The 143,013-nt window shown below is 43.0% G+C and overlaps 10 protein-coding genes, 3 long non-coding RNA genes and 2 other non-coding genes across 19 annotated transcripts in view; 7 read left to right on the top strand and 8 right to left on the bottom strand.

Moving 5' to 3' along the window:
- fgd5a (FYVE, RhoGEF and PH domain containing 5a) overlaps positions 1-17,576 on the bottom strand; it is a 38,296-nt gene extending 20,720 nt beyond the window's left edge. The window contains exons 1-5 of the mRNA XM_060068598.1: positions 16,862-17,576; positions 12,056-14,789; positions 4,848-4,965; positions 3,745-3,803; positions 3,363-3,393 (exon numbers count right to left, since the gene is read on the bottom strand). Coding sequence (XP_059924581.1) covers positions 3,363-3,393; positions 3,745-3,803; positions 4,848-4,965; positions 12,056-14,789; positions 16,862-16,871 — 2,952 coding nt within the window. The 5' untranslated portion in view covers positions 16,872-17,576. The remainder of the gene's footprint in view (positions 1-3,362; positions 3,394-3,744; positions 3,804-4,847; positions 4,966-12,055; positions 14,790-16,861) is intronic.
- A 15,867-nt stretch (positions 17,577-33,443) lies between these two features.
- On the top strand, positions 33,444-39,803 carry LOC132470249 (NEDD8-activating enzyme E1 catalytic subunit). 4 transcript variants are annotated; one of them, XM_060068617.1, is made up of 19 exons: positions 33,498-33,594; positions 34,557-34,642; positions 34,758-34,796; positions 35,357-35,474; positions 35,574-35,654; positions 35,774-35,856; positions 35,974-36,054; positions 36,297-36,340; positions 36,438-36,502; positions 36,711-36,866; positions 36,971-37,073; positions 37,203-37,316; positions 37,462-37,515; positions 38,102-38,138; positions 38,242-38,323; positions 38,419-38,519; positions 38,938-39,001; positions 39,141-39,195; positions 39,289-39,803. In XM_060068617.1, the coding sequence occupies exons 1-19, from the start codon at positions 33,574-33,576 to the stop codon at positions 39,375-39,377; spliced, it is 1,473 nt and encodes a 490-aa protein (XP_059924600.1). In that variant the 5' UTR covers positions 33,498-33,573; the 3' UTR covers positions 39,378-39,803. The 4 variants fall into 4 exon arrangements, with proteins under 4 accessions (XP_059924602.1, XP_059924600.1, XP_059924601.1 ...); XM_060068618.1 differs by lacking the exon at positions 34,758-34,796 and having other exon boundaries at positions 33,559-33,594; XM_060068619.1 differs by lacking the exons at positions 34,557-34,642; positions 34,758-34,796 and having other exon boundaries at positions 33,444-33,594.
- An 811-nt stretch (positions 39,804-40,614) lies between these two features.
- On the top strand, positions 40,615-53,126 carry tmf1 (TATA element modulatory factor 1). The gene is made up of 17 exons (XM_060068615.1): positions 40,615-41,224; positions 41,330-42,771; positions 43,282-43,385; positions 44,449-44,575; positions 44,700-44,802; positions 45,031-45,173; positions 45,467-45,633; positions 46,160-46,316; positions 46,732-46,824; positions 46,952-47,108; positions 47,200-47,392; positions 48,788-48,857; positions 49,094-49,186; positions 49,270-49,392; positions 50,279-50,437; positions 50,779-50,904; positions 51,999-53,126. The coding sequence occupies exons 1-17, from the start codon at positions 41,089-41,091 to the stop codon at positions 52,137-52,139; spliced, it is 3,534 nt and encodes a 1,177-aa protein (XP_059924598.1). The 5' UTR covers positions 40,615-41,088; the 3' UTR covers positions 52,140-53,126.
- On the top strand, positions 48,400-48,472 carry trnar-acg (transfer RNA arginine (anticodon ACG)). Its single transcript has one exon. It is a non-coding gene; the product is annotated as a tRNA-Arg (tRNA).
- A 738-nt stretch (positions 53,127-53,864) lies between the features above and the next one.
- trnar-acg (transfer RNA arginine (anticodon ACG)) lies at positions 53,865-53,937 on the top strand. Its single transcript has one exon. It is a non-coding gene; the product is annotated as a tRNA-Arg (tRNA).
- Positions 53,938-54,747: 810 nt separating this feature from the next.
- On the bottom strand, positions 54,748-62,800 carry LOC132470698 (1,25-dihydroxyvitamin D(3) 24-hydroxylase, mitochondrial). Its single transcript, XM_060069507.1, has 12 exons — positions 62,313-62,800; positions 61,968-62,158; positions 61,768-61,861; positions 61,555-61,648; positions 61,231-61,322; positions 60,795-60,906; positions 58,641-58,786; positions 57,087-57,253; positions 56,276-56,354; positions 55,833-56,030; positions 55,452-55,563; positions 54,748-55,201 (listed from the first exon to the last, which is right to left on the bottom strand). Exons 1-11 carry the CDS (start codon positions 62,568-62,570, stop codon positions 55,453-55,455), a joined length of 1,542 nt encoding a protein of 513 aa, XP_059925490.1. The 5' UTR covers positions 62,571-62,800; the 3' UTR covers positions 54,748-55,201; position 55,452.
- Positions 62,801-78,326: 15,526 nt separating this feature from the next.
- LOC132470663 (N-acetyltransferase family 8 member 7-like) lies at positions 78,327-80,256 on the bottom strand. The gene is made up of 2 exons (XM_060069468.1): positions 80,166-80,256; positions 78,327-79,677 (listed from the first exon to the last, which is right to left on the bottom strand). Exon 2 carries the CDS (start codon positions 79,673-79,675, stop codon positions 79,013-79,015), a length of 663 nt encoding a protein of 220 aa, XP_059925451.1. The 5' UTR covers positions 79,676-79,677; positions 80,166-80,256; the 3' UTR covers positions 78,327-79,012.
- A 1,256-nt stretch (positions 80,257-81,512) lies between these two features.
- LOC132470661 (N-acetyltransferase family 8 member 7-like) lies at positions 81,513-87,211 on the bottom strand. Its single transcript, XM_060069466.1, has 3 exons — positions 87,051-87,211; positions 86,416-86,546; positions 81,513-82,395 (listed from the first exon to the last, which is right to left on the bottom strand). The coding sequence occupies exon 3, from the start codon at positions 82,391-82,393 to the stop codon at positions 81,728-81,730; it is 666 nt and encodes a 221-aa protein (XP_059925449.1). The 5' UTR covers positions 82,394-82,395; positions 86,416-86,546; positions 87,051-87,211; the 3' UTR covers positions 81,513-81,727.
- Positions 82,395-86,266, top strand: LOC132470665 (uncharacterized). Its single transcript, XR_009528682.1, has 2 exons — positions 82,395-82,675; positions 85,749-86,266. It is a non-coding gene; the product is annotated as an uncharacterized LOC132470665 (long non-coding RNA).
- Positions 87,212-87,592: 381 nt separating the features above from the next.
- LOC132470662 (N-acetyltransferase family 8 member 7-like) lies at positions 87,593-89,381 on the bottom strand. Its single transcript, XM_060069467.1, has 2 exons — positions 89,083-89,381; positions 87,593-88,628 (listed from the first exon to the last, which is right to left on the bottom strand). The coding sequence occupies exon 2, from the start codon at positions 88,624-88,626 to the stop codon at positions 87,961-87,963; it is 666 nt and encodes a 221-aa protein (XP_059925450.1). The 5' UTR covers positions 88,627-88,628; positions 89,083-89,381; the 3' UTR covers positions 87,593-87,960.
- A 775-nt stretch (positions 89,382-90,156) lies between these two features.
- Positions 90,157-92,396, bottom strand: LOC132470664 (uncharacterized). 2 transcript variants are annotated; one of them, XR_009528680.1, is made up of 4 exons: positions 91,570-92,396; positions 91,223-91,263; positions 90,619-91,014; positions 90,157-90,435 (listed from the first exon to the last, which is right to left on the bottom strand). It is a non-coding gene; the product is annotated as an uncharacterized LOC132470664 (long non-coding RNA). The 2 variants fall into 2 exon arrangements; XR_009528681.1 differs by lacking the exon at positions 91,223-91,263.
- Positions 92,397-93,271: 875 nt separating this feature from the next.
- Positions 93,272-93,989, top strand: LOC132471184 (uncharacterized). The gene is made up of 3 exons (XR_009528783.1): positions 93,272-93,559; positions 93,654-93,731; positions 93,883-93,989. It is a non-coding gene; the product is annotated as an uncharacterized LOC132471184 (long non-coding RNA).
- Positions 93,990-101,657: 7,668 nt separating this feature from the next.
- Positions 101,658-113,656, top strand: LOC132471141 (vascular cell adhesion protein 1-like). Its single transcript, XM_060070220.1, has 5 exons — positions 101,658-101,838; positions 102,034-102,309; positions 106,365-106,694; positions 107,539-107,793; positions 112,500-113,656. Exons 1-5 carry the CDS (start codon positions 101,754-101,756, stop codon positions 112,583-112,585), a joined length of 1,032 nt encoding a protein of 343 aa, XP_059926203.1. The 5' UTR covers positions 101,658-101,753; the 3' UTR covers positions 112,586-113,656.
- Positions 113,657-123,827: 10,171 nt separating this feature from the next.
- On the bottom strand, positions 123,828-125,529 carry LOC132471074 (N-acetyltransferase family 8 member 3-like). Its single transcript, XM_060070076.1, has 2 exons — positions 125,422-125,529; positions 123,828-125,219 (listed from the first exon to the last, which is right to left on the bottom strand). The coding sequence occupies exon 2, from the start codon at positions 125,215-125,217 to the stop codon at positions 124,552-124,554; it is 666 nt and encodes a 221-aa protein (XP_059926059.1). The 5' UTR covers positions 125,218-125,219; positions 125,422-125,529; the 3' UTR covers positions 123,828-124,551.
- Positions 125,530-128,669: 3,140 nt separating this feature from the next.
- On the bottom strand, positions 128,670-129,792 carry zgc:113274 (uncharacterized protein LOC552925 homolog). Its single transcript, XM_060069971.1, has 2 exons — positions 129,414-129,792; positions 128,670-128,683 (listed from the first exon to the last, which is right to left on the bottom strand). The coding sequence occupies exons 1-2, from the start codon at positions 129,790-129,792 to the stop codon at positions 128,670-128,672; spliced, it is 393 nt and encodes a 130-aa protein (XP_059925954.1).
- Between the last annotated feature and the right edge of the window lie 13,221 nt (positions 129,793-143,013).

Here is a 143,013-nt window from a genome sequence, read left to right as displayed (position 1 = left end):
ACAAAGATCGAAAGATATTGAAGAGATTGGATGTGTGGCTCCTGTAAGAGACAGAAGAGAGCAGAGAGAAACAGTAACCGCTGAGGAAGAAAGACCCAAACGTGGCCGTTAGAAAATGTGCAGAGGAATGGGCAATATTCAGCCGGAGAACGAAAAAGAAGGGAAGGAAGGGAGGAAGGTCAGATGTTCCTAAACATCCTTCCTGCCACCGACCCTCTCGAATCCACACGACCTCCATCACCACCCCCCCCACACCCCCGCATGTACACATACAAACACACACCCAGCCTCTGTCCAAGCATTCAGGAAGGGAGGCATTGCCTGCAAATGAGTTACACACCAGGTGTGGTTGCATAACAACCTTGGTAGACTGAAGGCTCTCTCCCTCTCTGTTGCCTGGCCCGAGCGTTCATTTACTCATCGACACAGTGCCCAGAATGCAGCCCAACGTAGATGATTTCAAGGCAATTGAAAACTCAAGGGATCACATTCAATACTTAAATAATACCAAGCTGAATGGTATTTAATGGCTGCAGTGGTAGTGAATGTAAGGGCAAACACAAAAGGAGTTATAGAGTTTGCCTTGGAGAGTAAAAAATCTGTTCGGAAGGTTATTTATTGTCCCGGTTAATGGAGAGAATAACCTCACACAGAAAGGCGTCTTTTTTCATCAGGACCTGTTCAAAGAGGTGACCTGGTAGTGCGTAGCGGCGGGTCTCTGAGGAGCCAAGTGGCTAGTCTCTGTGGGGCCGAGCTGTCAGACTGAACTACACTGCATATAACATGAAGCCATAATGTGTCTGCCATGGAAACTGTCTTGGGCCCGTGCGCGACGAGAAACCGTGGCCGTAAAACCAACTGAGACTTGCCAGTCCCAGGAGACACCGGCGGTGACATTGTGCTCCATCAGAGCCTGGCGGTTCATCATGAGCCGGTCGATGGTGCCCAGAGTTAGCATTCATCACTTCTGCAGGAGAAACACAGATGCTAACCTGTCGTGCTCTTGCAGGGCCCCGACAGGTTACACACAAACACAGACACATACCCACACACCACACACATACAGACACGCTTCTATGAGTGACAGCAACTAGCCTGTACAACTCACTGTATTTTACTGCTAAAGCAGGTCAGCTATCCTCAATGTCTAACAGTATTTTACTGCTTAAGCAGATCAGCTACCTGCATTACACAGCTAGCCTTAAGTGTAACAGGTTTACTATGCTAAAGTGTAACAGGTTTACTATGCTAAAGCCGGTCAGCTAGCCTCTGTATTCAAAAGTGTTTTACTGCTAAAGTAGGTCAACGAGTTACATTACACAGCCAGCCTCAATGTGTAACAAGTTACTCTGGTAATGCAAAGTCAACTGTACTTAATGTGTAACATTATTGTGCAGCATTAATTGACCTCGGTTGAAGGATCTAGAGTTCAAGGCGTGGGGCTAAGACAGTTGTATTGATACTCTTAGGCCTACTGGGAAACCCCGGCAGAGAAGCAGAGCTGCTTCCCCATTCTTTTGTGGACACATTCTGGAAATTCTTTGTATTTTGTTATTCCTTATCAAACAATGGAACAATAGGCTATGTGTTTTCTCCCTCCCAACAGTCCCAGTATGCGCTCTAATCTGCATGCATGTGTGTGTGTGTGTGTGTGTGTGTGTGTTTGCGCATGTCTATGTGTGTGTGTGTGTGTGTGTGTGCGTGCGTGTGTGGGGGTGTGTGATTCCTCAATGAAATTGGTAATAACTGTGTGTCGTTGGTGTCAGAGTCTATGTATCAGTGACCGATATGTAAAGGAATCACTTGCACCATTAATAATAATAGTGCGACGCGAGCAAATGCTTTTGCATAATGCATGGTTCAACATATTAGATGTATGCATTATGCAACAGTCTGATGAATAATGTCACCCTTTAGGTCTTAATAGAGCCGCACCACTTTTAGCTGACGATATCAAAGGTTACCTTGACTTTGGTCAAAGTCAATAGGAAATGTCGAGTGTGGATTTCCCAAAACATAAGAAAACTCAAATACAAACAACAAACTCTAGCTCATTCTAAGTGACATCATCTGATTGTGTTATGTACGTTCCTCTGCTCCCCTTCCACGCACTATATATCTTTCTATTTTTTCAAGTTGATTATAATAGAAAGACCATCTAGAGGAGGAGTGATGTATACTGTTTGCATTAGGCAGCTGTTTAATAGCTGCAAATGACATGAAGTTGTGGTTTCTGTTTTACCCGATGCTCATAAATCACAATCGCAGCGTAAAGTAATTCAGGTTATGACCTTCTTCAAGGGTATATGGTACTAGCTGAGCGATGGGTCACTCTCTCTAGCTGTCTGATGAACAGAGGCCATGTACTCATGCACAAACTGCCTCACCCACATTCATGCACACACGCACACACGCACAGGAACACACGACAAAATGACAATCCAGTTTGATCAAAATGTAATCTCTACTGAGGTGCTATATTCTCAATCATAATGTTATTTTTCTGTCTTGAAGCAGCTGCCATGAAATCCATCTCTCTGTCTAGCGCTCTACAGGCTCTGAGATCTGGAAGCTCATTTTGACAGCCAGTAAATGAAAAACGATAGAAGCAGATGACAGCAGGCTGCATGTGACGCATGGCACTGGCTGCCCCATCCTAACCCCGGCTCGACTCCCTCTGCTGTTCCACGGCGCTCCGGCAATGTTGTGTACAATTATCTCCATCGCCTCTACCACCTGACTTGTCTATTCCATGACCGGCTTCCTCCCGATGAGCCAAGTGTACTCTCTGTCCCAGCATGCTCCTAACTGTGACCTCTTGGTGCCAAGTAGGGGCGGCGATGATGTGTGTGTGTGTGTGTGTGTGTGTGTGTGTGTGTGTGGAGATGAGCGGGTTGACAGCATTAGTGTGTGATTGAGTGTGTGTGTGTGTGTGTGTGTGTGTGTGTGTGTGTGTGTGTGTGTGTGTGTGTGTGTGTGTGTGTGTGTGTGTGTGTGTGTGTGTGTGTGTGTGCGTGTGTGTGCGTGTGCGCGTGTGTGTGTGTGTGCTTGAGGACGGTCAGAAGCGCAAGCTCCAACAACAGGACCCAGACCTGAGAGGGACTCTGTCTCGTCCCCAGCACCAGCGGGGACTACCTATGAGCTCCTGCATGTCGATGTTGTCAAGACCAGGAAGCGGACCGTCGGCTGCAACAACACTGATAAACCAGAACACAGAACGCAGCCTCAGAGCGGAGGAGGGGGCGGCGGCGGCGGCAGGGGAACAAGGAGGCTACGGAGACCCGGGAACAGACATAAGGGGGGGGGGGAGAGGGGGAGGTTAGGATTGGCCTGGTTCGATGTAATGGTTAGGGTTTGCTTACCTCCTGAAGACGCTTCAGGGCGTTGACATGTCTGGAAGAGAAGCAGAGAGGATAATGAGACGTGTAACAATATCAGTGTCAGGCGCAGCAGATCACTGTTTACCAAACGGGTGAGTAGCTAAGTGACAAATGACTCGTAACAGCAGCACTGAAACTCAATAGCCCATCAGAGAGTGTGATGTCACTGTGGCTGTCAGCTTCTATACGTACTGCACAGTGAATTAGCATCAACATTGCTTGTGTTTAAATAGGCAGAGATCAAACGTACAAAGTGCTATGTCAAAAACAAAAAAGGTGGCAAAGGATTCTTAAACTTCAGTGGGCGATGCTGTCTGGGTATAATTCATGCCAAGAAGGCGCAGCACATTAGCAAGCTACTCACAGTCGCTCGGATTCTACCAGCTCTTTGGCAACGTAGAAGGCCCGGGATCTCCCATCAATCTGTATGACAGGGAGGAAAGCAGAGCGAGATGAATGGACGTGGCTCGTGTGAAAGACTCTCAGAAGGCCACTTATTCCCCTCCAACATTAAGAGCAACAGCAGTGCGGTCAGGCAAAGGGAGGGGGGAGGGGATAAAGGAGAAAATAAGAAAATTCACTTTATATTTTATTCATACTGTCAGAATAAGACTGATTATTTCATTAGCTGTACAGGCTAGCCTTGGTGTGAAAGTGTTCTCAAATACAGGACCTTTAAGTGTAGATGCATTATGGATGAGAATCTGTCGGCTGGTGACACTGCACTGATTTAGAGGCTAATCACGGCCTTTAAACACTTGCCTCAAAGTAAAAACATTACTTTGAGGCAATTTAGGGTGTTTCCCCACAACACATATGATTCAAATGTTATTTCATCCTTCTGTCTGAGGATGTGAGGAATGCCAAATTTATTCCAGATCAGTCATCATGTCCTCAAATGAGACATTTCTCTCAATGAAAAGAGTTTTTTTCTGACTAATTAGACATTCTCTCTACGTCAACACACACGTATACACTCGCACATACAGATAAAAACACACAAACAGACAAAAAACACATGCACACACACACAAAAACACTCTTTTGTCCATTGTTTTAAAGTCATCCTCTCCTCTTACCTTTTGCTCTTCTATATATTTTTGTCTACCTTGTAATTTCTACCTATTTGAATTTTACTCTGGAAAGAGAAGAGGACCAGGAAGTGTATTGTGGCGTGATGGCGGCCAGGGGCAGACATTGTTGTGGCACAGTGAAGGGTGGGGTCCACTCCTGGGCCACTGTAAAATGTCTGCCTGCGTGCCTAAATAGTCTGCCAATGTGAGGAGGCTGCATCTATTTTAAGATATACATCCTTAAATGTATCACAAACAGCACCTAATCAACAGCCTCAAAGTAGAAATAGGATAAAGTTATGGCCGATTTTTAATTCTCAAGTCATAAGAATGGACTGGATTTGAAGTCAAGATGCTTGTTCCCTTGAATCTCATTGGCCGGCTCATGTCTTACTTGTCGATCGTATCCTTGATCCATGCCACCCTCTTCCTCCTCTGACGTTCGGCCGTGGTCTTCGTCGGCGGACAGGCTAGCGGAGATAGGCCTCATGGGGAAGGGCTCTGTGTAGGCACTGCCGAGAGTGGGGCCAAAGAGTAGAAAATACATTACCGATTCATTAAAAACCGCTCAGGCAGCTTTGGCAGGTATAAATATTTAACACTAGAGAGTAGAGAATATGGCACGCGAGCATGGAAGGGCAATGACAGCCATGGGTATCGCATCGTCACGCTAACCTTTTTGAAGAAATTGAAACCCACAAAGCATGCCATTTTATTATGATACGTTTGCAGAATTCTTAAAGATCGTCATTTGTCAACACAGGAAGAATCCACTTGTTTACAACATATTGGACTATAAGATCTACATAGTCTATAGGTTTACCCAGGCGTAGCATCATCTTATGAAGCGTACGTTCACCACACTACCCTGCTCTTCGGTACACACGTATGTGGGCGTGGGTCATTTTTCATTAACCACAATTTGTCCAGGAAAGGATTATTATGAATACTTGGTACCGCATCTGACCCAAAAATCTGATTTAATACTATTTATGTGTGTAGCTGTGTTCTTTATAATCTCCTTATGACCGTGGATCAACATTCAAAATTTGAAGAGGAAAATCCTCTGTGTATTGCTGTTGAATTCGGCAAAACAGACTTAACACGTTTTCTTAAATGCCGTGAAAGAAGTTTAATATTGGTGGGTTGAATGGCCCCCTGGTGGGAGACGACCGCAGTGGGCTATTAGGCGGCTCTCTACACCCAAAGGTTAACACAGTTCCCTGCTGAACCTAATCTTCCCTCAGACACTGTCAACCTTAATGAAGCGCAGCGATCTCTCTCCCCCTCTCACGCTCTCTCTCCCTCTCTCTCATTCCCCCCACTCTCTCTTTTATCTATCTTGTTCTCTCTTTTTCCTTCTCCCTCTCTGTATCTCTGTCTATCTCCCTCTCCCTCTCTTACAAACACACACGCACGCACACACACACACACACACACACACACACACACACACACACACACACACACACACACACACACACACACACACACACACACACACACACACACACACACACACACACACACACACACACACACACACACACACACACACACACACACACACACACACACACACTCTGGCCAATGCTCTGAGGGAGGCACCCAGAGCACATTACTCATAGTTGTCTATTGCCCCCAGAGAGAGCAGGTAATCTCGGCTAGGACTGGGAGGGCCAGTAGAGTAGGCTGGTTTAAACTGGCGATAGAGTAATCGGATTTCAGAACTGTATCGCACCGTCGTTTTATTAGCGCTGTCTGGAATATCGAGCCCTGCGTTTATTTATCTGGCTGCTTATACGTTAACAAAACTAGTTTGTCTGCGTTAGCCTTGAGTAATTTGACACTGAGATATCACTTTGGAATTGCTATTGAGTTTTGGGTTTCAATAAATTATTCATATTATTTTTCAATCTTGAAGAGATGCACTGCACTGGGTTTGAACAATGTAGTTAGCGGCAATAGAATATTGTGCTATGCTATTGAATAATTTCAATAAAATATGCAGGCTGATTCAGACGAGCATAACAACAATTCTAATTATCGCAAACTATTCTCACAACATTAAGTTTTAGCTCATTATATTTGAGGAACGTGTAAACTTCTTACAATTCACTAAAAGTGGCATTAATAATTAACACACTTCCTTTTTACTTATTCTTGGAACCAGCAATTGGCCACCTCAAGAAGCGTATTACAACAAGAGTATCTGGTACTGGATGACAACCTGAGCTAATAGCCAGCGCTGCGGAGATAACAATACATTTCATGAGAGGCACTAAGTGGCATCTGGGTCTTTTATTGTTCAACCTGCCAAATCACCATTTGCAATCTATCTTATTTATTTACAAAAACAATGTGTTAGGTTATTTTCGTGCTCCAGTGCTTTACCTAGAACTTGCCATTTGTAAAGTTCCAAATATGAGCACAGTTTGAGGCACTTTAACAAGACCATTCCGAAAACAACATTCTGGCAGCCGGTGGTAAGTTAAATCGCCTAATGTCCTTCATAGCACCAAGTTAAATCTAGTGTGTCACATTCCCAGACAGGTGCAATGAGTCCCATACCACGCATATGCTGTGTGTTTCCCTGCCAATTCCATTACGCTTGTTATATCCAATTTAACTGAGCTAAACATTGAGTATAAAATGATATATTTGGCATCTATTCTCGTCTCGTAATGATCCTATCCTCGGAGATAAGAAGAGCTGTGGAGCTTCATTAGCCTGGTCTGCCTCCTCTCAAGACTGTGGTACCAGTTGGCGTGTGTGTTATCGTAGGAGTTGGTATTTCTGCTCACACCACCAATGTGGTGGTGGTTGTCCTGTAGGTAGCCGTTCTACTGCTTATACTATGATGGTATGCTTTGAATACGAACTTGACAATTCCCACAAGGGACTAGACAGAAATCAACGACTGCTCCCCTTTTTCTTTCCGATAAAGTCAGCAACACCGGCCACTTGTCTCAGCCATGACCTTTTGTCCCGATCTCCATGTCAGGTTTCACCTTAGCTCCACCGCTTCCATCTGGAGACTTCCTACTGAATTGCAGTGGTAACTCCCCACACCCCCACCCCTCCTCATCTGTCCCCACCTTTCCCCCTTCCCACACCCCTTGTCCAGCATTTCCTGTAAACAGGGCGTTGCGACGGCGCCCTCCTGGTAGGTCTGCAGGGCCTGACTGTCTATCTCTCTCTCTCTCTCTCTCTCTCTCTCTCTCTCTCTCTCTCTCTCTCTCTCCCTCTCTCTCCTGCTCTCTCCTCTCTCTCTCCTGCTCTCTCTCTCTCTCTCTCTCCCCCCCCCCCTCTCTCTCTCCTCTCTCTCTCTCTCTCTCCCTCTCTCTCTCTCTCTCCTCCCCCCTCTCTCTCTCTCTGTCTCTCTCTCTCTCTCTCTCGCTCTCTCTCTCTCTCTCTCTCCCCCCCCCCCCCCTCTCTCTCTCTCTCCCCCCCTCTCTCTCTCCCTCCCCCCCTTCTCTCTCTCTCTCTCTCTCTCTCTCTCTCTCTCTCTCTCTCTCTCTCTCTCTCTCTCTCTCTCTCTCTCTCACACTTGGTTCCTTGGAGTCAAAGCAGCAGCTGTGCAATCACTGCACCGAGGAGCCCCTGAGCAGAATCCTCCAAGAGCCAGCATTTTTCCTGTGTTTAGTTCAGCTCACACACATCCGCGCACGCAAAGATGCGCACACACACACACACACACACACACACACACACACACACACACACACACACACACACACACACACACACACACACACACACACACACACACACACACACACACACACACACACACACACACACACACACCACATAACACCATCATGCACCTACCCACACCCAGCACCTCATTGTAAGTCTGCACACTTTGTCATTTTGTATCGGTTAGAGCCTTTCTAGGTCAGATGGAGATATATGTCTTTAAAGCGATCCTAATGCACAATGCTATGTTGTTATGGTTTATGTTTCCCGTTTGTTTTCTGGCCGTGGCTAGTCCTCCTGAGCTGGGCCGTGACACTGGATGGGGAAGCTTCTAGGCTGGACGCTTCCTCCCCTGGGGTGACCTGGCAATGACCTGAGTCAGCCTGCTGGCATGGGGCCGGCCGAGCCACGGGCACACCCTGGCAAGCACCTCACCGCCCGCTGCACAGAGCCACCACCCAGTACTTAAGATGGCTGGTCCAAGGGTGCGCTAACATAACACAAGCCGCAGGAGCGGCTGCTAAATGGCTTATTGGGCTGGAGCTGTTGAGAAGGGTCATCGAGCACTACAGCCGTTAACACCACTATTGTGTTGGTGTATCAAGAGACACAACGGCCTTAGTCCCCTAGCGGCCATTTTGGATCTCAATGCTAGCTCGGTGGGGAAACTGAAGTCAGAAAGAAACATTTACTTCCAATGAGACAATGCCCCCAATGGCATTATCAACAACATTAATCTATTAATCTCATGAGGCTGCCAGACAGGAGGATAACTGCTGACACTACATCCTCTACTGGGTAGCCATGTTTGATAAAGCAGTGCTGAATTATGGCACAGGCACGAATGCCCAGGCACACACATGCACATAAAGACTGACAGACACACACACACAGACACAGATTCTGAATCATTAGCAATGTCACAGCTGGCCTGGGATGAATAATCACTCTTTGTTGTCTCGGTAGCCTTAGATGGCTTGGTAATGAGGATCCCTCTTCGCTAGTGTTAAAACCTTTTTTTGAAGTCGTGTTTGAATGCTGGTATACATTAATCACAGCAGGGGAAAACAAACCACGCATGGAGCAGCTTTTTTAACCCTTCTTTTGCATTCATTTCTATAAATGTTAGCCTTTTGTGTGCCTTGGCGTGTGGTATAGTGTGGTAACCACGGTAACCACAACCACGAAAACGATCTACTTTCACTGGATAGTCTGTCCAGGGAGTGGAGTTGACAGTTAAATGTGTTTTTAATAAGTCACTGACAACATCAATAGCTCAACCCCTGTGCACTGGCACAAACAAACACAAACACACACACACACACACACACACACACACACACACACACACACACACACACACACACACACACACACACACACACACACACACACACACACACACACACACACACACACACACACTCACACACTCACACTTGTTTAATGGTTATGTATGCACAAGCACATACCCCTTGCACAACTGCAGGTATGTGCAGTTGGATGCACTGACGCATACTAGAAAAATACACACACACACTGGCACACACATACACACACACACACACACACACACACACACACACATACATACATACATATACACACATATACATACACAAATACACAGACACACACAAACATTCAAACAAACCCACAAATCCATATATTAACGTGTTTACACACACACACACACACACACACACACACACACACACAGACACTCACACACAACCACACAAACACACACACACACACACACACACACACACACACACACACACACACACACACACACACACACACACAAACAAATACAGGAAGAAAGAAACACAAGGCGCAAAGGGTTGTCCTCGGCAACAGAGGCGTCTCCAGGGGGAATGCGGAGAGGCCAAGTGACAGATAGGCTCTCTGGTTGGTCGTATCGGTCTGAGGCCCCGGCCACACCGCGGCCAGATCAATAACGTCATTGGGGAGAAGGGCCACCTTCATGAAGGCACCATTGTGTTGGAAATGAAACAGTATCAAATGGGGCTGATGTGTTAGTTTAGAAGACACACACGGGACCATCAATGGGACCATCAATGGGACCATCAACGGGACCATCAATGGGACCATCAATGGGACCATCAATGTGAAGCGGTGCCTCTGGATGATCCCTGCATGAAGCTGGACGACGCACATACAAAACACAGTGTTTTATAGTCCTAAAACAGGGCGCTATAGGCCTCTTTTTCATCATGAAAAAATAAGTACACAGTATTCCGCAGATGATAACTTTCCGACTATCATTTTGGATTAGTTGCTGAAAACCGCTACAAGATATATTAAATAAATGAGGTATCGTTGCCGAATTCGTCTTTTACCAGTGCTTTGTCGGTTGGTGTTCACAAAGTGGTCATCAATCGCACCAGTTTTATTAAGACTCTGGGCAAAGCTGTGACCCTCGTGGCTGGAATAGAGACAAAGTCAGGGGTAATTTGGTGCCCCTCCGACTGCAGTAATTCCTCACTCTATTACACACACTGCTGTAAATCTAGAGCACCTCCAGGGTGAGGAAGGAGCACTCTGGAGAGGAACACTTTAATAAGAGCCTTCCCAAACTTAACCACGTAGTGTCACGTACAGGAGCGCAATTACACACACTCACACACACACAAACACACACACAAACACACACACACACACACACACACACACACACACACACACACACACACACACACACACACACACATACACACAAAAGCACACTTATTCAAATGTACACATACACTCACACATACACAAATACAAACACACACACACACATACACAAACACACACAGACACATATACACAACACACTCACACACAGACACACACACACACACAGACACAGACACACACAAACGACACACATATACAAAACACACACACACAAACACACACATTTTCATACACACACACACACATACATACACACACACACACACACACACACACACACACACACACATACACACAAGCGCACACATAAACACATGTGAAAACACCCATGCAGGCAAGCACATACACAAACATACACAGACACACACAAAATTATGCTCAAGCACCCATGCATAAAGACTAACAAACACAGACCTACGCACACAAACAGGCACAAGGTACCCATGCATGCGCACACACACCGAAACATAGAACAGCACCACCACCATCCCTAGTCCACCATACCACCATAATATACTGTTCTCTATCTTTTTTTAAAAACCTTTTTCACCCACCCCTTATCTTATTGTCTATACCAACCAATCATAATCATATCATTATCTCACTTCCTCTTCCACCAAGTCCTTTCACCCTGGCCTTTTGTCCATTTTAATTGCACCTTATAATTACTTTGATTAAAAATGAACTCTGTGGGCATTTTAGTTTTACTACGAGGCTTTCCCACTCTCAGAGATGTGATATCCACGTCATGGCGTGCAGCAGCACCAGATGTGACCTCCAACTCTTCTAAATGAGAAACAGGAGTAAGCTCTCCCACAAGCATTGTCCATCTTCCCGAAGCCAGCGGTGCCTGGCGCACCAGGCTGCTCATCTCTCACTGAAGACCATACTAGAGGAGATCCCATTCAGTCCATTAAATACTGTATAGGGTTTGCCTATATAAGATAAGAGAAGGGAGCTCCCCTAATATGTCACCTCTCTAATAAGAAGGTCCTTCAATAGAAAGTAATCCCTGACAAACATTAAAGGCAATCATGCACTGGATCTGATGGCAAAAGCCTTTCCTAGAAAATGAAATTCAAACTGTTCAGACCCAATTTTAAAACCCAACAACAAAACCGGTATGATACAAGGAACATTTTACCTCCACAGATGTGTCTTAAAAGGAGTTTGGATGAATAGTTGACCTACCTTTCAGTCTCGTCTTGAGGGACGTGAGGTGTGCTGTCAATGCCAGGGAAGCTGTTCATATCCACATAGCCGTCATTCTCATTGCTGGGCATGGTCGCGCGGTTTGGGTCCTCAAAGAACTCGGTGACGGTGAACGATCGGGTGGGCCTGCCCGGGATCTGGATGTTTTCATAGTCGGAGCTCATGGCCGGGATGTTCTCGTAGTCCGAGGTGTCCGCGCTGGGAAAGGAGATGGAGCGCGGCTTGGTCAGAGGAAGGGGCATGAGGGGCCGCCGAGAGCGCTCCTCAAAGGACTCCACCCGTGAGACGCCGCGACCGAAGGGGTCCCCTTTCCTCTTCTGGCGATCGCTGTAGAGGATCAGGGTAGAGGGTAGGTCTGAACGCAGCTGGGGCTTCAGAAGACCAGTCTGGAGCTGAGGGGAACTACCGGTGCTTCTGCGGTCCAGCTCGATGACTCTCGCTGGGCCGTGGTGACTTGATTCCGAGGAAGAGCGCGAAGAGCGCACGCTGCCATCAATGAACCCCTTCGACTCCGTCTTCCTCCTAAACTTGAGGGCCAGGAAGCGCTTGAAGGAAGACTTCTTCTTCTTTGGCATGTCTGTGGTGTCGTGCTGAATCAGAAGGGAGGGTGAACTCTTTGTGACGGGTCTCTTGGCGATGTGCACCAACTCAAAGGGTGGGGGGATGTCAACCATGGACGTTGGGGTGGAGACCCCACTGGACGACTGATGGCTACGCTGAGAGAAGCTCCCAGAAGAAGTTATCATACATGGGAGGGACATGGTTTCATCCATACTCTTCATTCTTCCGCCGTCCTTTATGGTTTGGTCAATGTCTGTGGGGGAACCCAGAGACATTTGTGAGAGTTCTGCAGAACGGGAGTATAACAGGAAGCGCCGAGGTTTCAGGGATGGGATGAGGCGGTTTACTTCTTGGTGTTCCGGGAGATGATTGAGAGGTTCACCATTTACATCCAAGGCGACGGTGCAGTAGTCATTAGTCTGATATTCTGGTCCTGTCTCCTCCGGAACCGTCTCAGGAACAAAACTAGAAACCTTTCCAGAGTAGGACCGGGATCGCGTTACAATGGTTTTGCGATCCAGTGATATGAAATTCTCTCCATCTGAGTCAAAGCCAGCCTCTTCATATATGTGCTCGTCACTATCTGACTCTGTATCATCATCATAAGGCACTATGTGGCAATCGAGTTCTTCTATGTCTTCTTCAAAGGCCTCAGTGGTGTGGGCAAAGACCACTCTGTTGGCGAGCTCAGGGGCCCTGCCCAGCTCTAGATCCACTGGCACTGTGATGTTGCACAACCTGAGACGCGGCTGGCAGCTGTTTCTCTGCTCTCTCTTAGCTGTCCTTTCCTTCACACTCTTTCCTTTAATGGGTTTCATATCCCTGTCGTCTTCTTCGTCGTCATCACCGATCTCCACATAATCCTCTGAGGAGACGCACTCCAACTGCTGGGAATCATGAACCTCGGGGCAAAGTGAATCCTCAATGTCTGCATACTCATCAACCGACTCAGTGTCTTTTGCATTATCACTGTCTTGGCTGATCACTGGCTGCTCTCCATCACCTTTTACTTCTTCATCCCCTGGTGCCTGTGGGTCCTCTGACTCTTCCACATCCACATCCGACAACACATGGGGGAGGTGGTCTTGGTTAGAATCACCGGCAACAGTCTCCAGTGGATCTGGTGTTTCATCATCTATGTCATCTTCACCCCAATCAGGGTCAGCAATGCTGTACAGGTCATCTGGCAATGCTTCAATGACCGCATAAGGCCCAAACATGTCTTCAGTGCTGGCGGTAAAACGGAACCGCCCGGAGGGGTCCTTAGTAGCTCGCTCTGGTTGCCAATCGATTGCCTCAGTGAGGTCACATGATTCACACGTGTCACTGCCGTCATCTGTGGGGCCAGTAAGGTCATAAGGGGTCTCTTCACAAACTGTCGGAAGTGCGCACAAGTTGCTGCCAAATGTGAATCTTATCACCTCCCCGTCACATGAACACATCTTACCATCTGTGGGTTCAGACGGTTCACATTGCAAAAGGACCCCATTTGATATTTTGTTCTCGTCAACAAGTCCATGGTCCTTGTCTTTGATACACTCTTCTTCTATATTTTCATGCTGGATTTCACTGGGCCCCAAAAGCATTTCAGTAGGTTCAGCATCTTTATCCTCCTCCTCCCCAGAAGCATCTGTTTCAAGATCTGTTTCAGTTTTTGCAGAAGACAGTGTTGACGTTCGGTCGTCCACTGCATTGTCAGTGGACAGCGTGTCATCTCGAAAGATTCCAGTTGAATTCAAGTCTTCAGTGATGTCGTTGTCAGTAGTATCACAAGCTTCATCAGCTCCTTTCAATGTGTCCAAAGAGACACCGTTTTCTGTTTCAGCAGTATTGTCACTAGTTTCTATGTCCTTTTCTCTGCCCTCCCCATTATGTGTCGCCTCTGCTTTGTATCTCTCCTCTTCCTCCCGCTCCTTCACAACCGCAACACATTGGGTGTCAGTCTCCCCGTCAGAGTGAGCTAGGTCTCCGTTGCTGAGGCTCGGTCGAGAACCATGGAGGTAGGAATCAGAGAGGGGCCTGGGCTTTGGAGCCACAGCAGGTTTGGAGACACTGCTGGGAGTCCGTGACCTTGACATCAGCCTGGACTGGACCTTGATGGTCAGGTGACTGCAGCTCTTAGGACGCTGGACTTGACGCGGATTCTGAAGATCTGTACAAAACAAATGAACAAGAGAAAAATAGTGTGACAAGGAATATTCCATTTTACAAAGTTGCAAAGAAGAGATGGAAAAATAACATGTAGAAACAAGTATATTATTTGACAAAAAACTAAAGAAGATTTGAGCCTAGTCTTCTAATATGAGAATGAACCCTATTGTAAGATACCATTATCTTACATACAGCGTTCATTACATTACACTCACTGTGATGAATGATACATGCAGGTATAACTGCTTCCCATATTGCTGTGCAGCATTGAAAACCGCTTTGAATAGTCACACATTCTTTCACGCTAACTGCTCCATCCTGATCTAACGCTTTAGGGTGTTAGGGAGTTTTGGCACTTGCTTTCATCACTTGCTGAAATAAAACTTAACACATATGCTTCGTAAAGGCGTTGCATTAACACTGACTATTTTAGTCCAATCAGGCATTCCACCATGTGAGATTTGGTGATATGTTTTACATCGTTTGAAGTCAGGGGACAGATTTAAAGTTCTGCATGTGAAATATAGTCTTAACGATAGATTGAACGACACAGTTCAAGCCTGAAAAAACATCTCAGTCATTCAGGAGAGCAGGTTATGCGATTTAGTAATGTCATGAAACACACCCATACTCCACAAAGTGTATGCACCCTTGTCACTTCCTGTTATTTAGTACCTGCCCTGACGCACATCCTATTAAACCCTGTGTGCACTCTGATCTATCTGTGTATACTCACCTCTCTCTCTGCCACTCGCTCTCTTTCTCTCCTCTTTTTCTTCTCTCTATCTCTCTGTCTCCCTCTCCTTTCGTTCTCCCCTCTCTCCTCTCTTTCTCCTCTTTTTCTTTCACTCTCTCTTTCTCTCATTCTAGTACTTTTTTTCTCAGTCCAGATGTCTAGACATCATTGTTTGTGTATTCTATGTATTTTTCCATCTTTGGATACAGAGATGTGCTTTGGTCAGCTATTCTGTCTGGAAGACCCTGCTAGACATGCGGGAACCCATACACTGTAACACACACACACACACACACACACACATACACACACTGTGTGTGTGTGTGTGTGTGTGTGTGTGTGTGTGTGTGTGTGTGTGTGTGTGTGTGTGTGTGTGTGTGTGTGTGTGTGTGTGTGCGTGTGTGTATGTAGGTGGTTATTATCAGCATGACCTCCCATCACTCCTTTACTAACACAAATGGACTTCCTTCTTGTCATTCTTCACTAATTCCACACACAAACACACACACACACACACACAAACACACACACACACACTCTTTTTTTTCCTCCTGAAAACGTCCTTTGAGTCAAAGAACAATAAAACAGAAAACAAGAGTCCAAAAGTACCACACTGCAACAACAGGATATGAATTATGCAAGAAGAATTGAATTCAAACAAATGTTTTAAAAACAAAGGAAGATACAGTCACTGTTCCAGACTCACAGGATATGATTTCAGAGTTGATGATAAAAAAGTATTACCCTAAAACGCCTAACATTTAATAGTTTTAGCATCGATACAACATGGGATTTTGATCATCTCAGCAGACATATGTTGCCTTAGAGAACACATTTCTTTCGTCATTCCGTTACCGGTTTTATATCATATTATGTAAAAAAGTAAATGTTATTTTTTTTTTATAGATATTGGACACCGTTTACTATTAGACCTACTTCAATTATACGATGCCTTCCTGACCAACTTCCGAGAGGGTTGTTCAATAAAGGGATTTTAATCAAGTCAAGCCAATATAGATCCAACTCATTCATGTATTTAATGGCTGATTAATTTATCCAAAAATTGTCACATTGTATTCTGTGATCCAAAACGAAATTCGTATTTATACTTCATGAATGTATAGGTCTGCGGCAATTATAGTATACCAATCGACATGATTATTAGCCTAATTATCCAGAAAAGTAATTATTCAAGGTAAATAAAATACTGTACTTTATTTGCTGTACACTTATTGGCGGCTTTCTCCTCAAACCGCCCGCGCGCCCAGAGTTTAATCCGCCTATTGTCAAAAGCTAAAGTTAGACATCTACGGGGTCATCGATCATTTAAAACAAACCTGCGTTCATCTTGGCACATCATCCGCTGGGCGACCCGTTACTATCCACATGTTTTCGCGCCCATTACGGGCTATACATCCAAAACCCCGTCGAAAACGAAGTTTCAACGGAAGACGTGAACGTGTTTCTGTCTATTGGGAGAATAAGTAAGTGACTTGTCGAAGTCGCATCTCCTCTGGTTCGGGCCGGCGGACTTGAGCATCACTGGAGATGAGGCAGGAGGCGCTCCTCCTTCACGCTTCCTGAACGACCACGCACACACAGACTGCTGACCAAACCCACTGAACGAATGGTAGGCTCCCACACCGAATGCATCACCACATGGAGTCCGCCGTCAGCTGAGTCAACCGTCAATAGTGCTTGTAGTGGATCTCCCTATCGAGCTCGGCTTCCCGCGCTAATTACCCATGTCTTTGACAATTTGTCGCAGTCCAAATACTCGCACTCCAAATGTATGAATGATGTATCACACGTGGATTTTCTTTCTAATAATACCAGTAGGCCTACCGCTGCCAACCCAACCAGTTCGTTCTATATCGCAAAGACAATGCTTGAAATGATAACTCCTGGCTTAATCTTGTTCTACTGGACATGTTATGTTCATTGATATTTCCCGACTATCAAGAATCGGATCACAGAAGTTCCTAAAGGCAGTTTACAAAACAGTTTCTCTCGGACCTCACGACTACTGCTATTGGCTGGGCTCCCCGCCCCTGCATCTGCTGCATGATTAAATGAAAGAAAGCCTTTAAAAACCTCTCTCCATAACAGGAAACTGCTCTCCCTGTTTCCTGCACAAGAGGGAACATTCCCTTAGCAACAGATGGACATGGTTGTCAATGTTAACCCCTTAGGTAAAGTTTTAATGAAGGTGATTGACTGGATGTGTACGAGGTGTGCATGGCTGTTGAAGGTGGGGGGGTTAAAATGTGTGTGTGTGTGTGTGTGTGTGTGTGTGTGTGTGTGTGTGTGTGTGTGTGTGTGTGTGTGTGTGTGTGTGTGTGTGTGTGTGTGTGTGTGTGTGTGTGTGTGTGTGTGTGTGTGTGTGTGTGTGTGTGAATTGAATGGAATCATCAACCAATTACACGACTCCCCCCACCCCAACTCCCACCTCTCATTTAGGGAAACCCTCTCCTTCATTTCTCCTCTGCTGTATGCACGTGAAGGTCAGACACTCCAGCACACCGTAGGGACGTTGTGGCACAGTTGTACTGGGAGTCGACAAGGCAGTGGAAGGATCACCTGTGCAGCATATCACTGCAGGGCACCAGCTCCCTCGCAGAGGCATGCATTACGCACGCAGACAAATCCCCGCTCCAGATGGCTTGGTGAACAGGAGACTGAAGAGCAAAGGCAGAGGGCAGGAGCCCTGCAGTCCAGTGTGGGAATAGGGTTGAAGTACTGTTTTCTACTTACTTTGGATTAAAGTTGTAACGGCACAGATATAGCTTTATTGTACAATGTTAAGTCAGAATAAATAATAATATAAAATGGTTGAGGATTTGGATGTTTTCATCGCGCCTTTAAAGGTGATCTAATTGATGCATTGCATTCTGTGTTAAAGGAATCAAAACGACACAATGATCCTGTCTGACTCACTTGTGGCCGTGACAGTTTTAAATGTGCCAGTTGGGTGACACACCGAAAGCTGCAGTAATATAACCTTTTGTTCTTGTAGCCGAGCGCTAAAGATAGATCTCGTCTTGACTTTTGGCAGCGCCTGCAGCTCTCGGGAGAGACTTTTCTATTCACTACTGCTGGATCTGACCTTTTTTTTGCCGTTTCACTTGTGCAAAATATGTTTTGCCTCTGCAGCGCGAGCAAATACAACCTGTCAAGAGCGATTGTGTCATGCGTGTGTGAAAGAGAATGGCTCTAGGAGTAAATATCCCTCCAGATGTGGCACATACGGTCAAAACATGTTTTTGGACAGAGGACACAAATATCCTGGACTCCCCGTGGCCACACACTGCACCTTGTCACTGGTCCAGCAACACAGCTTGAGTCCAAACTTTTGTCAACTTGTTTTTGCTATAACGTAAATATCCATTAGCAAATAAGGTTTGTTTGCAACATGTTGGTGCATTTTTCCGCAATACATTTTCCAATGTCCTCAAGGTTCTCCGAACAACTGAATGAATACACTTACTGTATTGACTGCCCATTAGACTTCCCTTGAAATAAGTAGACTTTATTAACTTATTTTAAGATTTTGAGGAGCTCTGAAAAAATTTTATGCAATTGATTGATGCTCAGTGTTTTGTTCATGTTTAGATGACAGTGAACTTTAAAGTTGTTCGTCGTAACACCTCTGCACTCTTAAAACACTTTACTGTGAAGAGTTAGCATGAACACTTCAGCTGCACAAGGACAACAATGTGATCATTCATGTTGCTTGCCTGGACTCAAATGAGCCGTCGGTTTATAAATACATAGTCAGTCTGATTGATTGCTTTATAAAAGGCTGATGCCGTAAGGGTTAATTAAAACCATCAGTGCTGACAGTGAATCAGAAAGTGTTGTTGCTCTGTAAGCAGAGTTCAATTTGGACTGTGTCGAGCCACCATGTGTCCATTTTAAATTAAAGGTTTAAAAGTACATGTGTTAAAGTAGCCCCAATAAAAAAAATCTCCAAAGTTTGCAAAAAAACAAAACACAGCAAGCCACATATTCTGTACATACAGTATGTCTGGGAAGAACTGTGGTGAGAAATTCGCAACATATAGGACACGACTGAAACGTAAACCTACATAGTTGTCCCACATGACTGAGGCGTAAACACATAAATAAGTGAGCCCAGTTCCCCCAGCCTCTCTCTCCCTGCCACTCTCCTGGACACACGGGCTGAGATAGGAAGGGGATCACAAACCGGGCTCTGCCGCCTGTTCCCAGAGCTGAGACGATTCATAACACCTGATCTGACGGGACACAGGACTGACCGGGCTCCAGAGTGTTTTTGAAACCTCCCAGTGTGATAAACCTATGGTGCAATATAGTGTAATATTATCCCCCCTGCTCCCCTCCTTCCTCCAGATTATTGGAAAGCTATTGTTTGGATTTAAATGAGTTTTCTCCATTGTTCCTGTTACTGTAAGAGGACAAAGCTTTTCTGTGTGTGATGTTATTGGATTTACTGTTATGATAATCATTTTAAAGCATATGCGATCCTTTAACAGGCTTTAACACTGTGAAGCTTAAGTATTAAGTGCATATATAGATTTTTCTCTGTGGTACAGAGGTTTTGTCGGGCAGAGGTCCTTCCTCTTTATAATGACCCCAACACCTTAGTAATGAGTAAATTGCAAGTGTTGGACTCTCATCGATTGGCTCATTATTGACTAACTTTATTGATCCCAGACATTTTGCACAATAAATAGCCTGAGTGGCAGCCTACTGTAGCCTTTGTGGCTGATATGCAGGCTACCTATTGCAAATATTGGGAATATTTAAAAATATTTAATTGTAAAATAAATTAATAGTTTATTTTAGCCTGCTTTACCTTATAAGCCTTGGAGTTGCAGTTGCCCTAAAATCCGAATGATGTAGTACTTCGGGTGAATGCTTTATTAGAAGTGTAAAATGATATGTGGCCTGCAAAACAGCTGTCCCTGCTAATTAGAGGTTAATACCCTGCATTATGTTTTGTCATTCTTTACCATCCGAGTCTAAAGAGGCCGCTGTAAAAAGATATATTTACTCTCTTAAACCAGCTTGTTGTACTTAACAAGATGTACAAGGCCCGTTGGCAACGTCACAGGATTCAGTGTCAATGTTTAGTTTATTATTGTAATCCGTACGAACACAACAAATTCTTTCAGCGTCATTGTGTTTTTGTGTGTGTGTGTGTGTGTGTGTGTGTGTGTGTGTGTGTGTGTGTGTGTGTGTGTGTGTGTGTGTGTGTGTTTGTGTGTGTGTGTGTGTGAGTGTGTGTGTGTGTGTGTGCGTGCGTGTGTGTGTGTGTGTGTGTGTTTGTGTTTGTAGCGGTGTGTATGTGTGCGTGAGTGTGTGTTTGTGTTTGTGCAGCTCTCCTTTGGTCTGCAGCCAGCAGGGAAGACAATAGGATCATGAAAAAGCCCCCAGGCCTGGGTTTACTCTTCCTGCGACTGTTTTCACGTCTCTCTGCCAGAGGAGACTGGGAGGATGCAGATACTACTGCAAGTGAAACAAATCTTTTGGCCACACTCTGCAAAACACTGGCCTTTCTCCAACCCTGTGCTACGGTGCAAGGCTCAGCATGTTAAGGGGGAATATAGGTCTGTTGTAGAGTATGTGTCTCATGTAGATGTTATTAATATGATGCAGTAAGCAGCACTCTATGAAAGTTATGGCCGAACGGGATGATCGGTCATAAAATGTGCTGGAGCTCTGCACAATATCAGCTAATACGATGAGCCCACACCCTGGATAAATCACTACTATTTATTTCAGAGGATATAGTAGATGATTTAGCTGACAAAGAACTGCAACACACAATCAAACAAATACGCTGCTAAACACATACACACACACCTCACACAAACACACATGCACCCTTGCACAGACACAAACACAGCCTAGGCTAGAAACGGCATTTGGGGATTTTCCAAGCTCCATTGACAATCCTTCATCAAGCTGCTGTTAGACATGACACAGCGCCATGACGTCTGTGTGTGTGTGTTCACTCTTGTTCATGATTACAGCAGATACATGCACTAGAGTGTGCATAAAACGGAACGCGCACACACACACACACACACATACACATACACGAACGTGCCCACACACACAAACACACTCACAAACAAAACACACACACACACATTTGGTACACGCGCACACACGTACAGGTTGTTTCTCTTAGTTCTTCCGCCAGACCTTTACACAAAGATAACACGCCTCCTACTCGGGGCCCCACCCACCCCCACCAGCACCACCACCCCCAACACCCCCTCCCCCGCTCACAGCCCGTCCAGGCAGCAGCAGTCGGAGGTCGGATGCAAACAACAACGCCGCAACAACGTACCCTTGGACCGTCCTCAAGCGGTTGTTTTGCATCTCCTTTCCAATCAGAAGAGTCCGTCACAGAGGGGAAGTGAGATCTAGATTTGACAGCACGTTTTCTCTATTCTTGTCTTTTCAACAGTGTTGGGATACTGTTCGCATAGAGAAAACTGATGTGGTCTATCCACTAAATAAATACTTCAATTGTGTATAAGAAATCTGTATGAATTTCTTACATTATGATTGTTATGAAAAGAATACTGCTAATATAATCAATTTTATTGCTGCTTACTCATCATTACTGTGGACAAATTGAGCCTCGGTGGCCCCACCTCTGAGGTGAAATGCAGTGTTTGTTCTGCATTCCCTTCAGTCCCTGATACATAGCGGATACATTCACTTCTACACTTCAACCGTTGATTTGGTTTTAGTAATGGTGGCGTCTGTGTCTTTATATTCATAATCCTCACTTGACCTACATTCCTCTCAATGCATCACTTAAATAGAGCAATCAAAAGTTCTATGAAAACGCAAACAAGGATGCACACACATGCACACACACACAAACACACACACACATACGCACACATAGAGTACTGCAGGAACTGCAGTTGTCCTGACAATTGTTCAGGTCTTTTGCTGAGGTAGATTTTTGAGGACTCATTTATTCATATGCACATTTATCCCCAGGGGACAGAAGGGAACTGTGTGTATGTTTGTGTTGCTTGTGTGTATCAGTGTGTATGAATGTGGGTATGAGTGTGTATAGTTGTGTTTTGTTTGGGTTCCACCAACATCAGCACAAACAAAACCACAGTCAATCTTTTTCCTCCGGATTTTCTTGAAGGACCACAGTGTACGTCATACACCTCAGGATAAACATTTGGTCATGTGCTGTACATTGGCGTAACCATAACGCCACAGTCACAGCCTCACAGGATCTACGAGATATCCACCAAAAAAGCAGTTGAAGGCTGGAAGATCAAATCCAAGTACATAGGTAGAATAGAAAGTATTTCAATAAAATTTAGTACAATATCAGAGTTTTCTAAAGGAGGTGTTGTGGTTCAGAAGCAGAGACTCTGACCAACAGACGATGACAGTTGGTCTGCGGAGGCCCTACCGGTCACATCCACCGCCATCGATCAGCAGCCATGTCTCTATGAAGACGCCAACGTGTCACCGTGGCAACAGCGGGACGTGTGTGTGTGTGGCTGTGTGGAGGGTCAGTAAAGGTTATCCTTGATGCACTGGACCTGCACACACAATGGTTGCTATCTCAGCACACACTGAGGCAATATTGCCCTGGCTCTGTGATATTCGGGGTAAGGGAAGAGGCTTCGCTGGTGGCTCCAGGGATATGCTCGGCCCATTTACCCCCTCTGTGACCGGCCGGCCGGTGCTTTTAATACCCCCACAGAGATGGGCCTGCCCTGCGTGGTCATATATCGGTCCATGTTTGGACTAGGCTGGCGCCAACACAATAACAGTGAGCTTCTGATTTTGGTTGACAAGAGCATCTTTTAAGACATTAAAAGTAGGTCGTAAACAAATCTCTGTCAACAGAGAGCATTCTTAAATATGGCAAGCACAGAGCGAGTGTTATTGCCCCGGGTGGATTTACGTTTGTGTGTGTGAAGACACACACACACACACACACACACACACACACACACACACACACACACTGATACACACGTAACTTGATTCTATATTTTTCCGTAATGAGGTTATGTCTTAATGGGAAGGTGGGATGGCAGGAGTTATGGATGAACTAGTGGGAATTATTTTGAGCCTCTGGTTGTGGCCTGTTTGATTCAACTCTACTATTACTTCAACCAAATCAAACTCATCAATTCATCCATGGCAAGATTGATATGACTTTTATTGAGTAATAGATGTGGCAATAGAGCGAGTCCCATTTTAGATTAAGCTCATCACATGTGGCTGATTGAATAGATTTGATGTATTCAGATTGCGTTTCTGTTACTGACCCTCTCACACACACACACACACACACACACACACACACATACACACACACACCCACAAACACACAGACTCTCTCTCTTCCTTTCTCTCTCTCCCTCCACCCCAACCCTCATCCCAGTTATCAGTGACATCTTCATCATCATCATCATCATCATCATCACCTTAACCATCACATCACATTTACAGCATCTGCATCATCATTCTCATCAGCATCCTCGGGCATCACCGTCTCCAATAGTAACCAGCTACGTCTCCATCGTACAGAGTGGTTTGCGGTCGCAGCCTCGGAGAGCGCTGCAGAGGAATAAGCGGCTAGCGGGACGTGCCTCAGTGCCCCTCCCCAGAGTAGCTGCTATCGGTCTCCCACTGAGAGGAAATCTGTACCTTCAAGCACTTTGCATTTAACGAGCTCCATTACAACGTTTGTGCAGCGCACACATTAACGGCCTATAAAAGGGAAAGAGATACCATCCTTAGGGCAAACATAACTATTGGATTCCGATTCCCCATGCTTATTGTACCCCCCCCCCCCCCCCTCCCCCCTCCCCCCTCCCCCCAGTTAAGTTATTTAGCTTTCAGCACTTTATACTTCTCACCCCTGGGAGATATGCACAGTATATGTTTGGATGTGTGTGAGTGTGCATGGTATTTTTTAATCATGGTATGTTTGTGTTTGGTATGTGTTTTATTGGCTTCGTTTGGTGATTCAGTGACCCTTCTCTAACCAGGTTACATTAGGGGGGGAAGTGGGTTGTTTCTTGAGTGGAGTTGAGCACGAATGAGAGAAGATGTGAGACGTGTCTTTTCCAGAAGCAGCGGTCCGTGCAGCGGACCGTGGCGTGGGGGGTTGTGTCCCGACATGGACGTGATTTTGTAGGTGACCAGCCGGATGGAACAGGAGCGATTCTAGGCAACACTGGAGCGAATGACGGTGATAACAGCCAAGATCCCCGCAGAGAACTCTGGTAAAACGTATATCAAAAACACATGCATGTCTATTAATTATCAAATGACCTCGATGATCATGACTTGCAAAGAAAGATCCTAGGATTCAAACACAAATAAGCATTGTGCTTTATGCTTGTGAACCTGTAGAGGACAACGCTGTCACAGTCCCTCTCGATGTGTATCCATTAGGGAGCAGAATAATAACGGGATGCAGCCATTACAAGGACACTCACTCAGTCTGAGCACAACAATAACGTGATTATGGTAATAACGGTCAGAGGCCAGCACACCGCTGGAGGCACACACTTGAAATAACACAGCATAGAGCAATTCATCAATACACACTAATAGATGTCATATCATTGATTGTCACCCATGGTGGGGAAAAAGAAGAAAACATGAAGCTATTCAATCAATGTGTGTTGCAGTGGTGGTGGTGGTGGGGTGGGGAGGATGATGGTGGTTGTGGTGGTGGTGGAAGAGGTGGTGGTGTTGGAGATGGAGAATGTGGCAGATGGGTGGACCGGACGTGCTAAGGCAACATATAACATCAACTTAACACACGGTCAGCTAATGTCATTAGCCGGTGGAGCGGGGAGAAACTTGAGGCAGCATCTTTTTCTCTATTCCACTCTTGCCAACAGCTCAAATTAAAGGTTAACTTAATGGCTTTAATAAGTTTGTATTTCACAGAGAAAAGCGGGCCGTTTGTTCACCAAGTACCACGCGTGATATTGTGTTCTACATTATATTCAAACAGGACAAATTAAGCATCTTTGGGTCACTGAAAAGTGCTACAGAAAATGAATGAATTATTATTATTATTATTGAATCAATGACAAAGCAGAACCTGTCACTGCCATAACTGTATGAAGGAAAATTAAGAGTTAGCAGTATGGGGTGCTTAAAAATATAAAATAATACAAAATACAAAAAGTAGGGAGGATAACATGTTAGTTAGACTGAGAGAGCTCTGTGATGTGCAGTGGTGGGCATGGGGCTCTGTCATTGAGCTTGTTGGGTATGAAGTGTAACATAATATCTTTTATGTACTTCTTTGTACTTCTTTGTCTTGTTCTTATCAGACCAGCATCAGACTATGCATCACACACACAAACACACACTCACAGCATAATGTCCACTGAGTCATCGACCCTTCACACAAACAGCCCGCCTAAGCACAAATGTAAGGAGATCTAATGTGCTTGTGTGTGTGTGTGTGTGTGTGTGTGTGTGTGTGTGTGTGTGTGTGTGTGTGTGTGTGTGTGTGTGTGTGTGTGTGTGTGTGTGTGTGTGTGTGTGTGTGTGTGTGTGTGCGCGGGCTTGTGTGGGTGCGTGCTTGTGTATGCTTAGTGGAGCATGTGTGACAATGCGAGCGCTTACTGTATTTGCACCCCCCCCCCCCCTTCCCCCAACCACCCTCCCATCACCCCGCCCTCCACCAAACCCCCAACACACCCCAACACCCCTCCACATACACACACACACACACACACACACACACACACACACACACACACACACACACACACACACACACACACACACACACACACACACACACACACACACACACACACACACACCCCGGGTGATAGACCCGGCCCTACTAGATTGATTTCCCTGGAAGAGAAGATTGCATATTAAAAAGAACAGATCCTCACACGCTGGAGGTACCACTGTGTTTGGTCACTGTGATGAAGAGTCGGCTAGGTAAAGGGGTTTTTGTTCTGTCATCTCCGAGTATCACCGTGGGACGTGTGTGTGTGTGTGTGTGTGTGTGTGTGTGTGTGTGTGTGTGTGTGTGTGTGTGTGTGTGTGTGTGTGTGTGTGTGTGTGTGTGTGTGTGTGTGTGTGTGTGTGTGTGTGTGTGTTGGTGTGTGTGTGTGTGTGTGTGTGTGTGTGTGTGTGTGTGTGTGTGTGTGTGTGTGTGCGAGTGTGTGTGTGTGTGTTTGTGTGTGTATATACACATGCATATTACCATATTAAATAAACCTGATCTTGATGCTGTATAAATGTTTGTATTCATTTATATATATATATATATATATATATATATATATATATATATATATATATATATATATACATATATATATATATGCGTTTTTCCACATAAATACATTACTAACTTAAAGAAACATGATGTTGATACAGTATCGTACGCTTGCTGTGCCAACCCGACATCAATATAAACAAGGAGACAAATGAAACTCTATAGTTCCCTAAATCCTCAAGCTTCACATACAATGATATCCATGTTGACATAATCTTGTTAAATGAGATCGGTAGGTGAAGTCATCAGAGCTGTACGTTAAGCTGACCCACTCTGCACCTTCCATTGCTTTGCACATTTGTTTGCACTGAGCACATCCCAAAGTATATCTAGTAGGAGACATTCATCATTTTGAATCATGTTCCTTTTTTTATCTGTGACTTAACCCCTTGGATTGTAACCGTGTCAAATGTGGATTGGATTTATAAAGAAATGGTGAATGGGCTTTGTGTCGGTTGGCTCTGTAAGAACTGCTGAGATGGACAGTGTTGTATTGATCTGTCCAGAATGACCCGCAAGCTAAACCCTCATGTTGACACCTGCAGATGAAAGCTTAAGACCCTGGCTTATGTTGTAGCCATGGGCATTTTGATGATATATTTCCCTAGTTACTTTTTTATTGTGATTAACTCTGCAGAAGGAAAAGGGAACATAGTTATTCAGACATAATTCCACAATGCCAATCATTATTTTGCTTGTGTGTTTAATTTACCAATACATTAATAGACCATTTAAATGTCAAATAAAAGAGAGTAAAACCCTGCAGGTCAGCGGCCCTGTGATCCCTTCGTATGGCTCATGTGGGATTAAGCGTTCCATGGCTTCCAGGCTGCCGTCATCACCAGGTCTTGTTATCTAGTCCTGCAGTCAGCTGTAACAGCATCATGATGAAGCATATCCTCATGGCCTGCTTCCTTAGGAGTCTGTGACCAGACAACAGGAGGGAATGTGTTGTCGGGGATTAAATAAGAGTTTTCTATCGTTCTGGTGTATTCTCTGGGTGAGCAGTTTGGAGGCGTGAGCACGCTTTGATGGAATCAAGTAGAGAAATTACATGTACAGCAAATAAGATGAACACCAGGCGATTTGAGGAAGTATTGATGAATAAAATGGAAAAAGGTGAGCAGGGTTATCATGAAATTAAACGTCTATATTGTATTTCTGCAGGTTGTGAATGTTAATGTGTTTCAGAATGTGTTTGATATCCTCTGGTCAGATGGTATAAACTCATGATAGTGTAGACTTATGATGTAGTGCATTGCGTTCTGTCAGTTACTTCAAAAAATGAAGAATGTGCTCTTGGGTTCCGAATCATTTCTAGCTTGACAGTCAGAAGTCTCTAATAGGGACATAAGTTAGAGTTGCATTCTGTTGTACTTTAAGTTGTCAATCTAAATATGTCTATCCTTGTATGTGGATGTATGGAAACCCTGGTAACATGATTGAAAAAAACGAATTGATTGAAAATCCAAAATAACTGCATCATTATGAATTCAGTATTTAAAAGTCATAATTGCACAGTTGATGCTTACAATCATTTTGTAAACATGTCAGTAGTCCTCAAGCAAAAGGTCTGCATTTATCTCATAATGTTGTTTCTTTTCTTGTCACTGACATCTCAAAGAAAGGAGAAGACTGTGATAATGCCTCTCCTGCTCAATACAATTGGTTTGAACCTCAGCCTGTGGGACACACTGTGAGTCTCTGAGTCGCCAGCTCTTGAGCTGGGAGTGGGAATTACCCCTCCCCAGGTGAGGTGTAATGAGGAACTGTTTGGCTCTGATCCCTCATGCCCTGGCTAATATGGTAATTCCAACACACACACACACACACGCACGCACGCACGCACGCACGCACGCACGCACGCACGCACGCACGCACGCACGCACGCACGCACGCACGCACGCACGCACGCACGCACGCACGCACGCACGCACGCACACACACACACACACGCACACACACACACACACACACACACACAACCAAGATTTACTCTCTTTATTACCTGGGCAGAGCGTTTAATTTCCTGGGCATTTGGCTGCGTTAACGCTACAAGCAGGCGGGTGTCAGGACTGGCAATCACTCAGGGGGATGCTGGAAGACAGTGACACACAGCCTCGCCTCAAAGCCTCACCTCACAGCACCCCCCCCCCCCTCTATCCCTACCCTCGCCCCTACCTCCTCCACACAGAGGAGGGTAGCTTACCGGGCGACTGCTGAAAGTAAATATATGTGTGTGGACTGTATTTACATCTGTGCTTCATTCCCACAAACATGAAGAGTGAAATTGTGAATAGAGATGAGAATCGCTTGTCTTTGCTCTTTGTGTCTTTCTTCTAATGCAATGTAATGACTGTAATGAAATGGTGATTGCCTCATTGATCGGTCCAAGGGAGCTCATAAATGTCACTCAGCCAGGCCGACCTTGATGGATCAGTTTCTACACTCATTTGTTTTTAATCAAGATCTCCTGCTCTCACATTGGGTTCTAATTAATCTACAATGATGTGTTGCGGGAGAGCACTCACTGGCTACAGGAGAGACGACATATTGAGAGAGAACTCGTATGTTGTCAGCTCATGCTGGATCAATGACAATCTCAGAGTATTTCAGTGGCTTTGAACATCGACTGTCAAGGAGAAATGATGGATGGGCAATATCTTCTCATTTGCCGTGCAGTGTGTCCACTACTCAGGCGTGGATATGGAAACATTGAGCAGTTCCACATGTGGTCGCATGAGTGGACGTTTCTGTGTAAACCTAATCATAATCCAAGCATAATGCAGACGTATTCATATTAAACAGTATTCTATGCTTATTTAGCAAAACCAATTCATATTGATTAACAGTCATGGTATATTGACTAACATTCAGTGGAAAGGGCATTCAAATCTGATCAGACTCTTTATTCAGAAATGACAGTGAGTACAGTCAGTATAAAGACGGTATAATTAGATACCAACAGTTCAATGAAGACCCCCAAACATTTCTAAGTAGGAGTTTACTTCCTATAATAATTCCATTATTAGGTGTACTTTTTTCTGTAACACAAAAGTCTCTGGCACATGAGCATCAGCCAACAGTTAGAGATGACCTGGAGATGGATTTTGGAGCCTAACAGTGGCATGTGGTATCCAGGTAGCTTGGCCTGAAACTCATCCCCTGCACCCGGCCGCGCTGCCGGCCCCACTCCCCAGGAAGATGGGGAGTGGGGCCGGGCTGAGGGCCGACCAAAGCCGGCAAAACAATGGGGACCCATCTTAGTCCTCCCTTTACACACACGCACGCACACGCACGCACGCACGCACGCACGCACGCACGCACGCACGCACGCACGCACGCACGCACGCACGCACGCACACACACACGCACACACACACACACACACACACACACACTCACACACACACACACACACACACACACACACATACACCTCTTTGCCTTGTCAAGGCATGATAAGGAAGAGGAAGAGGGAATACTTTTGGATATCTGCCCTTTCCTGTCAAAGGCTTCAATCCTTTCCCCAAAAGAGTTTTTAACCAACCAAGAGTTGCCGCCCCCAACAGAATTCTTGGGTGACTGCAGACAGAATGGATCTTGCCTCCACAATGCAATCTCCCTTCAGCATGTAGCGATGGGACAATAGTGCTGGAGGAACGGGAGGAGTTGCCCAATAGGAAGCTTGCTGAGGAGGACCGGAAATAGGAAGCCCAATCAGGAATAAACAGGGTTGAAATAAGCAAGAAGCACTAAAGCATTCCACAGTACGGCTGCCTTAAGACTTTACTTGTCCACAGGCTTCATGGAATAGTATGTCTCTGACAAGTGACAGAGAGAATGCACATGTATGTATTACTGAATTAGCAAACATGCAAACTCACACAAACATACCTCTGTGGGTATGTGGGTATGATTCTGTAATACAGCTACTTTTCGGTTTGAATATTTTTTTTGTTCATGGACTGGAGTGTGCAAGTTGTGTTGCGAAGAATGTTAATCAAGGTTTTTGGCAGAGGCTCTAAATTCAATATGTTTTATGTTGACTCAAGGCTTGGTTTGTTATTCATATTAAACTACTGCAATGATGCATCTAAGGTGCAAAATACGATTTCCCTTTCTGAAGTTAATTCTGTTTGGATAGATTTCTGCTTCTGTGTTTGTATTGTTTCTCTCTTACCAGCGCAGCGTTTCTGTCATAACAAAATAAACCTAATTTGCTGGCAAGCCAACTTTTGTATTTACCTCTTGCCTGATCTGCTTTTGAGTGTGGACCACAGTATTCCTTTGATGAGCATGCCAAATATTCTTGCAAATGTTTTAATGTTGGAATTGATGGTTATAGAACATAACACAGAAAGATAGAACTCAACCGCTCCCTTCAAATTAAACATTTCTTATATCCTGTTTCTTGGGTTTTGCGTATCCATAAATGTCTATGCACATTACATTTTAATGAACTGAATTCAAATTAATTCTAGGATGTATTGGACTGCAGACAGACAACACAGAACCTACCCAGCACTTCACGACTGAGTAGCTTATCGTCCTCAAGGCTGCACTAAAGAAAGCTATTAAAATGATGCACGTGTTCGCAAGCAAAACATTGCTGAAAATATGTTGGACTCAGACTCTTTGAGTTGTCTCTAACCTAGGCTGGAGACTGTTGTTTAGTAGCTTGTTGACCACCTTATCCTCCACTTATCGCAGTCAGCATATTCCTGTGAAGCCATAACATAATTGTTGTTATTGTTTTGGTGTAAGAAAACGACAAAATGTAAGGCTTTTCCTGCATCTTAAAAAGTGCTCCTGGGAACCCAACAACAAGGAAAACAACATGTAAGGCGAGGTCATGTCTAGCCCACCACCCCTCCAGGCAGGAAGTTCCTCGTACAAAATGCCTGTGGGGCCCAGCCCATCAGAAACAGGAAGAACAAAGTGCAAACTAGCAACAACGCCCCAGCACCAAGATGGATTATGTTCTTGTTTCTTATAACCCGACCTGGTCAAACTGTGTTCAATCAGGTTACAACTGCGCCCATGCCAGAGGTGAGCTCAGCTAATTCCAAAATAGTTCCACTTCACAGTCTGCTTCAAATGAATCACGATTGTCTCTATAAGTGATAACATATAGGCCCTGGGAGAAGAAAAAAAGTCTGCAAATAGGGGGTGGAGGTGCATTGTGAAAAGGGTTACGGTTTTGCCCGCTATGAAGGTTGGTTTGGAGACAAACATGTTTAAGATTGGATTTCAAGCTCATGTGGATGCGTTCATCCCAGTCCATCTCTCTGATGACACCAGGGCAAACTCAACTCCCATGCCTGAAACGTAAAATGCAACAAGCTGCGCATTCATAACAGATCTATTTACAGAGCTGTGCAACAACAATGAAGTGAAAGCAGCACAGGGCATTTTGGTGAAAAAGTAAACACATCCATCATCACATATTCTATTATTAAATAAAGGCTTTGTCAGTAGTGTTGGCTTTTTTGGGGAAGATTCATGCAATTACACACACACACACACACACACACACACACACACACACACACACACACACACACACACACACACACACACACACACACACACACACACACACACACACACACACACACACACACACAAACACACACACACACACACACACACACACACACACACAAACAAACACACGCACACAAACACAGGCACATACACACACAATTTAGCATTGTGCAACAAGACAACATTACCGTTGGGTGTGTGTGTATGTGTGTTTGTGTATATTGAAAGAGCCTAATTACGTTGTGCAGTGTGCATGATGACGATAAATCACTGGAGTCTTAATCAAGGGTTGAAGTGAGCTGAGGTCATCAGTCATGCAGAGGAACACAAGACAACCCACCCTCCCCCCTCCTCCTGTGTCCCGAAGTGGCGCAACGCGCCCATGTCTTATCATCCTCCCACTGATGTATTATAATCATCCGCATCAAGACGGCTGCTTGAAAAGACTTGAGCAAACCATGGGGTAAACGCAATGAATAGCACACAGTAGGCCTTTCAGACTGTACTATCCTTGTCATTGTCTGCATTGTAAATACAAAAGGGGTGCAGGAAGTATGATTTAACTAATATACAGCATAGAAAGGATCCCTTCGAAGAACTTTGAAGCACAGAAACTAGTTTAGGCAACCTGTTTGGGAGCCACCGTGCTCCGTGCTTTTTTTTTTTCTGCATTTATATAGCGCTTTATCTGTAACCAGTGGCCACCCAAAGCGCTTTACAATATTGCCACACAATCACCCATTCATACACACATTCATACACCGACAGCGGAGTCAGCCATGCAAGGCGACAGCCAGCTCGTCGGGAGCAGTTCGGGTTAGGTGCCTTGCTCAGGGACACCTCGACACACGCTAGGAGGAGCCAGGGATCGAACTAGCAACCTTGCGGTTACCAGCCAACCCGCTCTACCTCCTGAGCTCACTTCGATGCCCTCATGGAGACATTAAATAGTGGTTGGTTTTGATAGATTGTGGTGGCTTGGGTTATCTGAAAGGCACACTGCTGACATTCAGACTGTCCCTCCCACTATGACGGATTGCACGTGTATGGAATCTATAAAAATGTGTCAGCGCTGGAATGTGTTTTGGAGCTTGCACCTTACTTTAAGAGAAAAAACACATGAAACGCTCAAGAAAGGAAGAACATATGTGGGCCGCAGTAACAAAGACGCAGTAACAAACAACAATGGTTGTTCTCTGTGAGAAGGTATGGATTGTAAACCCTATCGACAAATAGTAAGCGAAGAAAAACAGTGGAAAGGGAAGCCAGAGTGCTATGTAGCACATCAGCACATGTTTATTTTTTGCCAGCAGGTTCCAGGGGCTATCATTTGGAAGCCCTACTTAACATGAAAGACAGAGAAGGAAGAAGGAGTCTTTGTCCACATAAATGAGACCTCCACCAGGGCTTGGTGACCAGGCCTTATGATGCATGACTTTGGTGACATCTTCAGAAGTATTTTTCTTTAATATCCTAAGAAATGTAGACATTTGGATTAATGACATTATGCCGAAAGCATCGTCTCTTAATTAACAATAAGAGACATCCCATGTTCTTTAATAGACATAGACCATGCAGACTTTAGCAGACGAAGGCCCTGCAGACTGCTTGCTGGAGGTGCCCTCACTGGCGAGTTCATTAAGAACCCTGCTTTCATACATTATTGAAATAAGTGTTAGTATCTCCTGTGGTAACACTAAACATTATATTTATTAGGCTAAGTTACTGATTGAATAATTTATTTTCCATTACCTCAGATCTTTTATTTGTTATTTTGATAGAATAGATGATGCCTTTTAATTACTACTGCAAGATTTGCAGTAGTGTTTTTGAATTATTCATCATTATATTTTGACCGTTCAAGATTAATAAGACCAATTAGCACTCTCAAGGTCTCTGTTCTCTTGTAAAACATTTTTGTGTTCATGGGTTTTATAGTTATAATGAGACCTCACCTCACAGAGAATTCTCATTATATTGTAATGCCAGAGTCCTCTTCATCATCTTTGCTTTTATCAACGTTTATATTCAGTGCCCGGATAATGTAGTCCGTAAACGGTTTTTATTTAACCAGGAAATATTGGCTCTTGAGGATTGTAACTAGATAAAAACATGGATGTATACGGCACTTAAATGCTGCCCTCTATTGGTTAATGTAATTGTTCTAGTGCGGTTTCTCTGCCACGATTGGTTCTCCTATTTCGGATAACGCTTTGTTGATATGCAAGGAAAACATGGCGGATTCGGATGAGCCGTAAGTAGCTACCGAGGATACAAGCAAGAAACACAGCCATTCACCTCACGAAAAGATCCTTTCACGTCCCACGAAATTAGAGCATGATCGAGCGCTGTTTTCTTCTCTCTTTTAGGGAGAAGAAAACAAGGAGAGTAGTGGCGCTGACTGAGAAGTTAGTAATGAATTACTCGAACAACTGGCTGAACGTTTGAGGTTACTAGGGTGTACGGTTAATGATGGCTAGCTGAGAGCTAACTTGCCGGTAGTACACTTCTGACGACTGGTCTCGGCATTAAAGTGTAAGCACGTAAACACGTCTGGTGAGCCAACACGTATCAACAGGGGTTATTTAGAGGCGGTTTGTGGCTCCATGATAGTGGGAACATAAGTGTTTTGTCTACGTGATCGCTGCGGCTTGTTAGCTTGTCAGTCAGCCAGTTAAAGCTGTCAAGGCATAACTATCGCCGTCACTGAGCAGGATCCAATTTGGGCAGAAACGCCCACTATTCTTAAACATGTGCACCAGACCAAAAAGATTCTGAATGTGTTACTGATTACATATTAAACAAAAGTATGAACTAATGATTTACATGGAAGTGTTGGCTTTTTGGGGTATTTTGTTTTTGCAAAATTCCACACACACATTTACATGTATGAATATTTAGTTATTTTTGGAACTATGGACTTATTATGATATTAAAAGGTTAAGCAGTTTGTCTATGATCTCCTCAGGATGGTGGTGGAAGGAGGTGCTGGAGACGGTGAATGGGAGGGACGGTGGAATCATATCCAAAAGTTCCTGGAGAGACCAGGGCCCTTCACGCACCCAGACTTCGAAGCCAGCAGTGAGGTAATGGTTTATGCTAAATTAATCTATGAGAACTGTTCCTGATTTGATACCGTTATGGTGTGAAGATACCATTTGCTTTTTGCCCTCCCATTTCCTCAGTCATTGCAGTTTATGTTAGAAACCTGCAAAGTGCTCATCATTGGAGCAGGTGGCCTGGGCTGTGAGCTCCTCAAGGATGTGGTATGATTGGCTGCTCAATGGAATTCTATTGTGACATCTACATGTTGCATTAATCTTAAATATTAAAAAATGCATGCTATGAACATAAACATATTTCCCCATCCTGTACTGTGGGTCAGGCTTTGTCAGGGTTTCACAACATCCATGTTGTTGACATGGACACAATTGACCTATCCAACCTCAACAGACAGTTTCTGTTCAGGTCAGTAGCTTTTAAATGTTAAATCAAATTAAATAGGATTATAAGAAATTGCAGGTTATATGCTGTGAACATTTGCTTTGCTACTGATTTGAACCTCTGTCTCCCATTGCTGTCCAGGCTTAAAGATGTTGGGCAACCAAAGGCCGAAGTTGCAGCCGATTTCATCAACACTAGAATTCCTGGATGCTGTGTGGTCCCGTATCCTTTGGTTTCACGATGAAAGAAATACTTTACATAATATACATATACATAATACTTTGAACAAATTATTATGTGAGATGCCAAAGTTGTGATCCAAACATGAGCAAGAATGTTGCTTTGAAATAGAAGTACAAAGAATATTTACTAATGCATTCTGGAACCCATCCTTTTTTATTTTTAAAACTGAAGAAATACCCATTCGTTTAACATTCCAATACTTTCCTTATTGAATTGGATAGACATTTTAAGAAAATTCAAGACTTTGATGAAACATTTTATCGACGTAAGTATTACTTTCTTACTTTGTGACTCCAATAAGGTCTTTTCATTATGAGGAAAAAGTACTGTTGTTTAAGATCAAATTATTTTCCCACTCTAAGAATTCCACATCATTGTCTGTGGGCTTGACTCTGTGATTGCCAGGAGATGGATGAATGGTATGCTGGTAAGTGGTCCTTAACCCCTTTGGGGGCACATCCCCAGTCTGTTATTATTTACATGGCAAATTCCCTTATTTACAAAATGTACTTCTTTATATTACTATAAAACAGGCAACGTGTTTCACTTCACAGCAAACATTTCTTCATGTTAAATGTTTTTGTGCAGTACTCTCTGCTGGTGTCTGAGGCCTCCTCTCATATCGTTGTGTCTAGCTCTCTCTGCTGGTGTATGAGGACGGCGTAGTGGATCCTAGTTCCATCATTCCTCTAATCGATGGTGGGACAGAAGGCTTCAAAGGCAACGCCCGGGTCATTCTGCCTGGCATCACCGCCTGCATAGACTGTACTCTGGAGCTGTACCCTCCTCAGGTTATCTTTAATACATGCCAATTGACATCTGTACAACATATTGTTAGAGAGATGGGCTAGCCACTGGGTGATCTCCCTGACGTGACGTCTGCTTGTGTTTCCAGATAAATTTTCCAATGTGCACGATAGCATCCATGCCCCGACTTCCAGAACATTGCGTTGAGTATGTTCGCATGCTACTATGGCCCAAAGACAAACCCTTTGGAGGTATGTAATAACCCTGGTTTAAATGTTTTTTGCAGTACAACTTATATTTGTCTCAATTCCAGTCATGAATTTGATATTAGTTTATTATTTAATATTGATACGCGCGTGTGTGTGTGTGTGTGTGTATAGACACTGTGGGTCTTGATGGCGATGACCCAGAGCACATCAAGTGGGTGTACCAGAGGTCATTAGAGAGGGCAGCGGAGTTCAGCATTACAGGAGTCACATACAGACTCACCCAGGGTAAGCGCCACAAAACACTGTTATTTTACTGTTGTGACAGATAGTATTTTCTGTAAAACCTTTGTTTCGTTCTGATATGTCATTGTTGTGTCATCTGACATGCATTTTGTATTTTTTGCTTCATTGTTTGCTGTAAACCCTGCAGGTGTGGTAAAACGGATAATTCCGGCCGTAGCTTCCACAAATGCTGTTATTGCAGGTGAGCAAAGTTTATCAAGCGCTTTCAAACCTGCCTCGACTTGGTCCAGATTAAGAGGTGTAAGAAGTTGATAATTTGGTTCCATTATCATTCACAAAGTAGGCTTTGTCAAGCCGACCCAACCACGTAAACACATGAAATAATGTTGAATGAAATAATGTTGAATGGGATGACCGTCTATGAGACAGAAAATGCCTCAGAATTAAGTTTGATCAACCATATTTCGATGAGTGCTTTCACCTTATGATTGGACCATGTATGACTACGACTCAATTGATTCTAGAGAACCTGGTTGAATATGTTTATCAGGTCCTGTTTGCGGCAAAATTATACGTTATGTTCCGAACCTCTGCTATAGTTGGGTCGGATCACGTTCCCTCCTAAAGCCAACCGAACCAGGGTTAAATTGGTAGCCCACGCAGAACCCAATTTTCAAGCGGGAAGAGTTGCTTTGGTTTGCACCAAAGTTTGCATGAACCTTCGCAACAACCCAAACAAACCGTACTATCAAGGGGGAAACACTCCAGGCTTTCCTGGAACAGCTCGGGTGTAGTAGCATCCTAAACCTTGGCTATTTTATTTACAGCTGCCTGTGCAACCGAAGTTTTCAAAATAGCATCAAGGTGAGTTTTTCTGCTCTGCATCTGTTGACAAAACAAATCCAGAGGAATGCGACACTTCAAAATCCTGCTTTAGTACTCACGCTTCAACCCTCTGTCTACATAGTGCCTATGCTCCTCTCAACAACTACATGGTATTCAATGATGTCGACGGCCTGTACACCTACACATTTGAGGCAGAACGAAAGGTTTGTTTCAAGTCGCTTCTGGCCAGTTCCACATAAAGCCGATGACTCGGCGGTTGTAACAGATGTGTGTGATTATCTATCCCTGCTCCGTTTAGGACAACTGTTCGGCATGCAGCCAAGTACCGCTGGACATGCGCTTCTCATCGTCCTCCACACTGCAGGAGGTCCTGGACTACCTGACGGAGAGTTCCTATCTGTAGGTTCACACGGAGTTCCTGTCACTATTGAGAAGCCTAGGGTCATTGCCATTTCAACTTCTGATGATGTTTCATGAATGAAATACTGCAGGCAGATAATGGCCCGATAATTACGTACATGCAATACTGTAGAAAAAAGGTTTGAAATGTACACAGACAATGTTAATGTTATTGTTGACCTCCTACCACTATTAGATGGTCGTTATCAATGGCTCGATGGCGAATAGTTTTGATTATGGTTTTATTGCTATGATAAAATAAGTTTCTTTCCCCATTCATGTTGGAACTGTGCTAAAAGCCTGGGAGAGCCCTGGCGAAATGTAAGGTATAGGTTACCCAAACTTGTGTCTTATTATTGGACACATTATCACCCAGTGTTGAATGGACAGCCCTTTTTTAAATGTTTTTATTTTTCAGACAAATGAAGTCACCAGCTATAACTGCATCAGTAGAAGGGAAGAACAAAACGTTGTATTTACAGGTAAACACCCCTAGTTTAATGTCCATGTTGTACCTAAGTAGCTTGGATAACAGCCAGACTCAGTGGTGTGCTGTGACATTTAGTATCCATACTGGTTTTGGTCTTTGTAGACGTGTCATTGTTCTTCGTCCTTCAACAGACCGTGGCTTCAATCGAACAAAGGACGCGGCCAAATCTGTCAAAAACACTGAAGGGTGAGCTGCCTTACCCAATGATTTTGATTTGCATTCACTGTAAGACGAATTATTGGAAATGTAAATTGTTAATGTGCGTATGTTTCTTTTCAGAGCTTGGACTTGCAGATGGACAGGAGCTGGCTGTAGCTGATGTCACAACCCCTCAGACCATGCTGTTCAGACTTAGCTTTACCTCATAAGCCAAGCTCTGACACTCACACATTTCACTAAATACACAGAGGTCAGGTGGTCAGGGAACCAGACATGACTCCACATGAACCATATCTGTTATGAAATGGCAGAAGTTCAGTTTACACCTCATCCACACGGTACATTTTCAATTATTTGTCATTGCTTTGCTATGATCTCTCACCAGATACATATTTTGCACTCAACTTACCAAATGACGTCCACACGTCCCTGTTTTGGTGATGCAATGTATTTTAAATGTTTAGTATAGTCGTGTGTAATTTACACACTTAAGCCTCAAAAACGACATAGGGCAAACCGGGAAAAAGGATGACTTAGTGACATTCATGTTTATTTATTCAGTCTTTTTTTTCAGTTACAATGCACTTGCCCAGATTGATGGTATTGAACTGGAATAAATTAGTTTTTCATACAAAGGACTGTTTGTGTATTCGTAACAAGGAGTAGACCGAAAGTAATATTAATTTATAGTAGTTAAAGTATACCCCTTTTGCATCGAAAGTTGGAATGCAGAATAAATGCAGTGAAGACACGTTTTCTACTAGTATGAGTATATAGTACGAGTATATATATTTTATTTGTCAAGCAACATGGCAAGCCTCAGTCAACTAAACAAATGGAAATATAGAACAAGTGACAGCTGGTTATTGTCGGTTTCCCCCTATTAAATGTAATACAGTGAACCTATGTGTTGTGCTGACACCAAGTGGGTTCTTCGAAAAATTGTATGCTTTCTCCTAACTGATTTGATTAAATTCAGGTCGTTGTTAACGCGACAGATTGGACTTTTGAAGCAATCTATGATACGTGGAAGATAATTAAAAAACATACGTTGAAATGGTATTTGCACAATGATTTTTTTCCGTCTATTTTATCAATGCCGTTATCGTTATTTCACTAGCGAAAGCCTGCATCGGGATGCTCGATCATCCGTTGTTATTGGCGAATGGCGAGGCGAGGGTGGGACTACCGATAGAGCGACATCCGTTTCCGTTAAATGTAACGAATATTTCTTTGTCCAACTTTTCGTCAAACCTCAATCTATATTCTCCTTGCCGATGCTTTTATTCTTGTCGTGTTATTTTTAGTATTGCTCCGGGGACTTAAATGACGTGCACAGCTGAGCTCATAGGAAATAAGTGACCGGAAATGGTGTTGCTGTAAACCGGGGTAGCGCTATAATTCATGATCCAGTCTCAGCCTATCGGGCTATTTATGCAGCGATGCCTGGTGCTTGCTGAGACTTGACAGGCCCAGATATCTTGAACGTCACCGTGCAACGTGTAAAGGAAGTAGCGAGTGGCTTTACGTTAGCTAGGTTTCACATCAACGGCATCAAAACAAAGGATGATACAAGCTTGAAGAAGTGGAAAAACACAACATTGTGTTCCACTGCGGTGGATTTCGCTGCAGGGTTGGAAATACATTCATCCACTTAACTAAAAGGGCAATCTAAACCTTTTTACTTTACTGTTCGATGCTGTAAATAGTGCTTTGCTGTTAGCTTGGCAGCTTAGCTATCAAAATAGCTACTTAAAGTTACTTAAGATAGTAGCAATATCAAGCCAGGGTTTGTTTGACAATGTAACAACTAGGGACGTGTTATGTTCGGGTTGTCGTTGACGTGCTAGCTCTTTAACACACAGACACACAACAACAAACACCAGAGCTGCTATCTGCTAGGGAAGTATTGTAAACACGATGAGCTGGTTCAACGCGTCCCACTTGTCTACCTTCGCAAAACAAGCGTTGACAACAGCCCAGAAGTCCATCGATAGAGTGCTGGATATTCAAGAAGAAGGCCAATGGGGTGACACTGTCGTCATGCCCTATGATGGTGAGTAATGACACAAGGTTGCAGTGGCACCTTGGCCGCACTCGTAGCATCAAATACTACCCGCTGTTACACATGACACAATTTATGTCTTCACATGCTACCTAGATTTACCTGGAAAGACACCGTTGGGTGGAGGATGGGGGACCAGTCAGTGGGAGTCCGCCCTAGAAGAAGAGGAGGAGGAAGAGCCCCCTCTATCATCTGAGGCCATCACTACACCTGTTACCCGCACCGTTGTAGATGAGACGGATAACTTCTTCAGTACCTTTCTGCCTGCACAGGATGTTACTAACACCCAGATCGTGTCTTCAGCCCCTCAGACCAAAAGACGAGAGCAGGAGAAGGCTAAGAAGAGTAAAGAACCTGTGATCCTAAATGAAGTGGAGTCCTTTGAGTCCGAATTTTCTCATTTGGCCCTTGACGATCTGGATGTTTCTGGAAGCCTACCTGATGAGCCTGAGCCGTTATCTGGGGTACCTGAAGAACACTCCAGTGTGCTTCAACCAGCTATTCTTGTGGCGTCTCAGGAGGATCCTCCCTTTGATTCTTTCATAGGGAGGCGTACATCCAACGACGGTATGGTCGAAAATAAAGTTGCTTTAGAGTCTGTGGATAATCAAACGGAAGAGATGCTGATCCACTTGGGACCCCTCGCCGAAGACCCTGACGTCACCGACTCGCCTGAGGCTTCAGATGAACCCGAGAGCATATCCCCTTCGGACTCGTCACCAAGCACGCCCCCCAAGCCGATACAACTGGAAACTAAAGACGGCAAGGTGGAAGACCGCCAGACCGACACCCCCTCACCTCCGGTCAGCGCTTTCTCCTCGGGCACCTCGACCACAAGTGACATTGAGGTGCTGGACCACGAGAGTGTGTTGAGTGAGAGCTCAGCCAGCTCCAGACAGGAGACAGCAGAGGTGAAGGCCGGCCTTCACTTGATGCAGGGCTCTTTCCAGCTGCTCTCGGCCTCGGCGTGTGGAGAGCTCCTCCGCAACGAGGATTACGCCAAGCTCACTGAAAGCTGCGGCTCGTCCTCGGACGCTTTTGAGCGCATCGACTCGTTCAGCATGCAGTCGCTGGACAGCCGCAGCGTCAGCGAGGTCAACTCTGACGACGACATTCCAGGAAGTCGAACGCTGGCTTCTGTCACCGCCGGCTCGGAGCCTATTGCCCCTACAGCATCTGTGGTTTTTCAGAGTCAGGATGAGGCTCCCAGAGAAGAGCAGGTGGGGGAGGTGGGGAAGGAAGAAGAAGACGAAAAGGAGGCGCTCCAGCAGGAGGAGGAGGAGGAGGAGGAGGAGGAGGAAGAAGAAGAAGAAGGGCTCACTGAGACGATGAGGGACCAGTCTTTGGATGAGATGGAGGAAAGTGGGCGGAGTGCCACACCAGTTAATTGTGAACAGCCTGAAGATTTGACGGAAGAAGATGAGCAAACTGGTCTCATGATGTCAAGTACCACCTCAGAGCTGGAGGAAAACCCCACTCAGCCAATCACGAAGGAGATGAGAAGCGTCTCTACCTGTCAGATTCTGGAGTTGCAAAAGGTAATTTCAATAAGTCATGCTCTCAAATGGATGATGCCCAATCTCAGAGTATAAGCATGAGGTAGTTGTTTTACTCTGTAGACATCTCACATATTCACAAGCACAGTAAGGCATGGAGCCATCCTGTTTCGTTGGTCTGTAATTCCAACCTTGGTTCAAATATTTGTATTGGAGAAGGTAAGGACCTACTGGTTTTAATAATCTGTTGACTAACCAACCTGAAATCTGTCAATCGTTTAAATGTCAAGACGAAAATAAAAACCTAGTTTATAGCTCTAGCACGAAAGCATCATGCTGCTGTGGGATAGACGATACGTCTCCGTTGTCATTTAAGTGGGTCTTCCGTATTGTATTCGATGGATTCATGTAAATGTTTGGTGGTAGGAAAGTGAAACAGTTAATGAACCTGGGAAGTAATGGCTTCCTTCCTATTGCTAGTACTTTGCGAGTGTCGTTGTGTTTGCTTCTCTAATGGACCAAAACAACCCCCTCCTGGGGGGCTTCCTCCAGGTGATTGATGAGCTCTCCAGTCGTCTGGAGAAGAGGGAGTCCCAGCTGCTGACAGTGAGCACGGACAAGGTCCGCCTGGAGGAGAAGTGTGACAACCTCAGAGAGTGAGTATATTGCAGTACACCGTTTCCCCAACTCCTGAAAAGAATATCTGATTCAGGCGGCTGTGCCGGGCTGCAATAACCCCTTTTATAGCTGAGCCCTGGCAACTTGTATTATGTAAAGATATTGCACCAATATTAGGGCTGGGCAATTATCGAATTTTGATCGCGATTTAGATTTTAGCGAACAGCTGGATACATATCTGTACATTATTTTAGATTTGAACTTTTTCTGTTTGACCATTTTGTGTATTTATTTAAGGCGAAATTTCCAAGTACTCAATTGCAAATTGTTTTCTGGGAGAGACATGCTGAATAAATACATCATGTTTTCGAAAAATCAAAAATAATTGTTTGAATAATCTTGATTTCAATATTGACCAAAATAATCGATATGATGATTTTTTTTCCATAACCGAGCAGCCCCAACCAATATGTTGTACTGAAGTCTTCAATATTCTTAAATCTAAACTGAAATGGATCAGTCACAATGAGAGTAATGATGTACTGTAGCATCATTACATTAGTTAGGCTGAACCTTTACATTTTTCATTCTATAAAATATATAAATATTCTAAATGGGCATTTTCAAAAAAATAGGTGCGGTTGCATGATCCCACTCGTATGCACAATTTTCCGTGAGAATGCTACCAAGGCTAATACGAGTTCTACGTTTCAAGTCGCTGGACAACTTTTATTTGCCAATAACACGTAACAGGCTTGTGCACCAAATGTTGTTTTCCTACCTTTTCAAGATAAAGAAAGATCTATCCTTACGGACCTTGTGGGTCCTATTAACCTATTAATTTATGATGCATAATAAAAAATAGTGGCTTGCTTTGCAAACAAACGCATATCATAATGATAATAATAATTGATTTGATAAATATTATTGTCACTATAGGGGCTTCCTATGGTTCAATGCTAAGTCACTCAGACGAGGAGAATTATAATCTTTACCTAGTTTCATCAAGTATAGAAATCCTCGTTATGGTCTTGTTACTTGGGTCCGTGTGGAGGTGTTGACAGAAGGATAATGAGCCTGTACTCTTATGACCTCTTCCAGTGAAGTGGTTGCCCTGAAGGAGGAGACCTCCACAGTCCAGTCTCTGAAGGAGGAGTTCACCCAGCGCATAGCAGACACTGAGAGGAAGGCCCAGGTAGCCTGCAAAGAGAGGGACATCGCCAAAAAGGTACTTCACTCGTCTCCTGGACCTCAAATCTAGTCGAGTTAAGTTGTGACTGCTTCTTCATTGAAACTGCAGGCACTGGTCTGTTTTTGTTGAGAAGATATATTCTTGGTTCGTTTTGCTGTAGGAGATCAAGAGTATGCGGGAGGTGTTGACCACCAGACTGAACGCGGAGGCGATGGAGATCATCAAAGAGAAGGAGGCGCAGATACGAGGCCTGCTTGAGGAAGGTGAGGACGCTTCAATAGGCCTCTGGAGCTCTGTCTACACCATCCAAACTCCGCTAAACAAGGAACTCTAGGAACTTGTCACACAGCATTACAATGGGACACTGGGCCTCTATTACTCTTCCTGGTATTATTTTAATATTCAAATATACCTGGTATACTTTAGATTCACGAGCACATCAGCGAACTTTGGCATTCACTGTTATCCTTGTTGTTGTTGTGGGTGTCCAGGTGAGAAGTTGTCCAAGCAGCAGCTCCAGCACTGCAACATCATCAAGAAGCTGCGTGTGAAGGAGAAGGACAGCGACGGCAGGGTCTCCAAGCAGAGCAAGAGGCTCAGAGAACTGGAGGAGGAGCTCCGACAGCTCCAGCAGGTCAGCGGGGGGGTGCCAGCATACTGCTAGTCTCGGTGGGATTCACAAGCCAGATAACTGGTGATGTGAGGTGTCGCGTGAAGATAAAGCCATCCCCCCTGGTGTGATGGGTGCTTGAGCTCTATACTGGATTTAAGTCCATTTTCATAGGCCAATTCAAAAAATCCTCAAATAAATATCTATCTATTTAAGATGTCTGAACCCCATCAATGTGCTGGGTATCAGTCTGGTGCCAATATAGTATTTGTTTCCCGGCCTGGTGTGGAACCCCGTCTCCATTATCGTTCTTTTAGGTTCTAGATGGGAAGGAGGAGGTGGAGAAGCAGCACAGGGAGAACATCAAGAAGCTGAACAGCGTGGTGGAGCGCCAGGAGAAGGAGGCCACTCGCCTGCAGATGGACTCTGAGGAGTTGCAGGAGAAGAACCGCAGCCTTCAGGCCGCCTTGGACAGCTCTTACAAGTAAAACCCTCTGACTCCCCAACAGCATTGTTGTGATGAACAAACTGAAAGGCTTCACCAGATCCAGTGGTAACGCATCAGTTTGAGCAGGTCGTCTGGGCGCTGGAGGAGTTGGTGGTGCGAAAGGTTCCGGTTGAACCATTCACTTAAATCAGGCACTTTTGGAACCAAAAATGACGTCTTCATGGTCATCTGTGATGATCTCGTGGCCCCTCTGAAATATTGAAGCAAGCAGAGTGCACGACCTGCGGGTCTCGGCAACGTTACAGCCCGTGCCCTTCACGAGTGGCGCATCTCAGCGACTATAAATTCCACTTTTACAGTTTCTTAACCCTTTGTGTGTCACTAGTACCACGATTAAGGGCTATAGTTCTATTTAAACCCTTTGTGTGTCACTAGTACCACGATTAAGGGCTATATATCGTTCTATTTAGTACATTTTTCGATCTTTTGAAATTGAGAGAAATGTGAACAAGCGGATGAAGCTGTGCTGACGGGGGTCTGGTTCCACTCCTTCTGTGTGCAGGGAGCTAGCGGAGCTCCATAAGGCCAAGGCCAGCAGAGACAGTGAAGCCCAGGAGGTGGCTCTGAGCAGGGAGACCCAGGCCAAGGAGCAGCTGAGTGTCACCCTGGATAAGGCCCAGGAGGAGGCGCGGTTACAACAGGAGGTCCTGGGCAATCAGGTACCGCCATGGGCGTGGGCCATGGAGACGCATGCATACCTACCTACTGCATAGTGAGGTCCCCCCTTCACTGGAAAGCGTCTTTGAGTGTCTAGAAAAGCGCTATATAAATTCAATCCATTATTATTACTATTATTATGTAGCTTCACACACTCGGTTCAACTGCTTGTCTGCACCTAATGCAAAGTGGAAATAAAATGTATCTCCTGCCCACCGGAGAGCGGTGCTTCAATGATGACTGTATCATGGGATTCTAATGTTTTAGTTAAGCTACTGCATCGTGACATTGAAACGGTATTGTCACGCTGGCAGACTACTGTTCTCTCACAGACGGACATTATTACCTAGCTTTTGGGGACACCCAGGGTTTTGATGCACCTCCACACGCTGAACCTCTCTCCCCGGGGGGCTGCAGGTGGCCGACCTGAGGGTGGCCTTGCAGCGGGCGGAGCAGCAGCAGGCGAGGAAGGAGGACTACCTGAGGGAAGAGATCAGCCAGCTGCAGCAGGTAAGAGGGGCGCCTTCTTCAAATGGGCCGTTTCAAGACACGATGTCACGATGAAGCCCTATGCAGTTCTAATTTAGCCGGTATTTTTCAAGTGCTCAAACCCTGTGGTTTTGGTTCCCCCGTGAAGAGGCTTCAGGAAGCCGAGAGCAGGAACCAGGAGCTGAGTCAGGGCATGACCTCAGCCACGCGGCCCCTGCTCAGGCAGATCGAGAACCTGCAGGCGTCGCTGGGGGGCCAGACGGCCTCATGGGAGAAGCTCGAGAAGAACATCTCGGACCGACTCTGTAAGGACACGTTTTCGGCTCCGTGTGTTTTTGAACGTGGCTGAAAATGACGCTAAACAATTAGTTTTATTTGCCCGGCCCGGCGGCCCAGCGGACGCCCAGGCGCAGTTGGCTGTCGCCGTGGAGAAGGAGCGCGCCGCCACAGAGGAGGGGATGGCCGTGCGCTCCCAGCTGGCCTCCCTGGAGTCCCAGAACTCTCTGCTCCGCAAGGAAAAGGGGCGCTACGCGGTGGAGCTGGGCACGGAGAAGAACCAGAGGGAGAGGCTGGAGGAGGACAGCAGCAGGTAACGGCTCACAAATGGAACGCAAACATTCTCAAAGAATAACTGTGCCTCCTTCCTCGATTGAAACCCTGGCAGACTCTGGGAAACCTTAGTCATGATTTATTATTGGGTTGTGTATCGATCCTAGAAGTAGTAAGTACTCTTGAATCGGTTTTCTCTGAATGTATTCATGTGAGGGCAATAGTACGGCTGAATACATTTGAATGAAACACTTGGAGAGTGGCCAGGTTAAGGTGTACCGGCGACGGGTCACTTACTCACAGATCAGCTGCTTTCTAAAGTCTTCTAACCACACTCTCTTCATTTGTGAGAGACTCTGTGGGACTTCCCCAGTTGAGTGTAAAGTAAATGACGTATTGTGTTGCATGATTAGGACCTGCCCGGGTTTCTCAGGCCTCTATTTAAAGTAACGGAGAGAAAGTGGGAGCAGTCATGCAGAACGGCTTGGCCTTTGTGTTTTGGGGTCGTTGTTTCTTTAGAAAATCAAACTCTCATAAAAGGTCAGTGGTGCAAAAAACAACGTGACTGCTGGCTGACTATAATGTCCCCAGGAAGTTAGAGATGTGCCCCAGAAGCTTGAATGAAGTGAAAATAATTGTTTGTCACTTTTTTTAATGCGCATGTGGATAATAGTTATATACTTTTATATTATTTATGGGTTTCATCAATCGGGATAATTCGTGGTTGATAAAAGAAGAAAACACATGGACTATAAATAATGTAATGATTTGATAGATGATACGTATGAATTTAATAGAAGAAAATGTTTTGCATACATTTTAGATGTCAAATTCCTCAGAAACACTTTGCTAGTTAAGTAGTTTGATTTGTTCCAATATGTGGCATATAGTATCAACATTCATTACTGTCTAAAATGTTTTCAGAACTCTTCAGCTGCGGTCATGTTAGAGAGGAAGTGGGCGTAGCTCCACCCTGATTGGAGGATGTCATACAGGCGGGGGTGGGGCGCCAGGCTTTTCTCTTTTAGAAACATGTGTCTTTTCAGTGGGCCAGTGGCGCAATGGATAACGCGTCTGACTACGGATCAGAAGATTCCAGGTTCGACTCCTGGCTGGCTCGTAACTTTTCCCTCTCAGCCTCATGGATCCTGCCTAGAGCTCCTCTTGTGTTTAACTTAATGGAACTGTGGTGTGCGGCTACAAACCCCTCGCAGATGGTTGTTAGTGTCTGCCTAATAATTACACACCAGTAAAAGCTCTTAGTTTGCCTATGGAAATAAATAAAAATATAAAAGTTTCCTTTCTACCGTTGATACTATATAATGCCTTCTCCAACCCGGTTTATTTGAGTTGGCGATTGTGTTTTGATGCATGACATATATTTTTGGGTGTCATTTCGTACAACAATAGAGCTTGTTTGTGTTTCTCTGTGTAGAGAGCATGTTGAGCTGGAAAACCTGCGTGGAGAGCACAGCCGCTTGCTAGATGAGGCCAAGAAAGAAAAGGTTAGTGTTCCTTAGTCCATTTATTTGATTCTGCTTTTACGTCTTGGGTTTGGCTTCATGGCATTAGTCCCTTATTAAATTAAGATGTGGATAATTATTTAGATATGTATTATTACCTCTATTTTTTTTTATTAATTAAGGGTATAATCAGTGACTTATTGTATTTCTGTTAAATATTTAAACAGTAGTTTAAAAGCTATTTTTCTGTAATACTTGTTTTATGCTCCTCCCGCCAGCTGCTACTGACCAATCAGCTGGAGATGGAGAAGATGAAGGTGGAGCAAGAAAAGAAGAAATGCTACCTTGCACAGGAGGCCCTCAAGGAGAAGGTATGTCCTTCTTCCTTGATGTGGACATTATCCAAGTTAACCATTCATTAAAACATTGAATTTGTTTTGGTCTGTAACCCAAGGAGAGAAAGGCCATGGCCCACTCTGTAGGGGAGCCCCCAGCCTCCTCCACCCCCTCCCTGTCCCGCTCCAGCTCCATCAGTGGGACCGACACTGCCGGTCTGTACGCCTCAACCTTTTCCCAGGTATGCACAACACGCGACGCCAGATCCAGCTTTTAGCCCTTAAAGGTCCCAGGGCATGCTACTTTATGTATACTTATATATAGGTGTTAGTGGGCCCATCATACAATATTTGAAGACGTTCAAGAAATTCAGCCTTGGTGCAGAATTACAGCCACTACGAGCCAGTCCCACGATGAGCTTTCCACAAACGTGCCGTTTTATAAGAGGCGGGTAAAGGTGGAGGGTGGGGGTGTGGCCCTGAGCAGCTTGCGGCCACGATACCATGCGCTCGTGTTTACAATGGATGTATCGCAATGGCTCGGATTCATAATATCATCCGGAGGCGCACACAGCCTTTGGCCGTGTTCTGTAAATATTCTCGAACACTCCGGGTGCTCTGGCGTGAGTCCTGGAGCTCTATATCTAAATGATATCATATTATACATAGATATCTATATCACCTAATATATATTATCACAGTTCCAGAACCATATTATGAATCTCAAACGACTGCGTCGGGTTCTCCCACGTCTCGGGTTCTTCCACATCAATCTGAAGTAGACTGGACCGCAACATGGAGGAGAAAGGGATTGGTGACCACGACTGTCTCCCGCCGGAGCCCCGCTGCCCGCTGCCGAGGCACCACCGCCTCGGCAGCGGGCAGCGGACAGCACCAAGGCACCACCGCCCGGCCACACACGTGCTCATATTACTCATATTAATGTTAGAAAACCTCCTTAAATGACATTTTCATGCCATGGGACCTTTTTAAATATCACTGAATTACCACCGACGTCAATTCATAGGTGACGACTCAAGACGTTGTCAAACTGAATGTTTTTATCTTATCGCCCGAATACATTGTTGTTGCTTTTGTTCATTTATCTTTTGGTCTTTCTTTGCCAAGGATGACTCTATGGACCACTCGCTGGGAGTCATGCCCATGTCCATGTCCCTCAGTGGGACCAACCTGTACGAGGCGGCCAGGCTCTCCGGAGGCTCCAGCGTCATGGAGAACCTGCAGTCGCAGCTCAAACTGAGAGAAGGAGAGATTGCGCAGCTACAGGTAGCAGGGAGGGCATAGAACATCTGCACAGGCCTTGATGAGGATCAATACGCGCACATTGGATCGTCCTCACCGCCGAATGCTCTACACCAGTCATCTGATATTTTGAATAGAATTGATTATTATAATGAAGTTATTGGCTTGATTAAACAGCCAGAGTTCTTAAAAAAAAAATCTCTGTAAGCATTCAAGGCAGCTGCTCGCAGGGATGTTGAATCTATGTTTTCCAGTTTTTCTTACTTTATGTAATACTTTTTCATTTAGTTACCTTCACATTCTCTGGTAGCTTGTGTGTTCCTTGTTTGACATGCTCTGTCCCCTTGTTGTGTGTGTGCCGTCAGTTGGAGATCTCCAGCCTGGAGAGGAGTCGCTCCGTCATGGCGGAGGAGGTGGTCCGCCTCACCAACCAGAACGATGACATGGACCTCCTGGTGAAGGACATCCCCAGGCTCCAGGTCCAGCTCAAGGTGAGCTCGGCCCGCCACCGGCTACACAAGAGGAGCCCACTGAAAATAACATAAACCAAACACATTGTGTGCTGTGAGGCTAGATGATGTGTTATACTGTATGTCTGTGGCTGTTGTATTGGATCATTGTAGTTTGCATTTGAAACGCTTCATTATAGTTCTGAAAAACTGTCAGGTGGGAGACTCGGGCCCCGTCCACACGGAGCCGAAACGGGCGAAAACTATCTGCTTTAGTTTTATGCGGTTCAGGAATATCTCCGTAAATACGGAGTCATTGTGAAACCGCAACCAGCCTTTGAAACGCTGTAGTAAATATTCAAGGCGCTGGTTCTCCACAGAAAAAAGTGGAGCGCATCAAGCCTGCGCGCATACAGCCTGCGCACTGTATACAAACATTCAGTCACGAGGAGATTCAACCTTTTAAATTGAGCAGAAACACTTTTTAATGTACAGTTAGTAATTACATTTATCAAGGGGCTTTATTTAAAGCTACAAAAAGAATACAAATAAATAAAAAATTCAACGCAACTCTGACGTCCCCCAGCTGGTGGGGGGCTAATGACGTCATTGTTTGCGTTTCAGGCGTCTACCCGAATCCTAACACGAAAACGCATAGGTCCGGATAGATTTGAAACCACCTCCGAGGGAGGTTTCAGAAATGTGCGGTTTCGGGCACCGGATTCGCCGGCTCCGTCTGGACGGTCGGCCGAAACGCACAACACGAGGAGATTCAACCTTTCAAATTTAGTAGGAATAGTTATTACATTTATCAAGGGGGTTTATTTAAAGCTACAAAAAGAATACAAATAAATTAATAAATAAAAAATTCAAAGCAACTCTGACAGATGGTGAATAAAGCCCCTTGATAAACCGCAATAGACTTATGCGGTTTCACCAAAAAAATCGGCTCCTTGTGGAGGGGGCCTTAACCCATTGAGATGAAGTAGGAGTATGGAGTAGTAGGAGGCAGCCACCACAGTGTATGGGTGGTTGGAGAACAGTTTCAAACGGGATTAGTTTCCATGGATCAATAAAAGCTCATGTTTGCGTGAAAAGCTCCTATGTTTAACTCGTGTGTGACGTTTGTGTCTCAGGATCTGGAGCAGAGACACAACACCATCCTCCAGATGTACGGGGAGAAGGCCGAGGAGGCTCAGGAGCTGAGGATGGACCTGGACGACGTGAAGAACATGTACAAAACCCAGATCGACGAGCTGCTGAAGAACCAGAAATAGACTCATGGGCTCTCTGCTGCTTTGGTGACGGAGACCCTGGACACTGTGGTGGAGGGGCTTCAGTTAATGTGGACGTGCTTCTTCTTCCCTTTCAACACTGTTCCAAGAAGAAGAATTAATTGTAATTCATCTTGATTCTAATTATTTTATGGAGTTTGTCTGATGGTGGTTGTGTTATTTAAGTTTTGTATAGGTGGGATGATGGTTACTTTTAAGCATAACATACAGATGACAGAATATGAAGGATGGTAATAGGTCACTTAATGCTTGGGGCATTGAAAACACTATTTAACATTTATTATTCAATGTAAGAGATCGCTCACGTTATGCTACCTTTGCACTCTACAACTTCCCATTTTTCTTAATTATTTGAGAATCTTTTCAATTTACTAGAATTAGTAACATGCTTTATTGTATGAATGATTGATTGATTGCTCACAACTCCTTCCACATCCCAACGGCGGTATATAAGTCTATGTTTAGAATCCTTAAATGGATTTCAAATTGTATAAATTGTAAATGCATACAAATATTAAACATTTATTTGGTTGATGAAGGCTTTAACTTGCTACATTGAATCACGTTCCCTTTTATTTTGTTATTGTTACATCTATGGAAATATCTCAAACTTGTTCCCGAATAGCGTTAGGCTTGCATGCCGCCTTGTTTCTGAACATGTCCGTATCAGACCAGCCAATCGACATATCAAGAAACAGCGGAGAACAACAAGAGGATGAGACTAGAGGAGGACCACAGCTGGTGGTGTAATAAAATGAATAGAAACTATCAAACACCCCATTCCTGGATTTTGAAGTCTGATTTTTGGCCCTCATGACGCCAATGATTAATTAGAAATACTATTAGAAACTGCTTTTTTCTTTTTAAAGATGAGGGACAATCTAGCTCAAAATCAAATGAATTGTATTGAAATGTAATGTATCGTCCAGATGCCTACAATCATAACTCTATTAAAAGCCATGTTGAGAACCTTGTTTCTTATGTGTTGATAATCTGGCATGGGAAAGTTATCCTCATGTACACAATTGAGTGTGTATGTGAACCATCAGGCCGCTTAGGTTAAGTGACAGAAACTGTTCAACGTCAGATTTAAACTCCCCTTGAAAATGTTGGCTAATTACATTCATAGAAACATGGATAGAAACATTCATAGAAAGCAATATTTTGTGACCTGGTCCAACAGGAGCTTTGCCACCTATTGGAGGGGAAGAGAACTACAGGCAGTCTTGGCCTTAACGTAAAATCTTTTTTTCGGTTTGAGAGGTTTTACAGCGCTGGGCCGTCCCTGCAATCTGTGAGTCGAGTTAATTCTTGGTAGGGACAGCCAATCACATTTCAGTCTGCTACCAGGAATCTACCAAGAATACAACGCTCTGGCCAATCAGCGCTCGTATCGCTACCAAGAATTATACCAAGATTACAACGCTCTGGCCAATCAGCGCTCGTATCGCTACCTACGAAGAATTGCATTTCTGAAGAGTGACACTACGAAAATCTTCACTTCTTACCAACTTTTCCGAGGTAAGTCAGTCCTTTCTAACTATTTTCAATCCAAATAAATTGGCAAATATCTCTATATATAAAAATGTATAGGTTTTAGTTGGATGAATAACCTGTGGCTCAGAAACGTTAACGACTAGGTAATAAAAGAGAACTACAGTTAGCCTTTATCTCAAATCTTTTTTTCGATTTGAGAGGTTTTACAGCGGGCCAGTGGCGCAATGGATAACGCGTCTGACTACGGATCAGAAGATTCCAGGTTCGACTCCTGGCTGGCTCGTTACTTTTCCCTACAGGAAGATCAAATGGGGCTGAGAACCGTTATGTATCCAAAAGTAAGATATTAACCATACAAGATAATGGTGCGAGAGGCGAGGGTTAGTAAAGAATTTTTATTTTTAGGCTACTTTTGACATTCAATACATTGGACATTCCATCAAGCAACATCATAATGCACTTTACTATGGGAACCATTTTATTGTAATTCAAAAAATACACTTATATCTTGAATCCAACATCTACCTAAGAAACTCTTTGCTAGTAAGGGTCCCAAATCCTTATTGATATGATTTGATATATACTTGACCATATGAAATGAGACAATATGATGTGGAATGGATGTTTATAAGAGCAAAGTATGTTGAAAGACCTTCTAGCTATGTGGTTATGTTAAATACTCCGTGCTATCAAAATAACGCGAAAGCAAGCAGCAGGAGCTATATTGTGATTGGAAGATGTCACACAGGCGGGGGTGGGACACTGTGCCAAGGTTTTCGACTGTGAGGATCGGTCTTGTAATTAAGGATTTTGACTTGCTGGGGTCCATAGAATTATTACATTTCTAAAAGCCCAATATTTAGTAAAGGCTCCATTTAAACAACCACCTAATTAATTTATTTATTTAGGTGCTCCGTGTTCCGTGCATCCAGTAAAATCGATATACTCCTGTCAATGTTTTCAAAAGGAAAAGTACCCCACCTAGTGGAAAGGGCTAATCATTATCTGCCTGACAGAATCAACACGTCAAACAAGTATATAGGGGAATTCGGAACAATTATTTAGAGATGAAGTTAATTGAATATAGACAGTGGTGTTTTTAATATTTATTTCAATAAAATATTTCTCAAGGGAAAACTATGAGCATTATTACAATCATATACGTGTTACATAAACAATGGAAATAAACAAATACCATGCTTATATGGATAGGCCTATAAGTTATAGTAAAATATATAAAGTATGAAGTAATTTTCATTGGGTGAGAACACTCACTAAGATTTGAGGGCAGCAGCCTTTGTACAATATCCATTGAAGAATTTCATCACATTTTTAACATATATATTATATATATAACAACTCGTATTTGGTCAGCTAACCGTCAAAAGCATTAGTTAAATAGTTGAATGTATAAAGTTTGAGGTATATTTTCTGTGTGATTACACAGTTGTTTCTCTATGTACAGAGCAGCATTGGAAGGAGTCACAGGGCCAGTCACAGACGGATCCCGTTGCTGTTGCTTCGTCCACCACAGTGGAGCATGGGACCTAGACATAAAATACATAAAAGATGAATACCCTGAAAGTGTGTCAGCACAACACCTTTTACCTTTTTTAATTGAGAATTAACAGCCTGAATCCATTTTTTGCCTTTCTTTAAAATTTCTCATAAGGGTTGACAGAGTTGGGTGTAATTGCTATAGGTATAATTCAGCCTACGTATTGTCTCAACCATTTGACAGACTCTTTAACCTGAGCCATAAATAGTACATAAGTGCACATCTCAAGGTTTCTTTACCTCATCGTTTGCGGAAGGCCACAGGGAGCTCCCGGTCAGGAGACAGCAGTCCTGAGTGGATCATATCGAGCGGTTCGTCGTCGGTCGCCACGATCTCATAGTCTCTCACCAGCTGCGAGAAGGACACACGGGTTTAGTGTGATTCACATCTCAAAAATAACCACAAAAGAAAACCCTCTACCAAACGTACACCGTGACCCCCCCCCCGCCCCCCTTACTTGGGATAACAAACAAAAAATGCCGCTACAGTAGACTGAAGCAAGCGGCATATGGTATACTACTGAATATATTTATTATCATTATTAATTTATTTATTCTTCAAATTGATTTTATTTTCTGCTCGCCTCAGCCGTTGGCCGTGCTAATTGCGCCAGTCCTTACCCAGCTCATCGCCAGGTGTAGCTGGAGCTCCGCCAGCCGCCGGCCCACGCACATTCTCTTGCCGATGCCAAAGGGCACGTAGGCAAAGGGGTTGATGGTGTTGTTCTCCCGGAGCCACCGCTCGGGTTTGAAGGTCTTTCCCTCGTCAAAGTATTCCTCGTTGGACCCCAACGCGTGGCTGTTGATCATTAAGACTGTCTGTACACAGAGAGGGGTAAGAACACGTGAAATAAAACGTAAGCTTACAGTTCTTTCAGTTGAATATGTTAAGAGTGTCATCCAAGCCGCATCCATTTCATCCGCTTCATGCTGGTCTATTCAGACAGATGCTAATTCACTGAGTTAGTTGTTTTTCTACCTCAAAATGTCCGCTCTTCAAAATAGCTTTTTTCACATGCCAATATCTTAGGTCAACTGTAATGGGAAAAAAACAATGCACTTACTCCTTTGGGAAGGGCGTAATCGCCCAACACAGTGTCTTTATCCAGGGTCCGGCTGGTGAATGGAACAGACGGCGATAACCTGAAAGAATTTGCAAAATAATTATAATATAAGCGTTTTGGAATGGGTTCTCGAGGGGGCTAGAAAGCATCCACTCAAAGGTCAGCTGTTTAACGTCAGCTGAACATGATCCAATGTTGTTGTTTTTGGTTGAAATATACACAGGTATGCAGCTGTCAGAAGTTATGAACATTCCCTGGATGATGTGTGGTGTTGGAGCCCCTTGAATCACAAGTAAACCAACTTGTGACTACACTGGCGGGGGGGAAGGGGTTGTGGGAAGGGGAGGGAGTTTGACTGAACGTGATCATTTTGGAGGCCCGGGGCGCGCTCCCGGTCACACCATGGGCACCATGGGATGCATGCCTGTATCCCATGGTGCTTGTTTTGTAACCCAAGTCATGTGTGTGAGACCGTTAGCTAATCACCGTGGCACTAGGCCACTTCATGCTGCAGCCATGTATGTGTGTGCGCGTCAAGCAGTTGTGAATAACTGCCAAAAAGATTACAAACACACATTTATTTTGTTTCATTTTGGTGCTCAGTTACACCGACTACACTTGCACCTTTAAGCCTGCCTCCTCTCAACGCCGGCGGCATCGCTAAAGCCATTTCTCACGCAGTGACAGATCTATGCGCGACTGACTGCCTCCCCGATAACCTCCCAGTGGGAAGGCCCCCCCCGCGCGGGGGTTTTCGAGGCCCTCGGGGGGTAGCGGGAGACCCCTGTGTACCGGCGGTGGGGGGTCCTACCTCATGGACTCTTTCAGGCAGGCCTTCAGGTAGGGCATGCTCTTGAGGTGCTCCCCACACGGGTCCTGTCCCGCCGGCACCACCCTTCTGATCTCCTCCAGCAGCTTGCCCTGGGCCCGCGGGTTACGGGAAAGATTGAAAATAGCCCAAAGCATGCTGTTGGCCGTCTGGAAGGGGAGACGCACACAAACACACACACATGAGAAACCGAATCAACATATGGCGATGGGAAATAAGGAAGACGAGGTGTGAAGCAGTTAAAGAGGAGAGAGTGTGTGGGGGGGGGGGGGGGGGGGGGGGAAGGCGCTAAAAGTATGAGGGGGGCGGGGGGGAGGAGGAGGAGGACAAGAAAAGAAATGAGGGAGATGTTATTCAGTGAGAGAACTCTATAAGTACATTCCAGTGTGGGTTCCTGAGAGGCCCTTAGGAATTCCTTAAAGGTTCCTGAGTGACATCCAAACAACATGTTCACTCCCCGCCTTTCAAGCACTGTAAACGTAAGCACCTGTTTGTTTTGCCTTTTTGGAGCTCAAAGAGCCCCCCCACACACACAACCCCAGCCTATATAGGTGAAAGGTTAGCCTTTAAAGGCTTAATCAACGATACATAACCCGTTACAGTAAGCGGTTATAAAAGTAGATCAGATGCTTCATTGTAGGCTGGAGAGAATTGAGCGGAATTGCTAATTGCACAACTCAAAACTCACCTGTTCAAACTCGCACACAACGTCTAACTGATCACTGTTTTGATTGTTTTTTTTTTTTTTTGTTTTGTCTTGTTTTTGTTTTATTTATTTCTTATTGCTTATGTTAATTAATTATTATTTTTTTTTTTTAAATGTCTTGTTTTTTTTAAAAATGTATGATGACTATATGCTCTGTAAGGTGACCTTGGGTGTCTTGAAAGGCGCCTCTAAATGAAATGTATTATTATTATTATTATTATTATTAATTATGAAGTTAGCGTAATGTATTATACCATCTGGGCCAGGGGTTCCCAATTAGTTTGCCGGGAAACTATGGTAGGCTTTCAGAAATGTTGTGGGATTTAATACATAATCCTGATATCTTTGACTAAGTACTATTTATAAATTTTCTTTATTAATGATTAATTGTTCTGCGTAATGCATATATATATATTTATATATATATATATATATTTATATGATAAATAATGCAATGGCCCTTTTATGAACATTTGTCCATGTTATATATGTTTTTGGCAGTCTGCTGTGTGTAAAATATATACCGTAAGTACTGGTAATGTGTGTGCCATTTCAGCCCTTTGACTTTAAGTTTCTGCAACTTGAATTCCTGGTGAATATTGTGTTCACTGTATCATGGTAACTAACCTGAGATCTATCAGTCCTAATACGATATGGCATAACTTTTCGGGGGAGTCTATTGTAAGATATTTTACTGAATATATTCTACTGAAGACCTTCTACTGAAGAAAACTCATTTGTGCAAGTTGAAGTCTTGAGAATGGGGGGTCTGGGGTCTAGGCCATGGTCCTGTCATTTGAACCTGTTGTGGGAGAATGAATAGGTCTGACCGTTTCCACCCCGCCGATCTGTAGCTCAGTGATGGTCGCGTACAGCTCCTTCTTGGATAGACGGCTCTCGCGGAAGATATCACCGATCAAGTCATCTGCCGCCCCTGTTTCACCTCTCTTCAGCTTCTTGTCGATGTACACCTTGGCTGATGACAAGGAACACAAATGGTCACATGATGGGTCAAAATGCACAAAGCATTTTGGCTTTTGTGACGAATTGCACACCGATTTTACCTTAACATAAAGATATAGAATTGTTAAAAATAACTCCCACTGCCCTTTTCCTTGAGTTTAAGAATTCGACATTGGCTGTATTTTTATGTGGGCATACTTTTTTTCGATCCTAAACTATACAACTAAATGAAAAACTAAAAACAACTAGCTAACTAACAGAATCATTTACAAACTAGCCAAATGTTTGTCTAATTGTACTTAAAGTACTAAACAAACTCAAAATGACCTCAGTATCAGTATTTGTTAAAGCCCTCGACCGATTTTATCTGCTGAACTTGGCCAGTAGAACAACAAGTACACACTGTATGCTCATATGGATGGGGCAACGCAGGCTTCTGTTTGCTTGTGTGTGTGTGTGTGTGTGTGTGTGTGTGTGTGTGTGTGTGTGTGTGTGTGTGTGTGTGTGTGTGTGTGTGTGTGTGTGTGTGTGTGTGTGTGTGTGTGTGTGTCTCTATTTGCACATATGTGTGTGGGTATCTGTGTGTCTGATATCGAAATCACTGCTAAGTAAGGAGCACAACAAACTACCATCGTACTCAGAGCACCCGGTTGACCCCCCCCCCCCAACCCACAATATAACACTTATTTGCAGCCTTCATCTGCTTAGGTCATTCAGTTTAATACAAGTATGGCTGTCATTTACCCCTAGAGCAGAGGCCCTCTCTCTCCCTCTACCCTCCTAAGCTCTCTCTGTCCTCCCCTTTCTCTTTGACTCTTTCTCTCCCCGCCTTCACTCATCCCTCTCTCTCTCTGTCCCCTCCCCCCTCTCTCTCTCTGTCCTCCCCCCTCTCTCTCTCTGTCCCCCCCCCTCTCTCTCTCTGTCCCCCCCCTCTCTCTCTCTCTGTCCCCCCCTCTCTCTCTCTCTGTCCCCCCCTCTCTCTCTCTCTGTCCCCCCTCTCTCTCTCTCTCTCTGTCCCCCCCTCTCTCTCTCTGTCCCCCCTCTCTCTCTCTCTCTCTCTCTGTCCCCCCCCTCTCTCTCTCTCTCTGTCCCCCCCTCTCTCTCTCTCTGTCCCCCCCTCTCTCTCTCTCTGTCCCCCCCTCTCTCTCTGTCCCCCCCTCTCTCTCTGTCCCCTCTCTGTCCCCCCCCCCTCTCTCTCTCTCTGTCCCCCCCTCTCTCCTCTCTCTCTGTCCCCCCCTCTCTCTCTCTCTTGTCCCCCCCTCTCTCTCTGTCCCCCTCTCTCTCTCTCTCTGTCCCCCCCCTCTCTCTCTCTCTCTCTGTCCCCCCCCCTCTCTCTCTCTCTCTGTCCCCCCTCTCTCTCTCTCTCTCTCTGTCCCCCCCTCTCTCTCTCTCTGTCCCCCCCCCTCTCTCTCTGTCCCCCCCTCTCTCTCTCTCTGTCCCCCCCTCTCTCTCTCTCTGTCCCCCCCTCTCTCTCTCTCTCTCTGTCCCCCCCTTCACTTATCCCTCTCTCTCTCTGTCCCCCCATCTCTCTCTCTCTCCGTCCTCCCCCCTCTCTCTCTCTGCCCCCCCCCTCTCTCTCTCTCTCTGTCCCCCCCCCCCCCTCCTCTCTCTCTCTCTCTCTTCTCTTTCCCCCCCCTCTCTCTCTCTCTCCCCCCCCCCCCCCCTCTCTCTCTCTCTCTCTCTCTCTCTCTCTCTCTCTCTCTCTCTCTCTCTCTCTCTCTCTCTCTCTCTCTCTCTCTCTCTCTCTCTCTCGCCCATCCTCCATGTCTCCCTGCTGCATATGGTGTCATATTATGAAACAATTTCCATAGTTATACTGTAGAAGATTGTATTTTTTTATGTTGACGTGAGTCGTGTTTTATCTGCGACAGTAGGTTGAATTGTTCAATGTCAGCGATGTGCTCTTGTGTTTTACCTGCTACAGTGGGTTTTATTGATCACTGCAGTAGATGTTTTCTTGTGTTTCACCTGTTGCAGTAGGTTGGATTGTTCAATGTAGTCTGTGTGTTCTTGTTTCTTACCTGTGCTGAAGATGCGGTCCCAGGCGGCCGTGTGGTCTTTCCCAGTCTTGGTGTTCAGGCTCTTGTGAAGCTCCACCGGCGTCACCATCATGGTGCCAAACGTGCTCATCATCTGAGGTAATAAAAGAAGAAACGTTATGAATATTGTGTACATGTGATCTGATTTTCACGCAGCCATCATCAGTAGTCTGTCACAACATTCACAATCATTTTGTAGCACTGTTATAGGATCTCCATGAATAAGTTAGATGTTAAATATGACCTAATTAACTGTAACCTCAGTTTGAGACATTTTTTTTAGTCTTTAGGATGTATATTTATTTTATTTCCGAGTCAGGGGGATTAGTTCCCATTTCTCTTTTCACTGGACGCATGACTCCTGTAAATTGCCTGGAGTTAAAGGGTTCATTCCCCAGTGAAAGGAAAGGTTACCTACCGTTTTAACAGCTGTGATGAAGTTCATGGCCTCTTCGTTAACATTCTCCTGGAGCAGTCCAAACCTCTTGTCGTAGAGCACTAAGCAAATCGCTTAATCCCGAGAAGAAACATATACATTTAGCAGGGGTCCTTCAACAGATAGAGCATCATGTGATTTATGTCCAGGGATTAATTTCTTAAGGCCTAAATAATACAACTTAAAATAGGCCTACATCATCTCTCAGTTAAAAATAAATAAATAAATAAATAAGGAGATAGAAATGAGATTTGAATAATAATCATTTCGTTTCATCAAATATGAAGAATCATAAAAAATACTTACTTTCAAACGACCATTTATTTAACTCGAAGTACAAGTCATTGATTCTTCCGTTCACGTTTGTTTTTCCAATTCTGGCCACAAAATCTGTTAACACCTATTTTGTTTAAAAAAAACGACAACAACACAAAAGAACCGTCATTAATAAATTGCAAACATCGAACAACGAACAATGCGATGCAACATCCAATATATGTCATGCAGCATGACATATACCTGGTTTATCTTGCTGTCGAGTTTCACCACCTCGGTGGGCTTCATCAACTTGTGTTGAAAGGCGCTTCTCACTCTCTGCCAGTCTTTCCCCTCCCTACAAAACAGCACGTTTATAACGTTAATTACTCAACAATCAATGAAAAACTGCTTTAAAGAAGAGTGATCCAGCAGAATAATAATAATATAAGCAGGCTACTTACAGGATAAGGAGTCCATAAGCCTCGTCCCTGAGGTCCCTGTATGCTTTCCAGGGTTTGATCTCCAGTCTCTGGGGGTAGCTCCCCTCCTTCCTGTACAGCGCTTCCAGGAGGCAAGGTGAGCCTATGTGCACCGACTCAAAGGAGCCCAGCTTCATCCGGAATATTTTGCCGTACTTCTTATGATAATCGACCTGCCAGAAAAAAAAAAAAAAACATTTCTTAAAGTAGCAATTTGTATTGTGGTCGTTGATTGATAATAAAAAAAATAACAATTGGATGATAAAAACACACAGCTTTTGTTGTTTCTGTTAGTAGCCTAATGCATAAAAACGTGTGTGACCGTACCAGTGCCTCGTGTTGTCTGGTGAGACCACCTTTGCGGATCAGCTCAAGCAAGCTCCCGAACAGGGGCCAGTTGGTGGGTCCAGGGATCGCATCCATGCTCTGTGCCCGGGACGCCGCGTGAGGGCACGTCGGAACCGCCGCCACATCCTTTTCTTCCAGCACGCACACCGACGATGTCGCTTTCAAGTGCTGCAGTCCCACAGACTTCTTTTTCAGAAACTCCACTATCTGCGGTACTTTCTGTATCTGCGCCCTCATTTTGTATCTATCTGTATGAGAGTCGAGACTCTATAACTCGGCGAAATGCCCTTTAGCTGTTATTAGGCTCAGGCTAGAGTCTTTTTTGTGGTTTCTCGTTTCTTGGAAGTGTCACACCTTAAGACAATATATATATACCCCGAGAGTGTTTATTCCTGCTGTGTGTCTAACCAATCAGGGGTCAGTCCTGCATGGTGTGGCCGTCGAGCCCACTATTCATTGATGGGTCCACGTTGGGAGCACCGCATGACCCCAGATAGACCGAGGAAGTGCCCTTGCCCTCTTGCTTTATAAATAAACACATATGCCTCATGGAAGGTGACGAGGTTCGTTTGAACCATGATTCAGAGCGACCACCTGATTGGAAGAACCGAAACTTTGGCAAAGCAAATACTACTGTCACACATCTGCACCATGGGCAAATATTTGAGAGATTAGGTCTATAATGCCCAAATCTGATAATCGGGTGTTAAACATGCTATGCCAAATGTTATTCTATTTAAGTTAAATCACATCTTACTGCGAGTTAATGTAAACATCTCTCTCTCTCTCTCTCTCTCTCTCTCTCTCTCTCTCTCTCTCTCTCTCTCTCTCTCTCTCTCTCTCTCTCTCTCTCTCTCTCTCTCTCTCTCTCTCTCTGTGTCTCTCTTTCCCTCTTCCTCACTCTCTCTGACACAAACACATGCTCTTTTTCGCTCTCTCCATAATACCGTTTTTCTAAATAGTTTAAACACGTTTTCTGAAACTATAGCTCAATTTCTCAAACTCTAAACACAAACCTGAGAAGAGTTAATCATTTTGTTAAAACGACACAAATTCTTCTCAAAACTGTTTTTTTTCCACCAAACTAAACAAAGCTATCAAGTGAATATCTCTTAGAGAGCATCAATTAAACACTGGTGTGATCAATTCAAAGCACTTCCATCAAAATACTATTTACATATTTTTTGGCTTTATGAGGCCATGTTATGAGGCCATACTGTACACCTAGTTGATCCTGCAACATTCTTCTGGAAATACACCAATGTTACCTATTTTGGTAAATGACTGTACTGTAATTGCACTGATAAGTAAAAATGTAATGATGGGGATGTAATGATGAAATCAGTGCAAGTAGTACAAAAGTACAAAAAGGTAACAAAGCAAATTTTTTTTTGTTACAGTAATACAGTAAAATGTTCAGCTGAACTGACTAGATACAAAAAATACCTAATTTATTTAAGAATATAAATGAGGTGAAACAGATCTACATGTAAATCAGTATGTTTCCCACCTCCAATCCTGATCAGGCCAAAGGACAATATCTACAACACAGTAGAGCTCCTCGAGTCCTCTTTAATGCTGTGACACATGATTGTGTTTTGCCAGTTGTGTTTGAACAGGTGAGAAGTGAGTTAGGCTTATTGGTAATTAGTTGTTGCGTTTTGAAGGCCAGTGTGATCCAGGTGAACCAAGTGTGCTAAATGATGAGATTTGTGCTTAGCGTTTAGCAAAAATGTAAAAACAGTGGTATTGTGCTTAGAGTTTAGCAGTCTGTAGTCTTGTAATTGATACATGATCTTCAAGTTTTCAGAATTGTATGCATAGTTCCATTTTTTTGTGTGTATACAATCGAGAAAAACTGTAAATATAACATTTGATTGAGTTTCATTATTTGGCAAAAAGAGAAAAACTCTCCACACAACTATACCTTCAATTAATAATCCTCAATCTCTTATATTATTTTATTTCCTCCTTGAACACCAAACCTGGGCCTTTGGGCCTACAGTGTATTGAACACTAGTGATGCACATGGGGCTCTAAGGCACAACAACAAAAGCACCAAACTGTTGAGCAAGGCTTTCATCCAGGACTTCAACCTTGCGATGCCCTGGTTAGTATTGGCACATTGTGTACATTCTAGTACTGGCAGTGGTGCTCATAAAAATGTCCCCTTGCAGTTGGCAATATACGAAAAACATGTTTTGTTTATTTATCATGATGTTCCTTGATAAGCAAATAAAACCATGCATAACCTTCATCTTTGTCCTCGCAGAACAGCAACCATTGAAAAAGTAATACGTAGCGTGAAAGGTTAATCTGCCCTGGATAAGTTCTTGAAGGCTGACCAGTAATGTCACCCAACCAGAATAAATGGTGCTGCATGTGGACATGTGGCTCTGTAAAATAGGTGAATATGTTAGCGATGGCCTGAAAGTGATTCATTCATCTATATTGGAAGCTACTGTTAATGGCTGTCACAGAAGATCATTATACACGTTGCTGATATTATTGTCTCCTCCAGAAAATACCCTTGAAAAAAGTCTTAGTAAAATATTTGCCCTTGTACTCCACCATTGGGGAATCTTCTGTACATTCTGAAACCTAATTTAGCATAAATTATTGAACCTCATTTTAGGAAACATCTGAAACAACGGTAACTAAACCATTCTCTGTCTGATGCAATGGAGGTTCAATCAGTTTGGTGGGCTTCTTAGTTGGTAGATCAGCCAGCATGGAGATAAGTGATGCAAGATGGGGCTGGGGGGGGCGGGGCTTGGGTGTCCAGAGTCATTAGTACACAGGGCAGGCAAACCTGATGACTCCAGCTGGCTGATGTTCGAATTGACTAGCAGGTCAGTGAGTTTGTTTCTGTTGGAGTGTGGTGCATTGTAAGTGCACACACAGAGACATGTGCGTGGAGTACACACCAAAGCACCAAAAGGGCACACAGGCCCCTATGATGCTGTATTTAAACAATGATACAGATACACATGCATGCAAAGATTAACCCTACACATATACCGACTCAAGAGGTGAAGGCATAAGTGCAAACAAATGCATGCAGGCACGCATGAACAAATAGTATGCAAGGTTGCATACACCTGCAATCAACAAGAAAACCCATCATAAAGCAGTAAAGACACACACATGCACACACACACACAAACCCATACATCATCACAAACACATACAAACACATGCACACACAGACATACACACAAACACCCTCTCTCTCTCTCACTCTCACACACACACACACACACACGCACGTACGCACACACACACACACACACGCACACGCACACACACACACACACACACACACACACACACACACACACACACACACACACACACACACACACACACACACACACACACCCCTCAAAGTTCTAGTGAGCAAATGATGCTTGAGCAGCCAAGACAGGACTCCGAGCTCTGGGTGTAAAGACTTTATAAAGTCACAGTGACCCACGGTGCCGCATGACAGCACTGACCCATAATGCAGCACAACAACTCACTCTTTTCCCAAAGCCCACCCAGAATTCCCACCCAAATATGTATGCGTGTAGTGTGTAGTGATGAAAGACGGATAAGACCTCAGTTAACCCGTTTTGCTCTTAAGCTACTAACTTCCCTCCCCCAAATCCATTGAACGTGAATTGCCTGTAGTGCAAACTTCTTTCAGAGTCCCATCCCTATGCCTTTCACTCATAGTTGCAGTCATCCAAGCGTAACCCTTAAGTAACCCTCATTAGCCAATAGTTTGGGTAGCAAGGGTTACGTTTAATCTCCATGTTTAAAAGATCCTCGATTTCCATATGCAATTTGTGGAAGCCCAAGTTAAGATAATGTCATACTGATGTGTTGTTTAGACACAGTTACTTCACGCCCAATCTTCTTCGAAGACGAAAAAAAAGAAATAAGCGATTGATTGGTCGCTCTTACAGTGAGCCTGTAGATGATTGTTTATTATCAATCAGCCCTACACACTAGGTCATTCATATGGAAGGAGGCGACAGTTAGAGGCTGGGGCCAGCCAAGGGAACTACGGAAGGAGGTATTGCTGAACCTGATGACACCATCTTCCTTCCACACGTGGGCCACGTGGGACACAGCTGCCTCTAATCTGCGCTCCCAGTTTAGAGGCCCAGAATGTGGGTCAGGAGGATTCCCTGGAAGGAGGGAGCCCCCCTCCCCCCTCCCCCCTCCCCCCAACGTGGCCCTTGACACTAAGGAGTTGTAACTCGGAGCGGAGGCAGAGAAGCGGGAGTAACTGCACTGTGTTGAGTGGATGTTATCTGGACCTGGTTTTCGGTTATCAAATCTCAACTTCATCAAAGAGTCCATCTCTAAAATGTTCTATATGACCCGGGTTAAGGACAGTGCCATTTATGTGATCCCATTTCCTTCTCGCTATATGTATATGTACAGAATGTAGCTCTCTCATCTTTCATCCGGATAATATCCGGATATAACTTAAACATCGAACAGCCTATAGGTAAGCTCAAAGGTCAGAAATAGCGGGGCAGTATGTGTCACTTGTGTACCACATGTATAAATCCAGTTTAGCCGTGAAGTTATGGCATGTGCAGGCATGTTAAGCTGCATTAATTTGTTTTCTTTATTCAGAAAAGATTAGTCAGTTACAGAAGGAACTGCCCTTAAAAGGCTACATACCAAGAGGCAGGCCATCAAACATCCATCTAAAGACCCCCCCTCAGACCAAAGTACATTTCTCCCGACTACAAATGTCTCCCTCTCCGATTTAAGCGATTCACGCGGTCCACGTCATATGGAGAGCTCCAGAGTAACAAAGCTTTACAGATGCAAATGTGAACACACAAAAAAAGACACAGAAATCCTCAGTGTTCTTTGTTTATCTTTGTTTATCCCACATAAACATTTATGTGGGACAAAACATAGGTTGAGTGGGTTTGTATCCTTTGGATACTATTTAACACCTATGAACACACACAAACACACACACAATCACACACATAGACACATACACATGCACACACAATCTAATGTCAAAGGTTTAGTCTTTTATTTATTTATTCGATTTGGGTACCTGTAACTTTACTTGAATTTTATTTTGAAATAATTCAAAATCATTCAAGTCATTCACTTTAGCGTTTGCCTACTTTTTCCTCTGCAAGGCAACACAAACAACCACAAAACAACTCATAAAAAATATTTTCTGATCGTAAATTTGTGACCAAATGCAGTACAGACCTGAAACCGTGTCAGCCGATATATGAAACAACTTACTATTAAAATATTAGTTATACTTTTAATTTCTTAACAAGCATTAACCTCAAGGAAACTATGATAAGCATTGAGAATTTTGTTAAATGTTGTACATGACACGCAAGCAGTTAGTTGCTATCTTTAGGTTTCCTGATTGCCAGGAGCCCGGAGCCTGTCGTTGATTACATCAGTGGCAGACCCCACTACACTTTGACCCCACTGCCACCCAGGAGCTCCACAGAGGGAGAATTTGTCAAAGCTTTTGACCTCCCGATACAGTGAACCCCCATGGCCGCTGGCAACCCAACGCCCCGATGCTGTAATCTTATCATGATAAACAGTTGCTCGCGGGCGGGAGAGGGAGGTGGGTGTGGGTCACTCAGTCAGCACACACACAGACTGCTGTTAGCCCAGCACTAGCCCAGTGAACGACATGCATACCGACACCTTCCATCCAGTTAAACTGCAGCAGCCACTGTGTCGCCATTATAATGAACTGCAGCTTGCCCCTGGTTTCCTAGTGGACTGGTGCCAATATACAAAGTGTAATATCATTGTGCATAGCAAGTCCAAAATCCTCAAACCCTTCTTTGATACCTTGAACAAACCATATGTGATATATATGCTCAAATCTTAATCTTCTTGAGCAATATAGAAGACTGTGAAAGGTGAATATACCCGTCTGATCAGTACAGGGCAATCAGTTCTAACTTCCAATCACCTGTATATCTGCATTCATTGTCACTTCCCCTGCCTGCAGTCGCCTCACTGATTAATGCTCTGTATACTCATGGCTATAAGATAAAGTAGCAAAGGGAGTCTGTCTGTTACTTGATGCAGCCAGATTCAGTCAAGAGAAATATGGCGGTAGAGGGTTCCCTTTTTCTCTTTCCAGACTGTAAATGTGACAAAGATGCAGAATGTGGTCTTGCCTTGTATTTGTGTGTGTCTGTGTGCGTGTGTGTTTGTCCGTGTGGATGGTTGTGTGTTTGTGTGTTTGTTGATGGGTGTGTGTACGTGTGAGTGTGTGTGTGTGTGTGTGTGTGTGTGTGTGTGTGTGTGTGTGTGTGTGTGTGTGTGTGTGTGTGTGTGTGTGTGTGTGTGTGTGTGTGTGTGTGTGTGTGTGTGTGTGTGTGTGTGTGTCAGTGTGTGGTTGTCGTTGTATGTGTGTGGTTGTAGGGGAGTTTGTGTGTGTGTGTGTGTGTGCAGTTGAGGATCGGCTAGGGGCTGACCTGCCTCTGGCAGGATATCCCTCATATCACAGGAAGCAACTGCTTAGTGTCACATTCCCTCACATCACAAAATCTTAGTGCAAGGCCAAGGACCCAAGAATCGCAGAATGCTCACAACTATGTTTGCCCAAAAGCAAACTATTACCGCCAGATGGGGTCCGTAAGCACTGGCGGGCTCCTAGCCCACATATGAGCCTTTCTTTATTTAGAGGTGCGGGAAACTGAGGGGTGCCAAGTAGCAGACTGTAATGCAGGCTGCCGGGGGGACAATGTTGTTTACGGCTTGAATGACGGACATTTCTGTGCAACCACATAACAGCCGACGCTGGGCCTGAGCAACCAGGATAGGATAACAACCAGAGATCCCCGACCGAAATAAAGCACGAAAAAAAACATCTGTCCGCTTTTCTTAGCACATGACTTATATGTATGTGCTACTACTTATTCTTAAAGACGTAGAGCCACCACGACAGCCCGACGGTGAATGGCGGGGGGGGACCCCTTCAGGAATGGACAAACAGATCGAAACACAGAGCCTAGTGTCTCGTGCTCTGTTTGTCCATTCCTGTAGAGTTCCCACTTTCATCCGTTGACTGATGGGCGTGTCACATGCCCATCAGTCAAAAGATGAAACGCATTCCAGAGTGTACAGTAACAATCTCCAGTTTCATTGGGAAACACAATGAAGTGGTAAATACGAGGGGGGAAGCAATAGGATAAAGGCCCCTCAAAACAAACATGATACAGAACAGAAGGCCCCCCCCCCCACCCTAGTTACCAGCAGGCCTACCGCGACCGCGTTGCATTCTCAAAGATGCGCACCAACATGTGTGTGTGTGCATGCGTTGAAACCTTCCATATACCTCCTGTGTTTACTGCATGGGGCATGTTTTTCTACCACACACACACACACACAAACACATAAGATATGCTATAGGGTGTGCTGCCACCAGATGGGCCGTGCTGGGTATGGAGGAGGAGCACCCTCAGGGTCGTCCAGCTGGATCATAAAGCGCCTTGTAACCGCTAGCGTCAGGACGCCTGGGCGAGCCCGGGCCTCTCCTCGTTGTTTTGGAGCACGAGCATGAGTTGAGTGCGGGCGCTGTGTGTGGGACTGTGTTCCTGTTGTGTGTGTGTGTGTGTGTGTGTGTGTGTGTGTGTGTGTGTGTGTGTGTGTGTGTGTGTGTGTGTGTGTGTGTGTGTGTGTGTGTGTGTGTGTGTGTGTGTGTGTGTGTGTGTGTGTGTGTGTGTGTTTGTGTTGAGGTGAAGACAGATGCCCTGCTGTGTTACACGGTGTGCCTGAGGTGACCCCCTGGAACACAGCCAAGCTCATGAGTTCATGACGGTCCCCTGAACTCTGCAACCCACTGTGTGTGTGTGTGTGTGCGTGTGTGTGTGTGTGTGTGTGTGTGTGTGTGTGTGTGTGTGTGTGTGTGTGTGTGTGTGTGTGTGTGTGTGTGTGTGTGTGGGGGAGGGGTTGCCAACTAGAGATAGATTGTTAGTAAATAACAATAACAAATATTAAAAAATAAGTAAATAAATATATATATACAAAATAAAAAAATGATAGACAGATGACATAAACTTGTAAGGACTTCATATACATCATCCTGTTACCTAGATACAGTTCCCTTCCTCTCTCTTATTGAAAGGAGTTAAAGGTTGGATACACAATGTACGATTATGCGCTGTCGGTAAACAGTGCTTGAAACGTCAGTTTCGGTAGGAATGACTTCACCGTTAGTTGATGTGGTGTCGATAAATCCAGCAGCTATTATTCAATGTGTTGATTCAAAAGGATCTGATTTTGAATCTTAACCTATTAATATTGTTGGTTGATGTGTTGATGTCAATATTATGTTAATAATCGTACAATCTCTAAATAGAACAAAACAGATTAGATCCGACTAGATTCCACTTAATGTTCATGCAAAGCGTCATGCTCTGTCTTTGTCTTCATGTTGTTTAGGGTTCCTTCTCCCCTTGTCCACCAGATGTCCTTAGACCTATTACCTCACCATACATCTCCAGCCTGCAATCACCTCATTTCCCTCACCTGTGTGTCCTTGTCTATCTTCCCACCTGCAATTTTTTCCCGATCCGTCTGAACGGCTCCCCCTATTCGCATGTTCCACATGTCTGGGGCCCAATTCATCATCCAGAGCGGCTTCACATGTTAGCTGGTCTTGCATCCAGGTGGTCCTCCTGAGATCTCCGGCTCCGGCCCCGTCCAGCAGCCGGGTCGTCCAGCTGAGTTTCCCGCCTGGTTTGTCTGGCTTTCAGGCCACTTGCCCCCTCAGTTGAATCTGTACATCGTTGTTCCTGCTGCCCCGCCCGCACCCCACAGCGACACAAACACTTCAAGTACAGAAGCAAAATGCAGTTTAGCCTCTTGCCAGAAGTGCAAAAATAATAAATACATACGATAAGTGGAATATATAATAAATAAGATGCATGCATACATGAACAGAGTAGGAAAAAGTAAGGTTAGTAGTAGATTAAATAAAATATGGACAAAATATGTACAGTATAGACAGTGTTATTAATAGGAATACTACACAGGTGAGGTATGGATAGTAGTACAAATATGAATACACTATAGGTGAGATATGAACAGTGATATAAAAGAGTCAATTGCAAATTAATGAATTATTCATTTACTAGTGGAAGGTCTGTGGTAGTCCAGGGGGGGGGGGGGTTCAGTTGTCTGATCTACCATGATGTTAGAGGAAAATAACTTAACATCTCTTGAAATCTCCTTGGTCTCCCTAATTCAGAGGTCTGCAAGTGAGGAAAAAACGAAATTCCTTAAATTATATTTCGGATGATTAGAGTTGATTTAACTAATTGATTTTTTTTTTTTACTTTAATTGTATTGCGACTTTCGATCGGTGTGATTGCTTCAATGTATTTGTCTGGTGGTAGTATGAAGCTGTGGGTTTGTGTCTGTGTACGCATGGTGTCATAGTGTATTTTAAAGCAGTGGCGGCGTCGTGTTTGGTGTGTGTGTGTTTACTGTATGTGCTCCTCCGTGTGTACTGTATCCGCCATGTTTGCGTGAACCAAGAGGCACCGGGACCCTCGCTGTGTCCACGGCAGCATAATCTCAAAGGCCATTGGGGCCAGCGAGTGACTGACCTCCCACGAGATGTTATTCATGTCAATGAGGTCACCCATCTGATCGTTCACCCCTTACACTCATAACCACGTGCATGTGCCTATGTGAAATGCACATGATCCATAATGTTCTTTTTTAATTTAGTATTTTTACCTACCAGAGCGAAAGAGTCTAATGGGCCCGACCAACTAATTGTTTGGATATGTTACCCTGCCAAATCGTCACATCTGTCCGCCATTGGCTCGTGTTTTTGTGTTTGTGTGTGTGTGTGTGTGTGTGTGTGTGTGTGTGTGTGTGTGTGTGTGTGTGTGTGTGTGTGTGTGTGTGTGTGTGTGTGTGTGTGTGTGTGTGTGTGTGTGTGTGTGTGTGTGTGTGTGTGTGTGTGTGTGTGTGTGTGTGTGTGTGTGTGTGTGTGTGTGTGTGTGTGTGTGGCCTGCATAATATTGTCTGACTTAATTTCTCTTACTTATTTTTCTGATTTGGCGAGAGCTTTTTGCTCAACTTTTTGACATCGATTTCTCCTTGAACTGCCCCCTTCTCATCCTTCACTAGGGCACTTTGATCTACAGCTTCGGACTTTACCTTGTTGTTCACTCGTCCACCATGAACAACAACTGGTCGAAAAACAAAGCTGCAGGCAAGATAATCCCGCTGAATATATCATATAATTGTCAAATTAATCTTGTCTATTTGTCTGTTAAATCATTTTTTAAATATAACTTTTTAGAATGAAATTGTTATTGTGAATGAACATTAGGCTGCCTTCTGACAGGCATATTCCTTGAACGGCTATGATTATAAATATGATATTAAGGGACATTTTGTAACATTTTGCCATGTTGTCTTTCGATTTATGTTTTCTTTATCTCTTGCCCAAGTTTGGGAAACATTTTATATTTTCCTCCTATTCCTGTGAAACTGTGAGATGTTTTGCTTCAGCGGCAGCATCAACAGCATGCTTATTTGTCTGTTTCCTCATCAGGACGTCTTTGTTGGAGATGTCAAGGTCTGATCATGTGGTTGGTTCTGGAAGGCATTGAGGCAAGGCAAACCTGTTTATTATTTAAAAAAGATGAATTGATCTGTCAACATGACCTGATCAAATAAGGATCAGAGTGTGCGTGTGTTATTCGTCAGAGCATTGCGTCGGAATATGTTGTGAAATAGTAGAAGTACACTACCATTTGTGGTCATGTTGTTCATATGTTGTTTGTCACAGAATAACAGCTCGCTCTCCAACTCAGGGCCCAAACCCGAGGGCTTCAAACCATAGGGCCCCAGTCATCGATTAACTTTCAGCACCAAATTATGTCTTTAAGTTAAACATTATTTTAAGGGCTGGAATTCCCTTATTCGACCAGGAGAAAACTATATAGATTATTTAGTCCCTCTAATAAAAAAAGGAAAATGGGTACATTCAAGGCTAACAACATATATTTACATTTCCAGACAAAACAATCTATTATAACCTCCCTTTATAACGAATGTATATGCTTCCAATTCAAGAATTCGGTCACTTAATTTTCACAACATTACATTTGAAGTGTTTTCCATTATTTCCCAATATTGGGGTATTTAATGAGCAGGGTTTCACCTCTACATTGGCAGCCACCAAAAGGATTTCATGGGCATCCAAGGGAAAAACCTGATCTTGAGAAAATGTTTTGGAAAATACTTTTCCTGGCCAGTGGATGGTGAAACGATGTATTCCTAATAGTTACCTTTTGCAAACATTCTGCATATTTTGCAACCATTCTGAAGCCTACTCATATAGATGTTAACCGCATTCAAATTCATACTGTGTCAGGCCAAGAAAAGAGCTTAATTTGTTTGGGGAATAGATCTGTGTTGTCAGAATTGGAATATGTAATTGTTAAAGTCCAATCTTGTGACCAGTGTAATTGAATATTTTTGGTATAATACACAATGAAATACAGAACTGCTTGAGATGCCAAGTTTATCCACCAGTCAGAAGTGTTGAGATGCCCTGGTTAATCAGAAATGAGCTGGAAGTGTTACAATCTAAACAGATTCTAATCAGAGATCAACATTCTGCTAAACACTTGTGCCCTCAGTGTCTTCCAAACCATCACCCATTGTGTATTGAAATTTGTGTTTGGCATTTTTTTATTTTTAACTGTTGAACTCAAAGCCTTTTAACTGACCGAGTGAGCACACAGAAACACATTGCCAAGTGTTATAACAGAGGCCGGAGTAACTTTCACCTTGGGTTTCTCAACAACGATCTTTGTTTTGGAGTGGCGCCAAGTGTCATTCACCTGAAATGTGTGTGGAGATGAACTCAAAATTAGAGTCATGTGTTGGTGATTGGTGGTGCTCAGAGATGTGAACCAGTGAAAGATCAAAGAGATGGAAGATGGCACAAGAAAGAAAGTGATATCTCCTGGACCACAGATCTGTAAAGAAAAATGCTGACTCTTTAAAGGCAACAAATACTTATGACAACCTTTTCATCTTTAAATTAAATCATGTATTGTCACTTTTGTTTGAACTGACACAACATTATATAAACTAATCAAAATGACAATCAACAAGTAAATAAAAAAAATAGGTAAGAACAAGTACACATTGTGCACTAATAAAATGTCAACACAGGACAGGATTCAAACAAAAATGTAAAGTTAAAGGTCACTGTAGAACCTTGACAATCAGATATCCCCAACATTTGCAATTCTCAATAAATGTATGATTAGGCATACACAATGCATTGAAGCCCAGAGTTATTTAAGCCAGTACAAGCACTATTGTACATTATAGTATTAACATGATTTCTGTCATACTTGTTATTGTTGTTATGTTCTGACAATGTGTCGCTGTTCCCTTCATCCTTTTGCAATTTTTGGTAATTACCTAAACAAAGAGCAACATAAATGGGGTTTCTGGGTGACATTTATTTATTGAGTGACTTTATGGTGGTAAGCCTACTGCTGAAATTATTGTGTGCATTGTCACCAGTTGGCGGTGTGGGTGGCGTGCGCCAGAGTAGTTAGTTTAGACCCTGAAAGGGACGTTGTTGCCCAATCCTCTCACGCCATCTGCAGGAGAGATAGAGCATTATCTCTGTTTGGCGTGTCAAGGCTCTTCCATGGCGTCATCCTGAGGCCGAATCAGTTAGGTGAATGCTGCAAGCAGCGCTTAACTATTTTTATTCTCAGGCTTTTTGATTTTATTTCCCTTATTTTTTCTTTCTTTCTTTCTTTCTTTCTTTCTTTCTTTCTTATTCTCTACAAACTTTATTAGCTTGGAGTTGCATGACCATCATTTTTTTCTTAATATTTTAAAGGTTAATTATTTTAGTTATTACTTAAAGTTATTTTACTTTTAAAATATATATTTTGATAATGGAAGGCAATGGGAGGACGGTGGAGCAGTCCGCCCATTCTTACACTTCAACTAGCCTACTTCAGACTTCAGAACTTGGTCAATTTTTAAGTTAACTTTCGTTCAAACATTAACAAATCAACACAATCTTCAAATATCTTTTGAAGATTAATACCGATTTTCGATATCATTAATACTTTTTTCAGAATCAACTATTAGTTTATTTAATTCCCTCGTATATATTGGTCTCGTTGACTTCCTATAGTCAACGAGACTATCGGTCAACGAGGCTATAGCGTGATGACGTCACCTGCTCTAGCCCAAGGTGGCTATCACAAAAGCTAACCATTTTGGACGTACATTTTCCCTAGAATCACAATGTTTAGCTTAAAGGTTGGGTATGGAATTCTCTTTTTTGGCCATTTTTTCAGAATTACTTGAAATCCTTTTTGAAAAACCCACTTACAGCCACTGAGTTAGAAGTAGGCCTACTGACATGAAAATTAAACAAGTCAATCATCTGTGGAACGGGCAGGGCTCGAAAAACTCCAGCCAATGATTTCCAGAGCCACCGAGTTGCATTGGACAGTAAGTAGGCCTACGTCAATCAAACGGTCGTACTGCACTCCCCCTCCCCCGCGCCCCGCGCGCGACCCCTTCGTGCAGTACTCGTGACCCAGAGCTCGTGACCCAGAGCAAGCTCCTGTTTGTTGTTATCCTGCGGTAGCTACTGGAACTAGTTAATCCACATTTGGACCTAGCAGTAGAATAGAATAGAATAGAATAGAATAGAATAGAATAGAAAGCTTTATTGTCATTGTACAAGTACAACGAAATGCAATGAGCAGCTCAATACATGCATACATGTAATCGAATATAAATATATAATAATTACAAAAGCAATATATAATATAAATAAATAAGTCAATAAAAATGTAAAATACACAGTAAAACTTAAATACACAGTAAAGACAAACATCAGTGCAGAACTGAGTTCAGTATGGTGACAGCTTTAGGAAAGAAGCTGTTCCTGAGTCTATTTGTTCTGGCATAGATGGACCTGAAGCGCCTGCCAGAGGGCAACAGGTTGAAGAGATGGTAGCCGGGGTGGGTGGTGTCCTTCAGGATGCCTCCGACCCTGCTGAGACAGCGGGCGTCGTAGATGGTGCTTAAGGAAGGCAGAGGGCAGCCAATGATTTTTTGAGCAACGTTTGCCACCCTCTGCAGTCTCTTCCTGTCGGCCTCCGTGCAGCTGGAGTGCCACACTGACACAGCGTAGGTCAGCAGGCTCTCGATGGTGGAACGGTAGAAGGTCACCAGCAGCTGTGCGTTTAGATGCTCCCTCCTGAGCACCCTCAGAAAGTGTAGCCGCTGCTGGGCCTTCTTGACCAGCGCTGAGGCGTTGACCGACCAGGAGAGATCAGCAGAGATGTGGACTCCGAGGAATTTGAATGACTGCACTCGCTCCACACCTTCACCGTTGATGTACAGGGGGGCATGGGGGGCTCTGTTCCGTCGGAAGTCCAGGATGAGTTCCTTGGTCTTGGTGATGTTTAGAAACACACCACTCACCAAGTTTCAGGACCTCATCTCTGTAGGCCGCCTCGTTTCCCCCTGTTATAAGGCCCACCACCGTTGTGTCATCAGTGAATTTAACAAAGATGTTCTCTGGGTGGGTGGGACTGCAGTCGGATGTGTAGAGGGAGTAGAGTAGTGGGCTCAGCACACAGCCCTTGGGAGAGCCAGTGCTGAGAGTGCGGGAGGAGGAGAGGTGAGGACCCAGTTTCACCTGCTGGGGTCGGTTGACCAGAAAGTCTTTAATCCAGGAGCAGGTGGGTGGTGGGAGCCCCAGGTTGATTAACTTGGGGATCAGAATGTCTGGCATTATGGTGTTAAAAGCTGAGCTGAAATCAATGAAGAGCATCCTGACGTAGCTTCCCTCTTTCTCCAGGTGACTCTGCGCTGAGTGGAGAGCGATGGCTATTGCGTCGTCGGTGGATCGTCGGTAGAAGACAATTTCCATGGCAGACAAGACGCCACCATCCCCATGTTGTTTTTTTAATGTTGCCATGTTGTTTAACGAAAACCTACGCTAGCGTGGCTCGCTCCTCGCGCTCGTGCATGATTGCGCGTCCGTCCAGGTACTTGGAATGGGTGGAGTCAGAGTCAGCGTTGAAGGAGAGGGGGTAGGACCATTTGAGTTGTGTATTTTCAAAATCTGCTGGCGTTTCGCAAATCCCATACCCAACCTTTAAAGGCACCCAGTGCAACTTTATGTAAACATTCAATGAAAAATAAACATTCAATTTCTAGTCTTTTTTACACGTAGTAAGTTTCAATAACTCCATACCATTACATTGTTGTTGTTATCGATTTTGTATCAGTTCTCACCACACAACGACGTCTCATCTTTGCTGCTTAAATGTCGGTATGTAATGGTATGGAGTTATTGAAACTTACTACGTGTAAAAAAGACTAGAAATTGAATGTTTATTTTTAAGCCTCGAAAGTTGCACTGGGTGCCTTTAAGGGTTTACGGTATTGCTTGTTTCACTGGCACTAAAATTATTAATCGATTTGGAAAATGATTGTTATAAATCGGGCGATTATGGATGGGGACTCAATAATCGATCATTTCAAACTTCATCAGCTTTAAAATATCAGCTATTCTGTATTTTAACTCCAATTTATTCAAACTGGTTATCCCTTTAGCTATTTGTTTAACTCCTCACTTTGTTTCAAACTTTTTTTTTTTTTTTTTAAATGGTGTCTATGTTTACATTGTTTACTCCATTTAGCCTTCTGAACTCTGTTCAAATCTTTTCACTTGATTTAAGCCATTCAACATGTCTTAAACTATGTGGCTTCATGAAAACATTTTCAACCTCACTTTGCATCTGCACTCACCGCATATTCTGCAGGAAATGCATTAGGCTCCTCCACAGAAGCTTTTGGTATGGCTGGATGGAGTTCTTCTCTGTTTCATAATTTGGAAAGTGAATGTCGGTGAATTGTGAGATCCATTCCCTTGAAATAAATGATGAATCATTTCAATATTTTAATGACTTTGTGGAAAATGTTTAATCCAATTTGAAGATATCCAACCAGAAACACTGTCTCCTACTTTCTCTTACTCTCTTTCCTGTGAGCTGTGTTTTTCAGTCCCTAGAGTGAGAAGAATAAAACAAGAAAATGTGGCCTATATATTACCAACATGTGTGAGTATGATTATCATTTGATTATGATTAGCATTACATTATGTTTTAAAATCTGTGACAATCTGTAACTCATGATTGAGCAAATAAAATACAATGTCATCAGATAAGCTTTGTCACAATCTGCCATTGGACTTAATGACATAGCAAATCAATTGTGATGGGAGTGCCCACCCAGATGCATGCTGGAAAGATCAGTCTACCAGCTTACCAGGAGAAACCAACCATTTAACCAACATTCTCAACACTCATTGCAAATCATTTCAGTAATTTCTGTTGTTTAATTGTAGGTTGTCAAATGTCCGTACTTTGCAACTTTCTGGAGGGTTATGAATAAGGGTTTCACTTTTTAATCAAATGTATCTTAAGAAACACCTTTAGCCTACCCACAACACTATAATCCCTTCATACATTAACAAACAAGTTCAATGTTTGTTGGATTGAACATTACACTCAAACTTAAAATTCTTTTTTTAGATAATGTCTAACAAGATTATATTTGATTGCTATTTCTCAGTTCTATATCGATTTTTCCATGACTACAATAATAACTCTAGTTATCTTCATCATCCAATTAGGCAAATGTGTCTTAGTATAAGAGCGGACAAGTTTAAACCCCATTTTCTGGTACAGGGCCACGCCGGCTGTTTGAGCAGTGGTCACCAAGGTAACCTTTGAAATCCCACGCTGCTTGCAGAAATCCAGGACTGTCTGGACCATTCTGGATCCGTGGCCCGCCCGGCGTATCGCAGACGAGACGATCATTCTGAACAATTCGCCGTACCTCTCTGCACCGTTCTTCTTGGCCACCACAGCCACCATACCCACAACCTTCCCGGTGGCAACAGTTTCTGCCACCCAGAAGCAGTCGTCTGGCTGGGCCATGTAGCTCGCTGGTATGTCCTGCATGTCCTTCTTGAGCCCGTCTCTTAAATAGCCAGTAAACAACTTGTGGCAGCAGTAGTAGACTAGGCCCGTCCAGCCAGAAACTAGCACAAGGGCTCCTAAACCAGAGGCCAGGAGGTAGCCAGTGACGCCCAGACCCAGGGAGAGGCACAGGTAGAGCGGGCTGCTCATAGCATTCTTAAAACAAGGCCAGATGTGTTCCTCTATGCCTTGGGAGAACAGAGAAAGGACCTTCTCCTTGTCAGGGTCCTGGTACCTACGAATTGTCAACTGCATGTCTACGATTCGGAAGGAAATGACAAAGAAGTCAGATGTGTGAGTAATGACCGTATGGAACCATTTCAATACTACAATGCCCAATTTTGCCCAGTGGTAATCTTTATTTTGTGTGTTACAGTAAAAGGCAACATATGAAGAATACAATAATAAAATGCGCGGGATTACGATCAACGACATTACAATAACAAAGTAGGCAAAAACACATTATTCTTTTATAACTAAAAATATGGAATGGGACAATTGACTTTTAAGTGGGTAGTAGCCTATAGAGTGGGTTATTGGTTTGCGTAAATTCCTCAAATTTGCTTAACAATAATACATGAGAATGTCATGACACCAGTTGCATGTACATTCGAGTTTTATGCGTACTAGGTCTAATGCGTCGTTGGCTCTGAACGGCAATTCAACCCATGATGCAAAGGTCTACTTTTGTTGCACTACCAGCAACAACATGATTTCACGGCAAGGTAAATAAGACGGCACTTACCCTTAAATAGTCTGATTATCTGCACTGATCTTATTAATCAAACCTGTGCAAGAAGTTAACCTCAACCCAAAGACTTTCAAGGAGAAGGGATCACAAGAACAAGTAGTTTGTTAATTACTAACCGTAGATGCTTCGTTCAAAGTGCAGAAAACATAAGCAGTAGCCTCAACAGGAAATCGAATCAGTAAAGGAGGAACGTCCCCCTATTTTTATACACATACACAGAGGGCCTAACAATTGCCCAATGAGAGATTTACAGGAGTGGTCATTTAAAGAGACTAGCACATAGGGGCAGCGCTGTGAGTCCTGCCATTTGAGAGAAGCCTGATTATTTACTGAAGCCAAGGTTTGGTTATTACTTCTCTGCAAGTGATAATTAAGTCTTTATCTTTTGAATCTTGTCCTCCTCAACCTCTCATATTTTGTCAAAGTGTTTAAGTGTGGGTTTTTATGGAATACAACACTTAGAATGAGTTAGTCCCACTTTGCTGATGATCACCTCCTTTTACATATTACTCACAACAGCGGACTCTTCTAACTTTAAAGGCCTTGTGTCAGATGTTTAGTTGGGAACCAGGAAAACACTGGACTAAAAGCCTTGACAAGCCCCACAGCTGGGCCTTCATAGTCCCCTTGCCTAAGAGATGGCCAATCGTTCTCCCTGAAGCTGAGCTGCCCCCTGGGAAAGACACAGGGCCACCAGTCCCTGGAGAAGATGGACGATTGGACGGGGTCAGTGGTGTGCCTGAGGGCACTGGTCATCGGATTATGTTGTGTTCACTGTTGAACGTAGGCCATCCATTGCACTAGTAGACCTATGTGTTACAATTTTGGAGAGGTGCACGTAAGACGAGGCATATTCGCGGAAACATTAACAAAACAACGTATTGTTCTCATTTGATAAGTTATAGAAATGAAAATGCAATGTTTTATGTCTGTTGAAAAAAGCACTCTGAAAACCATTCAAACCGGTTAAGATAATCTTAGGTCAGCACTCCTTATACAGTGCTTTTCAGATGAATTCAAATATCTTCTGTTGTAGAATATAGCACAACCATGAAAAGTGTAATCCTATGTTCACATGAGGAGTGAAGGAGGATGACAGGGTGCCGATTCCTCCCAAATAGACCATAGAGCAATGATGCAATTGATAGGGTTCCCCAACAACCTGCCCCAACCAGCGTCAAGATCGACCCACGATAACTTACTCTCTGTTCCTCTATTGTTTCCTCTCTCTCTCGTTTGTCTCCTCTCTCTCTCATGATTGAGCAAATAAAATACAATGTCATCAGATAAGTTTTGTCACATAATATCTATACGACAAATACAATTTGCTTTGTGGGAGTGTTCATTCACAAAAATACTATTTTAATATTGTCTTCATAAGTGCCACTCATAAACAAATTTACTACACTCTTGACGACAATACAAACCTGTGACACTACATGCATACACAAGTGTTTTGTTCATGAGACTGAACCATACATTCAGATTTATGTAATGTTAATGTGTAACGACATAAAGCAATATTTAACATGATCAGAGTTGGATATTTCTCGGTTCTATATAGATTTTTCCATAACTACAAAAGTAACTCTTGTTATCTTCATCATCCAATTAGCGATGCGTGCCTTAGAATCTGAGCGGACATGTTTAAACCCCTTTTTCCGGTACAGGGCAATGGCAGCCGTTTGTGTGGACGTGGTCCCCAGGGTAACCTTGGACATCCCACGCTGCTTGCAGAAGTCCAGGACTGTATGAACCATTCTGGATCCGTGGCCCGCCCGGCGTATCGCAGACGAGACGATCATTCTGAACAATTCGCCGTACCTCTCTGCACCGTTCTTCTTGGCCACCACAGCCACCATACCCACAACCTTCCCGGTGGCAACGGTCTCTGCCACCCAGAAGCAGTCGTCTGGCTGGGCCATGAAGCTCGCCGCTATGTCCTGCATGTCCGTCTTGAGGCTGTCTCTGACAAAGTCAGCAAAAAACTTGTGGCAGCAGTAGTAGACTAGGCCCGCCCAGCCAGAAACAAGCACAAGGGCTCCTAAACCAGAGGCCAGGAGGTAGCCAGTGACGCCCAGACCCAGGGAGAAGCACAGGTAGAGCGGACTGCTCATAGCATTTGTAAAACATGGCCAGATGTGTTCCTCTATTCCTTGGGAAAACAGGGACAGGACTGTCTCCTTGTCAGGGTCCTGGTACCTACGAATGGTCAACTCCATGTCTACGAGAGGGAAGGAAAGGACAAAGAAGTCAGATGGTTGAGAAATTACAGTATGGAACCATTTCAATATTACAATGTCCAATTAGGTGGTTATCTGTCCTAAATCCAGTGGTAAACTTTTATTTGATGTCTTAAATTATTCAAAGGCAATAGATTAATAACAACGATCAACGACATTATAATAAAAAAGTTGGCTAGTACACATTATTCTTATGCAACAAAATATGGAATGGGATACTTTAATTATTAGTGGGTAGTAGCCTATAGACTTGCGTTATTTGTTAGGGTGAATATAGTCTCGCAAAGCCAGACCAAACTACAGCAAGTAGAATGGTCTGGAGCCACGCTACCTCGAGCCGTCTATCCGTGGGGAAACTGGGCGGGCCTGTTTTTATTTCTTTAAACCAATCACAATCGTCTAGGGCGGGGCTAAGCCCGGGAAGCAGCAGTTGTGTCCATGCAAAATAGTGCCGGGGGGGAAATTATTTTGACGGAACTTCTTGACGTTCAGAGGCTGTCAGAAATGGCTCAATCCCAAACGCCACAAAAAAACATTAACGATGTATGTCGCCTATGTGGAGATAATTTTATAGATAAAAAGAACAAACATCGTTTGATTCTTTGTCACGATGATTTCAAGCCACCATACACTTTGGCCCTTGAGGAGCTCACGGGACCTATAAAAACGAACAACGTTTTAACATTTATATGTGGTTCTTGTAGAACACTACTAAAGAAATACCGTAGGAGCTATTGTGAAGTGGAACGGATCGGTTCATTGGTTAAATCCATGTCAAACGCTCATGCCGCTGTCAGAGTGAAACGATGCGCCAAATCCACACCAACCGGCGATAATCGTGACCGCAAACGCATCGTCCCCGGGGAGAATCCTGCCAGACGGAGTCTCCAATATGGAAGCATATATGTAGCAAAATTCAAATGGCAATGCAATTTGGAATTACATTATGCATTTGACAATGCATTATGCAATTTTATAATGTAATTTGTAAATACGTTATTCAAAGTGTATTTTAAAATGCAAAGTGACAATGCAATCCTCAATTAAATTTGCAAAAGTTCTAACAATACAAATAGAATAACATTTTGTCAAATTCTTTGAGTTCCTTTATACAAATTGAAAAGCTATAGCGTCCCCGTGATTGCAATCCACTTCGCCACGCTCCGTGTGTTGCGATATTCAAATGACATTTCAATCTGCAAAACGGAATCCAAAGAGGAATCCAAAAAGTCAATATGCAAAGTGGCAAACGTATCAGCCAATCAGCGTCTGGGCGGGAACTACGTCACTTGCTCGTAATTTCCTTGTTCACTTCTAGTTCGTATGTGTCAGGTCCATGGTCACCAATGGAGATTATTGATACGCTCCGAAGTTTGGCCGATGATGTGGAGAACAATCGTGTTGAAGACACAGATGCAGTAGATAGAGTGCGTGTTCTGGGAGATAGGATAGACGACTTATCCTCACGGGTACGTTTTGACGCCAGTGTGGTAAACACAAAGATTTCCAAAGTGCTACAGGCACTGGGTGCGAAACATAGGGTCGGGAGACCCACCGTCTCCACCCACTCCTCACCTACAAAGCTCTCCAGAACCTAGCCCCCAGTTACCTCTGGGACCTCCTCCAAGAATACACTCCCTCCCGCTCCCTCCGGTCAACCTCTGCTGGACAACTATGTATCCCCACATCACGACTCATTACGAATGGGTGCCCGGTCATTCAGCTGTTCTGCACCCAGGCTCTGGAACTCCCTCCCCCCACACATAAAACAGTCTGACACAATAGAAAGTGACGTAGTTCCCGCTGGTGGCTGATACGTTTGCCACTTTGCATATTGACTTTTTGGATTCCTCTTTGGATTCCTCTTTGGATTTCCTCTTTGGATTCCGTTTTGCGGATTGAAATGTCATTTGAATATCGCAACACACGGAGCGTGGCGAAGTGGATTGCAATCACGGGGACGCTATAGCTTTTCAATTTGAATAAAGGAACTCAAAGAATTTGACAAAATGTTATTGTATTTTTATTGTTATAACTTTTGCAAATGTAATTGAGGATTGCATTGTCACTTTGCATATTAAAATACACTTTGAATAACGTATTTACAAATTACATTATGAAATTGCATAATGCATTGTCAATTGCATAACGTAATTACTTATTGAATTGCAAATTGCATTGCCATTTGAATTTTGCTACATATATGCTTCCATACTCCAAGGTAATGTCAAAATAGGCTATGTTGTGGTCCTACCATTGTAATGAAATCAGAGTCAGTAATCAGTAATTACATTATATTAAAATTAAACAAGATTGGATGTCTAGTTCCACAAACAATTTCGAAAACTTGTCTGTAGGCCTATAGCCATTTACCACCAACTGCTATTCATGTGTCTCTTTGGAAAACAATGTTATACTGTCCAGAGATGTGTCCACGGAAAGAGCCAAACATGCCAACTTTACAGCGCCGTCAAAGTCCTCTTCAAAACTCGCCATACTGCCTAGTTTTCGAGTTTGAGGGGGAGCACAATACTGTAACGTCAGCAACCGGAAGGGGAGGAGTCGCGGCCAAATCGGCCGCTAAGCAATAGAGTGGCGAAGTCACGCCGCTTCCGGTAGGGCTCATGGGACCTATGAGATCGAAAAAAATGAATGGGTGTCAATGGAGAGAAAATAATTATTTTCTGGTCCCAGTCTTTATATGCCCTGGATTACACATATGTTGTTTGTGGATTTAAATGATAATTTTTCATGCAAAGAAAACTAAAAATGTTCGTGAAGAAGTTTGATAATTTTAGGTTTTATGTGAGGCCGCTTTGTGAACTACAGCTCTTCGCTGCTCTCGACGCATATGATATACGTCACCACACCCGCCCTTGGAACTCGGCACAGAGATGGCGATCTCTCTGCCCCACTTCACCGCTTTTTCCAAGGGGAGGATAAAAGCATCGAAAGAGGTGAAAACCATTATAAGTCGGGGCACGTGCAGAGTTTCAGTTATGCCGATGGGAAGATTGTCGGTCTTCTCCACGCCAGTCGCAGGGAGCGTGACGTCACATACGAGCCGTGTAGTCTTTCTCGTTGTGTTTTCTCTACAGCCTTTATCTGAACAATTGCACAATAAACGGTCGAACTCTTTGCATGAAAAATTATCCTTTAAATCCACAAACAACATATGTGTAATCCAGGGCATATAAAGACCGGGACCAGAAAATAATTATTTTCTCTCCATTGACACCCATTCATATTTTTCGATCACATAGGTCCCATGAGCCCTACCGGAAGGGGCGTGACTTCGCCACTCTATAGACGCTGTCCACTTCCGTTCAGCCAGACTAGGGTGAATACCACCAATTTTCTTCAAAAGAATACATCAACATGTCAGCAGTTGCATAAATATTCTATGTGTAGTAGCTCTAATATGTCACAATTGGCTCTGAAAGGCATGCACCGCCATGGTGCAAAGGTCTTATTTAGTTTCTCTAACATTAAAGGCACCCAGTGCAACTTTATGTAAACATTCAATGAAAAATAAACATTCAATTTCTAGTCTTTTTTACACGTAGTAAGTTTCAATAACTCCATACCATTACATATCGACATTCAAGGAGCAAAGATGAGACGTCGTTGTGTGGTGAGAACTGATAGAAAATCGTAAACAACAACAATCGCCGGTGGGGAGAAGCCATTTTTCCATTGACTGGAAGCCTGCTTTATTTATTGTAGGTTACAAAAAATAAAGAAAATGGCGGCATTGTTGTTGTTATCGATTTTCTATCAGTTCTCACCACACAACGACGTCTCATCTTTGCTGCTTGAATGTCGGTATGTAATGGTATGGAGTTATTGAAACTTACTACGTGTAAAAAAGACTAGAAATTGAATGTTTATTTTTAAGCCTCGAAAGTTGCACTGGGTGCCTTTAACAAAATGTGTGCAGGCAAATGATCATTCAAACGAATGGCTTGATTTCACTGCAAAGTAAAAAAGGTGTCACTTACCCTTAAGTAGTCCGATTATGTGCACTGATCTGATTCATCCAACCTGATGCAAGAAGTTGGCCTCGACTCAATGACTTTCAAAGAGGAAGGATTCTTTAATTTCACACAACAAAGCAACGTCGTAGAGAATCCTGTAATGATCACATGAACAAGTAGTTTGTTAATAACTAACCCTAGATGCTTCGGTTCAAAGTGCAGAAAACGTAAGCAGTAGCCAATTCGATTCAGTGAAGGAGAAACGTTCCCCTATATATATTCACATACACAGAGGGCCTAACATTTGGCTAATGAGAGATTTAACGACACTAGCACAAAGACTAGCACAAAGGAGTAGACCCCTGAGTCCTGCCATTTGAGATAGCCCTAAATTAAAACTTTTCTTTATTCAATTTCAAGCAGTGCTTTAAAACATCAATAAGCCAAGGATTTTAAACAAGATGTTGTTGAATAGTGCTGTTGGGATTGAGGATGGCCGATAATCATTATTTCTGTTTTCCTTGTTTGGGAGAAAATGACTGTTCCCTCTGAACAGGGCCCTTAGTTCACTCTGCCTTTTCCCACACTGGTTTCTAAGATGCTGTCAAGATATTACTTATAGTTCCTTTATAGTAATTTGTAAGTGTAATATTACTCACAACAGCGGACTCTTCTAACTTTAAAGGCCTTGTGTCAGACATTTAGTTGGGAACCAGGAAAACACTGGACTAAAAGCCTTGACAAGCCCCACAGATGGACGGAAGATGGACGGGGGGCAATGGTGTGCCGAGGGCACTGGTCATCGGATTATGTTGCGTTCACTGTTACAATCAAAAGAACATATTGTTCTCATTTGATAAGTTATAGAAATGAAAATGCAATGTTTTATGTTTGTTGAAAAAGGCACTCTGAAAATCATTCACACCGGTTTAAATAATCTTAGGTCAGCACTCCTTATGGGAGTGCTTTTCAGATTAATTCAACATCTTCCGTTGTAGAATATACCACAACCATGAAAAGTGTAATCCTATGTTCACATGATGAGTGAAGGAGGGTGATACCAATCAGGGGGCAGTTTCCTCCCAAATGGACCCCAGAGACAAGAAGCAACGACACGGCTACACGGCTGACCCCGCTACCTTCCTCTTACTTCCTCTCTCTCCCGTTGTGTGTTTAATTCATCACAAACAATCTCAGTATATCAGTAAATATAAGTATATTCTTTATTATAACAAAATGTGACTCATAAATGAGCAAATAACATACAATGTAATCAAATAAGCTTTGTAACATAATATATTATTGTATTATAACTTTATGTTAGACGATTACATTTAGCTTTGTGGGAGTGTTCATTGACAAAAATACAATTTTTATATTGTCATCAGAAGTGCTCATAAACGCTTGACACTTGACAATACAAACATATTACACTTAAACATATTACACTTAATGCATACACAAGTGTTATGTTTATGAGAAGGGACCATACATTAACATTTATAAAATGATAGTCTAAAATTATATGGAGTGACATTTAACACGATCAGCGTTTTATATTTCACAGTTCTATATAGATTTTTCCATGACTACAATAGTAACTCTAGTTATCTTCATCATCCAATTAGCGACATGTGTTTTAGTATATGAGCGGACATGTTTAAACCCCAATTTCTGGTACAGGGCAATGGCAGCCGTTTGAGTGGAGGAGGTCTCCAAAATAACCTTGGACATCCCATGCTGCTTGCAGAAGTCCAGGACTGCTTGAGTCATTCTGGATCCAAGGCCCGTCCGGCGTGTCGCAGACGATATAATCATTCTGAACAATTCGCCGTACCTCTCTGCACCGTTCTTCTTGGCCACCACAGCCACCATACCCACCACCTTCCCTGTGGCAACAGTCTCTGCCACCCAGAAGCAGTCGTCTGGCTGGGCCATGTAGCTCGCCTGTATGTCCTGCATGTCCGCCTGCAGCCTGCCCCTGACATAGTCAGCATACAACTTGTGGCAGCAGTAGTAGACTAGGCCCGCCCAGCCAGACACAAGCACAAGGGCTCCTAAACCAGAGGCCAGGAGGTAGCCAGTGACGCCCAGACCCAGGGAGAAGCACAGGTAGAGCGGGCTGCTCATAGCATTCTTAAAACTTGGCCTGATGTGTTCCTGTATGCCTTGGGAAAACAGGGACCTGACCGTCTCCTTGTCAGGGTCCTGGTACTTACGAATTCGCAACTGCATGTCTACGTTTGGGAAGGAAATTAAAAATAAATCAGATTTGTGAGAAATTATGGTATGGACCCCTTTAAATATTTCAATGCCCAATTAGGCTCTTTGGTTATCTTTTATGTGTGTTACATAAGTCCAATTCAATGTATGAATGACGCATAGAATAATGCTTCAATTAAATACATAAACAAAGTAGGTTAGAATACATTCGTGTAACAAAACATTGATTGGGTTTGAGTTTCTGTCGTGAATTTGCATTTAAGGAATTCATTAACATCCTAGCAGTGGCTCAATGCTAGTCGTACGCGTACTAGGCATGGACATATTGGTACTAGGACAGGCCTACAATTGATACAAATACAAGCTCTACTTTTGTTGCGTGAACCGGAACAAAATGTATGCAGGCCAATGATCATTCGAACAAATAGCATTATTTCCCTGCAAATTAAAACAAAAGGCATTACTCACTTTTAAATAGTCTGAAATTCCACTATGCGCAAGAAGTAAACTTCATGGGATAACGGAGTGGTTTTCTGCCGAATGCAAAACCCTTTTACAAATATAAACCAACAGCCCTGAGAATCACGGAGCGGTCACATGATCTATTCTAGCGTACTAACTTCGGTGGCCGTTGTTCAAAGTGCAGAACAAAATAACCTGTATCCAAACATCTGGGCGTACAGTAAACGTAGACCTATTAATGAATAACAACGACGTATATTCAGTTTTTGTCGAGAATGAATTCAACCCCCCTACCCCCCGCCAAATAAGCCACTCCCATTTGCCACTTTGAGTGAATGTTTTTGGTTGAAGCACGATTTTCTTACACTATTATTTAATAATAATTTGTCAAATGTTCATAATACTTTGTAAAGAAAACATATATTTGCACTCATATAGGGCCTAATTGCTTCATGGGTGATTAACAGGAGTTGTCTTTAAAAGAGTTTTTACCAATGATCTCATCTGTTCATGATCTGTAGCCTTAGCCTAAAACATGTTTGGTGTGTCACATGCCTTTTGCAAATGCACATATTTTTTTAGTTTTACTGCAAGCAGCAGGGACGTAATAATAATATGTAATAGGAATGTAATACAATACACTATTATAATAGTGCGAATAATGGTGCCTCAAAACTTATCCTCTGGCCCTGCCAAAACAAAACATAAGAAAACAGCAACAGAGCCGAAGTCGGGATTCTTGTGACAAGTTGGTGGTGCAGATGTTGCAATGTTAATAATTGTTTGGGAGCCAATGGGTTTCATCCACTTACCAAGCCCAGTATTGTTATTGTGTGTTCCAGATGCCTCGGACGCCAGCCTTCCGAGTTGCACATGTGACTTAATTTCCTGTGTTTTCTACAGACTGCTAAAATACAAAAAGAATAGAACAAAAGTTTAACTTTCTTTAAACAGTTGATCATTTATTGTTTCTGAAATTTGGCAGCATTGTTCAGCTTTTGTCGTATAAATGCTTTTATGTTTGTATCAGTTACGTCGGTGAACTTCAACTTTGCAGATCATGAACATCTGTGGGAATACACACACACACACACACACAAACACATACACGAAAGATGAGCATGAGAATGAGGGTATCACTCAACCAACATCTTTTCTCATTTCTATATACCTACTTGTTATTTCAACAAGGTCCTGTTTGGCTAGGCCAGGTTTTCCTTCTGTGCAGCTGCTGGATGACTGGCCAGTCACTGAATGGCCTGCCATATATTCCCTGGTATACATCCCATGTAGGAGATCATTTATGAACTTCTGGGGGCTTTGGAAGGAGCAGCGCTCCACAAGTCCTTTTGGAATGACCTTTAATGCAAGTAGATAACATTACCACAAATCTACTTCAACATACAGCAGACTAGCGTTTACCTCAATGATATATATATATGCATTTAGATTAACCGAGTGTACGGCTGATGCATTTAGAAAAACAGTGCAACTGAAACTAAGTAACTTAACCTATACAAATAAAGTCAAACAGATTCTTACAGAGTGGCCCAGGGCCTCTGTTGCTGATGCTGATGATGGACCTGGAGCTGGTGATGGGTCTTCTGTTGCTGGGGCTGGAACTGCTGTTGGTGCTGGTGATAGTGTTGGTTCTGGTCTTGGTCTTGGTGTTGGTCTTGGTATTGGTGTTGTCGTTGGTCTTGGTGCTGAGCGGAGAAACTCCTCCATCTTCTGCAAAACGTCTGGCAGCACCGAGCAAAGGATTCATAATAGCCTTTTAGCTAACATGTAAAACAGAAAAACCCTTGTGTAAAAAAAAACAAAGTTTTCAACAATAGCATTACATTTTAATGTTGCTATTTTTGCCTTGAGAGAATCATTTTCCCTCTGCAGCCTGTGGTTGTTCTCCCTCAACAGCTCAAAAGATGGGTGATGGCACTGAAAGTAAAAATTCCATTAAAAAAACAAAACTGACTCACATACACCTGGGCAAATACAGAAGCCAGTTAGAGGGTACAAAGCTTACAGCTGATAGATTACAGGAATATATTGCTGTATCTATCCCTATACTATAGTTAGGAAATAAAAACTTTAATTGTAGGTATAACATTAAGTGCAGACAGTTTATTGCATTAGTGGATCTTACTTCATTCCTGGTTTCATTAATTGAGTTCAGCTGACATGATCCTATGACAAACAGAAGATGTACATAGAGTTAAGGGTTACATCAAGACTGTACAACAGAGGTCAGCAGGGGGGATGAGCCTGAGCGAGTAGACAATGCAGGCGGAACAGGAGATGAATGCTCAAATCTAATCTTGTTAATATGCTTAATAAGTTGACAGAAAGCAAAAAGTCAAAATGATCTGACAGGCCAGGCAAAGCAGGCCAGTTGGCAACCCCATGGTGTACAATATGACAGACAACATTAGGCTACATCACATTACAATAATTCACTGATGTTAAGAAGCACTTCCATCACTGCACCAATACCTTGCTTTTCCAGTTCCATTAAGACGTTAAGACCTGTGTTTTTTCTCTTCTTCTTCTTCTTACATTGACTTAACTGAGGATCCTTTAAATCATAATGAAGTTTAGTTTTTCAACGATTTTAATTTAACTCATCCACAAGGCCTATAGATGACATTTCTGTGATAAAACTTTAGTTACCTACCAGCGATACTACGTCGTCGTCGTCGTCGTCAGAATATCAACCATTCTTCAGTTTCTTCCTTTTCCTCTTCCCTTTCTCCTCCGGGCTCAACAGTTTGTCTCCACCATCAAGATAATGCCTCCTCTTGCAAACCATCTCCTCTCTGTTGTCTGAAAACGTCAAAATTATGACGTTTTCATTATGTGTGTTTAAAATGCTAGTATTATTTTGGGCAAAATAAAGTTTCTCTCTTTAAATCCAGGCCGCGCACCCCACACTTCCCGCGCCTCACATTATAGGCCGCGAGCTAGGGGGCCTTACCGTGCCTTACCGTTGCGAGCTTAACAATTAACAACGTTTTTGAAACGAAAACGTTGACCGTGATATTTGAAACATTACCATATGTATGTAGTTATGCACATATTTTATGTAAACATAGTCAAAGGAGAAAAAAACTTGTGTTACTTACCACTGACTGATATAATCCGTCCTGGACATGACACAATCCTTCCCTTGTTTGGCCAATTAACTTTATACGTTACAAAAGGATCTTTTAAATTTACTTTGCGTACCACCCATGATATTTCGCCTATGTCCACAGCCCCTTCATCCGGAAAGTCAAATAGTGCATATTTTGCCATTTTCTTTATTTTTTCGTAGCAAACTCACGACTTAAGGTACGGCCACACCAAGCGCGTTACCCGCGTACCACGCGTATAAAATCCGCAATTTTTCCATAGGGAAGCATTGGTTTACACGCGTATGAGGTGCGTACACGCGTATCATGCGTACCAAGCAACATTTTACTCGCGTTAGGGGCGTATGAGGCGCGTATATGTACGCGCGTATATATACGCGCGTACATATACGCGCGTACGGGAGGAGTTCAAAAAATTTAACTTTTTACGCTCGTACGCGTGATACTTAGCCGCAATAGCCAATCAGCGTGGAGCTTGACCCGGCGTCACTGGCAGAGAGTAGTGACCCTTGCACAGAAGCATACGGCCGACATCTTTCTTTATTCTGGGTGGAAATAGTAACATAGTTACGCCATTAAATGCGTTTATGGAAAAAAAAATTGCGAGAAATGTGCATTTTACTTTCATAATGTTCACTCGGTGAATGTGAAGGATGTTTGGTTTGATAGTTATGACGAAGAGTGAACGCTCCGTTCACTTGCATGGACAGAGTCTCTGGTTGCTAAGCAACCTCAACGTCTTGGCGGACTATTTCTCTGCCGATCAACACTACGAATGCTGGAAACACACCAGACACACCATGTGAAGTTATTTAACCCGATTATTGTTATTTATATCCGAGATTATTTAATCTAACCCGATTCAAGCTCTATCATGCACCCAGACACGCCGGCGTTTGGGTTTCCTTCCTCGGACTCCTAAATCCAGCGCAGCCACAGGCGCGTAGCTGCGTATGTAGGACCATTTTTGACACAAAATGGTCAAGCAACATTTTAGCTGCGTTACGCGCGTACATGGTACGCGGGATACGCTTTTGGTGTGTCCGCACCTTAAAACTCACGACTCGACTGTCAAATATTCAACGGATGTCTCACGCGCTGCGAATGCGTAGCATATGTTTACAACCGCATTCGCAGCGCGTGAGACGCTTGCGGGTTTACAGTTGTCTTTTTCAGTTGTTCAGTTGTTGTTTTCAGTTTACATTTGTCTGCATTGACAGTCGTCTAACTGCAAAATGTCACGAAATTATAAACGATATTTGTCCGATTTTTCTATACCTGTGCCAAAAACTACAAGATGGTACAGAAGTCAATTGAGAACAGAGGAACGGCCAGCAAGTTCGACCGAGGAGGTAAGAAAACCGGAATAAGAGCGTCTCCTTGCGACACTTTGTCGAAGTAATTCCCTACAGCTAGGCTAACCTCTATTTGTCCACTGGCTTCCAGATTGATTCAAGGCCTTCATTTGAAGCTGAATTCTCTGATGACGGAGACCTTGATGATCAAATGAATACACAGTCTATGGTGTGTACACACTAAACACAAAGTTAATTAAGAGAATGGATGTTGAGAAATTATAACTGTACAATTGTAATTTAAGTTTAAGCTGCCACAAACAGCTACTTTCTATTTGCTGTGGCTATCCTAATCTCATTGGTAAATTTGGCTTTTCCAGATTGACTCTTCAGATGAAGCTGAATTCCCCTGTGATGATCCACCAGACCATGTTGAGCAAGTGTGTACACACACAAAACGCAAACACACCTAGTTGAAATAGGGAGAACGGAGTGGCATATAGATTCAGAATCAGACTTTATTGTCATTGTGCAAACTTGTGCAATGAAATTTGGGGTGGTGCTCACTACCCATAGTGCAAAATAAGGCAGTGCAAAAAGCAAAAATACAAACACAAACAACAGCAATAGGCGCAATAAATATAAATATGCAGACATAACATATAAGTGTCTTTTTTTTTTAAATAAATAAATATATAAGACTTATAAGAAATAAGAAAATAAATAAAAAGAAAGAAAAAAAGAAATGAGAAATATAATGCTTTACGACAGAATTCTGCATTGATGATTGAGTAGCCTACTTTATAAGTAATGTTAATTGTGTGTCCAACCTTTTACTAAAATTAGAAATATAACATATTTGTATATTTAAGCAATAGATCACGACAGGCTGTGGTATGTGCTCATTATACCACTGTTAAGGGGCGTTGTTCGGCCCTCCGCTGCGCGTCACCCTTCACAGTGGTATAATGAGCACATACGACTGACTGAAGTGATCTATTGCTTTTATACAATGGTTACTATTATGGCAAAACGAAAGTCATAGACACACTACATTAAAAAAACAAAACAAGAAAGTCTAAATAGCTGTTTTTTTTAAAGAATACAAAAAAGTAGTCCCTCCTGGCTGCCTTCCAAATGCACGACGGTCACTATGCAACACACTTTAGCGTCCCTCCGAGAGAAGGCTCGCCTAGAGCGGTTCGCCGGCAATTTATCCTACGGAGCAGTCCACTCACCGCCTGTACATTTCCGTGTGATAAAGTTTCCTAGGCCAATCCCAACAACTGCTACTTTGTAAGTTACCGTTTCTACTAAGTTCCGTTTCCTAGGCTACTACCAACAACTGCTACTTTGTAACCGTTTCTACTTCCAGGCGCGGAGTGATACGCAAACTTTCACAAAATGATTGGGCGTCATAGCAGTTATGTATACGCTCATTATACAACAGTTAGGAACCAATCAGATCGCTGGATTTAAGCCACCTGTTGTATAAAATACATTATACAACGGGTGGCTTAAATCCAGCGATCTGATTCATTGATTGATTGATCTGGTCACTTCAGGTCGCTGAACAACGCCCCTTAACAGTGGTATAATGAGCACATACCACAGCCTGTCGTGATCTATTGCTTAATTATACAACGGGTGGCTTAAATCCAGCGATCTGATTGGTTCCTAACTGTTGTATAATGAGCGTATAAATAACTGCTATGACGCCCAATCGTTTTATCATTTTGGCTTAAATATAGGCCTATCGAGATCAGCACTCGAGTTGAGGGGGGATGGCATCCCCCTTTGGAATTAAAATGATCAAAATCATCAATCTGTTATTTTATCAATTAATGTGGAAATATTACCGCTATTTCATTATAGCGGTTTCCTTTTTCAATTCGGCGCAACGTAGGGTTGCCGCGGTGTGGACATTTCACACCGAGTAATACACTTGTGTTAACACCGGTATTACCGAGTATAAACGGTATAAACTTTGATACTATAGGTCAACCGCCATCTTCTCCGTCAACTCTCCTCTCACACTCAGTGACAGCGTCTGGCAGCGCGCCAATTCTCGGGGACAGCATCTTATAACGTTCTATATATAATAGCATGATATAATTGTATATATATAAATCACGGCCAAAAGCTCTGTGCGCCTCCGGATGGCCGTAGCATATCTATCTATTATTATAAAAAAAATATTTTCTTAATTATAATTATATTATTAATTTCCGGTTTCCGACGCCATCAGTGTCTATATAGAAAAAAGACTTTCTACACCCGTTGTCTTCAGGATCATCCAGAGTGACAAGCTGCGACATCAGCACCAAGGAATTAAAGACTTGAAACACAGAATGGTTGAGGCATTTTACTTTATCAGAATAAGCCAGTAGAGTATTTTAACAGTACAAACATAGTCACCTTTCATTTTCTTCAAGCTCTTTGAATTATTCATAATTCACAATCTCATTTATAACAGCAAACCAAACAAATATCTATCTATCTATCTATCTATCTATCTATCTATCTATCTATCTATCTATCTATCTATCTATCTATCTATCTATCTATCTATCTATCTATCTATCTATCTACAAATTGTAAAGTAGATCTGAGATGAAATGTTCATTTGATTTGTTTAGAGGTAAGGAGTAAACTTCACAGCATGCTCATGTTTTAGGTTGTCACAATCAACGTTTACCTGCCCATGCCTTCACCTGGTCCATTCTGGTAGTTTACCAGGAAGCAAGCCACACTGAACAGCTGATCAATGCTTCCACACACTGATAGCGGTGTTACTTTGTCGAAGAGTTTGTTCTCCTTAACCCTCCAGATACACCGCTCAACATGCACTCTCAAGCGGGCAATAGACTGCGTCTGCTGAACATCCTCCCTATACACATTTGCTTGTTCCTTGACAGAAAGGCCGGTCGGTAAACCTTGCAGGGAACGAGGGTGTCCACAAGAAAGCCCTTGTCTACCATAATAGCCATGTCTGCTGTGAGGAGTTTGGTAATGTCCGATTGCTTGAATATCTCCCTGTCGCTCATAGAACCTGCATACAACACAGACACAAAGGTGATGGGACCATGGGGTGCAATACCAATCATGGCCTTGAATGTGGTGTGTGATTTATATGTTGAAAACATCTCACTCTGCAAAAGGAGAGAGGAGGGAGTTTGGCAAAAGATTTCTGTACAGTCAAGCACTACTTGTGTGTCAGTGAGCTTTGACTTCTTCTGGTAGCCATGCACAGCATCTATTCTCTCATTGCTTGTGTAAAAAAAAATGGTAGAATATTAGATTTGAGGACGAAATGATAGGGTGGGCTAAGGCAAGTTTTGGGGGGGCTTGAGCCCACCCAAAAGAGGTCTAGCTTCGCCACTGAAAGTAAGCTAGCGAAAACTCATCCAGCTTCACTTTTCAAAAATGTGCGGTAACTGTTAGCGGCTACATTGACATAGGCCTACGTAGCCAGCAGATATAATAGTCCGCCAAAGAAGTTGACGTCGCTTTGCAACCGAAGACGCTGGGTTTGACAAGTTATCGGACTACTTGCGGAGTGTTACCAAAGACGCCATTAGAGGCAAAAAAGCCTTTGTTTACCTTGACAGCGGTCAATTATACTTGGAAACTGTGATTTATCAAATATAATTCACCGCCGGAAGTTGTGAAGGTCCCATGCAAGTGAACGGAGCGTTAATAATGTAAATAATAATATAAAATAAATGTTCTTTTTTTTTTTCTTTTTTTTGAGATCTGTGCCTCAAGTGGGGGGCACAAGCATTGTAGGCCCCCTATGGCCCGCCCATAGAGTGGCGAAGTCACGCCCCTTCCGGTAGGGCTCATGGGACCTATGAGATCGAAAAATATGAATGGGTGTCAATGGAGAGAAAATAATTATTTTCTGGTCCCGGTCTTTATATGCCCTGGATTACACATATGTTGTTTGTGGATTTAAAGGATAATTTTTCATGCAAAGAGTTCGACCGTTTATTGTGCAATTGTTCAGATAAAGGCTGTAGAGAAAACACAACGAGAAAGACTACACGGCTCGTATGTGACGTCACGCTCCCTGCGACTGGCGTGGAGAAGACCGACAATCTTCCCATCGGCATAACTGAAACTCTGCACGTGCCCCGACTTATAATGGTTTTCACCTCTTTCGATGCTTTTATCCTCCCCTTGGAAAAAGCGGTGAAGTGAGGCAGAGAGATCGCCATCTCTGTGCCGAGTTCCAAGGGCGGGTGTGGTGACGTATATCATATGCGTTGAGAGCAGCGAAGAGCTGTAGTTCACAAAGCGGCCTCACATAAAACCTAAAATTATCAAACTTCTTCACGAACATTTTTAGTTTTCTTTGCATGAAAAATTATCATTTAAATCCACAAACAACATATGTGTAATCCAGGGCACATAAAGACTGGGACCAGAAAATAATTATTTTCTCTCCATTGACACCCATTCATATTTTTCGATCTCATAGGTCCCATGAGCCCTACCGGAAGGGGCGTGACTTCGCCACTCTATAGCGACGGGCCTGGGCATCGTAATTGTCCGCGATTGCATAGCCAACATGGTCTTATAATAGCCCGATCATTAACTAAAAAACACATAGATAAAGAATAAAGCATCCAGCATATGATTTCAACAATGTATGATTGAGGGCATGCGCAATCCGCATTACGCAACAGGGATGGTCGCACAGTGGAATGCTGATGGAAACCAGCGGACGAGACCATGGTTGGAGATGTGCGCGCATTTCAGACGCAGGGAGATACTGCACAAAAATCCATTTCTAATTCATCAGTTTGCCTGTGTCTGCCTGGCACAAATGCTCCCGTTGAGCGGATATTTTCCATAATAAACAATACTACAATCACGCGCGCGTACACACACACACACACACACACACACACACACACACACACACACACACACATGCACACACACACACACACACACACACACACACACACGATAGCGATCAACTAAGATATAATGTAGCATATAAGCAATCGCTCCATTAATTAGTTATTCAGTGTTTCATATATTTATGCTTATTATTCTTTTTCTATTGACCAAACTTATGACTATCTTGTGTTTTTGTGTCTTACCGGCAGAGGCGGACAGAGTAGGTTTCCTTACTTGAGTAAAAGTACAGATACCCCTTGCTAAATTTTACTCAAGTAGGTAAAAGTACTCCAGTCAGATGTCTACTTAAGTAAAAGTACTGAAGTACTTGTTTTTAAAAGTACTTGAGTATCAAGAATACAAGAGTACATTTTCGAAATATTGCATTACTACTGCCACAGTGCTTACATTTATGTAAAGAAACGTCCTACATGGAGTTATGAAAAATGTCATTTTTCATAAGTCATTTTCATATTTTTACCATGTTGCTTTATTTAACATTTCTCACTTGCCCACAAGGCAATAGCACAATAGTATACTGTATAACAAGAACATATAAAACAATTGCTCAGCTTACTTAAATATGTAGTATCAGAAAAGAAAATTCAGCTAACAATTGTATGTATGTGTGAGTTTCTCCGTTTTTTCATCAATCAAATCAACAATCGTCTCTCATCTAAATCTGACCATGGAGTTGACTTTGGCAGAAGGCGAAGGTGATTGCTGATCCTAATCAGTGGCACCTGCACAATCCAATCACGTTTGAGAGGGAAACAACAAATTTAGGGTTTCCGAGATTTTTCTTTTCTCCTTTTATTTATTTTTTTTTAGAAGAAGTAACGGGTACTCACGGTTATGGATAGAAATGTAGCAGAGTAAAGAGTACAATATTTGCCTCTCAAATTTACTTGAGTAAAGTCATGAGTACTCCCCAAAAATGATACTCGAGTAAAGTACAGATCCCTCAAAATTGTACCTAAGTAGCCTACTGTACTCAAATAAATGTAGGTCTACTCCGTTACTTTCCGGCTCTGCTTACCGGCATCAGCAGCGCTGGCCTCAGTGGCGATTCTAGAAAATTTTACATGGGGTGGCAGAAGGGTGGCAAGTTAAATTCAAGGGTGGCAAATCACACACACAAAGTCAAGTCAAGTCAAGTCTTTTTATTGTTGGAAACACACATGCCTGGTGTCTATATGTATTTATTTATACCAATCGCTAATGAAAACAGTTAACATATTTACTAGGGCTGTAACGATACACAAATTCACGATTCGGTTTGTATCACGATTTTTGACCCACGGTTCGATACATCCCACGATTCTTTTAAATTTAAAAAGCATTTTATTTAAACAACACTTAAATACCAATTATCTTAGTGTAACATTTAATAACAAATAATTTGGAACACTGAACAGATTTGAACCGAAAGAATACTATTAAAGTATAGCTAAATTATTAAAGAAATAACCAAAGATTGCAGTTGGAGGATGCTTTTTGCTGGTAGGCATAATAGGGCCCCTTTAACTGTTTGGTTGGTTTATTCAAATATCCTTAGCGCTTCTTATTAGGCTATGTAGCTTAAATAATGACATAATCAGGCCGTATAGAATGCAACATGTTTAATAGCCTAACTCTCAATAGATGAGGAAAAACGTGAACGTCGCAATAACGAGGCATAGTGTTACGAGTAGCATATGTGTGTGCGGGAGAATGGCAGAGTGCGTATGCGTGTGTGAGTGACGTCAGCGAGTGAGTGGACGAGCGAGGAGAGCGAGCGGTAGCGCGTGTGTCTAGTGAAGAAGCGAACGAGTCCGGTAGAATAAAGTACCCATCCTGTCAATAATCGGTGGCCGCTTCATTTCGACCTATAAGCAGACAAACTGCCAGTCAAATCACACAAAACAATAGAGACAGGATCACACAGGCATTTTTTTTCGCGCTTGGCCCACTCTGGATAAATGTCGTTCATATCGCATATGAGGACTTCGACGGCTGTGGAGAAATGCAATCCTCCGTAGCCACGGAGAGCTGTGATCACAGAGAGGGTATCTCGTCACATATTTACGGCATCGATAGGAGGGGGCGCTGTCAGCAGACTATTATTAAGACAAATATTAGCAAATTTCAATCGGACAATTTGGCCGGAGTTCTGGGGAATCCCTGCCTGATTGGTTGACTTGGGCTGTCACCTCGATGCTTAGATATATCTTTTTTCATTACTGCAAGCGTACAGTTGGCTTGTCTCCAGTTCTTTGGCTTTCAAACCGTTTCAGCCTTCATTTGAATGAAGCGGCAGATGCGCACGGTGAGAAGAGAGCAAATAGGATTCATGGACTCAACCATTTTACAGGGGAGGGGGGACATAAAGATTTTAGTTCTTAAACTTAAACAAGTTACCAATGAGATCAACAGCTTCAGTAGCAAAAAATATAATACCATTCAGTAAATGTATATTGGAGACACTTCTAACAACCTGGGTGGCAAGTGGGGTGGCAAGCATTTTTTGGGGGGTGGCAGCTGCCACCCCTTGCCACCCCGGTAGTTTCGCCACTGGCTGGCCTCAACTACGAGCATGCAGGCAAAAAGCGCGGCTCCTTTAAATGGAATAGCAAAATCGCAAGAGCGATATGAGCTTGCCTCAACTACGAGCATGCAGGCAAAAAGCGCGGCTCCTTTAAATGGAAAAGCAAAATCGCAAGAGCGATATGAGCTGTAAATATTGTGGACAGCGTGGCGTTTTGAGCTATTCGACGATTTTGCATCTTTTACAGCTTTGGGTGTGAACGTACAATTACATTCACTTAGGCCTATATAGGCCTACACGTTTAGCAACGGGGGCTTTCAAACAGGGCATTGCCGATGAGGTTGGGTATTTCCGCATGGTAGGCCTATTTCCAATGAGAAGCTCACCCCCCTGATACGTCTAATCAAGAAAAATTAAATTATGTGATTGTTGTATAGCCCTCGGAATATTATCAGTTTAAGGGCCTCCTCTAAATCATGTCGGCCTTATATATATATATATATATATATATATATATATATATATATATATATATATATATATATATATATATATATATATATATATATATATATATATATATATATCATTAGCTTCGCAAATAAATCTTTACATTTTTTTGACACTTTCTGTGTGGAATATGTTGAGATCACTCTCGGTTCTCTCACCTACTCCTTTCCGCTCAGAGAAGTGGCGGGGCGGGAAATCCACGGGCGTTCAAGCATCACCCACATTGCCTTTCACTTCTGATCTAGATCACGACGAGCGGACGGTGGTCGTCGTCGCCTCCTATGAATTTATAATCAAAAGAAGATGGATATGTTGGCTCTTCGTCTGAGTTTCTATCTCGTCGTGTGCATGTTGGAAGTGGCTCATGGGAGCGATTGTATGCCTAAAGGTGAGCCAGATTGTTATAAATAAGGGCTAACGGTGCCCATGGTTGTTCTTTTAATTAATCGCACGTCAACTTGAGTTACATTTTAATGATCTACTACACATCGTGAAAGTTCATTTAGACAATTAGGTTACAGAACAAAAACAAATCTGTTCTGGAAGAATGACATCTTTTACTTTCTTTCTCCTTTTCACACAGATGGATGTCCTATTATGATCACTCCCTCCCGAATAGTTGTGCAGTACGGATCTCCATTATATGCAAACTGTTCGAGTTGTGTAAATGGCTCTTGTAAGGAGACTAAATGGGAGACCCCCACGGGATCATTTGAAAGGCTTATTAACTCGATTAACGGAATCAACAAGACGATATCACGGTGGAATGTGGACAACGCCACAGAATGGGACATGAGGCCCATTTGCTACGAGTTGAACAATGCAAACTGTTGCACTGTTCAAGCTGTCACCTTATACAGTAAGTTATATCACCATGCTGGAGGGGATCTCTCACAAGTAAGGCTGGTCGCAATTCAAATTGTTATGGCGGTCGACTCATGTTATTGAAAAATTATAGCGGATTTTAGAAAAAGAACAAAGGTCATAGATGTAGAAGCCCATGTCCTCTTAGTTTACCGTTTTGATAATGAATGACCTGAACCAGGGGCGATTCTAGGTTCTGACTTTTGGGGGGGCTCAACCCCAGGAAGCCACAGGGGTATATGAAGTATATAAAGTCCTGTCCAAGATTTTGTGATTCCACAACCTTTATTTTATTAGTTACTATGCTGTTGTATGTCTAAGCCAAAAGCCGGCAGTGTCAGTTAAATAATGCAGTTCTGAATCACCAAAGTGATGAAAGGAAAAAAGACTATTTGGATGAAGGAATAATCAATGGATGTGAACTGTAATAACAAATTTGAGGTATATTAAATTTCCTTTATGTAAGTTTCACTCAAAAAGGACCATATTTCCCCCTTTTTTTTATTTACACAGTTACTGAAACACATTGGTACAACATGTATGAGATTAATAATATGAGAAACATACCACTATTTCGGGAGCAATAAACTACGTTGTCTCACTTTCAGGGACCCATACATTTTTATAAAACTTCTGATGCAAAAAAATCTTGTCCTGATGCAAAAAAAAAAGGGTGCTAATTTTCAGTTAAAACAAAACCGCTGGCATTATTTTATCAGCTGTGGGCGTTTTCATTGCCATAACAAAATGAGCTAATCAACAAGTACAACATGTTCTAGACCAGTGGCTCTCAATTATTTTCTGTCATTCCCACCCTAGGAGACAGATATTTTGTCGCGCCCTCCCTGAATTGAAATAGCCTACCATTGAGAACCTGCTAATATTTATTTATTTAGATTGATAAAATTAGCAGAGATAACATCTGCGACAACTTAAAACAATTTCCGAGTTCAGTTTATAAACTCAATTTGTAACATTTAAACAAGAATGCTAAGTCTGTGTGAATCTCCAAACAGAGAAACAAGAGCATATGATTCACTGGGGTTTGCATTTAATTAAAAATATTTTTAAACTGTAAACATTGGTCCCTTGTCAGCTTCATTAGCTTATTCCCTTTCAAAAAAAATTATATATATGTTCATCTTTCAGCTGAGGGCGTTTTCATGAGTCTCATAGTATTAGAACATGTTGTACTTGTTGATTAGCTCACGTTGTTATGGCAATGAATACGCCCTCAGCTGATAAAATAATGCCAGCGGTTTTATTCAACTGAAAATTAGCACCCGTGTCAACTTTTTCTGCTCCTTGCACCTTATCATGCTTATCATGCTACGCAGCATTAGAAGCCCCTGCCGACTAAAACATGAAGCAATTGAAGAGGAGGCATAGATAGAATCGCCTTGTGGTCAACTGTCATTTAATAGTCATCTGACAGATTATGTCAAGGTTTTAAAATGATTATTATTATTATTAGCTGGTCATGTTATAACACAGCTGGAAATCGTGGATTTTCTGATAAAGACTAGCAAGCCTTTTTGACAGACAAAACAGCAGAAACTGTTAAGTGTGCTCGTGCTGCCTTTTTGGTTTTGTCAAACAGGAGACGCCCACCCACCAATCAGAGGTTAGAGATTCCTGCAGGAAGGTTGCACTCGATTAAACTAGCCCATTTGTGCCTGTTAATTACAGCATCTATTCACTCATTGCTTGTGTAAAAAAAAAGGTCGAATATTAGATTTGAGGACGAAATGATAGGGTGGGCTAAGGCAAGTTTTGGGTGGGCTTGAGCCCACCCAAAAAAGGTCTAGCTTCGCCACTGACCTGAACTAAACTGACTACCTAACTATACAAAGACTCAGGCCTCGACATTAACGGTTGCCCGCTTGCCCGGGGCAACCAAAAGTCATAGTTGGGCAAGTTGAGATTGAATTCTGGTTGCCCGAACGGGCAAGTGGATTTTGGGTGGATGTTAATATAAAGGCTATTTATTCAAATGTTTTTAGAAACTGCAGAACAACCTTGTTTGCCGCAAAATAACACAAAATATAAGTATTTGCAATTGATCAGCGCGCCGTCTTCTCTTCTCTCGGAAAGCGAGTTAACAGACAGACACGCTTCGCTTCAGTGCGGATATATAGCCCCGCCTTCTGTCACTCGCAGTGCGTTCTCTGGCCGTGATTCGAAGGTGTTGGCTAAAGGTTAGCCAACAAAGCTAGCATCGCAAGTGCAGCGCCTCCGCGAACGGTTTAGGTAGAAGGAAAATGGAGTAGTGATGGAGGAGTGCAGTTTGGAAGTACTTAGGATTGAGGCAAATTACCAAGGAAAGTCATATGCAAGAACACGGTTTTGGGTTTCATAACTGTGCACATGCACGGCAATAGCGATCTTTTTCACGAAATCGGACCCTCACAAACTATATATTACATGAAAGCTGAGCCTCCACTTATTCCAACAGTCCAAACCATATCATTCTGTGACTAAAACTCGCAAATAACAACTTAAGAAGAAACGTCCCCTTTTCTTTTAACAACCAAAAATGAAGTATTACCTTTGTGATTTTTGTCCACAAAGTTGATTCTGGTCGAATAAAACCACCATAAACAGATAACCCAGTGTCTGGGCCAAATTTTGCAACTAAACATGGTATTTTCAATCAATGAATAAGAGAAGGTTTCTTAGGAAATAGGCCTAGGTAAATTGCCTTCAATCAGAAAACATATTCTTCAGCGCAATCTAGTGGCCATATGTTTATTTGCGAGTGTTTGGCTTGGTGCATTCGAATATATTTGCCCTGAAATTTAAATAGAGGTGTCAAGTGTCAAAATTGTAAGATATCTACCTTTATTTGTGTCTCAGAGTAAGACATCGCTCCCAAATGATAACGACCAGCTGATAATTATTTCAGGTGGAAATGTTATCTTCCACTTATGCTGTGTTCCATGGCTTTATTCACTTTAACCAAGTATCATCCCCATTGAATATTTCACTTGCACAACAATCTTTCTTTTGGCACAATGATGACATTATCGCCCTTGCAGTTGTGGAGATATACTCTATTTACTTTGGGTATGTTCTTTCCTGAAAAAAACTTTCCCCCTGATATCGAAAATGGTATAGAATATCGATATTTTTCCAGGTATAGTGTCAAAGTTAGAAAATCCAGTATCGTGACTGACAACACTACTAGAAACGCGATAGTGATTATTCAGTTAGAGCTACAAGAAACGTGAAAGTTAAAAAAGACATATCTTTGCTACTACCTCTGACATTTAGTTAAGTACATTTGCATGAAATCATGCAGGTCTACATATAACTTGGCGATAGCTTTAATAGGTTGCAACGGTGGACTGAAATCACTTCATGGCACGATGTGACCGCTCGATAAATAAGTAAACAAAGGGAAGTTTGTTATTTTTTAAACACAACATGTGTGGAAGCTAACATTCAGCTTCAGTCTGAGCTAGGATGATTTTTCTGAGCCCCCCCAAAACCAGGCCGCGTGCCTGGCAAAAAGAGGCCTGTTCAAGATTCTGATTATAATTTGGGCAAGTGAACATCACATTCGGGCAAGTTGAACCTGACCTGTACTTGGCCGATGGGCAAGTGCTTTTGAAACCTTAATGTCAACCTTAATGTCAACCCCCTAATGTCAATCTGTGGGCCCTATACCGGATACCGGTTTCGTTCAGTATGCCACGGTGGTTTTGGTAATCCAACGGTTCCCCAACTACCTTGTCTACCTTATAAATATAGTTGTGTATCAGAGGGCGTGATCGAATCCAAGTCGGTGCATTATTTTTAGGTCAGTTATGAGACATGCATTTAGATCATCACTAGGGTTGTACGTTACTATAATGCGATACTTACACCAGGGACAATCAGAATCAGAAAAACTTTATTGTCTGACATGACATGACAATGAGATGAAACATACAAAATATGGGTTGTAAGTTTGTGGAATTTTCCAGATAGCTCGGAAACCAGTTGGCTCATAACACCAGTAGGTGAAGTGCAGCGTGCTGGAGCTCACTTTAGTGTTTGTGTTTGCAGAACCTCCTGACAACGTATCCATCAGCTTTGTAAACCACACTGGCCCACTGCTTGAAGGACATCAGTACAACCTCCAGTGCCGTGTCCAGAACGTTGCTCCTATCCAGAACCTCGCCGTGACCTTCTACAAAGGAGACACTATCCTGGACTCGGTACAGCCCAACAGGACCTCTGAGAATACAACGGTGACAGAGACGTTCACCAGCTTCAGCTTCAACTCCAGCAGAGGGGATGATGGGGTCCAGTACTGGTGTGAAGCCAAGCTGAACCTGGGACAACAAGATCCACCTCCTGTAACAATGTCAGAACGCCTAACAACCACTGTGTACTGTGAGTTTACTTCAAATATTAGAGTGGCCCGGTGGTCCGTGTCAAAACTATAACTTCATGACGTCTGCAATTTGAATATAAGCACTAGGGCCCGACCGATATTGATTTTTGAGTGCCGATGCCGATTATTTTCAGAGAAAAATTACGATTACGATTTAATCGGCCGATTAAAAAAAATAAAAATATATATATATATCTATAAAACGTAGTTTTTGATACCTTAAATATACTTTAAACACTTTTGACGAATATGTGAATTGAATGCAGAACCTTTGAGTGTTTTAGAATACATTTACAGTCAAAAATTAGTGTAATGTAAAATGTAAAATAAATAACTAACTCCCAATGTGCTGCGCTCGTGAGCAGTGACTAACACGTGCGTGCTGAGCAGTATGGTCTCACCGTTAGAGTCTACAGTATAACAAATTAACATGGCCTGGGACCTAAAGAAAAACAGGCACAACATGCTCAAACAACGCGTCTTGTGTACATTGGTGAGGTGAGCGCGCAGCTGCCTGAGCGAGCGTGCTTTCATGTTGTACGGTAAAATTCAATCTCCTCCTTTTTACTCCAGCTAAAGTTGTTAGTTAGCAAGGCGAGTAGGAGCGCAATCTGCAGGATACTAATCGCAATAGCATTTAAAAAAAAAAATAATAATCTGTTGTAATCGGCGTCTTTTTGGCCGATGCCGATTATTTTCATAAAGGCTATAATCGGCCGATTAAATCGGCAGGCCGATAAATCGGTCGGGCCCTAATAAGCACATGACATGCCTGAGAAGAATCAGTGTGTATATCTTCAAATGTTGAGCTTTTTTTTAACTTCCCCCCCGTTTTCTCGTCAGTCAAACCTAAGACGGGGCAGGGGTCTTCGCCAGATCCTATTTCCATCGCAGTAGGGGAACCTTTCCAGTTGAACTGCACAGCCCATTCCAACCCCAGTCCAGCCTACAGTTGGACCGGTCCTGACAACACCACAGTCGGCAACGGCAGTGATTTCGCCGTGCGGTCGGCTGGTTTTGAACACGAGGGCCTGTACGTTTGTGACGCCCGCAACAGCCAGGGAAGCACAACTGTGACGTTCAACGTGGATGTCCGCGGTGTGTTCAATGTGTTTAACCTATCTGCTTCTGAAGTGCATCCTTTCCTTATTTTACAAACCTTGGGCCATATTCACAAAGGATCTTAGGGCTAAAAGTAGGTCCTAACTGGCGAATTTAGGAGTAACTCCTAAAAATAACGGACGTGTCACTCTTAAAACACAAAGTATTTTAGGCCTAAAAGTAGCACCTAAGCCTAGGAGAGCATAAAAGTCCTCAAGAGGACTCCTAACTCAGTAAGACCTATTCACAAAGGATCGTAAAATGGCTGCGAGACGAAATGATTTGGAGACAATGGAAGACTGTGAGTTAATGAAGAGATATAGGCTAAATCGTGAAGGTATTAAACTTGTTGTGGAGTTAGTGCGGGATGCAATAACATCCCCGACTAACAGGAACAATCCGATTAGAAAATGTTTGGCAACACTACGTTATTTAGCAACAGGGAAAATGCAACTTTGCAATGCCGACGATTTAGGAATATCGCAACCATCAGTCAGCCGTGCCATAAACCAAACTATCAACTCGCTCTCTAGACCACATATCATCCAACTGTTTATCCGGTTTCCTTTGGACATTCAACAATTACACAGGATCAAAGCCAACTTCATGGCAATCGCAGGTATGCCCGGTATGGTCGGTGTTATTGACGGGACGCACATAAAAATAATCGCGCCATCAAATGACGAGGACGTGTTCGTCAATAGGAAGAAAGTGCATTCCATCAACACGCAGGTTGTTTTTGATGCAAATTTTAACAAAGTGGCCTGGAGCTACCCTACCCATGATTCGCGCATTTTAATGTAGAGCGGTCTGAGGCAGCTTTTTGAGAGGCACCATGTACCAGTTTGGTGTCACTTGCTGGGTGACAGTGGCTATCCCTGCAAGACGTGGCTCTTGACACCCTACCTCAATCCACAACCGGCAGCACAGTTAAAGTATAACATGTAAGTGATTACGCAGATTACGCTTAGTCCTATGCGTAAAACACATCGTATTGGCTCTTTGACGCCTTTTATTTGTTGAATCCATATTTATTATTGGATTCAACAAATTATTGTTTTCCTCCATATAGGTTAAAGCACACAAACATACACGAAATGTTGTGGAGAGAGGAATTGGGCAGATGAAATGTCGGTTTCATGTCCTCCACGGCGAAATTCGCCTCACCCCAGAGAGGGCGAGCAGTCATCAGTGTATGTGCCATTCTACACAACCTCTGCAAGCGGAGGAACATTCCACAGCCAGACGATGATGATGATGACGACGATGAAGAGGACGATGACCACGATGATGATGATGATGGCGATCAAACTGACGATGAATTTGACCATGTGGAACCGAGTGGACTGGCATTTAGGGATCACTTTGTGAATACACATTTTAGGTAAACACCTTGGCACAAATCAGTCAACACACATTTGTTTAGTTAATAACATTTATTTTCTTTCGATTTTTCAATTTTTCTATCTTAAGACTGTAATATTCAGTGTTAATTTTTATTAGCCTGCACTTTCGCTTTGCCTTTTGCCTTTTTAAAACCCTCATTTCCATCCTCAATTTCTTCTCCAACAGTGAACTGGCACCAGCAGCAGGAGGGAGAGGAGAGGCAGTGGGTGCACCAAGAGGGAGAGTTGGAAGAGGAATAGCAGGGAGAGGAAGAGCTGTGAGAGGAGGTGCAGCAGGAAGAGGAAGAGCTGTGAGAGGAGGTGCAGCTGGAAGAGGAAGAGCTGGCAGAGGAAGGGCTAGGAGGGGGAGAAGAGGAAGAGCTGTGTGATTTGATGCTGCAGCTGCAGCTGGACTTTGATCTTAATTTCTCTGTGGGGAATATATATATTTCATTTGTAACACATTTTTGGGAAGTGGGTTGACCAGTTGCACATTGTAATTCTTCTGTAAATATGAAACAGGTTTTTCATATAGCCTATTGCAATCATTGCATGCATACCCCTCAAACTCCTTTAGCAACTCGACTGCAGGATCAGCTGCACCCTCAAGGCCAGTTTTATGTCCGAGCCTAGGACGGCGTACACCACCGATGCGACCGGGGACAACGGCTTTGGTGCAGATCCTCCTCCAACAAATTCAATTTCAGTTTTATTCACGTTTCATATCACTGTAGCCTTTGTTAATTGTAAATTTAAGACATGCAAATGCATTTCCCACATGAATGCAAGCAATGTTAATAATGGACTTACCTGTAGCCGCGACAGCTCTTTTATGGTCGGCAATCTCCAACCTACACTGTGATTGCAGGGCATACCAACGTTTTTCGCAATCGTCGGTGGAGCGACGCACAGCAGGGAAGGAAGCATTTATGTTCACGCAAATTTCTTCCCATGCCTCCCGCTTCTTCTTACTGGTCATTCCAGCCCCAAATCGACCCTGTATTACCCCCCTCCGCTCCAGCACAAACTGGGCAAGTAGTAGCAATTGGTCCTGGGACCAATTGGCCTTTCGCTTGCGTTTCACTTTTTCATCGTCCATCATGATAGGGGGACTTGAACGGCGGTATGGGCTGTTAAGTGTTTAAGGGCTGAAATATGCTAATTAGATAATAGTTTGCAGGGTGCTTTTAATTGTCTCCTTGATTTAATGCAATTTACGTTAATGCAATTTGTCTCTCTCTCTCTCTCTCTCTCTCTTGAACGTGCAGGGTACAACCTCATTATCGTGGTCTGCATAAACTTGTCATCATGCGTGTATTCTGCTAACTGCACTGTCCATAACTACTTAATAGGAATTCATTTCTAGCCTAGGCTATTTCCTTGTTTTTCTGGGATTTAGTGGGCTCGTCTGAACAACCAATCACCGCACTGACCGCTTCTAAACTCGTGCACGAGATTCGACGTAATCCATAGCAACGGCGCGTCACTCTTAGTTCACTCATAGGGCCCTATTTTAACGGTCTGAAACGCAAGTGGGAAGCGCAAAGCGCAAGTAGCTTTGTGGGCGGTTCTACGGCGCTATCGCAATTTTCAGGCGGATAAATGACACTTGCGTCGCGGCGCAAGTGTCAAAAGGGTTGGTCTGAAGTAGCCTAGTTACCCGTAGGTGTGGTTTGGGCGTAACGTCCAACAAACCAATGAGAGTGCCAGCTCCCATCCCCTTTAAGAGCCATGAGCGCATTTGAATCGGACGAGTTGATATTTTGACAGCGCGTCTGCAGTCTCCGATGAGACAGATGCACATGAATTTCAAACTGCAAATGGCTCAGTTTATTGCCAAATAATATGGCCTAATTCACACATGGAATAAGGGGTTTTCTTCCACAACTTCAGAAATACTGAGTCCTCAAATAAATTTCGGCAAAAAAGACGTATATGATATAACATTTGATATGCGGTAACTGTTGTTCTATTTAATGATATACGCAATACATTATAAACATTGTTTCTTATCAGTATTGTATGCTATCCTAATATGCATGTGTCCCCGCGGTAATAGACATTGCCATTGATTGTATTATGCGTTACGTGTTTAGTTTGCGTGTGTTTAAACAGAGCACACACGCGCGCCCGCATTCATTCATTCTTTTTAACACTCACTTGCGGTAAAACAATGTTTTTCACGATCAAATACTCATCAATCCTAAAAGTTATGGGCATGTAGGCCTACACGATGTCTGTGTCAAGAAAATGTATGTTTGCTGTACGGTGTTTGCAGATGCATTGATTTAAAAGTACAACTTATTACCGCTGCATCAGCTGTTCTTTCCCAAATAATTTACCAAGAATGTGCGGCTAGGTAGATGGGAGAAGCAAAGTGTATGCGCGAGGTGCACAAGCAATCCGTATGCATCGCATGCGCATGTATGCATGCGCCCTTAAAATAGCATCTGAACAACGCGCCACTGACTTTAAACCAGGTATTTCCTGGTCAGTAGCGCAATGGTATTCAGAAACGGCAAAATACCGTTTGCGCCAGAACACGCCTCCTCCTTCCGCCGAACCGCCCCTTGGGGCGCATGATCAATCCCTAATTTACCGGCGAGTGGCGGTGGTGGGAAAAGAACGCTCTGCGCCAGTTGTAAACTAGCAACGACACATGCGCCAGTGACTAAGTCACTTGCGCCGGATGCAAGATAGGGCCCTTAGTGATTCATCCTTAGTAAGAGTAGGTCTCAGCGGCTTTGTGATTAACTTTTAAGAAAAAACTACTACGTACAATGATTTAGCGGGAGTTAGGAGCACTCCTAGCGGTAAGATAAAATGCTTTGTGAATACGGCCCCATGTCTTCTTTTATAGTTAGGCATGCTCCAACCTTGATCGTACACTCAGCAGTGGGATTGTAGTCAACTTTCTGATTCTTAACCCCCTAACACCCCTGACTGGAAATAGGATAAAAACCGAAAGGTATTCAAAATATCTCAACTGAAATTACCCTTACTGGTAACGTTGTCCGCATCCTTATCTCTAAGTTGCATACAAAAACTGAAAGAGGTATGTAGGCCTGCTTAAGGTTTTTTTGTTTATACTGTATGTATTCAGGAAGTCTCGAGGAAGTCTCGAGACTTTCTGAATACAACCTCTTCCGTTAACCACCTCTTTAGCAATAGAACCCTTTTAGAACTGATCGCATTCGGACTCCTCTGAACTTAAAGTTCATAAGTCGGCTCAGAGAATTATGAACCTTTGATAGTTCTCTTTCATGATTCTCTTTTCTGACCATTTGTCTGTCTGTCTTTCTCTCTTTCTTTCTTTAGTTGGCTGGTTGCATATCACCGCAGTCGTGTCAGTGCTGTTGGGGGTCATCTGCATGGTCGTTGGTGGGTTTGTCCACTCCGAATGATTGATGAATCAGTCATTCCAAGGTTGGAATGACTGATTCCAACTTTGGAAGTATTTACTAAGAGGCAATGAGCTTTTGGTTGTGGCCCAATAGCTGCCAACTGCCATTCCTGGAATGAAATGAAGAATGTACTGTTGATCCTCCCATCTGAGTATGTATATCATACTCATTGCTGTCGTCCTTGGTGGTCTGGTATCCATGACTATTCATAGGGGTTGGCTATTGTAATTAATAGGGTATGGGAAAAATAATCAATTCTTCGATGCATCGCGATTCTCTCTAGAACGATTCCGTCTCGATGCAGATAAATTAATAATCAGAATAAAAAATAAATAATAATAATAATAATTTGTTCGCCTACTGCAACATTCTGTTCGCCAGAGAGGGATAATTTTAGTAATTTTTAAATGATTTAATTTATCTTCAGTGTGTATTGGCCAATCTGATTTGTCTTGACACGATTGCGAATCAGCCTACGCATAGCATGCACGCAAACTCACAGCAAGACACAGGAACTCCTACTAATTCCTGCTTATTCTTTAATGACATAGAAAAGAAAGATTAGAAAGAAAAGAAAACTGAAACCTATTTTTTTTTTACATACTCCCATATTGTGTTGTAATGCAAGCTGCATTGATTATTGCATTGTTCATAGAAAGTCATGTGTGACAAAAGCTTTTTCTCTAATAAAATATTAGATAAGTTAAATCATCTGTTGATGTCTTTAATGATCATCACAAGAGTAGAAAGTGATTAGCAAACTCTGAGTAGCAAACACAGATTTGCTACTGTGATTTTCAATATATATTTTTGAAAATTCACGCATGGAATGTACATAAAATAAATTGTTGCACCGATAATCGTTTTAGAATCGAATCGTTGACCTCATAATCGGAATCGAATCGTGAGGTGCCAAGAGATTCCTAAGCCTTGTAATTAACAATAATTTCGTACAGGCCGGACTTTCTTGACACTATTTTTATATGATGATTAGGGGTGATTTTTTATAAGAAATTGCTTTCCTGCTGTACGATTGAATCAACTTTTATTAAAAACTTTTCTGCTTAAAAATTTTCTGTCTAAATTCTGTTATGGGCGTCTTGATAACAGCTTATTACAGTGTACAACTAATGTAATTTCAAGTCATTATACTTTAATTCTATACTAGAATTCCCATATGGTAAATAATCATTCAAATTCATTTTTTTATGTATCAGGTCATGTCAAATCATGTTTGATTTCAATTCCAGTTCCGCTTCTCCCCGAATTGCGGTTCTCTTATTTTCCACAACACCACCCATTAGTCCCTTCTTTAAACTCATCATCGGTTGCACAGACTCTACACGTAACTGTGCAGAACCGAAGCAAGGATAAGCAGGGGCACGGCCCCCATGGAATCGCTGAAGAGGGGGTCGACAAGAAGGAGGGAATGAGGAAGAGGAAGGAGGCGATGAGGGGAAGGCTGGAGCTGGAAAAAGGCCCGGCAGGGACGTGTAGAAACTGGAAAAAAGGAAGACGATGGAGGAAAAAAAATCTAGGACGACACACCTTGATGGTCACTCCACGTCTGGCCTCTTCCCTTCTTCCCTTCTTTCCTTGGTCCTCAGAGTGTCTTCGACATCACATCCTTAGCAAAATAGGAGACAGATGAAGATGGGGAGAAGAAACCTTTGTGGAGAAGCATGGGAAACAGCACTTTGGTAAGGTGTTTCTTGAAAGTTGTACATTTGTCCCGTATACGCCTCTGTTTTTTGTGTTGATCTAGTTGTTTGTTGTGTTGATATAGTTCTCCCCTCAGCCCACAGCGGTGAGTCCTGCTGATCCGGTTTGTTACAGGCGGATGGAACCAAGTAGATGTTACAGAAAGTGTGTCCAGGTAGCAATGATTCTGCTGACTGTGGTGTGATGAATATCAAAACGGTTGGAAAGATCCCTGAGAGGCAGGCCCACAGACAGGTGCATCAGAAACAGCAGTAATTCATCTACGGGTGCAAGTTTCTGTGAAAATAAACAAATAACAAAGAAATAACAAACTAGTCCTGGTTATAGTTGCTTGACTTCTTATATAAAGAAAAATAGGATGTTATTATTTAACTTACAAGTCTCGACTGCCAAAGCCTATAGTCCTCATCAGAGGTGTTGCTCAAGTAAATCAGCTGATGAAAAAAAGCTAATTTCTGAGTTGTAGCTCGACGAATTAGCACATCGAGGCACACAACAATGTAGAGACGTTTTCTTCTCTTGCCGTTGATATATTAACCACTTCTCCTTAATCTTAAAAACACTAATTTTCGCTATCTAACTATCTAACTGTCCACTTCTTCCTGCTTCTCTATCACAACCGGAAACAGTCGTGCCCACCACGGAAAACCCGGAAGTTAAGAGACGCCATCTTGTGCACCAGGCCAATTGCAAAAGCCAGTGCTTGATATAAAGTGTAGGAAGAAAATGTTACATATTATAACGTCTCTAGGTTGTGTTGTGGGCAGTGTTGCCACAGTTAAAAAAAAGTCAGTACCTCTTGTATACAGCGGCCCAGAATTTGGTGCTACGGCCCTGGGTGCACACCAGTGGAGTTTTCTCCCGGAGGCCAAGGGAAGCCAGGCTTCCCTGTTATTTTAGGCTGTAGTTGTCATCCCATAAAAACATTTATATTAACAGTTTCGTTAATTATTTTGTGCTGTGTTGCTGTAATTTCTTCCCCATTTTCTCCTCTCATTGACCATTTCACAATGCGCGATACTGCGCCCCTGTTATAAACTGAAGCCCCGGCGAAACACGACACTGAACACTGCGAGGAAGCCAGCCCGAGCTGGCATCCCTTGGTGAAAAAAAAAGAAAGAATTGACCAATCAGGTGAGGCTACTGTCATGACACTGCCCTCCTCTGATTGGTCGGGAGGGTGTCAGGAGGTTGCCAAGGGAAGCCACTCGGCCCTTGGCTTCACACCAATCAAATCAAAGCATCATTATCAACGTCACCGAAAAAACTATAACAAAACAAATAGTGCGAAATTAGCATGTTTGAATTGTTCTCATTTTTGAGTAGCCTACTTAGCAAGTGCAGTTATGGAGGTGGAGATTTAGATTATTTACTTAAAAATAATTTTACCAAACTACCACAACAGCAGCGAATCAAAATAAAATCCGATGGCAGGCCAACACCGAAGCTGAAACTGCGCAGGGAGAGAAAGCAAGGCTTCTTTCGGATGTTCAATGAAGAAAACTATACACGAACGGAGTGGCTAGCTGGCAGCAGCAAACTTCAGCGACTATTTTGCTGGCCGTGTCTTCTTTTTGACAAGGATTCGTGCTCCCTTAACAATCCCTGGGTCACTACAGGATTCTTGGACCTTGCCAACTTTTCCCGGGCAATCGAGAGGCACAGTAAATCAAAAAGCCACATAGACTGCGCTGTGAAACTGGCACTGTTTGGACGTGTCAGGATTGATGACATTAGCGGCTTGTGCATTTCGGTCGGGGAGGGGTTGCATTTATAATAAAATGTGTAATTTAATGAGATGTTTAGGAGGACTGTGTGTGTGTTTGGGTGTGTGTGTGTGTGTGAGTGCGTGAGAGCGAGAGAGCGTGTCGTGTCGGTCAGATTACAGGCGTGTGTAAGTCCTGGTAAATGACCAGGCGCTCAAATAGCTCTTGTAGTTGCATTAAATACATCCAAGCTGCAACGCACTATTTTCTCTAAAGGTTTGGCCTCACTTGGCTTCCTCCAAAAAAATCCCCAAGCCACGCCACTGGTGCACACACTGACACACGGCTTTCAACCGCTTCCGCCAACTTTTAATACGTAGACAAAATATCACTGCGTGCTTTACGGGGCAATCACCGGACGAATGAATCTCCACGTGACGTGCGTGACGTAAACACTCGCCTCGGATAGATTGAAATCTTTGGAGACTTATGGTGCGTTTTAATATCCATCCGTCTCGGAGGTCCGAGGACGTTGCCTAGCGACACGCACAAACACGCCCCTTTTCCTCGGACGGCGATCTCGCCATCTCGGTTGAACTCAGTGGTGACCGAGCGAAATTCCGAGACAGAATTCAAGATGGCTGCGCCCATTGTGACTAGAAGTATGAACTGTTTCCATTGTGCTTGGACCACTTTGGTGGTTTAAATGGTCATTTCAATCACTCGTATTACTGCAATACCTTACTGCGTCCGTATCTCTGCCTATGTACACAAATAAATTGTATTTGTGTACAGCACTTTGGTCAACTACTGTTGTTTTAAATGTGCTATATAAATATACTTGACTTGACTTGACTATGGCCCATAGCCTACTTATATTGGATCGCCTGGTCCTCTGCCAATGCTACCGCGACAACAGCTTTCCGGGTGGCGTCCATGTTTTCCTCCAACGACCGAGCGAAATAATAAAACACTTGAAGTGTGGGCGTGGCATCAGATCCGAGATCCGAGTCGGTACGCAGAGAATACTCGAACGCACCATTACGCTTCACACGCACTCTCACATAAACAGGCAGACAGACAGACAGAAACATAGACACACACACACACACCGCTCCATCGCTCTCAACGCCAATCGCTGATCCGTTAAAATAAAAAAATGGTAACGCAAAGTGACTTTGATGAGTAACTTCAATCTGATTACTGGTTTGAAAATAGTAACGTGTTAGATTACTCGTTACTAAGTGGTCAAAAAAGTGGTCCGAGGCCAGTAACGCGTTACTGGCATCACTGGTTGTGGGAGTTACATTTTGTTTAATGTCGCTGTTGTGATTGGGTTACCATCAGAGCCGGATTAATGGACTACACTAGGCAGACTGTATTTTTTGGGCCCGCCTCCATCGATAACCTAACCGAACCCTAACTCTAGCCCTGACACTTACCAAAGTTACTAATAGTAGTCTTTGGTTACAAGTTGGTTATTTGTACGCCAAAATAAGTCATGTGTTGTATACTATCAGACTATTTTTTTTTTTATTATTATTTATACTTTATTAGATGGCTCTATTAAATGCGATTCAATTATCCTTATCTTATCCATTGCCAGTGTCATTGTTAAGGCAGTAGTCCCAGTACATCAACAATAGGTGTCACTGTGTCAGCATTGCTATGTAAACAGAGCAAAAAAGATAAATGTTGTAAGCAATTGCATTTTGCAGAAAATCCTAATTAAATGTGTTGATTAAATTGAATAGTTAAATAAGTAGTCAAATATACAAAGACCAATAAAATTTGCAGTCAGAGAAAGTGTGCTGTAGTGGTAAAGATGTTTATTTTCATGGACAAGCATCAACTATCTTCAATTTTCTGGTATTCAACACTCAGCAGCTCAGCTCCTGGTTTGGACTGTTCAGCAGTTTTCGCCACTGGTCTGGATGTGTCTCTGGACGGTGTGCTTTATAGGAACAAGAAGACAAACATGGACCTTTCACATTTATCACGACCATTTAGAAACTGTCCAACAATAAATAATAATAAATAAAACCAGCAGCACTTACTGAGGTAACCATTTAGCATGCTCCACTCATGGATAATCTTCAGCCTTCCAGCACCACAGGCCTCCATTGCAGTAGAAACACATCTTGACAGCATCATCACGATCTTGTGGAGAAATAATAAAATGTATATATAAGCTGAAAGACAGCTGTTTGAGACTTGAAAATACTTGGATGGCCCTCATATTTCATTTCATTATAGTAGAAATTATAGCCCTATACTTTACATTTAATTTATATGCATTCACTTTACTTATTAAGATTTAGATTTTTAAATGGAAAGCTTACATTTACAGATGCTTTCTCCTGAGTTTTGATGAGGCAAAGTCCTCTTTAATGTCTTCAAAATCCAGGGAGGTTGTAAATCCATTCTCAATTGCCAACAGGGCAAAGGCATTCCGTTTTTTTTCTGTTACTGTTGCTCTCCGGTATGTTTTCACTTGTTTAAACGTAGAAAATTATCTTTCTCCTGAACAGTTTGCAATCGGTAATGTCAGATACATGCGAAGGCAAATGTCCCCATTAGGGAAAGCATCCCTCAAGCCTAGCTCTAGGAGCTTCTTGTACAAGGCCATGACTGATTCTTCATCTTTCACCATTGAGATGAACTGGCAAAATTCTGCTGTAAAGTCCTCCTCAAGATCCTGAGGGTATATTTTCTTCAGTTTTTCTGTGGCTGCACGGATTTGTTCAATGTCCATTGATTTTATTTTAGCAAATTTTTCCTCCACATTTTTGTATGCGTCGTTTCAATTCTTGTGACAAGCAGTCACCGATGACATAATGTGTGTCAATCAGGAATGCTTCACGATCTGAGCGCTCCACCTCTGGACCTGCAGACTCACCGAACATAACTTTCTTTACTCGTCTTCTTTGGCTATCTGCTTTTTATCCCTCAGTTGCTGTGAGACTTTTGGCCTCTGCTTCATAGACATTGAAATCATTTCTGGCCTGTCCTATGAACTCTATGAGTGAACTGTACAGAATAGGAACAGTTCATACATCAATTTGTACTGGCTGCAATGCTTTGCTGGTTAAATTGATTCTTCTCAGCAGGTCATCCCACAGTACCGTCATAACTGCAGTTTCAAGGGTGTACATCACTGTTATTAATTGACTCGCCTCATATTGAGCAGCTCTGGGGGTTCCATGGTTAACTTTGATTTCATTCAAAGTATCCTGAATAGCTTTGTAGCCAAATCTTGAAGCTGAGAAAAAGTTGTAAAGATTTTGGATGAAGCCAAAAAATTAAACTGCTTCTAGGCAACATTCTGTTGCACATGCACCAACTAAATTATGAGAACGTGCAGAACATGGTATTAGGATTTATATTTTTTATTCTTCCCTGCAGTCCAGAATATTTCCCTGGCATATTACTTGCATTGTCATAGCTCTGCCCACGACAGTCCATCAAATCAATGTCCAGTTATTTTAACTCAGATTTGAGTGTTTCCTCCATGTGCTCTGCAGTATGACCATTTTGTGGTATGAACTCCAAAAATCTCTCGACAGGCTCCCCACTTTTCTTCAGGACATAGCGAATTAACAAAGCGAGCTGATCAACATGTGTGACATCAGGTGTCGAGTCCACAATGATGGAGAAATACTTGCCATCTTTAACTTATTTTACAATGGCCGCAGAACCTTCTCAGCCATCAGCTGAATAAACTCATCACAAACTTTAGAGGACAGGTAACTGGTATTTCCCCTGCCCTTGTTTCCGTGTCTGGCTAGATGTTCTGACAGTAGTGGATCAAAGCGACTAATTAACTCCAAGCATCCCAAATAGTTGCCAGTTGCCACTATACGTTTCAAAATGTTGAGCCAGTATACCCTCTCAGACTCCTGTTGCTGTACTATGTTTGAATCTATGAGTGCATTTTTATTTCCAAGTGATGATAAGACTTCTTCTTCTTTCGTGTAATTTCCTTTGGAACTATCACACAGGGATTGCTACATTCAGCAGCCAATTCAGTGTCTCTCCGTCCAGCTGTACCAGGCCTCTACGGCCATGTGGGGCGCCAAAGGTCGGGCACTCATTGATTATGTGTGAGACCGTCTGGGTAGCCCCACATTGGCAGGTGTCTGAGGGGCTTGATCCGGTCATTTTCTGGAAGGACTGGGTTCTCCCCCAGCCTGTTCGGAGGCGGTTGAGCCGAACCCATGCCTTCCGCGGGAGAGTATGTCCAGGTGGTGTTGGTGAAGGGGTGGCGACGAAGGCGTGCAGGTTGGTGTTTGCGTCAAATAAGATAAGATAAGACTTAGCACAGCAGTGCGATGATCCATACAATTCTCATGTTCATGCAAGCGATTAGCACAGTTTTTCCAGTCATTAAATCCAAATTTATTGTCTCTTATACTGAACAACTTGCAGCAGTAACAGAATACAGTGCCAGTAGACGGTGAGCAAACTAACCATTTTCTTGACAGGGTTCCTCCATTTAGCTTTTTCTAAAGAAATGTTCCTTAGTTAAGCTTCGGTTAATGACCCATATTTCCTCTTTGATGCAGAGAAATCTCCAATATTTTGACAGGGATGGTTTCGTGCAAAGTACTCACGCATCCTGTCGTCAATTTGGTCCCACTTTGCAGGATCAGATGGATAGCTTGTCAATACCCTTTCTGGTTTTAGAGGCTCCGTCAAAATGATATTGGTCTCACTTTTTCTGTCCGGCTGCTGTTCTTCCATCATTTTGTCATTCTGTGACGGCGTCTTCCGCCGCGTCTTTGGGCCGTGTCTCCGGGCCTGGCTCCGGGCCTGGCTCCGGGCCTGGCTCCGGGCCTGGCTCCGGGCCTGGCTCCGGGCCTGGCTCCGGTCCTGGCTCGGCCTCTGGCTCTGCTGACACGAGCAGGTTCAAAGCTGTCGGACGGCTGCCCGACAGAAACTTCTGTCTCTTCTTTTGTTCCTCTTCATTTTTTTTCTTTTTACGTTTTGAAAAAAACGTAATGCACCCGAAAGCATCTTGAATGTTAGCCTACTCAAAAAACGACCTGCCTGCTAGCTTTATTGTTCCGCTTAGTCTTGACCCGCTGACCTCCCCTCGGACCTAACTGATTGGTGTTAATGTGACGTAACATTAAGATAAACAACGTCACTATTTTTAGTTAATTAATATATATTGATATATTATCACTGAAATAAATAGTAGATAGGACATTTGTATAGGCTATTTCAATTTTTAATTTATTTATTTATTTTGTCCTTCTGTCTGGGCCCCCCCCCCGCCAATCAGGCCCTAGGCACGTGCCTAGTTTGCCTTTGGGTTATTTTTCTAACTTCGCTCGGTGTTTCACTATGGGAATCGCCTAGGCGTGACCTACTACTGGAAGCTCCAATTGCACCACGTCTGTCCTTGACAGACAGGTTGGACTGTGTCACAGGGTCCCGCCCCCTGCACTTATACAGTCGACCCGCCCTCCTCAAATCATTCTCGCTTTCTTCCCGTGAGAAAGCTACTCAAGCTCCCTCAGCTCATCTAGGTTAGCTTTAAACTGCTTAACAGTTCACAGACGGGCCGTCAAGGATTCCGTCGTCGAATGCAGTCGTAGGCTTTTAACCTGGTTCGGCTGAGTATAACTTCGTAAGAAGCTATCTGTTACTACACCCGCCGGGCAGTGTCCGCATAAAGGCGAGCTGCTTCTCCGGTTACCCTGTATTTGTTTACAGGTGTCGCTGGTTTAAGGTGTAGCTTATCGGCTAACGCGTCAAGGCGAGGGCTCCCCTAGGGGTAGATGCGCTGGACCATCCGTGGCCAATCGTGCTGCTATATGCCTTCCCCCCTCTCAGCCTGATCTCCCCCACCCTAGCCAGGGTGAGAGAACAGAGTCTGTCGCTAATCCTGATAGCGCCGCGGTGGCCATCCAAACATTGGGTGGCGGAAATAGTGCAACTCCTGGCGGGCGACCCATGGCCCCTTCCCCTGCGCAGGGATCTCCTCTCCCAAGCGGGCGGGGAGATTTACCATCCGCACCCGGACCGCGTAGCGCTCTGGGCTTGGCCCTTGAGAGGTGGAACTTGAATGCGGCAGGCCTGCCTGCACAGGTCGTGGACTCCATTCAGAATGCAAGGGCTCTTTCCACTCGCCGGCTCTACAGTGGCAAGTGGCGGGTTTTTGAGGACTGGTGCGACTCGAGGCACGCCATTCCATATCAGTGTTCCGTGGTGGACCTACTGTGTTTCCTACACAGTAGGTCCCAGTGTACTTGGCGGCAATCTCAGCTTGTCATGTTGGCTTTGGGGATAAGCCTGCAGGGCAGCATCCCTTGGTTTGTCGCTTCATGAAGGGGGCGCGTCGCAAGCTCCCAGTTTCCAGGCCCCTGGTCCCTTTGTGGGATTTATCGGTGGTGCTGGATGTCCTGTCTCATCACCCTTTTGTGCCGTTGGAGGCGGTGGGGATGAAGTTTGTGTCGCTGAAGGTGGTGTTGCTCTTAGCTTTAACCACAGCTAAGCGTGTGAGTGATTTACAGCCATTGTTTATCCGTCCTTCCTGATTGCAGTTTGCTCCGGGGATCTCCAAGGTCTGCCTGCGGCCCAATCCGGCTTTTGTGCCTAAGGTGGTTGAGTCGACCTATAGGTGTCTCACGGTGGAACTGTCTGCGTTTCACCCGCCTCCGTTCTCCTCTGCGGAGGAGCAGAGACTCAATACATTATGCCCAGTACGGGCCCTACATGTATATGTGAGTCGGTCAGCTGCTTTTCGGAAAGGGGATCAGCTGTTCGTGTCTTGGGCCACTCCCCATAGAGGCAAGCCTTTGTTCCGCCAGAGGCTATCCCACTGGATTGTGGAGGCTATATCTCTTGTTTATGAAAGTAGGGGCTTGCAGCCCCCCCATGGCTTGAGGGCCCACTCCACAAGGGGTATGGCTACTTCATGGGCCTTATTCAGGGGAGTGTCGGTGAATGACATTTGTGCTGCGGCGAGCTGGGCTACGCCTCACACCTTTGTTAGGTTTTATAGGCTGGATGTCTCAGGGCCTTCTGTTTCTCAAGCCGTGCTGGAAACGATCTCACCAGACTCAAAGTGATGTTTGCTGCCTGGCTGAATTTGCATGGCTTTGGGAGACATATGTAATACGGGAGTGGTCTATATCTCCCATAGTGAAACACAGAGCGAAGTTAGAAAAATAACTTTGGGTTACTTAACGTAACCCTGGTTCTTTGATAACAGAGTGAGGTGTTTCACCAACACGTCCCTCCTTGCATTTACACGGAAAGAAACCGGCATAGAATGATTTGAGGAGGGCGGGTCGACTGTATAAGTGCAGGGGGCGGGACCCTGTGACACATCGACCTGTCTGTCAAGGACAGACGTGGTGCAATGGGAGCTTCCAGTAGTAGGTCACGCCTAGGCGATTCGCACCTCACTCTGTTATCAAAGAACCAGGGATTACGTTAAGTAACCCAAAATTTATCTGGCTCTGCCTACCATAACGTGTTTGTTAACCAACCATTTAAAAAGGGAGTCAATCTTAAAAACCAATGTGGTTCTTGGCAAGTGAAAGCAGGGTTGCTACATTTTGTGCCTGAAGTAAACAAAAACAAACAGAACAAAGCAGAAGTTGTGACTTGGCTGCACTCACTGGCAAACATTTTTTTATAGTAACAATGGCAAGGCAACATTATTCATGTAGCACTTTTCATACAAGAGGCACACTCAAAGTGTTTCACACAGAAACATCGTCATACAATTAAATGAAATAATAAAATAAAATATACATGCAAAAGAAAACGAAGGTAAAGTAAAAAAAAAAAAAAAAGCCACTACAAATGGTTTACAGTAAAAACAGTAAACAAATACATGTAGCTATTCTGTAACGACTGTTTTTGCATTTCAGGTCCCTTACTTGCTGTGAGCTGGGAACATCGGTCCCTTCATACAGGACACTTCTACTTATGATGTCACTAAGTCACAATATGCTGTCAGGAATGGCTGGCTTGTAATGGCTAATCACAATTCACACCTGGTGGTATAATAGGGTCCCTTAGGTAATTACCCAAATTGTTCAAACTCGCACACAACGTCTAACGTGATTGTTTGTTTGTTTTGTTTTGTCTTGTTTTTGTTTTATTATTATTATTTTTTTTATTTTTTTATTTTTTCCACAATTTCTTCTCTTTTTTTTTAACGATTTATGATGACTATATGCTCTGTAAGTTGACCTTGGGTGTCTTGAAAGGCGCCTCTAAATTAAATGGATTATTATTATTATTATTATTACCCTAGGGTAATTGTTGTTTAATTGTAGGTAGCTCAATGTCCACACTTGTATATATGCTACATGAACAACATTTTATTCTGTTATGATCAGAAGGGTTTCACTTGTGTATCAAATGTATCTTAAGAATCACCTTTAGCCTACAAACAACACTACCATCCTTTGGCGCTTTAACACACACAAGTTCAATGTTTGTTGGATTGAACATTACACATCAACTTTTTTTAAATAATGTTTAACAAGATCTTTACGTGCTGTTTCTCACTGGCTATATATTTTTTTCCATCACGATATACGTAGCTCTATTTATCTTCATCATCCAATCAGGCAGATGTGTCTTAGTATGTGAGAGGACGAGTTTAAACCCCATTTTCCGGTACAGGGCAATGGCAGCCGTTTGACTGGCAGAGGTCACTAGGGTAACCTTGGACATCCCACGCTGCTTGCAGAAGTCCAGAACTGTCTGAACCATTCTGGATCCAAGGCCCTTTTGGCGTGTCACAGGTGAAACTATCATTCTGAACAATTCACTGTACCTCATTGTACCGTTCGTCTTAGCCACCACAGCCACCATACCCACCACCTTCCCAGTGGCAACAGTCTCTGCCACCCAGAAGCAGTCGTCTGGCTGGGCCATGTAGCTCGCCGGTATGTCCTGCATGTCCGTCTTGAGGCTGTCTCTGGCATAGTCAGCATACAACTTGTGGCAGCAGTAGTAGACTAGGCCTGCCCAGCCAGAAACAAGCACAAGGGCTCCTAAACCAGAGGCCAGGAGGTAGCCAGTGACGCCCAGACCCAGGGAGAAGCACAGGTAGAGCGGGCTGCTCATAGCATTTCTAAAACATGGCCAGATCTGCTCATGTGTGACTTGGGAGTACAGGGACAGGACTGTCTCCTTGTCAGGGTCCTTATACCTACGAATGGTCCACTCCATGTCTACGTGAGGGAAGGAAATGACAAAGATGTCAAAGAAAGCCCAATTTAGTCCAATGTTACATTAGTCAAAGGCAATATATGAATGACATGCATATGATAATCATTAAATAAATGACATAAAAGAAGTAGGCTAGAATACAAAAATGGAATGGGAATAGGTTTCTATATAATTTCACTGCAAAATAAAAAAGGCATTACTTACTTTAATTAGTTTGAAATGCGCGTGAGGCAGATAGTGTATGTTTCCACCCTGCGCAACAAGTTCACTTCGAAGACTCGGCCTCCGCGGAGTTGCTTTTTCTAACTTCGGTGTCTGTCAATTATCTGCAGTGTAAGATTTGTATGCAGGTTTGTAACAGGTTTCCAAGCAGGTTATTTTCCAGGTTTATGACTGCTATGTGCTGAGACTTGTTTTAGACTAAAAGACACATATAATAATAGAGACAAAAGATACTGTTGCGATTAAGGTAGTAGAGGCAATAAGCACACTTTATCGCTCAGTTGAAACAATCAGACAAAAGGCTTTTTGTCTGACTAAACAGGGATTAGATCTGTGATGTCTGAAATGAAATATGTAGGCAGGCGGGTCTTCTGTTTAGACAGTGTCCCAACAAGCTCAACCAGCCTTACAATATTATCTCGGTTTCTTTCTAAACCCTAGTCAGCGTGTTTTTTGACTATACAGGGGGCATGCCTAGGGCCATTGTTTGCCGTTCTTTGTGTGTGTGTGTGTGTGTGTGTGTGTTTGTGTGTGTCTGTGTGTGCGACGTGTGTGTGCGTGCGTGCGTGCGTGTGTGTGTGCGTGCATGTGTATGTGTGTCAAGCAGGGCCCTGCTCGGTCCTGAGTAGGTCTGTCCCAGCCTATGTGAAATTCAACTCAGCTGTGAGTTACATCGCTTCTTCTTGTCACAACCTGTAAGGTTTATGGTTGTTTGCTGAAGAAGAGCGCATGGTAAATACATTCTGCTTACGCTGAAAAAACAGCGCTCTCTTCTCTGTTGAGGGGAGAGCAGAAGCAGGTTGGGTACGCCTACAATCATAGAACTAGAGTTATAATATCATAACTATCGTTACTGTGTTTGTCATTTTTATCCCTCGGTCCTTATACCTACGAATGGTCCACTCCATGTCTACGTGAGGGAAGGAAATGACAAAGATGTCAAAGAAAGCCCAATTTAGTCCAATGTTACATTAGTCAAAGGCAATATATGAATGACATGCATATGATAATCATTAAATAAATGACATAAAAGAAGTAGGCTAGAATACAAAAATGGAATGGGAATAGGTTTCTATATAATTTCACTGCAAAATAAAAAAGGCATTACTTACTTTAATTAGTTTGAAATGCGCGTGAGGCAGATAGTGTATGTTTCCACCCTGCGCAACAAGTTCACTTCGAAGACTCGGCCTCCGCGGAGTTGCTTTTTCTAACTTCGGTGTCTGTCAATTATCTGCAGTGTAAGATTTGTATGCAGGTTTGTAACAGGTTTCCAAGCAGGTTATTTTCCAGGTTTATGACTGCTATGTGCTGAGACTTGTTTTAGACTAAAAGACACATATAATAATAGAGACAAAAGATACTGTTGCGATTAAGGTAGTAGAGGCAATAAGCACACTTTATCGCTCAGTTGAAACAATCAGACAAAAGGCTTTTTGTCTGACTAAACAGGGATTAGATCTGTGATGTCTGAAATGAAATATGTAGGCAGGCGGGTCTTCTGTTTAGACAGTGTCCCAACAAGCTCAACCAGCCTTACAATATTATCTCGGTTTCTTTCTAAACCCTAGTCAGCGTGTTTTTTGACTATACAGGGGGCATGCCTAGGGCCATTGTTTGCCGTTCTTTGTGTGTGTGTGTGTGTGTGTGTGTGTTTGTGTGTGTCTGTGTGTGCGACGTGTGTGTGCGTGCGTGCGTGCGTGTGTGTGTGCGTGCATGTGTATGTGTGTCAAGCAGGGCCCTGCTCGGTCCTGAGTAGGTCTGTCCCAGCCTATGTGAAATTCAACTCAGCTGTGAGTTACATCGCTTCTTCTTGTCACAACCTGTAAGGTTTATGGTTGTTTGCTGAAGAAGAGCGCATGGTAAATACATTCTGCTTACGCTGAAAAAACAGCGCTCTCTTCTCTGTTGAGGGGAGAGCAGAAGCAGGTTGGGTACGCCTACAATCATAGAACTAGAGTTATAATATCATAACTATCGTTACTGTGTTTGTCATTTTTATCCCTCTGTCGCACGGAAGGGACGATTCTGTCGGCCAATCAATGAACGGCGTGTTTAGCTCCAACTTTTCGGTACCCTTTCAGACCACTTGGAACCCCTACGAGGCGTACTGAAAAATAGGTATGGCTAATCGCTCCGTCCCCGACCACTTTTGGCGGTGGAAACGCGAACCGCACCTTATCAAACCTAATCGCACCTTTGACATACCACACCGCTTGTGGAAATGCACCATATATATTGCCAGACACAACAGACTTGTGGACCACATTGCGGCTCAGATTCCCTGTTTGGCAGATGAGAAGATCGTTAAACACACTACTGTAGGAGAGAGTGGGGTAAAGTGAGACATTTTTTACATCTGCTCCCCTCTAAGCGAGCTAAAATGACAGACAAATCAATAAAATGTACACATTTCCCATTAATTCAGGATGTTGTGGTCGATGTCAAATGTGGTCGATAGTGTTTAAATATGGTCGATAGGGTTTACATGTGGTCGATAGGGTTTACATGTGGTCCATAGTGTTTAAATGTGGGCGATAGTGTTTAAATGTGGGCGATAATGTTTAAATGTGGTCGATAGGGTTTACGTGTGGTCCATAGTGTTTAAATGTGGGTGATAGTGTTTAAATGTGGGCGATAGTGTTTACATGTGGTCGATAGGGTTTACATGTGGTCCATAGTGTTTAAATATGGTCCATAGTGTTTAAATGTGGTCCATAGTGTTTACACGTGGTCGATATTGTTTAAATGTGATCGATAGTGTTTACATATGGTCGATAGTGTTTAAATGTTCTTTTCCCTCACTATCCACCTCATCACTAACTCTCCACCTCAAGCTGGTGTGTGTAGTGAGCGTTCTAGTGAGGTCCCCCCTTCACTGTAGGCGTCTTTGAGTGTTATTAATTATTATTATTCTTCATGTTTAACCTCTGTTTTTCTTTTATTCCTAGTCTGTTTTTACATAGTTTTGAATGATGACTATATGCTCTGTAAAATGACCTTGGGTGTCTTGAAAGGCGCCTCTAAATTAAATGTATTATTATTATTATTATTATGTTTCTTAGCAATGGAAATTATCAGAATGTATTCAGGACGAAGGGCAGGGAAAATATGATCGTTTTTTAAAAAGTGGTCTTGTGTCTCACTTTACCCAATCTTATGGGTTAACTGAGACAGACCAGCGAAATCAAGGAGGGTAAAGTGAATCAGCTGGGGGTAAACTGATCCACTTACTTTATCCACTCTGAAACCATAACAACACATGTTGTAACAGTTAGAATCCTGACAGCTAGCTTGACAACCACACATTCCAGAACTAATTTCAGACTAGTAACAGAATCATGGGGATTGGTCAATTAAGCACTTTTTTTTTTTCTAAACACTTGAAAGTAACTCTGAACAAAATCAAATACAACATAGTATAATTCAAAATGTTTTGATTAACATTCAAATGACAGATAGAACCAGATGGATTAGAACACAGTCTGGGGGTCAGAACACAAAAAAGAAACAGCTAGAACAGCCTGGGACTCAGAACAGAGACTAGATCCACCTGGAATAGAACATCAGCCTACTGTTTGGATGTGCTCTATGTATTTCTATTAGGCTACTCTACATTCCAGCCCTGAAGGTTACAGGGAAAGATGAAGAGTTGCTCTCTCCGTGTGGTTCCTCCAGGCCTTTTAGGTTGAGGCAGCTTCTTCACCACATCACTTTTATGAACATGTGCCACATCATTTTCCTTTATAGTAAACGTGGGTCTCTCCCACTCTTTCGTGTTTCCCTTGATTCTTCTGAGAAATGGATGTTGCCTCTGGAGTTCGGACAAAGAGATGGCGACGTGCTAGGAAACTGCCAAACCAATCTGCACCTAGAGTAGACAATTCATTATTATAAGATTTAGCTTTGTGGCAAGATCAGTTGGCCTTAGTTAACCTACAGAAGCATTTGATCTCTTGCACACCCTAGCCTACCTGCACATTGTGTCTTTGTCCAATTGGCAGGGACAGGGATATGTTTTTTCTCTGCATATTCAAATGCCAGTTGACGGCACTTAACTTGAGGAAGGCCATGGAACTGGTCAGCTAGTTGTTTCAAGTGTTGGGCAAGCTCCCCCTCCATCTCATCTGTGAATATTCTCTTTGCCTCAGCTACTGCACCCCAGGCTACGGATTTTACTTCCCTTTTCTCTTTTTTCTTCATGAATCTTAGGAGGCTTGACTTGTCAATATTTCTGTCCCTTGCAACTGCTCTTAAAGACATCTTCCCTTCCTTGACCTCAGCGGTTGCCCTCTCCATCTCCTTGAGGGTTGTTTTGCCCCAGGTTGTCTTCCTGCTGTACTGCCTTGGCATGATGGCTTTTCTACAATGTTTATGACATTAAAAATAAAACATATGTAATGTAATATTACATTAAAATATGTTTAAGACTAAACTTAACTTGTGCCTCGTGGTGGGGTACAGTGAGACCCTGTCTCACTTTACCCCACAGCATTTGTCTCACTTCAACCCACCACCACCATTTTAGAAAAAAACGACCTCTCTTAGTAATTCAGGCTAATCTTCAGATAGCATCATTACATGGTTTTATATGTTGGTAGTTCATCAACATGTATGATATAAGTTTTTCTACCTGAATCAATTTGCTTTGGCACAACAGTTGATCAAGTCAACAGCAAGAAAATATACTTTTACATGCAAAAAAAAAAGTGAAAAAAACATGCTTACCACAGCACCAGGAGGTTCTCTCCTTCATGGCCAAGGGAAAATGCGAGGGGCTTGAAAACATAACGGTCACATGACCACAAATGTGTACCGTTGCCTAGATACAGGTGGTGTCTCACATTACCCAATCTCACATTACCCCGTTCACCCCTACAGTATGAATGGATTAATTTATCTGCAAACACTTTTTTAGGAATTCCAAACACACCAGATATTTTTATCAAATCTCAAAATTTCTTAGGCTATTTGAGGTTTCATGCGCATTTGAGGAATTTTGCTACTCTAGACTCTAAAATATCAATCATTGATATCATCTATTGAAAACCTTGGTTACAAATGTCAACTTATTGTGCTAGTGTTGGGTAGTCTAGGGCAGCGGTCCCCAACCTTTTCAGCATCAAGGACCGGTATGATTCTCCGAAAAGTTTCACGGACCGGGGGGGGGGGGGGGGGGGGGGGGGGTTGGGTTATGTTGCGCAGAGGTTGCCAAAAATGCAAACATGTTATATGCAATCTAACAACTGCATATAGACTTATGGCATGTAAAAGAGTGACAGTATTGCGAAGTGAAAAAATAAATAAAATCTTTCTCTGCGGACCGGTACCAAATGACCCACGGACCGGTACCGGGGTTGGGGACCGCTGGTCTAGGGCATACTTAAGCAGGCGACCCCTGAACTTTGCCTTGGGGGGCTTTCAGAAACAACAGCCAAACAGTTAGTAAAGCACTGCTCTATTTTGGCAATTATAGGAAACATGAGATGTTTCTTGTACCTCTGAAATTGTATAATAAATAACATCGTGCTGATCTGTTTTAATGTGTTGGATCATAAAAAAAAAAAGCATTCTTATTGAAATTCGACTTATTTGACTGGTGGAATCAAATATTTAAAGTATATTAAATGTGTGTATTTTGTTTTGTCTTAGTGTATTATGTGAGTTTGTGTATGTATTATGTGAGTACAGTGTGTGTTTGTTTCAGGGGGAAGCGTGGAGGGAGGTTTCGTAATCATGGCTCCCGTCTCCTCCGGCAGACTCAAGGCTCGATTCCACCGGAGGCGTACGCGCCGCGGTCCCCGCTGCTGATCGCTGCCACTCTAGTCAATGAGACCATTTCCACCGGGCGCGCCGCGGAACGTTTCAGCAGCGTCCCAGGAGCGGCGTGCCGCAATATCATCCCACTGCAGACGCAAATGGGCGTTCTCGTGTGGTGGGGGTTCCCGTTTACGCAGACTGGAACGCCCCCTTCTTATTCTTCGTCGCCTTTCTCGCTGAACTGTATTAAATGTCAAAGTGTACTACTCCGAAACCATGTAAATAGTGTTGTAAATAAACTTCCAAAGCTTTTCAAATCTTATTTGGAAAATAACTTCACATAGTGTGTCTTTTTACAATTTATTCGTTACCAGCATTCGTAGTGTTGATCAGCAGTGAAATAGTCCGCTATAAGACGTTGACGTCGCTTAGCAACCGAAGACGCTGGGGTTGACAAGTTACCGGACTACTACCCATGCAAGTGAACAGAGCGTTCCACGGCATTGGGAAGACCCGTGTAATAAAGGCCTATAAAATGGCTGTTTATGGCATCGATTTCTCCTCAAATTAGGCCAATAAAGCAATGATAACAAAAACAAAAAAAAACACAAATGCTCGATCAAAGGCCCGACCCGACAATCAAAACCCTCATTGTTTAACATGAATTGGCTAAACAAATGACCACTGCAGCATATTTAAACACCATTCAAATTGTGCAGAGATATAGTTCCATTGGTCATTCTCAGTGGCGGCTGGCGATCAAACATGTTGGTGGGGCACAGTAATAGACAGGGGGTCTGAGGTTCTCCCCCCCCCCCCCCCCCCATAATTTTTTGGGAATTTAATAGATTTGATTTCCTGTATTCTGGTGCATTTTGGGGATGGCCACTACCTATTTACCTGCTTTTCATTCAGATTCATAGCCTACATCCTGACTTGCAGAGCCTGGACAAGCTTACACTGCATATACAGACCTACTTCATGGCCATTCCACCAGCCATTGCTATTTGACCCATTGTTGTTATTCTGATATTGAGACAAATCATGATCACTGTCCTATAGCGTCCATTTTTTGTGAGTCTCAATGTCTACTTCAAATGCAGTTAGAAATATGGGACAGTTGCTTCATTTTGTTTATATGCTACAGGCCGAAAGACTAAATTAATATGTAACTTACTTGCTCCTTTTAAGTATAACATTGCTTGGGGAGTCCAATTCCTCCACTGAAAAGGGTGGAAAGTGCTTACAACTCTCTGCTAGTTAGCGATCTCTGACATTGTTGTTTTTTATTGGTCGTCATGAAAAAAACTAAAGGGGTAACACTGTTGATATTTATCAAATAAAACATAGGGGGTAACACTGTTGTTTTTCTTTGGTCGTCATGCAAAAAAAAACCCGGGGGTAACACTGTTGTTTTAATCAAATTAAACACGAGGGGTAACACTGTCGTTTTAATCAAATGAAACATAAGGGGTAACACTGTTGTTTTTTATTGGTCGTCATGAAAAAAACATAAGGGGTAACACTGTCGTTTTTATCAAATGAAACTTGAGGGGTGACACTGTCATTTTTCTTTGGTCGTCATGAAAAAAACATAAGGGGTAACACTGTCGTTTTTTATTGGTCGTCATGAAAAAAACATAAGGGAAATAATAGAAATACACACATACATTTTAATGTCATGTATGTCCTCTTTATTGATGATTGATTATTGTGTATTGTCATCACCTCAGTGGTGCAGTGGAGTGTACTCTGCTTAACCCACTGGAGACCGCGGCTCAATTTCTGTGGAAAACACAATATCTTTAATTTGAAACGTAATGCTATCATGTCTATTGCATATATATTGTCATATATAACCAGAGACATATTTAAATTATAAATCTCAGTGGGAAGTGGAGAGAGCTGTGAGCTAACCCCCTGGAGACCGGGGTTCAAGTCTGGTTGATGTCCTCTGTTGGAAGACTCTTATCTCTATTTCATGCGAATTATAAAGTCAAGTAACCATTGTGTTGAGTTTATTCGGTGTCTTGATGGTGCATTGATAAGTTCGGAGGTTACAGTAATACTCTGAACAGCTCAGGTTCGGATCCCCGCAAAAACGTTGACAGGGGTAACACTGTTGTTTTTCTTTGGTCGTCATGAAGAAAAACATAAGGGGTAACACTGTTGTTTTTTATTGGTTGTCATGAAAAAAAACATAAGGGGTAGGCCTAACACTGTTGTTTTTTATTGGTCTTCATGAAAAAAAACATAAGGGGTAACACTGTCGTTTTTATCAAATGAAACGTAAAGGGTAACACTGTCATTTTTTATCTGTCATCATGAAAAACCCATAAGGGGTAACACTGTTGAAATATATCGAATAAAACATAGGGGGTAACACTGTCGTTTTTACCAAATGAAACATGAGGGGTGACACAGTCGTTATTTTTTTTGGTCGTCATGAAAAAACCCATAAGGGGTAACACTGTAGTTTTTTATTGTTCGTCAAGAAAAAAAACAAAAGGGGTAACATTTGTTTTTTATTGGTCGTCATGAAGAAAAACACAAGGGGTAACACTGCTGTTTTTTATTGGTCGTCATGAAAAAAACATAAGGGGTAACACTGTCGTTTTTTATTGGTCGTCATGAAAAAAAATATAAGGGGTAACACTGTCGTTTTTATCAAATGAAACGTAAAGGGTAACACTGTTGTTTTTTATCTGTCGTCATGAAAAACCCATAAGGGGTAACACTTGTTTTTTATTGGTCGTCATGAAGAAAGACACAAGGGGTAACACTGTTGTTTTTTATTGGTCGTCATGAAAAAAACATAAAGGGTAACACTTATATACACTTATATCGTCAAATAAAATATAAGGAGTAACAGTGTTGTTTTGTATTGGTCGTCATGAAAAAATACATGAGGGAAATAATAGAAATACACACATACATTTTACTCATCTCGGCCGCTTGTACCAGAAGGGTGGCTGGTGTCTCCCTTAGGGATAGGGTGAGAAGCTCAGCCATCCGTGAGGAACTCGGATTAGAGCCGCTGCTCCTTTACTTAGAAAGGAGTCAGCTGAGGTGGTTCGGGCATCTGGTAAGGATGCCCACTGGGCGCCTTCCTTGGGAGGTGTTTCAGGCACGTCCAGTGGGGAGGAGACCTCGGGGAAGACCCATGACTAGGTGGAGAGATTATATCTCAACACTGGCCTGGGAACGCCTCGGGATCCCCCCGTCAGAGTTGGTCAATGTGGCCCGGGAAAGGGAAGTCTGGGGCCCCTGCTTGAGCTGCTCCCCCCGCGACCCGACCCCGGATAAGCGGACGAAAATGAGATGAGATGAGACATACATTTTAATGTCATGTATATCCTCTTTATTGATGATTGATTATTGTGTATTGTCATCGCCTCAGTGGTGCAGTGGAGTGCACTCTGCCTAACCCACTGGAGACCGCGGCTCAATTTCTGTGGAAAACACAATGTCTTTCATTTTAAACGTAATGCTATTATGTCTATTGCACGTGTCTAACACTATTGTTTTTTATTGGTCGCCATGAAAAAAACACAAGGGGTAACACTGTTGTTTTTTATTGGTCGTCATGAAAAAAAACACAAGGGGTAACACTGTTGTTTTTTATTGGTAGTCATGAAAAAAACATAAGGGGTAAAACTTGTCTTTGTCAAATTAAATATAAGGGGTAACACTGTCGTTTTTTATTGGTCGTCATGAAAAAGAAACATAAGGGGTAACACTGTTGTTTTTTATTGGTCGTCATGAAAAAAAACATATTTGAAAAAAAAAGAAAAAGTGTCCTTGTCAAATAAGATATAAGGGGTAACACTGTTGTTTTTCATCAGTCATCATGGGGAAAAAACATAAGGGCTAACACTGTCGTTTTTATCAAATGAAACCTAAATGGTAACACTGTATAGAATAGAATAGAATAGAAACACATACGCGCACATGCACACACACACACAGACTCAGATGGATCCGACCGGGATTTCCGTTGCGATGGGTTTCCTCCATCAGTGACTTATGTTTCCTAGAGTTTTAACAAACTCTGCTGCTAGAGTTTTAACAAAGACCAAAAAATTTGAACACATTACACCAATTCTGAAATCGTTACATTGGCTTCCTGTAGGTCAGAGAATTGATTTTAAAATCATGTTGCTAACCTAGAAATCCCTACATGGTTTAGGCCCAAAATATTTAACTGATATGCTTCCACTACATAAGCCTTCTAGAACACTAAGATCTTCTGAGACCAATCTGTTAATTATCCCCAGAGTAAACACGAAACATGAAAAAAAGCAGGATTTAGTTACTATGCAACAAATAGCTGGAATAAACTCCCTGAGGATTTAAGACTTGCCCCAACTCTGAGCACCTTTAAAACAAGATTGAAGACTTTTATGTTTGCTTTAGCTTTCTGCTAAATCTTAAATACTTTACCTTTATTTTACTAAAATGCCTTTTTAACTTTCCCTTTATTTTCTATTTTTACCAGAAAAATACATGATCTTATACCAGAGAAAGGTTGTATAAGGGTTAGAGTCCTGAGTTTGTTTGTCCTTTTGGTCTGGGCTAGAGTCCTAGAAGCTGGGTTAGAGTCCTAGAATTAGTTGAATAAGGCCTTTGGTCTGGGCTAGAGTCCTAGAAGCTGGGTTAGAGTCCTAGAATAAGTTGAATAAGGCCTTTGGTCTGGGCTAGAGTCCTAGAAGCTGGGTTAGAGTCCTAGAATATTGTTAAGGGTTAGAGTCCTGAGTTTCTATTTGTATAAGGGTTAGAGTCCTGAGTTTGTATTTGTATAAGGGTTAGAGTCCTGAGTTTGTTTGTATAAGGGTTAGAGTCCTGAGTTTGTTTGTATAAGGGTTAGAGTCCTGAGTTTGTGTCCAAGTTCCAGAGAGACTGTTGATCTGATCTTAAATACATTGCACTTTCAATTTTACTTACTAAAAAGCCTTTTTAACTTTCAATTTAAATTTCTCTTAAATACATTGCACTTTCCATTTTACTCATTTCTTGCATATGTTTTCTTTTACTTATCTATTATTTTATTTTATTGTATGACAATGTTTATATGTGAAGCACTTTGAGTCTGCCTTGTGTATGAAAAGTGCTATATAAATAAAGTTGCCTTGCCTTGCCATGCCTTATACAATAAACAAATTATGCAAAACAAAACCCCTCTTTCATTTTAAAATAATAGTATGCAAATATGTTGAATAGGCCTCCATCTTTGTTATACTTTCAAAATGTTCCTATATAGCCTATTTTATAGCTTACACACTGATATTTTAAAACAGGAATGCGAAATGCATCCTGGGATATTTAACAGTCCCAAGTCCACACCATGGGCATATTGGGCTAGCCGCTAGCCCCACCAGTAAGTAAAATAATCTCTTTCCACTTCAACAGAGAAACACTCTGAGCATGCGCATTTCAATGTTTCAAGTCCAATACACATTGCATTGGGCCCCTCCAGACGAACTCAGCCGGAAGAAGCAAGCCAGGGTCGACTAAAAATTTTATAAAAGCGCCAAACTTATTATTTTATAGTACTTTCTGGGGAGACTATTTAAAAAATATATATATTTATGTAAAAAAATATATATATTCTATTTTTTATATATTTCCTTTTTTTCATTTTCATTTTCTTTTCTTTTTTTCTTGTGAGAGTAGCGACTTGCCCCTAATGACCAGTCGCCACTGGTCATTCTGACCTGGGACATTTAGAATTGTCGGTCCTCCTCATTTTTTTCCGGTCATTGACCGGTAATAACCGAAAACGGCAACTCTGCTATAAACCGGCCTAACTTTCACTGTCAACACCGAACCCCTTCTTCTTCGCACGGCTGTCAACATCCGAAACATACGCTAGTTAGATTTTCTCAAACAGCAGTTTCAAGTAGGCGTACGGGTAGCATAGAACTAACGTTAGCCAAGTGGGGGCTCCATGATTGCTAAATCTAATGAGAGAGGTAAAATTGCCATTAAGGAAGGAAAGCATAGTATGCCTTGCGAAACCCAGTATGCCTTTCGAAACACCTCGTGATTGGTCGATGAAACGCTACCAGGAACGCTTAAGGCCTAAATACACCGGCGCCGCAGCGGCGCGGCGCACATTTTACGCGCGTCAAAAGCAAGCCCCTAGCACCAACAGGAGGCGGCGCAAATGCCGCGCTGCAGTATAAAATCAGGAAGTCACCTGTCAATCAACCGCAGCAAAGAGACGGAACGCAATGGGTGAGTAGCCTATTGTAGCCTATTGTAGCCTAGTTTATTTATTTTCCATCTTTTTGGCTGAATAATTTGAAAAATGTATAATCTGCGTGTGAAAGTATGTTTTCAAGCATCAGATCAACTTAGTTTGTAGGGCACTTTATCGTTTTATTTACCGTCATTTCTTATTTATTTTATATTTTGCAATTATTCATCTACTGCATCAACAATCTCAATAACTGCAGGACCTTATATTAAGCCTTTTTAGTATATAGTGCAGTCACCTTTCAAGGCCAATTGTTATTGTGTGTATTTATTGTATTGAGCTCCTGGATGGCTTTATTGATCCCCATTGGGACCAATACAGTATCTATCTATCTATCCATCTATATAGCCTTAACATAGCCACACATTTACATGTATGCAGCCAGTAGTTATCCATTTTAATTGAGCAAGCTCTTTTACATTTTATTGAGGTTTTTTTATTTCAACAGAACAAAAAACTGTTGCCAGACAGAGGGGGGCTGCCCTTCTTCGCCTGCGCTGTAGGCGGGCAAGGAGAAGATGAAGGGTTTGGGTGCACCCCATCAAAGAACGGAGACAAGAACAGGGGGTATGCCACAATCTGGTCCAGGAGCTCCGTGCAGATCCTGAGAGGCACGCCAATATTTCAATTCGCCACTAAGTGTGCAATGGCAGAACCATATGGTGCAGCCTATATGATGACCTATAATCTAGTTATTATCCCTCTCTGGTATACTATTTTGCATATATATATATATACTTTTTTTTTATCCCTCGGGATAAATACAGTGATGTTATTGCTGTGCTGGATTCAGTAGCCAGTGTTTTTTTATTTGAGTGCTCGAGACACTTAATGTTATTTTTCCTTAAATCCAGAGACAGTTAATACATGATCTGATACCAGAGAGACAGTTAATACATGACAATGCATTTTTGAGCTTTGCCTGTGTTTTCTTTTACTTATCTATTTTATTGTATGAGAATGTTTCTATGTGAAGCACTTTGAGTCTGCTTCATGCATGAAAAGTGCTATATAAATGAAGTTGCCTTGCCTTGAATAAAAATATATATATTACAAGTAATCTGGTTTCTACCTACATGGTGTGATTATATGTGACTTGATTTCGTCTATTTCCCATTATGGTTAATGGTTTGGGTAGGCCTACTTAGTCCACCATTGTTGATTTCTCACCTGAAGAGCCAATGAGCTATGGCTCGCCAGGCAATGTCCTTTTTGGTGTTGTCTTTATAATGACGGGAACTTTGGTCATATAATTCGACATACTTTTCCACCTCGACGACCAGTCTCTCTCATCGTCCATTCTCTCATCGTCCATTCTCTCAGAATAGTTTTCTCACCAGCTTTTACAAAGCGCTTTTTCAGGGGCGGCGACGCTAGGGAATAGAACATTGGCTCGAAGACGAGTTGGGCGGCGCGTCGCGGAACTCTGCCGCGCAGCTAGTCGGCGCCGGTGTGGGCTAGTACATCCAGAATAATGGGGGCAGAGTTTTTGACGTGCCGCTGCGGCGCCGGTGTGTGGAGGCCTCTGACGTCCTTACCCTCCTGGGTGGCTCCCCCTAGCGTCCAGCATCCAGATCTTCCCCCTAGGTTCATCTGCTCCGAGCCTCCGACCCTTTCCAGCACCCTGCTCCTAACTCTGAGGTCTCCTGCTCCGGCCCTGTCAGGGTTTAATTTCTACATTGGCGGTCACCAAAAGGATTTCTTGGACATCCATAGGAAAGACCTGATATTGATAATTGTCTTTGTACTGCAATGTAGTCTTTTGGCCAGTGGATGGCGAGACCTTGGATTCCTGTATTCCTAATAGTTGCCCTTTTAATATCTTTTTATGTTCTGCATATTTTTCGGCCATTCTCATGCCTTCTTTGAATATGGTAAACTGATTGACCTCATTCAAAGTTATTTTCAAAAATGAGAGATAAGTTATTTTGCCTGATATTCACTTCCACTCCTTCTCAAATGGACTGTATGAAATGGCTTTCCAATTTACCCAGAGCCAGTTTCAAAAACTACAATTTAGGAAGAATGACCACCATAATTGTATACACCTTGATGTTACGACCACATGTGTATGATATTGATATGCGTCAAAAGTAGAACAAGGAATAAGTAAAAAAGGACATGTCTGGGTCGTTTTTTTGACACATTTTGGTAATCACTCACTGTCTGGCAATTTGCTTGCATGTTTGTTGCATGGTTGTGTATATTCCTTATGATATTTAGTATTGCATAGAAAGGATGTGATGTCTTAGTTGTAACAGCTAGACAAAAACATAACTTAATAATCGATTTGATAATTCCACGGTTTGTAATTCATGCTTTCTGTGTTACTAGATTAGATTAGATTAGATTAGATTAGATTAGATTAGATTAGATTAGGCTTTATTGATCCTTTTGGGATGACTCCCTCAAGGAAATTGATTGTCCAGTAGTTTACAGAAAGAAACACAACACAATATTAAATTATATATAATATATAAGATAAGATAAACAATAAACTCTTAGATAACTATAAAAAGTAAAACAAAAAAGTGAAGAGTAAACAAAAACAATAATAATTATATAAAATAAAATAAACAATAAACTCTTAACTTACTACTTGTTATTGTTGTTATGTTTTGACTATGTGTCACTGTCATCATTTTGCTTTTTTCTGGTAATTACCTATTAGATCATAAAGTAGAGTTAAAAAATTAGAGGGACTGCATAATTAAACAAAGAGTAACATACTGTGTATGGGGTTTCAGGGTGACATTTAATTATTGTGTGACTGTATATGGTCAGCCTACTGCTGAAATAATTGTCAATGTTGGTGAGTTGTCACCAGTTGGCGATGTGGGTGGAAGGGTGGGTCCAGGAGTTCCTTTAGCCCCTGACAGGGACGTGGTTGCCCAATCCTCTCCCACCATCTGCTGGATGGGGTAGAGCCTAACCCCTTTGTGGAGTGGAAAGGCTCTTTCATGGCTTCACCTTGAGGCTGTCTCACTAAATGACACTTTAATAGGCTCCTCCACAGCAGAGTAGCCATTGATGCAGCTTGGGTATCATTTCTTTTTGTATCTCCATTTCATAATTTGGAAATTGAATGTCAGTGAATTGTGAGATACCTTCCCTTCAAATAAATAATGAATAATTGCTTTATTTGAAAGACTTTTAGGTGAAAAGGTTCAATTAAATCTATCCTTACGGACATTATGTGTCCAAGGGGCAAACATGTTCAGCATGAGGAATTGGGCAGTGTGTTTGACAAGGAAATGGAAGAGGTCAGACTGTCCTGTGATCTCTCTCACTGCCTTCACCTCCATTATATCAACAGCCAAATCTGCCTTCTGCCTGACCAAAATCAACCCCTCCGCCTCCAAACCCAGGAAACTGATTTCCATGTTATTTTTCCTCGTCACCCCTCCCCTTCCTTCCTCACTCACAGCTGAGGGCTTTGTTACCTACTTTACCCAGAAGGTGAAGGACTTCATCCCCTCTTTTACCCCTGCCACCATCCTCCCTCCCCATATCCCTACATGTTTTACCCACCTTGTCCCTCTCTCCTCCGAAGATGTCAACAGAGTAGTTTTGTCTGACCACGCCACCGCTGGACCCGATCCCCTCCTCACTCCTCCAGGCTCCTGTGGCTGCTGATGGTCAACAGATGTGGTTAATCAGTAATCAATGGAACTGGAGTGAACAATCCTTTAAAAGAACCACCGTTACTTCTGAGAGGCATTTAGTTTACAGGGCCTGGCAATTGGTTTGTAGAGCAAAACCCAGCAACACCTGAAAAAAAACGACATGCATGTTCCTTGTTCAATCTGTTTGAGGTAATGTCAATATTGAAACTTGAATGTGAAGAAACTACACTTAATTGTGAAATCACCTGACTTACTCTTACTCTATTCTCAGGTCAACCTGGATATTGTGTCTGATTGGGTGTATATTATCGCTACCAGTAGATAAAGGTACGACTTACTTTCTTTACAAACTTTTTCTCAAGTAACTAACGAGCAATAGGGTTGTAGGGAAGAGCAACATTAATGGGTTAATGTGGTCCCCTTTTAGGTTTTGGCTCAAACAATCCTTCACCAGCATGGAGTGACTTCAGCAGTCCTCGCTCTACTTATCCTGTTGGTCAAGCCGGCTCGGTGTATACTTATGGCAGCACACCGCAAGAGTACATTGGAAGAGCGCCTTCCACTTGGTCCCAGCAGAACAGTGACTCAAAGGCTGATGAAGGGGTCTACTCAAATGATGGCTCCAATATGGATGCTGGCGACTCTGGCTGGGCCAAGAGCGGTGCGATGGACGAGGAGCTGGAGGAACCTGAGGAAGAGCCTGTGTTGAGCGACGTCTCTGACCTGGAGCCGGTCTACCACCTCAGTTCCCGGTCACGCCACCAGCAAGGCAGACAGGCCTTCTTCCTAACCAGATACAACCCCGGAGAGCCTACGGTCGCCTCTGCTGACACGTTGGTCTCTAACAGTTATGGAATGGGAAATGGTGAGGGAGGGCCAGCTGATCCAAGACAGCCGGGGAAGGGTGACTACTGATCAACTGCAATGTCTTTCATTTGTAATGGCTGTATATGAATAAATCTTTGCTTTCGGAATTAGTTTCCTTTGCTTTAATACAGGTTGCTAAGTTTAGCATTGCTAAGATGTGCATGAAGCACTGTGCTTTGGTGTCCATTGAACAAACTACATTATCCTGGATCCAACTCCTTGGGTATTGCAAGTACCCAAGGAGAACCAACATGACCTTATATTCACGAGGTCCTGCGGTAACTCTGCTCTCTCTGTAACCCCGTTCCCTGTGTCTGACCATAATTTTAACTGCTCTCTCCTCTAAATCCTCTTCCTCCTTGGCTGTACAAATCTCTGCAGGCTTAAACGCAACAATAACGATAGGTATCCATAATCCAATGACATCCTGTGAACCTAATTAAGAGGCAAGTTTGGATGCTTAAATAATGCTTGAACCCACACAGAACTAGAGACTCTTTATGTTTAAATGGATTACCGCTAGGTGGCAGTATAGATCTAATAATTCCGGCCGCGGGTGCTCACTATTGTTGACGGATTTCCCCTGTAAAGTGAGGAAACGAGTGCTCTGGGGACTAAACTGAGGTAATAGTGTGTCACCATTGGGACACCTAAAAGCTTATTGGTTTTAACTTAAACACTTCAAAATACAAGTTAAACAGAACTGGTCTTCCAGTCTTGAACTAGCCCTCACATTTTCTTTCAATATGCTAGCATTGGTTAAACTCATTAATCTCCCTCAACTGTGCAATCCTCTACAATGCCAACAGCCAACCCTATGAAAGCTTTATTAGCAGGTGGACCAGGTGAATGAGCAGCTGAATGGGGGATTGTGGCGGCCCCTGTGGCCTGGGCGTATCACACAGCCTTTGTTGGCTCTTCATTAGTTACCGATGGGCAGGTGGGTCTTCTGTTTAGACAGTGTCCCAACAAGCTCAACCAGCCTTACAATATTGGCTTGCTTTCCAAACCCTCGCTGGACTGTTTTGCCTATACAGGTGGCATGTCTAGGGCCATTGTGTG

The sequence above is a fragment of the Gadus macrocephalus genome, chromosome 13, assembly GCF_031168955.1.
Source record: "Gadus macrocephalus chromosome 13, ASM3116895v1".
NCBI lineage: Eukaryota > Metazoa > Chordata > Actinopteri > Gadiformes > Gadidae > Gadus > Gadus macrocephalus.
The sequence above is the reverse complement of the archived record's forward strand: the minus strand, read 5'-3'. Positions and strand labels throughout refer to the sequence as shown.

Excerpts from the sequence above, each read along its gene's own strand:
- LOC132471141 (XM_060070220.1), top strand. The coding sequence starts at position 101,754 with ATGGATATGTTGGCTCTTCGTCTGAGTTTCTATCTCGTCGTGTGCATG. Across the intron at positions 102,310-106,364 it reads TCAAGCTGTCACCTTATACA|AACCTCCTGACAACGTATCC; the intron begins GTAAGTTATATC and ends TTGTGTTTGCAG. Across the intron at positions 106,695-107,538 it reads CCTAACAACCACTGTGTACT|TCAAACCTAAGACGGGGCAG; the intron begins GTGAGTTTACTT and ends TTTTCTCGTCAG.
- LOC132470249 (XM_060068617.1), top strand. The coding sequence starts at position 33,574 with ATGGTTGTTCTCTGTGAGAAG. Across the intron at positions 37,074-37,202 it reads CAAAGACAAACCCTTTGGAG|ACACTGTGGGTCTTGATGGC; the intron begins GTATGTAATAAC and ends GTGTGTGTATAG. Across the intron at positions 39,002-39,140 it reads ACAAAACGTTGTATTTACAG|ACCGTGGCTTCAATCGAACA; the intron begins GTAAACACCCCT and ends GTCCTTCAACAG.
- zgc:113274 (XM_060069971.1), bottom strand. The coding sequence starts at position 129,792 with ATGCCAAGGCAGTACAGCAGGAAGACAACCTGGGGCAAAACAACCCTC.
- LOC132470661 (XM_060069466.1), bottom strand. The coding sequence starts at position 82,393 with ATGGAGTTGACCATTCGTAGGTACCAGGACCCTGACAAGGAGACAGTC.
- LOC132470662 (XM_060069467.1), bottom strand. The coding sequence starts at position 88,626 with ATGCAGTTGCGAATTCGTAAGTACCAGGACCCTGACAAGGAGACGGTC.
- LOC132470698 (XM_060069507.1), bottom strand. The coding sequence starts at position 62,570 with ATGAGGGCGCAGATACAGAAAGTACCGCAGATAGTGGAGTTTCTGAAA. Across the intron at positions 60,907-61,230 it reads TCATCACAGCTGTTAAAACG|ATGATGAGCACGTTTGGCAC; the intron begins GTAGGTAACCTT and ends TTATTACCTCAG. Across the intron at positions 57,254-58,640 it reads AGATCGGCGGGGTGGAAACG|ACGGCCAACAGCATGCTTTG; the intron begins GTCAGACCTATT and ends CTCCCCTTCCAG.
- LOC132470663 (XM_060069468.1), bottom strand. The coding sequence starts at position 79,675 with ATGCAGTTGACAATTCGTAGGTACCAGGACCCTGACAAGGAGAAGGTC.
- LOC132471074 (XM_060070076.1), bottom strand. The coding sequence starts at position 125,217 with ATGGAGTGGACCATTCGTAGGTATAAGGACCCTGACAAGGAGACAGTC.
- tmf1 (XM_060068615.1), top strand. The coding sequence starts at position 41,089 with ATGAGCTGGTTCAACGCGTCCCACTTGTCTACCTTCGCAAAACAAGCG. Across the intron at positions 44,803-45,030 it reads ACGAGGCCTGCTTGAGGAAG|GTGAGAAGTTGTCCAAGCAG; the intron begins GTGAGGACGCTT and ends GTGGGTGTCCAG. Across the intron at positions 45,174-45,466 it reads AGCTCCGACAGCTCCAGCAG|GTTCTAGATGGGAAGGAGGA; the intron begins GTCAGCGGGGGG and ends TCGTTCTTTTAG.